Below are 142,194 nucleotides of genomic sequence, written 5' to 3' on the forward strand. Positions count from 1 at the left end.
CAGTTGGGTGGAGACAGTCAAGTAGACTTATGAGAGACGTCCAGAGTGGCAGAAAGCCTGAGAAAGGGGAGCAGCTGGGTGTACACGTTCTCTTGGTGTATATAAATACCTCAGGACAACGGCTGCCAGAGAAAGGGGGAAGTTGGGGACAAGGAGCAGGAGAATGTTGACCATGCAGCTGCATTCATGGAGTCCCTCCTGCTGGCTGTGACTGCTTGGAAAAGTAGCAAATATCCCATCCGCATCAGGCCACCAAGAAATGATGTGTTACTACTTAGGCTTTTGCAGAGTCTCACTAGAGACTTAAAGATTTTTGCTAAATAGCCTTTCATGGAGCCTGACTCACTCCTTGAAGCTTTCTCCACTTGAGCAAGCATTTCCTTTGGAAGTTCTTGGTGGTCTTCAAACTAGTCCTTCTTTTAAGATACCTGAGGATTCACTCTGTTTTCCCAACATGAGTGATTACAATTTACATCTGTAGCCCTAATAGGAAATGAACCAGAGCATAAACAGCTGCTGACCTCCTACATCGCAACCCCATCCTCTGCCTGTACCCACTGGTGTCACCCAGGCTGGGTACATGGAAGCCAGCTCCTCGGTTACCTCAATCTCACCCTCACACTCTGCCCTGCCTACATCTAGTCTTCCACCAACCCCCTAAGATCTGACCAATTATTTCTGACTGTGTGCTGTCTATGAAATATATATTCCCATTTTTGGTGGCTCTGCCATCTTTAAAGACTTGAATAGAGCATGTATTCTGATGTCTCTTGATCATGCTCTTGCAATTCTCCCTCCCTGGAGGGGTCTATCGAGTCAACTCTGAGTGATACTTCCCTTCCCTTCCCTTTCTTTTCCTTTCCTTTCCTTTTCTTCTTTTAGAGAAAATGGATGTTTCACAGGCTACTAGCCACCTCTACCACACATCTATCTAGATTCAAAAATGAAATCCAGACACATGTATATAATTTCTGTGTCACTTGGTTCCTTTCCATCAATTGCCAGTTTAAAATAAACTTCAATCATCTTTTCTTACTCAAAAGGCTAACACAGCTTTTGAGGTCTTTTTACGTTTTCCATGAAATAGAGAATATAGGAAAAGTCTATTCCATCCCAATGAGTGGTGATCTTTAGCTACAGCTTCACAAATGAGGTCTGTAAAGCTATGGAAGCCTGGATCTGATACGACATGTTCTAACCCACCTCACTTGTACCTGAGACTGGCAGGTGAGTCTGCCAACAGAGTACACACAGCACAGGAAATGGTCGGCTCTGGAAATCATCTTTTTGACATTCTTGCAATTTTAGGTATGGTACTCTGATCTCTCCCTTCCAAAGAAAGTGTCACCATGTGAAACCTGGAGCTTTTGCCCACAAATGAACTCCCCAACTGCCAAGGACAGTGCCTGTTTACATTTGTGTCCTCAGTACCACATCCAGGCCTACCCAGCACTCAAAAAATCAACTGTGGAATGGATGGGCTTGCAGAGCGCTTAGCACTCTTTAAGTCCACTGGAGATTCTCCCAGTGTTCCTCAGACAGATCCACAGAGCCACCACCATTCACGCCATGCAAGTTGAAATGTCTATTTAGGCAGTCTTTGGTGATCCCTCTAACCCAATCTGACCATGTTACTCTCCTAGCCCTCGCCTATGGCAGCTGTTTCTATCCATTCACAGCTCTCCCTCCGGCAGATCAGATGTCTTGGAAAACTCAGGCACAAGGCTCTTACCTCTCCATTCCTATTCCAGCAGCAGCAATGCAATCCCTTTTCCTCCCACTGGCCCAGCATCTCCTGTAATGGGCCAATATGTCCCAAAACTCCATCTGAGAATTTCTGTCCATGGCAAGAGTTCAAGCTCCTTAAGATCAACAGGCCCTTTTTGGTTGAGTCTGGGAATCTCTTCAGCTTGACTTTTGCCACTGATTTTATTATTTATGTAATTTCACTCTTCCTTTCCTTTGCACAGATTCCCACTTCCTGGACTGTCTTTCTCTGCATTGAATAGTCAGTCTTATCTTGCCCACAAATTCACAGGCATCCCTTAAAACTGCCAGCACCACTTTTAATCACTCTCATAGTTGTGTGCCATTTTCTCTGTCTTGTATGTTTCTATCATTGCTTGGAACATGGGCATTGTAATGATATGCTTTTATCCTCCCTACTGAAGGCACTGAACTTTAACCCAGCCCTCTGCTTTAGCAGCCATGACAGGCTACAGAAAAGACCCAGCAAAACAGAGGTCCCTGACTCAGCAACATGTGCTTGCCTAACCTTGCCCAGCAAGGAACCAATCAGAAGTTAGCTGGCAGGCTCCAGATGTGTAACAGTGGCATACAGAGCATAGCAACCACTCTGGGAGGGCCTATAGGCCATAGCCACCAGTTGACTAATCAACACAGGCAAGGTGACCCAAACCTGGAAGTGCACCAGCCCTGAGACTGTTGCAGACCCCTAGACCCTCCCCTTGCTCTACCAGAATAAATTTCCTGCCCCAAAGTCCCTCTGGGTCCTTCTCATTCCACCCACTGTGTTGGATGGATGGAGGAACCAAGTTAATACAGTTAAATCATTAATAAAAGGCTCTTCACTTTTGCATCAGATCCAGTCTCTTGGTGATTTGGGGAGTTCTGAATTTGGGCACAACACCTACCACCTAAGTTTCTAAGATTTCTGGGAACAAAAACCCTGTTTCACCCAGCAGAGTGTCCCCAGTGCTTGATTTACCCTTTGAATCATGCTGAATGTACAGGAAATTTTAATTTTGCAGTCTTGAATCAAGACACCAAATTCCAAACAAGGAACATACTGGAATTTGATAAATAATAGCATAACCTAGGGGCTGGGAACATACTTCAGTGAATAAAGGGCTCGCTACACAGACATGAACAGTTTGGATCTCCAGTACTCCCATAAAAGTCGACCGCAGCAGTGTATGGCCATAATCTCAGCACTGGGGAGACAGAGACTAACAGATCCTTGGAGTTCATTAGCTGGTCAGCCTGGCCAAAGCAAGAGCTTCAGTTTCTGTAAAAGAGCCTGTCTCAAAAAGTAGAGAATGATTAATCAAAGAAGATATCAATGTCAAACTCTGCCCTCCACACACAGCACACACCAAACCACCACACAACAGTGTAACAGAGTCTAAAACATTTAAGCTAAACTGCAAGAATATGTGTTGTCCTTGAAAGGGTGGTGTCATAACCATTGTCCCCAGAGGTCAGCTCTTTTTATGCAGACAGTAAACCATTCCTTCATAAGCCCCCAATCTAGTGGGAGTTCACTGACTCCGGACTGACCTCTGGGGAACTGACTTAGAACCAAACTAGGCCCCTGAATGCAGATGACAGTGGTGGCTTGGGCAGTCTGTGGGGCCACTGGCAGTGGGACCAGGATCTATCCCTAGAGCATGAACTGACATTTTGGATCCCATTTCCTATGCAGAGATACCTTGCTCAGCCTAAACACAGGAGGGAGGTCCTTGGTCCTGCCTCAACATGGTGATGGGACAGACTTCCTGACTCCAAACAGGAGGCCTTACCCTCTCTGATGAAGATGGCGAGTGGGCTAAGGGAAAGGTGGGGGGAGTGGGAAGAGGGGAGAGAGAGGGAACTAGGATTAGTATTTTTTTAAAAAGGTAAATAAATAAATAAACCACCCAACCCCCATTATTCTAAATCTACAAGCACCAGGGTACTTTTGGTGATGAATTTAGGTGTCTTGATAACAGGATGGGGTGGCTCGGGCAGTTCAATCAATGAAAACATAGGTTACTTCCCAAGCTAAAGTGTGTGTGCTCAGTGACGCACCATCCTTTGTGTGTTCAGTTCACACAAATCAGTCACCAGGAGGAGGTTCAACTTTGTGCACCCTGGTACAAAGGATCCCCCCGCTCTACAGTGCCCCCTAGGCCCTGAGCACCTTCTCTTCACTGTCATTCCCTTTTGCAGACTGCATGTCTGGTTCTTAAGAATCCCTGTTGGTGCATGTGTCCATGCATATGCGTGTGCGCGTATGTATAGAGGCCAGAGGTCAGCACTTGTCTTCTTGGGTCATGCTCCACCTTATGTTTGAACACAGTCTCTCTGAAACTGGAGTTCACCTGCTTGGCAAGCTGGCTGGCCAGTAAGTCCCAGAGATCCTACTGTCTACACACACACACACACACACACACACACACACACACACACACAGTGCTGGTGTTTCTGGGACATGTTGCTGCACCTGGTTTTTATGTGGGTGCTGGAGACCCAGACTCATGTCTTCCTGTTTGTGCAGTGAGCCTTTTACTTAACAACCCAGTGCCCCTGCCTCCCAGCTCCCTCACTCCCCCTTAATAGCATGTATTTCTAAGTAACAGACACAATTACAGCCGAGCCTTGGTGGTGCATGCCTTTTGTCCAGCAGGGACAAAAGAGGCAGGGATGGGTGGATCTCTGTGAGTTCAAGTTCAGCCTGGTCTACAGAGCTAGTTCCAGGACAGCTAGGACTACACAGAGAAACTCTGTCTCAAAAAACAAACAAACGAGGAAAAAAGTCACAATTACATGTTTTTCTCTCTTGGTGTCTAGAGCAAATACTCTCTTGTCCATTTTACCTAAGAGATTCAGGGTAACTGAAGAAGCTCATTCAAGGGTCTACACATCGTGGAGTAAGCTCTGCCCTTCAGAGTGAGTGGACACAGGTCCTCATTCAAAGCTCCTCATCCTTCCATTGCTTCATAACACTTTTCAAACCCTCACATCAGTCCAGGCAGCAAGATGTCTGGTGAAGATATTTCTTCCAGCTGAACGCAGAGCTGCAGTGACCTCAAAAGTGGTGGCATGGAAATTTCCACAAGGGAATGCCAAGCCATGTCAAGTGGTGAGCAGTCAGAACTTCATAGAGAGAAACACTGCATGCCAGGGTTGTTAGTCTGTAGCATTTATTAAGGAGAATTGTGTAAAGAGATGGTACAGATGACAGCAAGATGAAAGCTGTCCCTCTCCAATAAATCAGCCAGGAGTGGATCAATCTAGCCAGTTTTGTGTGACAGCTTAAGGAATTTGTTTCAGGGCAGGGGCCAGTTGCTACGTGTTTAGCAAAAGGATTAACTTCTCAGTGTTTTAAAGCACCAACCTAAACAGGTTCACCAGTGCAGAGAAACAGCTGAGGTTCAAGCCTGCAGGGAAAGCAAGCTGCTGCCTGGTGGCTGGGTCACAGAGCAGTCAACGCACCCTGTGTCCCATAGTCAGAATACAGAGAAACCTGGAAGAATTGATCCTACAGAAGAGATGACTACATAGGAATGGGAGAACATCCCCTCCCCACGCTATTTACATAGTACCCTTGCCCTTCTGAACCTTCCTTATTCCTTAGCCCTGGCTGAGCCTGGAGAGAGGAACACACTCTCTAAGCTAAGAAATTAACTGACTTTTTCATGATTTTGGAACTATCAGGAAGGTGGGAGTTTGTTGACTCTTTTAAATAAGCATTTACCGAACTATCTAGGGTTCAACAAGCAACATTAGCAATGGCTAGCTCATCACCATCATCATCATCATCATAGCGGCTCGCAAAGACTGGAGTGACAATCAGGGAGCATGTGTGGGTCTGACCTAGGCCCTCTGCATACATGTTATGATTGTATATCTTGGTATTCTTGTGGAATTCCTAACAGTGGGAGTGAGGGAGGCTGTCTCTGATTCTTTTGCCTGCTTTTGAGACCCTACTGCGTTGTCTCATCCATCCTTGATATGAGGGTGTGCCTAACTGTACTGTAACTTGTTATACCATATTTTGTTGATATACCTGGAAAGCCTACTCTTTTATGAAGGGAGGAGTGGATCTGGGGGAGAGGGGAAAGAGACAGATTGGGAGGAGAGGAAAAGGAGGAAGGGATGTAACTTATGAGAGAAGAATAACTTAATATGTAAATTTTAAAAAATAAAGTGTGAGGAAGGTATTCACTGTGGCTAGGCTATAGTCTGTTTACCTTATTCAGTACTCACAAAGATTCCCATGAGGAAGATGTAATTTTATATCCCTAATGCATAGCTACCTCAACTAAGATCTGTAACTTGTGTGTTTTCACCTAACTAGTAAGATGCTGAGTACAGATACCTGTGCTCTACTCACCCTGTCGTGCCCTCCCTACTTCACAGGTTTGATCTGTGTGACTAGAATGTCTCTTCTTAGATTGGGCAAAGCTCTGGCTTGTGGTCTACAAGAGCCTGAAAGAGGGAATGCTGCTTATCTGACTCCCATCACCCCTCTGGGTTCCTGACACCCCTCCTCAGGCCACAGTTTGAATGTTTTGGCTGCTGTAGCTGGCTGTTTCACATGACTATCCTAACTTCTCAATGCTGGTCCCCTTCCCCCATTTGCTCCTTCTCTCATGGATAGAGCCCTCAATATACCCACCGACTAGGATAGAGCATAAGCCCTGGGGTCTCCCCTCATTAAAGCAGCCTGATCTGCCTCCCTTCCCATATCCCAATTGCTGCACAAGCCATTTGGTCATACAGTCTTTCCATCGCACAAAATATTAATGCACCCTCTCCACCCCATCGTAAACAAAGAGACAGAAATGGATTGAGAATTTCAAATGCAGTTTATTGCAGCAAAACGAAGAAATGGGAGAGTTTCAGAGAGCTCCATAAAAGACAAACGACTCGCAAACACCATATGTACAAAACCAAAGCAGCAGAGCATGCTGCAGGGTATAGGATGCTAAGGGGCGGTCCAGAGCATTGAGTGTTTTGGGCACAGCAAAGAAGCCCTGGATCTGACGTCCTCTTTGAAATGTCGTGTAAATGGTGGCAGTTCTGAGCTTTTACTCGAGCAAAACATAAAGTGGGGTCGTTACCAGGGGACTCAGATTGGTACTAATCTGAAAACTTCTTTGGAGGCAGAGCAGGGGAGGGGGGAGCGCAAGGAAATAGGCTGAATAGGTGCGATTAACCATAGCTCTTCTCTCCGATCTTGGTCTTGCCAGCCATATTTGGTCGTGATGGAAAGGGAGAGCTAATGGGGTGGTGAGCACCTCTTTATCTGGTTCCTCGGGAGTAGCTAGTGGAAATAAACTTCACGCTAGAACTGCCCCCAGAGGACTTAACTCCCCCGGAGCTGGATCCTCCACGGCCTCCTCCAGAGGAACCGTAGCTGCCTCCGGAGCTGCCACCGCCCCCTCTGTGGCCCCCACTGCTGCCGCCAGAGCCACCATAGCTGCCGCCGCCGCCGCTTCCGGAGCCGCCGCCGTAGCTGCCACCACCGGAGCCGCCGCCGTAGCTACCGCCGCCGCCACCTCCAGAGCCGTAACTGCCACCTCCGGAGCCGTATCCTCCGCCTCCTCGGCTACTGCTTCCGCTCATGCTGGTGTGGCTGGTGCTCACCGCTGCAGAGAGACTCGGTTACACCCCATCACACTCAACTAGTTTCCCACCCCGCAAAGTGCCCTTGTACTTACACATGCTCACACTGGGGGTGCACTCTCCAGACATCCTGCGGGAAAACAAATCAAAAACCCCTATCAATACACCGCACCCTCTCAGGCCCCCTTCCCGCGGGGCGCATCCTAGACGGCTCCCTAGCGCTCTCCATGAAAGCTGCTCCTTAGCCTGGTGTCTCCCAAGCCTGGATGCAAACTGGGAGACATCTCCCTAAATCAGACAAGGCTCTTAAAGCTAGCTGGTGGGGGCTCAGCTCTAAAGGCTGAGATCCAGCTCAGCCACAATAAATTGCTCCCTTTCAAATGTAAAAGAGGAATGGGGAGGCAGGCAGGAGACAAGTCAGAAAAATTAGAGTGGAGAAGGAAGAAAAGAAAAAATGAGGGCTTGTGAACACCAGTCCTTCCTTTACCCCACATAGTGATTTTCCCAAACCCAAGACAAATTGCAGTCAGAAAGGAATCCCCAAGAAGCAACTAAGCTGACAGGAACCTTCCTCACCTGATCTCCTCTCCTTCCAGGAGGGTCCTGTATGTGGCAATCTCCATGTCCAGGGCCAGTTTGGTGTTCATCAGATCCTGGTAGTCACGCAGCAGTCTGGCCAGTTCCTCCTTAGCTTGTGTCATGGCATCCTCTAGCTCATTCAGCTTGCTCTGGGCATCCTTGAGAGCGCTCTCACCACGCTGTTCAGCTTCACTGATGTTCTGTTGCAGATGTGCAATCTGAGGACAGAACAGAGCACATCACCCGGGGAACACTCCCTGATGTCACCTGATCTTCCCATCATGTCAGCCTCCCCACCTCAGTGGGCCAACACACCAAGGCACACAGGACCATGGGTCCTCAGGTCACTATAGCCACCTTCCTTAAAATGGTGATACACCTGCTTCTCTTTGGCCTGACCTAAGACTCTGAAGTTTTACCACATGCCAGCTTTGAACCTTCTGACTACCTCTCCTCACTCCTCAGCTCCTAAGTCTTCTCTGGTCATGGGCATCATTGTGACCATCATCTTTTCTCTACTAGGTCATTTTCACAAACTTCCCTTAATAGTATCCCACATGAAAGTTGAATTCTGGAAGATGGCATAGTTCACCCCAAAGGGCATGGAGAAGGTGGTGTAGCATTGGTAAGACTCAACGTCACCCGTTTTGTGTAACTGAGGGTACCTGCTTCTTGACACTATCAATTTCAGATCGAAGTCTCTGGATGACTCGGTTCAGCTCAGAAATCTCCATCTTGGAAGTTTTCACACTGTCACCATGTTTGCCAGCAGTGATCTGCAGCTCTTCGTACTAAAGATGACAGGTTGGTTCAGTTAGATGTGGGTAGAAACCAGTGTGTCTGGCCACACAAACATGCCAGCAGGTGCAGGACACCACACCAGACCTTCCAGAGAACCCACTAAGCTTGCCCATGTTTACCTTGCTCTGATAGAATGTCTCAGCTTCTGCCTTGCTCCTCTGGCAAATGTCATCATACTGGGCCTTGACTTCAGAGATGATGCTATCCAAGTCCAAAGTACGGTTGTTGTCCATGGACAGGATGACATTCGTTTCACTGATATGAGTCTGCATCTGAGACAGTTCCTGAAGGACATGACAGTTAGTGAGTCTTACAGAATAAACAATAAACAACTTAGAGGAGAGGCTCAGGTTAGAAGACTCTCTGAAGAGCAGTGGGGTCAGGACTCAAGGATCTCCATCTAGGTGTTTGAAATTCAAGAGTTTACCTCACGGTAGAGTGCTGTGAGGAATTCAATCTCTTGCTGAAGGTTGTCCACCTTGGCCTGAAGGTCTACTTTGTTCATATAAGCTGAATCCACATCCTAGAGGAACAAAGGTACCATAAATCCATGTTCTTTCCAGGATGGGGCTCCTCTCTATAGCCATAAAGGAGTTTTCCAAGTAGAAATGGAGTTTGGGCTCTACTCCTCTTTTCCCCAGTTACATTGCAGTTCTAGATTGTTTCATTTCTTCATACCATAGAGAGCCTGCCTGGATGAAAACTTGCCTCTCCACTTACTATAGGTGCTGAAAACCAAAGAGCAGCTGAGGCCTGGACTAGCATAGGTCCATAGAAAGGAGAGAAAATATTCCCACCCCCAGATGTTCAGCAGGCTGCTACCTGGTTCTCCACAACAGCTTCCTTCAGCCGTACCCTCTATCTAGTTTCACAGATGAGTTCCACACCACAGAATTTGTTTACCTTCTTGATGGTCACAAATTCATTCTCTGCATTTGTCCTCTTGTTAATCTCATCCTCATACCTGCAGGAAAACATAGTGGATTGGGCAATTAAAGGAGGTCAAGGCCTGAAGCTCAGTGGTTAACTGCTTATGACTGCCTCCCTTCACAAGCGATGCCATCATGCTACCCCTTTCTTCTGAATATTAAATCATTAAACTATCCATCTTCTGAGAAGATTAAGAGGTTTTTTTTAATTCCCAATTGCTTTGCCCCAAATAAGGGAAAGCCACTGTTACATATTCTTAGCATGTATGGAAATCTTTAGGTTCAATAATCAACGTATACCCGACTAGTCTCCCTTACTTGTTCCTGTAGTCTTCCACCATGTCCTGCATGTTCTTCAGTTCCGAATCCATCCGTGATTGATCACTCTTCAGTTGGTCCACTTGCCTTCTGAGGTTGGCAATGTATGACTCAAAGAAGGGATCCAAATTGTGGGTCCTGGTTGTTGTGTCGACCTGCTGCAGCAGCTCCCATTTGGTTTGTAGCACCTGGTTCTGCTGCTCCAGGAAGCGCACCTAGGAACAGAAGACCCATTACCCCAAGAGCAGGAATGGGGTCTGACGGCCACTGAGCAAGACCAATGCCTCACTGAAAAAAGAACTTCAATTCCCATTTGACAGCAAGAGACTTAGTGGGACACTGATTGAGGTGGCATTGACCTCAGAGCAAAACCCAATCCACGAGTTGATCCAGAGAAGCCCTGGGAGAAAGTAATTGTATGACACCAGCAGTACAGCACACATAAAATTACTGGAATGATGCTTTGAAATGGATATGTGATTTTTAAGAAGTTTGCCTTCCAACTGTTTTTAAGCAGACATAAACTTACGTTGCTGGGTTACATACACAGGTATGTTAAGAAAACACCAAATTGGATTTGAAATTTATTGTGTCTAAATTTATATTGACATTATTACTAAATCAGCAGAAAAGTCAAAATTGGCTCATGTTTTCTAGACCTGAACTTTGGGATACGTGTATTTTTAAAATCCCCTTCCCAATCCAATACTCATGGGAAATTTCCAGGGGATAGAGATCCTCTGACAACACAAGATATTTGGTACTAACCTACTCCTTCCTTTCTATACTTCACAAGGCACCTTTTTTTTGGCTAGGAAGACCCTTTAGAAAAATCCATTAGTCATTTTCTATATTATCTCCAGTCAACAGATGTGAGTCTAAGCTTAATTCAAGAGCTCAATAAAAATGCAACAGAATTTCAGACAGGCTCATCTCCGTAGTTCCTTTGTTCAATAAAGAACTTACTTACTAGCATCACTCCTGACCATAATTCCGTTCCACATGGCCTTTTAGTCATCAGACACATAAGGCTAAGCCTATCCCACAGCCTAGGAGCAGCTAGCTCTCCCTGAACCCCAAGCAGGTGAACTCACCTTGTCGATGAAGGAGGCGAATTTGTTATTGAGTGTCTTGATCTGCTCTCTCTCCTGAGACTTCACCTTTTGAATCTCAGGGTCAACCTCCACATTGAGGGGCTGCAGGAGACTCTGGTTGACAGTGACTTCCTGGATGCCACCCGGGGGGCAGACAGGCCCGAAACCACCCCCAAATCTACCACCTCCATATCCTCCACCGCCAAAACCTCCTCCACTGCCAAAACCACCACCCCCAAAACCACCACCACCGCTACCAAAACCACCCCCAAAACCACCACCCCCAAAACCGCCACCCCCAAAGCCACCACCACCAAAGCTGCCACCACCCATGCCACCACAGTGTCCACCTCCAGCCACACTCATGGAGATGCTCCTGCCACCTCCAAGGTTAATAAGACTTTTACTTCCAAAGCCACTACCAGAACCCCCACTACTCCCGCAGAAGCCTCCTGAAAATCTCCCACCACCGCCTCCTCCACTACGGCGCACAGAGCTGCTGGTGGATTTGCGGTGGAAGCTAATAAGGCCTGCGGAGCCGGAGCTGAAGCCCCTGCCGCCCCCGATCCGGCATGAAGACCTAGAACTACACTGTCGACTCATACTGGCTTAGAGAGAAGAGTAAAGACCAGAGAAGGAAGGAGCTGAGAACTCCTCTGCCTTGAGCCCAGCACCATGCCCTTATATACTGGGAGGAAATTGGGCTTGGTCCTCAGACTCAGCGGAGATGCAGAGCCTGCAAAGGGTTTGGCTTGCCTGCAGCCATACAAGATTTCTACGAGCCTCAACAATACGATAAACACTACACACCTAACTCCCAGGATGGGCTCTCAAAATTGCTGTGCAGACAAGATTGACTCGTGTGGTAATCATTTTATCTGACAGGATCTTTCCTCAAATGTTCGTGGCTTTGAGAAACTAGGACCCCACATTGACTCCTTGGTGTGTCTTGATAAGATTTTGTAATCCCTGCACTCAAGTATGCATGCATGTACTCTCACCCTGCCACTGTATGCTGCTTGAGTAGCAGGTGCAATTCCTCAAGCTTAGATGTCTAAGGGAGCTCTTATTTACTCTGAGATAGTTCGTTCAAACCCCAGCACTTATCAAATTACATCTCCTGGAACAGAGATGTTTTCTGAAGTAGGCTTTTATAAATGCACTGCACTGGTTGACTAAAAGAAGGGCAGCTGTCACCCAGCAGCAATGGGTAGATGGCCGGGAAGCACTTGAGGGGTACACTGTGTTCGTTCCTAAGTTTCCAAGTGTTCCTTTTCAAAGATAAACCAGGACAACAAATGGGTATAAGAGGCTAGCAACTGAAAATAGGTGGTCTGCAAATGCCAGTATAGAATGTTCGTGGAGTGATGAGATGGGTAGACACCTAGCACATGTGGTAAAGCCAAGTGGAGAAGTTGAGGCATGGCAGCAGGTTAGGAAGGGAAGGCAGTCGTGGAAACCTAGAAAACGTGACCTGAGATGTTCACAGTGTTTCTAGAATCCATGACAACAACTATTAAGGGGATGGGAGGAAGCAAGTCAGAAACTGATCATGTGCCAGGAAGTATTTTATGATTTACATGCAGTAAATTAATGTTCGTTTGAGAAAGATATTAATCTACCCATTTTTAAATGAGAAAACTGAGGCATGAGGGTTGAGAAGCTTCCCCGCATCTCCATAGGTAGTAAGTGGCTATTTCGAATGTGAACTAAGGGTACCTAGCTAAATCCAGTGCATAAGATCCTAATCCATATTTTGTGTGTCAGCTTGCAACTAAGTTCCTAGTCCCCTGTGTGCTGAGGGAAAACTGGACAGCATGAGACACTGTGCTGCCATGGAGGGCTCTGAAAGAGGGGGCGGATTTTATTCTTTGAGTCCTTGGCTCCTGGATCATGGGAAATATTTCTTGAAAGTCACTTTGAGAAAAGGAACTTGAAGATGAGAGCGATTCTGCTCCGTCCAAATGTCAGTGTACGCAGCATGCATCGTACCAGGCCAGGGGCCTTCCTGAAGAGCCTTAGTTGATCAACATTTATAGAAGGTAGCGACATGGAGATCTGGAAAGACTTAAACCTACACGGATGATCATTTAGAGACTTCTTAGAAGCCTGGCATGTTCCCCACATTCGATGCAAATGGAAGGGAAGGCACCTTCTAGAGGAGCCTGCTGCTCTGGCTTCTGCCTCCAAACTGCCTCGTGAACACATGGGAATTCCCCTCTGGACAGACTAGCTCTGAAAGAGGGGAGCATCTGTAAAGACCCCAGGAATTGTGCCAACCCTCTGCACCCCACCATCAAGCTTTCTCTTGTGTCATGTTTGCCCACCCTCCTTGGAGAAGTGCCCAGCCTGTCCTCTAGCCCCCACCCCTCCTATTCCCACAGCACTGCCTTCTGGAACTCTGTCCTAGTGCTGACATCCTTAGGCTGTTAAACTAACCATCTCTTTAGGGAATGAGTAATCCAGGACTTGGGAACAATGAGGACTGGAATGGCCTTGGTGTGCTAATGACTGTTGCCTAATCATCTTCTGACAGGCAATCAAAATTCTTTTAGTTCAGCATACACCCTTATGAGACATATCATTCAGCACAATCGATTCCTTCTAGCATTTTGGAGGGGTGTGCATATGTGTCTGCATGCATGTGTGTGTGCATGTGTGTGCCAGTCCATGACAGATCTTTCCAATGAGCCCTGCTTCCCTAGGCAACCAAAAGAGAGAAAACCAGGCAATGGTAACAGTTTACAGCTCTGCAAACACACTCTAGCAAGTACCCTGAGAAGAGGAAAGGCAGGAACTAGAAGGATCAAGAAGACACAAAATCAACTTAAGTTCACATGGCTCCTATAGGACACATACAAAGCTTGTTTCCCACCGGAACCCAGAGAACTATGCCATTGAATTCACTATATGGAGCTGAAAGCTAAGGCCTGGAGAGGCGTAACACACTCCAACTAGGACAAGACATGTAGGACCAGATCCTGGGCTTTCTGCTGACCTTCCTCCTAACCTGGAGAAGAAGTACGGAGAAAGCAAGTGGACCTGGGAACAATTTCCATCTTCTGATGCTCCGGAGTAAGAGCATGGTTCCAAAGGAGTATAATGGCATCTGCCCAGGTCATAGAGTCAATTCCTAGGAATGCTCCTATTTCTGAAAAAATAAATAAATAAAAATAAAATAAATAAAAAAAAACTCCTATTCTCTCTCCACAGCTCATTTTTAACCCCAAAGCATAAGAACTTTAGCACTACTAGTGAGGCACGGTTACTTCCTAGGATGTCCTGGGATGCCGGATACTTTAAAAAAGCACCTATGAAACAAAGGCATAGAAAACACAGACTTGAATGAAGAGAAGAGGTGCCAAGCACCGCTATGTGCCATGTCTCATGTGGATGTTGCTGAGAGCTACTCCCCCCTGCTTTAAGGAAAAGATAACTTGGGTTCACAGAGGTTGAAATGGTAACTGACAAGCTAGGCTCGTCCAACTCCAGAGCACATGCCTCTTGACCTTGGCCAGCCTGTAACCTACATCACATGTACTGTCTTTGCTCAGCCTCAAGCTGGTGTCCCTTCTTCTCTGTGCTTTGTCCAAACTGACAAGCCCTCTTCTTCCCCTTTTTCTGTCTCTTCTCAATTTCCACGTTCACTTCTTCTCTTTCTGGTTAAGCCTTCCAGTGTTCTGGCAACTTGTTCCAAAGCCCATCCCACAGACAGACACTGGGACCACACACACACACACACACACACACACACACACACACACACACACACAAATCTCGCATCCTGATTAGCCCTAGATTCTTGCTTCAATCTACCATGCCACTGTAATAGCCAACTACTCAGCTTGTCAGTGGTCAGCCCAGACCTCACCCCCTCCAGTGAGGTTTCCTTGATTAACAAAATGCTGCTCTTTGATTGGGTTCTTTCCCCTAAACTAGGTTATTGCCTTAGTGGAGCATATGCTGATATATTGGTTCTTTTGCAGATATGTGTCCATGTACTTGTTCACCAATACAAATCCTCCATGTCTTAGGGGCTTCTCAGCTTCCTATATGGACCCCAGCTATGGAGAAATAATCCCAACATTCCAGAATATCTGCACAGGCCCTCCTCCACCCCACCCCCACACTGCTGCCAAGAGACACGCTTTGGGGCACAACAGGGGCAGGTGTGGTGAGAGCTTTTTGAGGGATGGGACCAAGAAAAGAATTAAAAGGAACATGCAATGACAAGCCACCCAGGCCTGAGGGACTCTGCCAGGGCTGTGGGAGAAGGAAATTTCAGGGGAGTGGGGAATGCTGAAGCCTGGGAGGAGTGCAGGGGAGTCACAGACAATGGGGAGGTGGGGCAAGATGTTGAAAGCTGACAAATGGCTGAGGAGGGGCCAAGGCTTTTTAATGCAAGCCAGAAAGGTGCAGAGCAACTGGCAGATTCATTGAAGGCAAAGAGGACAGCCCCCAAGAGTCACTGCTGGGCAGTGGGGGGGGGGGGCAGCAGAAGCCAGAGAAGGGGAACCAAAGAGGCGTGAGAGAGAGAAACAGTGAATGCTGTATCAATCTGTACTGGGGCAGGAGTGGGGATGGGAGACTGTCACACTCCTAGTTACACATTTCTAGCTGTATGGCCCTAGGTAAGTTACCAATCCTCTCTGAGACTAAGTTTCCTCATTTGTAAAATAGAGGCTAAATCTACCTTCCAAGGAAACTGCAGGGTGTAGATTGTAGATAAAGGGATACTATCGCTGTGAACATTTTGGCACAAGCCCCTTGCTGAAAATTGTGGAGGACTTGTGCAGGATTTGTGAAGACCATGAGTTTGCCATGGGGAAGGTAGTGTTGCACCCCAAAGAAATGATGCTAGCAGCCAGTGCCTGTAGCAGAAGGGAGTCAGGGTTAAATGCAAGGAACCCTGGCTGAAACCATGGAAAGTCTGCCTGTTCTATGGAGTGGAGCAAAGCCCCATGGGGGCAGCAGGCTGGAAGACAGGCTGCAACTTGGAGCCCCCAAAAGGCTTTCCAGCTTAGCATTAGGACGTTTGGAAATGATTGTTCATTCTGGAGAACCTCCCAGAAGCCCAAGTTCCCAGCCCAACCCAGCAACAGAGCACTGATCAACTTGAAGACATCCAGTTTCTTGGACTGATCGGAAAGCTGATAAAAGCAGGGCAGCAAGTCCAGCAAAGCAATGGGAGCAACAGAAAGCTTGACGCAGGACTGCTGGAGCACCTGGCTCTTTAATTTGGAGATACCTCGTGGGCCAAAGGGCTAGGCAATTGGGTGGCATTCTCAAGGCTCCTCCTCAGACCAAGAACTTTCCCAGCCTAGACACACACGTCTCATCCAAGGTCAGATGGAGTTAGAATGGTGGTGAGCCAATGGCTGTTCTTCCTGCTCACCATGTCCTAGATAAAAATCTCTGCAGCTGAGAAGCTGGTGGAATTAAATTTAGAATTCTATTGTGACCCGCCCTGCTGGCAAAGCTCCCCTGGGATCCACAGGTATTCCTGCCAGTTAGTATCTGAGGGAGGATGGGGGATGGACCAGCTTCGCTCTCCTACCTTATGGGAAAGTAGGATCTCAGCATTATGGGATACCCCCACCAAGCCCCTACTGGGGCCTCCTAGGTCCTGTCACAGTAACGATGGAAACCACATGAGATAACACAATCAAAGCATTCTGTACAGTTTATAGAATTGCTTGTTATTCTCATCAGGATGATCTGGGTGTGATGGTGAGACTGCTCATTGACCACACCAGAGAACCTTTCTAGAGTCTTCTGATGCCTCCCAGGGCCCTAGTTCAAGCCCTAAAGGACACCCTAATGCCCGAAACATAAGCATATAGATTCTAGGTTCTAGAATCCTTGCTTGTCTTCTCTACCCCTCCCCATATTTCTTATGCCCCTGTCCTGGAGCATCTCCCTGCCCACAATCCTAGAACTTGGGCATTTATTTCCCTCCAGGTCCACAGTTTCCATTCCAATCAAGTCTTTGGAAATTAGAAGGTAAGGCTGTGTTTTCTGGGACAATACCAACTTCAGTACAGAAGGATGGGGAAAGATGGCCTATGGCTAGCCCTGTCCTGATGCTTTTTCCCAGAGTCTCCCTGGATTCCCTTCGAGCATCATACACATATGAGTGATCTCAGCCCACACCCCCAACTGAGTCTAGTGCTGCCGGAAAGCTCCAGTTTGTTTTACGCTCCTGGCTCTGTGCTTGGCCTTCCCTGGTGTCTGACCTTATTCTTCCTGTTAAGCATACAAAGTAGGATCCCTTGTTTTCCTCTGGCTCTCCCACAGCAGAAATGTGAAGTGCCTCCATGCACATGTCTCCATCATCCTTTGTGACTACCCTCAACCTGATAACTCCCCAGGGGGCCTCTCACAAACAGCTGGTGTCTCTCACAAAGAATCAAATCTACTGTAGTTCTCACCTGTCCAAGTGGGTCATCACCTAGACAAACCTCCTTGTCTAGACAAGCTCTTCAAATCTCTGCAGCTAATAAATTTATCTCCCTCTGCCCTTGGCTTCTCTCCAGACCCTCCAGCCATTCTCAATGGCCAGGCTTATGTCCACCACTACTGCCCTGGTCACTGTTCTCTCAACAGGCTCCTGTCTGTTACCAGTCTTGGCATTCAGAGCCCCCAGAGTGGTCTCACAACAGAAGAGCCTGAACAGGGCTCTTCCTGAGTCTCCTTTTCCTGGTTCCCATAGCTGTCTTCAGTCACCGCCACACCCTGTTGACTAATGTGTTCCCACTGACAGGTAAACACTGTCAGTCATTTCTCTGCTGTCTATCCACCTCTCCTTGGCTACTGCCCAGTCTCCAGGCTCTTGGCTTTTTACATTAAATACAGAACTTTGCTTTCATATCCTCTTTCTCTTCTTCTGTTGGGACAATCCCTCTGCTCATCTCTCCCCTCCCTAGCCTGCTTCCAACATACCTGCTACCAAGACATGTCAGGTGTGCCTGGGAACACATCTCACCAATATAGGCTGTGGTCAAAACTGAATGCATCTCATATCTAAATTCTACCCATATTCCTTCATTGAATGAGAAGCCAGGTCACAAATCTTACAAGACACCCTCACACAGACTCTGAAAGTCCATATAGGAGGTAGTCATGGAGTGGTTGTCTCCATTTTTTAAAATTTCTGCATCTTGCTTCACTTAAAGAATCTATTAAAGCTGCCCTGGACCTTCTCCCCAATCAGTGAATGGGCCTCCACTCAGCAAATGCCCCCAAAACCTGCTTCCTCAATGCCTAGTTTAATCTAGTTCCCTCTCACACATTCTCGACCTTTATCTTTTCATCTCCTACCCAGAGGACCTTCCCTGGCTCCCTGCCCACATCTGCCCCTGCTTTAACCCCAAGCCCCACACCACTTTCCAGTCTCCAGAAGCTAGCTCTGCCCTCCAATGACCCCTGCTGCAGCCCCACATCCCAGCTCTGAGCCTGTTTGGGTCCTGGGGGTGAGTCGTGTTCCCACCATCAAGCTGGGGAGCCCACAACACGATCTGCTTTCTCTTCCCTCTGAACTTCTTTTCCCCTCTCCTGTCCTTGTGTTTCAACACCTCAAGATTCAGGAGCCATTCTCCGTGCCTATCCCACAATAATTCACTCTAGTATGATTGCAACCCATAATAAGCTATCACAGGAGCTACACAGCTGTGCAGCTGACTTTTGAATGATTAGCAAGGGTGAAAGCTTGGGAGGATGAAGACAATAGTCCTTGGGGACCCATGATAGCACCACAGGAACGTGCTTGGCTTACAAGCATAAGGACCCACACTGTTCTCCCAAAACCCACAATTTAAAAGCCTGGCATATGACACACACTTGCAATTTTAGCAACAGATTAGGCAGAGATCAGTGAGTGCATGTAGCTCACTGGACAGTTCACCAGATTAGCCTAGTTAGCTTGGCAGATCACAAGCCAATAATAAGAGAACCACCACCCCACCACCACCCCTAACCCCCCCTGCCACTGCCATCCAAAAAGAAGATAGACAATACCCAAAGACAAACAGCTGAAGTCCTCTGGCTCCATGGGCACATACCTACACACATACACATACACACACAAACACACATACACACATGTGTCTGTAAACATATATACCTATACTCACACAAGAAAAATAATAATAGTAATAATAGTAGTAAAACTTGACTTCCCAAATTTGAATTAATTTCAAAGAACAGAAGAAATAATAACTCATTTCCTGACCACACAATGTACTGAGATCACAGAAAAATTTATTGTAGAAAAAAACAGAACTGCCAAACCCTTCAAAGTACAACTTCCAACCAGGCAATGAAGTCACAAGCATTTCCCAGGGGACCCTTGCAGAGAAGCCCTTCCAGACAGAATTACAGACTCAGCAAGCCAGTGAAGGTCTCCCCAGAACTTGGAAGCAAGGCCACATTCCCTCTCTAATGGCTGTTAATTGGGTGGTACTTTCCTCTTCCTGCCCATCAGCACAATTCAAGGATTTTTCATAGAACCATAAATTAAATTTTAAATTAGGAGACAAAGTCTAACAACATGTTCAGAATTAGAGATCAGAAGGGACTTAGGAGGTCTGAGAGAGAACATAGAGTTGCCTGAAGCGCCACCACCCCCCCTCCGGGTCCTTTCCAGACTGGTACAAGTCTGGATCTCTCCACAACCTAAGTCAACACCTCTCATTCCTCAGGCCCAGACACCTCTACGGAGCAGTGCTGCCCTACAGGTGTGCGGTGTTTGGGTGATTCTCAGAACTTGCTTTGGGAGCAGAGTTCTGGAAGGGACTGGCTCGAGGTACAGGAGGTTGCTGGAAGGGGGAGAAACAGAAACAAAACTTGCTTGTCTCCCACCCCATCCCACCCTGCCCACTGCTGGGAACAGCCATTCCCTGGACAAGGGCTTTAGTTCTTGTGCCTACTGAAATATCCCTACCTGGGACTGTTAACCCAGGAGATAACATAGGCTAGCACAGGTATGACCTACAGGTACTGAATCAGAATGACAAACCTACCCTTGCTGTCATGGTGAAGAAGCATGAGGCTACCCAGCAAGGGGCCCCTATGGCCCTTGGCTCAAGCGAGCCCCTCACTAAACAAGCTGGCCTTGCAGTAGGCTTCTGTGAGTGAAGATTTCAGAAGGGGCGCGGGGGGGGGGTGTTAATATTTACTGAGCTACCCAGTTTTGACATCCTAGTGAAATTGTTTTCCAAGTTCTTTTTTTTCCGATGCTGGACAAGGCCGCTGGGGATTAGGACCCAGCAAGAGCATGTGTCTTTGACGAACTAAAGAGGTTGTGAATCTGACCTGCTTCCCCATCTAGAATCTGGAAGTGACCTGGAAGCTTGCTGAGACCCGTTGTGAAAAGGTAGCTGAGAGAGCCCGGGAGGGCTTGGAGAGGAGAAGGCGGCAGGAGAGGTCCTGCAGCCTGGTGGCCGCTACTCCACCACGCGCCTGCGCGAGCTGTGGGTGGAGGTTTGCACTATCTGAGTGCGGGAGGAGCCGCCGCTCCGGCCGCCGCCGCTGCCGTATTTGCTGCTGCTTTTGCTGCTCGAGCCATAGCTGCTGCCGCCGCCTCCACCGCCGCTCCCGCGGGAGCCTGCTCCTCCTCCTCCGTAACTGCCGCCGCCGCCGCTGCGGGAGCTGCTGCCGTATCCTCCACCGTAACTGCTGTATCCACCACCTGAGCCCCCGCCGCTGCCGCCTCCGTAGCTGCCACTACCTACGGTCACCTGACTGCTCTGTACAGCTGTACCAAGGAAGAACAGACACACAAGAATCAGAAGGACCCAGCAGAGGGGACCAAGCTGCACCTGCCATGAGCGCCTGCAGCCCCTGATCCACTTTGCGAACAGAGGCATTGGAAGTCAACTGAGCACTTCAAAAGAATGCAGGCATTCATGTAAGTGTGCTACCCCTGTTTAGGGACAGGTCCTCAGTGCTCAGCTCTTTTGGAAGACATCTCCTAATGATCTCCAGCCAGTGTCGTCAAGTATCACAAGCAAGAAAAGCAGGCCTTTTGTATGAGAGTAGAAAACAAAGGCCACCCCAACCAGCCCATCCAACCTCCATCCCTGGATGATGCTACTTACAGATGCTCACTTGACTCTGCAGCTCCCCTGACATCCTGTGAAATAAAAGCAAGGCCATCAGCTGTAGGAGCAGAAACGCTAGTATAGGAGTAGAGTAGGGCTGTCCCGGAGGACTTTCATGAAGCCGTGTAGCATTTACGGGTCATACCTGGCTGCACCTAGCTTAGGCTGGTGTTCAGGAGCATGGTGCTTGGGAGAAGTGGGGCGATAGCAATGGCTTCTCCCCTACCCTTCTAACCTATACATCCCAACTTGAATGTTTCTGCTCATCCTGAACCACCAATATTTCTAGGGATGCCTGGAAATGCCTTTCTTCATTCTCATGGGACCCACCTGCTCTCCTCGCCCTCCAGTAGCTTGCGGTAGGTGGCAATCTCCACATCCAAGGATAGCTTGGCCCCCAGCATTGCCTGGTAGTCTCTCAGCAGCCTGGCCAGCTCCTCCTTAGACTGCTGCAGGGCCTCATCCATATCTTGCAGCTTCTGCTTTGCATCCTGGAGAGCTCTTTCTCCTCTCTCCTCTGCATCAGAAATGGACCCATGCATCTGTTCAATCTAGACCAGAGACAAATGAAGGAACACAGAGGTATTGAGCGCCTGGAATCTGACCTGGGCCTTAGAGGAGGTAGCATGTCTGGTGAACCCACCATGAGCACCCGTCCACCCCACCTGCTTCTTGACACTGGCAATCTCTGCCTGCAGCCTCTGGATATTGCGGTTGAGCTCTGCGATCTCCATCTTGCTATTCTTCAGGTCATCTCCATGTTTCCCTGCTGTGATCTGCAGCTCCTGGTACTATGGGTCAGAGGCAGCACCATGGTCAGCATCAGTGGTTCATTGGAGTCTCCCAGAGAAAGCTCTAGACTACTCTTTCTTGGAGTAAGGTAACCTAGAGTTGTGATCCTACCCACCCCAAATGTCCCTCAGCCTTGGAGCAAAAAGACATGTGCAGACACACATTCACAACACACACGCGCGCACACACACCTATAACAAGTCTCCTTCCTCCCTCAATTCCACCAGTCTCTGGGCAGGCTCATATTCCACCCAGACAAACCTGTTTCTTAATGCCCTTTACCACATTTCTTACACCTAAGCCTTCACACCATCCTTACCCACACTGGGACCTCCATCCCACCCTCCCATCCACCATACTCCTTGTCCCTTTTCCAGAGTGATTCTCCTAGCAGGCAGGAGCTCCCGGCCTCAGAAGCCCTCAGAGCACCCATGTTCATTGTTTTCTCTCTCCTGTGCCACATTGCTTCAGCAACCAGACTACACACTGGGCACCCTCAGGAAGTGCTGACAAAGAAGTGTGCATTCTGAAAAAACTCCCCATCCCCAGTCCCATGACAAAATCCACTGACTGCATCCCAGAACATCCACTTTCAGATTGTGGAATAGACCCTAGAGTCAGTGACCCTAGAGTTGGCTCCAAAATCCATAAAGTAGATCACCACATCCTGCCTACTTAGAATTCAGTGACTGGGCTGCCAGCCTTTGTCCCTTCAACTAGTCTTAACCATTCAGAAACATGAATTCATACCTAAGAGGTTAATAGAAAGATGCGCCCAATGGCAAAGTGACAAGTGATCACATAATAAATTCCCATACTGCTAAGAAAGTTGTAGAATATTTAGAGTCACAGAAAGTCATTCCTAAGTGATATATGAAAGAGAAAAATAGAAAATAAAGATAGTATTATGAAAAATAAAAACAACAGACATTGTGGTGGTTAAAGGACATGCTTGTAATTTGCACTTCTGAGTTTAGTTAAGGTTTAATGGCAGTTGCTTGTTAAGAGTCTTAGGAAAATTAGGCAGTCTGGCACCTATGAGTATTAACTAATAATAAATAACTAAAACAACCAAGTCTTCTGAAGTCTTTATCATTGACATGTTACACTTTAAAGTCAGGAGGCAATATCAGTTTGGGAAGTGTCTGTCTACTTGGGGGTGCAAACTCAGAGCCCGAGCTCACCTTAGTCTGGTACAGAGCCTCGGCCTCGTCCTTGCTCTTCTGTGCAATCAGTTCGTATTGCACGCGCACTGCATCAATGATGCTGTCCAAGTCCAGGGAGCGGTTATTGTCCATCGACAAGATGACATTGGTGTCACTGATATGGGTCTGCATCTGGGACAGCTCCTGTGAGACATGGAGCCTAGTTCACTCCTTCCACTCATTCATCTCTCTGCTTCTCCCTTGAAGCTGACTGGGGAAGCCAGAAACTGAGCTAGAAGGCCTCTTGGGGAAGAACTCTCTACATTGTTATATGCTGTGGAACATACATGGAGTGTCTTAAGTATTTCCACTAAAGGTGATGGGGCCCAGGTGTCTTGGCAGGAGGAAGAAGCCCCATTATCCCCCTCTCCATCATGGCTCTTTTGATCTCGTTGTCCCAGCCTAGCTCTGGCTTCACCACCTTTTTGGTACAGCTCTTCGAAAATCACAGTTGCTCCTTGTAGCCATAAGAGCTCTCAGCAACCACAGAAAGGACTCCAGTTTGGAGTCACATGACTGGCAACTTGACCAAGCAAATAACTGAATCTCTCAGTTCATGCATTCTTCTACTGAATTGACATTTCTGTAAGGTACGAAGAGCTTCTAATACAGCATTCAGTTTGGAACATGAACTCCCGAGTTGGACACAGGTGACAGGTGGACTTAAGAAGCAAACTATCCTGATCACCTTCAGTTTGTCTTTTCCACAAAATCCCTTCTATCATTTTCTACAGGGTTTTCCCAGAGCCTGATGGATTTCCCACAGAGCACAAAGATCTGGTTGTTACCTTCTCATCCCGGGTGGCCTGAGAACATGAAGCAGGAAACTGCTTTTCCCTCACCTACTCGAGATTCTCACGGCCCCACCTACTCGAGATTCTCACGGCCCCACCCACATTTCCACTGCCCCCACAAGAACCCTTGCAGTTGAGGGAATGGCTGCCCCAATGTGAAGAGCTGAGGTCCTGGTGAAATGAGCCTTCTCCAGCTCATGCTCTTATGGGAAGCGGAGAAAGGGACTTCCCAGGACTGAACTCACCGTGTCAAATAGATATTTCAGGAAGTTGACCTCCCCGTACAGGGTGTCCACTTTGGACTGTAGATCTGATTTGCCCATGAAAGCAGCATCCACATCCTGAAAGACAAAAACGTTTGACTTCATAACCCAGGCATCTCCTGCCACCAGCTTCATGGCTGGCACGGGGCCAGTGGTAAATGCTCTCTGGGTTTAGTTCTTGGCTCAAATCAGGGACCTTGAAACTGACTTTCCTAGCTAGAAAGGTACACATGGGTCAACTACATCTGCTCTCCAGATCCCAAGACAGTGTCTGTCTGACTTCCTTTCTGTGTAGGTGCCCTGCATTTGGGCAGAGCACATGCCATGCTAGTACAAGTGTTCATTCACCCTGTCCACAACACAGAGAATCCTCCTGGGTTCTGTCCTACCCAATCCTCAGATCCACGAGGAAGCCCCTTTCCCTTACCTTCTTCATAACAACAAAGTCATTCTCAGCATTTGTCCGCTTGTTGATTTCATCCTCATACCTGTGATGGAAGCAAGAAGCAGGCTGCAAGGGCTAACCTTGACACTCTGAGGCTCCACCTCCCAGCAGAAGGCCCACACTTCCCCAAGCCTCCACTGTCCTGAACTCAGACAGCCCTGCTCCCAGCACTGCTGGCCCCTGCCAGGGCCTGGTGTTCTGGCCTCACTGATGAATGGCTGGGGGTGGCTCCCAATCCTACTGACCAATAGTGAAGACAAGGACCAGACATGAGACACATAGAATGTCCCCAAATGTCCATATTTGTTCTGATACAACTTTACAAATGTTTACTTCAAGCTTTTCCATTAAGATCATAAAGTAACAACCACTTTAAATATTTCAAGAGAAAAATATTTCACCTATAGTTCTGGCCCCATATGTGACCTACAAGTGTGAGTTTTATTTTTCCCTGTAGACTCACACACACACACACACACACACACACACACACACACACACACACACGTGACCCTCCAGTGACCCAACACAGTAAGCATGCCAATGTAATGCTAAGAGAAGCACCTGTACCCCTTGAGGTGGGAGACTGTAGAAGAGGTCCCCACAGTTTCTCATGAACAGCTGGTCTGAAAGTCAGCTCCTGTCATCCCTACCATTATTGCCAGTAATTGCTGATGCTTAGTAATTGCCAACACCAAGAACTATTAAATATCGTTTCATTTCAATCAGTGTTACTCTGTGGGGTCCCCAATCTGCTAACATTAGCATCACTTGGAAATATGTTCAAGATATATCTGTTCTGGCTGTATCCCAGACTCACTAGATCAGAATCACTGGGGTAGGGTGCAGAGTCTGATGCAACGTGATACATGCTAAAGTTTGAGAACCACAGATCAATTCCTCACAGTACTTAGCAAGGAGGTCACACTCCAGACAGAGAGATGAATTTGTGGCAGGGCTCACTCATTTCCTCATCCTTTGCTCTTCCCTGCTCAATATAATTGACAGCTGGCTGTCATTGCTATCCCACCAGAACTGTCCTATGTAAAATGTCATCCCCTGCAGTTATACACCGAAGAGCCCACATGACTGCCCCTGGCCCACTGCAGTAGCAGGAGCCTGAATGCTCTCCTTGGCCCCTCCCCCACCTGGGTCCTTACTTGTTCTTATAGTCCTCCACGACATCTTGCATGCTCCTGATTTCCAAGTTTTGGCGCGACCGCTCAGAGTTCAGAAAATCCACCTGCCTCTGCAGCTGACTGATGTAACTCTCAAAGACAGGCTCCAGGCTGCTGGTTCGAGTTGAGGTGTTCACCTGCTGCAGCAGCTCCCATTTTGTCTGTAGCACCTGGTTCTGCTGCTCCAGGAAGCGCACCTAAACAGCAAGGTTGCCAGGGTACCCAAGGTCATGAGTCAGAACAGCTTTCTCCGTGGGAAGAGCAGTCAGTGGCCTTGCAGCACACTCAAACATCAGAAGTTCCAGGTGGGCCTTTAGGGCATTGGGGGAGATAATGTGGTTTCTCATGTCACCTCCAGCCCATTTCATCCAGCTACACCCCCTGACATAACAGAGCTGTCACTCCACACTCAGTTTATCCATGCCAAAATGAGCAAGTGCCATTTCCTTTGTCTTTATGACTGGAGTGTGGCGCATAACTGAGGACGAAAGGCAGACGTAACAGCAGGTCTCGCAATGCCCTGGACAAGCTTCAGTGGGCGTCCCCTGCACCCACTACCATGTTTGCTGCCTGCAACTGTAGTTTTCAAGACAGAAGCCTCATTTAAATGCTGTTATAACTCAGTCAGAATTTTTAAATAAAGTGCTTTCACTTTTTAAAATCCTGAAATGTATTTAAATGCCCCAAGTAAGAACTTTGGGCTGACAGATATTTGGGAAAATGCCTAGATTACCATTTCCAGGAAATAGAGCATGGACATGGCCCTGGGGTTTTGTTTTGGTTTGGTTTTTCATCACTTTTTCCCCTCAAACTGCGGGAACAAAGATTGAATAGATCAAGTACATGGATTGTCCTTCATATCACAAAAATCCAGCTTTCACTGTTCCCCTGCTGGTGGCCCACGGTGGAACTTCCTCTCCCATGCAATGATAGAGATGGCTGTGCCAACTATGTGCTTCCCTCAGGGACTATGCGCATGTATGCACACACATACACATTCCCACACATTCATATGCACATATAAATATGTGCATCATATACCCACACAAATACTCACACTCTCATGCACAGGCAAACTCACATATACTCACATTCACATGCACACATTCACACACACATTCCTATAGAAATATGTTTAGAAACACCTCCATTCATATACATACATATGTATATGCACATTAAGAGAGAGGGAACGAGATCTCCAAGCCCAGCTCCCTCCTCCAGGAGCTGGGAAAGGGTGTGGGGAAACCACTGCTTTGTGGGCTCAGAAGAGCACTTTGCAGACACTATGCTGTGATGAAGTACTATAAGCCACCAGAATCCTCGGGTCCCTGAGACTCCACATGTCTAAGGGTCCAGACCTTGCCAAGCCCCTGTGGATTCTGACTCTAATCAGAAGGATGTGTGCAGAGAGGGCTGTCTCTCAGGCTTACCTTGGCTGGCTGTATCACAGCAAGGGATTGGGCAACCAGCTCCCAGAGCAGACATGTCGGCACAGCTTGTAACACCCCCATGAGGAATTCTTGCTGCTATCTATTTTTATTCTGTGGTGGCACTCCCAGGGAGTGGGGGAAACATCAGTTCTACACACCATTGCAGCTGTATGTTCGCTGACAGTGGCTTAGTGGGGATGGACCTTCTCAGATGGTGGCTTTCATTCCAAATAAGACAAGGTGTCAGTGGCGGAAGTTATGAAGGAGAGAGCGCTGTCCTTTCAAGGAATGGCTCTGCTGTGCTATTGAAAATAGGTCAGGCTGCACTAACAGGAAATCAGAAACCAGGCTGAGAAATTACAGTAACAAATTCTTGCTTTCTTCCTGACTGGAGGCCCTGAGGCTGATAACCATCATAGCCCACTCCAAAGGGAGGGCAGGAAGCCACTATCTCCTGTCCCTTGGTACCCTGCTTTAAAATGAAATGGGCCTCTGCTGATGGCAGAAGCCTTGATCCAGTGAGAATCCCAGATTAATTTCCAGAAGTCTGTGGTACTTTGTTGTTGTCAGTTTTCCCTGCTCCACCCTTAGCCAACCTTGGCCTCCTGGTAGCATCTCTTTCACCATGAAATCCTTGCTCCAGGAAAACCTTCCCATCTCTGCCTGTTCTCCAGCACATTGATGTCCAAAAGTGTTCCTCACCCAGAGTGATCAGAAGTAGCCACAAGCACATGGTTCTGTTGAACTCCCTGGGGCTGCCATGACCTTCCCTCCATGCCCTTCTCCTGCTCACACACTGCTCCATCTCCAACACTTGCCCTGATAGTACACAGTGACCATTGTGCCTCTCTCAGCAAGTGCCAAAAGGAAGACTCTTACTGTCTGCCAACCTCTCCTATGAGAGCTGAACATGAGGCATGAATTGGGTTAAAGGGTGTCACGGTGGCCCTGTTAGCCCCAGACAACATAAGAACAACTCAGAATGTTTCGTTATGCGTTACTGACCTTAGTTTCTGGGAGACCTGCCACAAGGACATTCACTTGAAGCCCACAACAGTTTCCCAGCTGCGGTTGCTGCCTGCCCCACTATTATATCACCACCACCCTCCCTTCTGTCACTTTCCCAAAGACGTTGACATTTGACAGTCCCTAAAGGGCTCACGCTTTTCATGCCTCCTTGCTGCATGGGCATTCTGATCTCTGTCTGAGAGCTGTTTGGCTCTTCTTCAAGACCCAGATAAGATCTGAGGTCTCTTAGTGAAACACTCTCAGTACCCAGCAGGCATAGCTCATGGCTCCTTCAGGCTACCATGACCCAAAGAGTACCACGCACACTAACACGTCTCCTATAAACTGTCACAATTCTCTGCCATTCAATTTTGGGGCTCCCTATAGCTTCTGGGTATGGTGGCATACACTAAACCTAATGAAATAGTTGTGAATTGAATAATTGAATGGGAGTAGTACAAATGGGTAGGTAGACTGATAGGTAGGTGAATGGGTGGACTGATAAACATTTGAGTGTGTAGCAGGGAATGTGTGCAGATGTAAATTGGTTATGCAAATGACTGTGTGTAGAACTATGTGTAGATGATACTTATTGTGGATAATAAATGGGTGGGTGGATAGATATATAGATGGATGAATATGTATGGATGGATGGAAGGATGGATGGATGAGGGTGGGTGGATGGGTAAATATATTGGATTGATGCATAGATACATGGCTGTAGGTAAGTAGATAGATATAGCTAGATGAGTGAATGGATGGATAGATGGATGTATGGAGGTGGATAGATGTGAATAGATGTATGGGTAATGGATGGATGTGTGTGCCTGAGTGGATAAGTGGATGGATAGATGTGTATGGATGAGTAGATAAATGGATGGTATATGTGGGTAAGTTGAAGGATGAATGGATGTGTGTGGATAGGTGGATAAGTGGATGGATGGATGGATGTTGTTGAGTTGGTAGGTGGATGGATGGATAGACACGTGTGTACAGATGGTGGGTAGAAGAATGGATGTTGGGGACGGGTGATTAAATGAGTAAATGGGTGACTAAGTACGATAAATGGAATGTGGGTAATGATGACTGAGAGTGAGATTATTATCATGTGTATCTGTTGTGTTTGTCACACCCCCTTATCTGCTTTCCTACTAAAAGGGAAAGATAAAAACAACACATCCCTGAGAAGCCTACATTAAATGCTATCTCTGTGAAAACTTCGGTCACAGTTTTCACACTTGTTGGAGTCCCAGAACACACTTAAGAGGAAGTGACTGTCATCATCAAACTGAAACAGCACAGTAGTAGCAGTACTATGACAGAGTGTGACAGCCTCTTGGCCATTTGGATGATGATCAAGGACTCTATCTGGCCCTGAGATACTCACCTTGTCGATGAAGGATGCAAACTTGTTGTTGAGGGTCTTGATCTGCTCACGCTCCTGGGTCTTCACCCTCTGAATTTCAGGGTCCACCTCCAAGTGTAGGGGCTCCAGGAGGCTCTGGTTAATAGTCACTTCATGGATACCCCCAGAAGGATAAGAAGGACCAAAGCCCCCAAACCCAAAATTGCTAGCACCAAATCCAGCACCCCCAAAGCCACCTCCAAACCTGCCACCACCATAGCCACCACCTCCGAAGGCACCACCTCCAAAGCCACCACCTCCAAAGCTTCTTCCTCCTCCAAATCCTCCTGCTCCTCCACCTGGGCAGAAACCACTGGCACTTCTCCCCACTAGGCTCCCAAAAATGCTTTTACTACCACCCAGACTATAGAGACTCCTGGAGCTAAACCCCCCTCCATAACCACCTCCACCACAATGCCCCCGTGACACAGACCCCACAGCCTGTCTCCCACCGCCAAAGCCTGAAGAGGACCTGCTGCTATAGGCCCTCCTGCTCCTTGAGCTAAATGCAGACTGAGAACTAAACCTGTGGCTCATGGTTGCTAGAGCAACCAGAGGTGGGAAGCAAGGGCCCAGCTGGAAGGAAGCAGAGAGCAGGGAGGGAAGGAGTTGTGACTCCCTTGGAAAAGATCTGGCTTGGTCCCTATATATACACACACACCTGCTGGGCTGGGTGCCTGGGAGGGGAATATTTGCTAGTAACATCTGCTTAAAAACCTCACACCTATGTGTTGCTGAAATTACACTGCGGACAAACTCCCCCAACTTGATCATTTATCATTCATCTCTTACTACGGAGGGAGAGCGAAGGGTAGCAATCTCTCTGGATCTCCGTGTTGGAAACTCCTGTAGAGTTTCTCCTCAAATCTCAAATTGATCTTTTTCCTAAGAAGCACCATTGAGTTGTTTGTTTGGGGGTGTGCCTGGGAGATGTGCAATAAAACTGTGGAGTGTCTGATGACCTTGGGACCACAGCTGGGATGAGAGTGGAGACACTCCCTATGACAGGGCTGTCCCTGTGCTAAAAAGTGGTTTTTGTTTTGTGTGTGTGTGTGTGTGTGTGTGTGTGTGTGAACAAAATATTTTGTGAGCATCTCCCAAACTATCCTCTTCTAATAATCCTAAACTGACACTTAAAATATTTTTGCAAAAAAAAAAAAAAAAACAAAAAAACAAAAAGTAGTTATCCTTTAAGGGACATGTAAAGACCACAGAGGTTTTTTTAAGCCTTAATTTGGATTTTATTATTATTATTATTATTAATTTATTTGACCAGCATGAAATTGCCCTCCTAGTAAAAAAAATAGCAATAATAACAGTAAGTTCCTAAAGGGTTACTTTCAAATTCTATACTTATAAGGGAATAGCAGTGAAAGAACCATGAGCATTCTCTGAGAAAGACTGTCCCCAATAGGGGGCCTACTGTGAAGTTCATGGAGTATATTTGTATCATCTAATAGAGTATGTTTTTGTTTCTGGATACAAATAGTTGGGGGATTGCATCCAAAATGTACTAATCAATGTTTTAAACATGAAGAGAAATAATAAATGTCCAGTTTCAGAAGAAAAAAAGATTGGGTAATGATTTCTCCACATGAAGACAATTATTTGAAATCTGAAGAAAGTATAATAGGACCGGGAAAGTCATAGTATAATAAATGTTACAGAGGGCCTGGATGCTCAAAAGTCACAAGGAACATGAATCACTCTCTTGCAAGTTGTTGAACACCTTTTCCTAAGGTTTTAAATGCCCTTATTCTATCTGTTCATGCAATAAATAAAAGAAAAAAAGCAATAGTTGGGGGCTAACTCCCAAGTACCCCAAATTTGGGGCAAAAATCCTAATCAAGGTAGGAGAGATAAGGTGGCTTGAAAAAGAAAAGAGATGTGGCTGGGAGCAGCTTTGGAGAGAGACATCCTGCGGCTGGCCAGAGTCCATGCCTTATCACTCTCCACAGTGCTCTGAGTGTGGGTACCATTTAGTGGGTCATCTCCAGGCATCACTGTGGAGAGAAAAGAGAGTGAGCATGAGACATGGCCAAAAGCTCAAATCTCAGCTGCAGGTCCTGCTTCCACCTGGCTGCTGTCATCTCAGAAAAGCCACTTGCTCCAGAGCCTTGGATGCTACTTTCTTTCCAGACTCCATGAAATGAAGCACAGCAAAACCCTCCAAGTGTGTGTGGTAGCTGTTCTCTCCCTCCCATGGCTCCATCCCAATGAGCAACAAACATCCCACATCGTCTGTGATTTCCAACTTAAGCTGGGGCAGTGCTTTACAAGTCAAACCACATGGCCATCCTGGTCCTTTTTATCTGCACACAGCCCTTATTCCCAACCCTAGCCTCTAGGAACTTTAGCTAGGACAATGAAGCCAGGACCCCTTGCTCAAAGATAAAGAAAAGGCAATAAAGCCAGAGAAGGAGTTGAAAGTGAAATGCTAGAGATTCATACACATGAGAAAGTCATACACATGAGAAAGTTAAGCAGAGGCAGAAGCAGAGGAAGAGGGAAGAAAGTGGAAGAGGTCAGTTAAGAAGATGGGAGTGATACAATGGGCATGGCAACAGTGATTGATGAAGGGACCCTGGAGATGAGCATCTTTAAACTTGTCTTTAAAGCATGACTTGGCCCCTTCCCAGCCCCTTGGTTTGGACACTTGCCTCGTCAAGTCTGGGTTTCAGACCTCTGAAACAGAGAGACAACATCAGCTGCATAGGTGACACTAACAAAAGAGCAGCTGTCACTTGGCCAGATGAGTGTGGCTCCTTCTCCTAACACCTTCAGGAAGCTTCCATTAAGACTAAAGACCGTGAGGGACCCTCTGGTCCTCCGCAGTGCTTGTCTGTGCTGCTTGCTTGTGTTTGTCTCTCATCACCTCCAACTTCACACCCAACTAAATAAATAGGAAGCTCCTTAATGTTAGGACCAAACATGGCCCAAGAGCCCTTCCCTAAAATGTGCCCATCATATTGCTCGCAAAGGCTAGTGACAGATTCCTGTCACTCTGAGTGAAAGCAAAAACTAACACATAGATATTTTGAAGAAGGAAGAGCTTGAGCCCCACATTAGGCCAGCCTTGCCATGTCCTGAGTCTGTGACTGTTCTATTTACTGATTACTGATTCCCCCTCCCATCACTCTCTGCCTTCCATTAGCAAGTGTTCTCCTTAAAAGGCAAGTGGGAAGTCAGCTTGTCCCCACCTGACTCCCAAATACTGAAACCCAAGGCTGCCAAGAGGGAGAGGCCCAAGCAGCTATCAGCCACCAGAATCACAGTCTCAGCAGCAACTGGGGGCAGGGTTCGAGAGGACCTGCTGGTGTAACTCGCAGAAGCATCACCACAGACACGCTCCCCATCTCATCCAGCATCTCCCAGGGGCTGGGGTAGATATAGCATGGGCGTGGCAGAGAAAGGCCTGAGGAAGAATCTTACTCACCAGCCCCCACCCAGAAGGCAAACACCAGACCTATGGTACAGGTACATATGGGGCTTGTGCTGGCCTTGCAATAGGAGCTTTGGGACCTGTAATCTGGGGTGGCATAGATGAGGAGAGAGAAGCTGCTGGACAGAGCAGAAGCTCCAGCCTTGGTTTGCACCCAGCAGAAGTTACTTCTCCCTGGTCAAGTATCAGAACTGGACTTGCAATAGAGGTCACCAGTTGGCTGGCATCATTTCACAGGAGGACGTGGGTACAGAGAGAGAGAGACATGGTTCAAGTTACAGAGAAGGTTGGTAGTGCAGTTGGCATTGCAGCGCCTTTCTCCCAACCCCAAAAGAAAAGAGAGGCCAACAAGGAAGTCCCAGGCATCCTCTGCTCCTGAAGCCTGGGAAACAGGCACACTGAGGGCTATCACCATCTAGCAGGTCCCGTGACCAGGAGACAGTTTGGTAGATCATGTGACCAGGAGGAAGGTGGTATCTAGCACACAGCACATTATTGGGAAATTCTGGCTTCTGGTTTAGGGTGGCTGTTGAGCCATTACCTAACTCCCCAAAGCATACAGCACCTCATCTTTGGAACCCTCTCTGACTAGAATCCCAGGACCAGCCTGGGATTGAAGGATCAAGCAGTGTCCTTCTACCTTGTCAAACCTATTAGATGCTCTTAGCCCTCGAAGCCCCCATGAGGCCTCAGCACATCTCTGCAGATTCCCATGAGAAAGGTCCAGAGACAATGTTTGTTCTAGATGTAGCAAGGCTCTTCCATCCAATGTACTGGAGGTCTGACTTTTTAAACACCCTTCACCAAAGATGGCACTGCTTCTTGTCCCTGAGGTACAGGGAGCAGCTGGACATGTGTGGCCCTAAAGAAAAATAATGTTGTAGGCTGGACCCAAACTGAATTCCAAGAAAACCAGTAAGGTCCTAGCCTTGAATTACAGATGTCTGGGCAGAGGACACTTCCATATGTTGGATCAAGAGGGAGTCAAGACACACTCAAGGATTAGGGATCATTGGTAATAGGGTGGGAACTGGATAGAAAATATTCAGTAAGTACCAGGCTTATATGTCCCTTTCCCAAAAAAAGAGCAATATGCAAACATAAGGAATTAGCTATTGTTCTTTCCTCCATTTAAAGAATAATCAGGTTCTTGGAGCAATGTCATAAATGATATGACCCTTTATTGGGCTCTTACAGGGTATTTGAGCTCCATAGCCACATCTTTGTGGCAAAAGGTGCACGCATGGGTAGAGGCCAGAGATTGGTTTCAGGTGTCCTCTTCTATCATGCTTCATCTTATATTTTGAGACAGAGTCTCTCACTGAGCCACTTCTGCTGGATTGTCTAACCAGGTTCTCCTTGGATCGGCCTGTCTCAGTACCTCAAGCACTGGAAGTTACCATCTCTACACATCCATCACCAGGATTACAGACTCACCTCACACTCTCTGATTTTTATGTGGGTGCTGGGGATCTGAACACAGTCCTCAAGCTCACATAAGCATTTTACCCACTGAGCCATCTCCCCAGCCCCCATTTTTTTCTGCAGTGGACAAAGTTTGCTGTAACACAGGCTGGCCTCAAAGTCTCTGTGTAACCACCTCCTGATAGCTGTCTCCACCTCCTGAGAGCTGTGATTACAGGCTTGCATCACCATGCCTGACATATGAAGTACTACAGATGAGACTAAGGGCTTCAGGGATGCTAAGAAAGTACTCTACCAACTGAGCCACATTCCAAGCCATGCAACCACATTTCACTAATGACCTTTAGGTGTGGACTGGGGGCAATCAAGCAGCCAGTTACAAAGTGTGTAGCTCTGACCCCAGATCTCACCCTGGCAGACTGGCTCTGAAGCCAGAGACCCTGCCATTGTTCCTTCTGCTTCATGGAGTTAGCTTTTAGAGCTCAGTTGCTGGAATCTAAGTCTTGACTGCACCTCATTTGACTCCCTCTACGCATTCACTGTCCACTAATCTCTCCATACTACCATTTCCACACTGCCTACCTCATGGGACTGGGCAAGTTGGAGCAGTTAATTCATGAGACACTCTTATCACATAGCAGGGCTAATAGCAAGATCGCCATTTTAACAGTTATTATTCAAAGCAACCCTCTGTCAACTACACTGGGTTTTCCACCCAACTTCTCACAACAAATTATAGCATCATTATTTCCAAAAAACTCTCTCCTTACATTAAAGACCGCAGCCTCAAGCTGCATTCACCACCTAAGATGGATGTGGCCAGGGTGGCCTTGCTTTCTCCTTCCTCTCCTTTAGAGTACTTGTTCCCTCCTTAAGGTAAAGGCTCTGCCGTTACACCACCATCTCCCTGTGTCTCCCACTCACAGCTGCCAGCAACCACCCTCTTGACATTTCTATGAATAAGATATTTCCATTTTTCACATACATGAGATCATGTAATATGTCTGTCACTTGTTGTTACAGAAGATGAGGGTTCTTTCTCCTGTGCACCTCATTAACATTCCATTGCATATTACATATGCCACATTTCCTGCTTTGTTTTTGTTTGGTGTTGCTGCTTCTTAGTTTTTTGAAACAAGATGTCATGTAGTCCAGATGGGCTTCAAAGCTTCTACATAGCTGAAGATGACCTTAGTCTTCTGATCCCACCTCCTTCATCTCCCAAGAGCTAGGATCATGAGTATGTCTCACCGTAGCTAGCTCAAATTTTCTTTAGACCCTGGAGTAGATTTACAGGTGGCCCCACATGGATGCTTGGAATAGAAGTTGAGGTCTCTGGAAGAAAACAAGAGCTCTTAACCACTAAGCCATCTCTCGGGCCCCAGTTTTTTCTTTATCTGTTCATTTGTCTATGGACATCTTCAAAATAAGCTCAAGATACTGAAACATCTCCTTTTTAAATATTCCCAGAAGTGAATTTCTGAGCTGTATGGTAGTTCTATTTTTAATATTTTTTTCTGAACCTCCATCCTGTTTTTCATAAGGCTAGGCTGGGCTACCTTATATTCCCACCACCAGTGGGCAAGGAGCCAATACCACCAATCATGAGAGAAATGTAAATGACAGGCACAGTGAGATAAGCCTCACCCCTGTTAGGATGGCAACCATCAAAAGATAAGATAACCAAGCTAGCAATCATTGGCAAGAGCATGGAGAAAAGGAACCCTTGTGCAGGTGGGGCCATAGTGCCTCTGAGTGCAAGCTGAAGTAGGTAGGACAGTCCCCACATTCCTCTCCCACTATAAGGGACTGTCCCAGGCAAGCTTTTCCCTCCAGACTTAGAATGCCCTCTGTTGGAGGCAGTTACTGTTGTAATTTAAAAAGAGGTACAAGAGAGAAAATTTCCATCAGATCTCACATGGAGGGGTTTTTATTAGGGGAAAAGAAATAGAAAAGTGGGGAGGGGAGAGGGAAGACTGGCCTCTGGGGACAGGAGCAGCAGAAGAGAAAAGGGGGAGGAATCAGAGAGACTGGAAGAGAAGAGAGAGAAAGAACAGAGAGAGAGATGGGAGGTAAGTGAGGCCATAGTGAATGTGCACAGGTGGTGCTCTTAGTGGCTGCAATTGAGGATGTATCCTGTCAAGGGCAGGCCAGTACAGATGCCTGAATGCTAGCAGTTACACGTGGTATTAGCCTGGTGAGGACTGGGCTACCTTGTAGTTGTATGTTTACTCAGTGGAGAGTTTCTGTGCTCTACCAAGGTGTGTCCTCTATTTCTGTTTATCTAACTTCCTTTGTCAGTCTTTATGCTGGTGAGACTGAGTCTTTACAAGGAAGGTACTCACACATCGGATCCTTGACATATGGCTCTTCTGTTGCCATACCTGTATGGCCCTCCTTTGCCATGGGGGCTAACCAGCCCTGCACTGAACCTGTGATCTGTCCAAAATCAGTCATGTGCCACATAACAATGTTTCAGACAATCATGGACCACAGAGTCAATAGTGGTCCCAGAGGATTACAATGGAGAAAAAAAAAAAAAAAAAAAAAAAAACCCTACCATCTAGAGATAGAACAGTCATGTCAGTGTTGAATCAATGCACAACTCCTGTGATGATGCTGTGTAAATGAAGCTGCTGCCCTGGCAGAGGCATGGAAAGAAATGGCATAGCACACATTATGTAGCATGTGCAGAGCTTGACTGAGAACAAAGAGCTGTGCTACTGGCCTACCATAATGTGTTTTTATCGAAAGTTTTGTGTGTGTTTATTTCTTTTGAAAAGAGTGCTTAGCCAAGTGTGGTAGCACACATCTATACTCTTAGCACTTGGGAGGCACAGGTATCAAGAGGTAAAGGTGGGTCATCATCAGCTACATAAGTTTGTCTCAAAATAAAAATTCTACTGTGTTCTGTATACTGTGACACAGGCAGAAATAGCATACAACTTGGGTTTACAGAGTCTCTACCTGCACCTCTCACTCTTGTGACTGATCAAATCCCCCACTGTTTTGCTCATGACAACCCTATGAGAAGTCTCTATGTGTAATGACTATGTCATGTGTGCTTACAAAGATTCTGTGATCATCACACAATGACAAACTGTTCAAGATTGCATTTCAGGAACGTGTCGTGATCACATGACCATGCTACAGGCTCTGCCTTGACTCTATGCTAACATCTAGGGTACAAGTGTGAGGCAGCTTGTCACCAATCCACTTAATGTTCTTAGATCTCACACTTCTGGGGGTCATGAGGCTCCTCCCACATCATATCACATATGTTCATATGACATTCCCAATAAGTTTTCCGTTACAAAAATAAATGTTTGAATTTGTGTTACTCTTTCGTAAATACTTAGCTACAATTCACTTGATTAAAGTTATCTGTGGTTTATAGATTGTGTAAAACATTATTTGGAATTACTTAAAAATCAAGGGCCACTAATCTGAACTTTTTCTCACATATAGTGAAAACTTCAGGAGTTAAAAATGTTATCATAGGCCAGGCATGGTGGCACACACCTTTAATCCCAGCACTCTGAAGGCAGAGTCAGGCAGATCTCTGTGAGTTCAAGGCCAGTATAAATTACATAGCAAGTTCCAGGCGAGAGAAGGATACATAGTCTCAAAAAAAAAAAAAAAAAAAAAAAAAAAAAAAGAAAAGAAAAAAAGAAAGAAAGGAAAAAGCACCAAAAAATGTATGATAAACTGATAAACATAACTGTGATCCCAGCACTCAGCAGGCAGAAGCAGGTAGGTCTCAATGCTTCAAGCCCAGCCTGATCTACATAACAAGTTCTAAGCCAGCCAAAGCTACACAGTGGGGAGAATTCAGGGCTGCCAGGATCTGCAGTCTCTCTCTCATTCAATTTACTGAAGCAAAAAACAAAGGAGGCAACAATTGTGAAAGAAGCCAAGTGGTGGTGGCACGGGCCTTTAACTCCAGCACTCAGGAGGCAGAGGAAGGTTGATCTCTGTGAGTTTCAGGCCAGCCTGGGATTCAGAGGGAGTTCCAGGACAGCCAAGGCTACACAGAGAAACCCTGTTTCACTATATGTATAGTGAAAAGAACAGGAAAGGAAAGGAAAGGAAAGGAAAGGAAAGGAAAGGAAAGGAAAGGAAAGGAAAGGAAAGGAAAGGAAAGGAAAGGAAAGGAAAGGAAAGGAAAGGAAAGGAAAGGAAAGGAAAGAATAGAAGAGAAAAGAAAAGAAAACATAGCCATTGCTAATTGGGCCAGAACTAGGAGAGAAAGCTTTTCAGCCTCTTTGTTGCTCTTATCTGTTACAATTTGTACTTCTCTGTTACAATTTATACTTCCTGTTACAATTTGTACTTATCTGTCCTCCTGATCAGAAAGATAGCCCAGGCTGTCCTGAAACAATTCCTGCCTCAGCCTCTCAAATACTGGGATTACAGGTGTGAGCCACCTTACCTTGTTCAAGATTTAAATTCTTAGTCCTTGCTACATTACTACACATTCCTCATCCCCTGTTACTGTGTCTGTCTGGTCCTGGGCACTAGAGGAAAGAGCAAGAAGGTGATACCCCAGGGCTACCGCAGGAGTTCCAAAGCAGGGGAATGAGACCACACACAGAGAGATTAAGCTGAAAGTTCTGCAGGCTAGGCTAGAGAACACATATTATGGAAGAACAAGGGGAACTGTGAAGATTACAGAAAGGTTGGCATCTGCCCCACCTGAGCCCTGAGGACTAGACAGTAAGCATGCCACTTCCCAATCCTCCACATCTTCTCAGCACCATCTCTCCTCACTGAGTATCCCATCCAGGAAGCCCTAGAAGGTGCTGATGCAACTCTCAAAAAAAAAAAAAAAAAAAAAAAAAAAAAAAGCTCATCATTGTGATTGGAGTTGCTTCTGGAATTCTGCTCCTGAAGAAGATGCTATCTGTCTATGGTACCAAATTCTGATGCTCCAGGAGGCATGCCCAAAGCCCAAGAAGAAGCAATCATCCAAATGCCACCTGGTACCATCTCTAGCCACCAGGAATCCTGACTTTCCCAGAGACATGGCAGAGGCCACTCTTTCTCACCCATAGGCCTGCATTTCCAATGCCTGGATGCTTACTGTTAACCCTACATGGATAGCAGGGTTGGTGCAATGTAGATGGATAGTTACAGAAAAGGTAACTGAAGCCTGCATTAGCCAAGGTCAACACAAGTTGGTAAGAATGCAGGGATTTCCTGATACTCTGCTTCTGGGATCCCTCTCTGCAGTTGCTAATTCACTAATCATCAGACAGCAGAATTTTCCAGTGTCCTATAGCAGATGTCAACTTCACTATGGTGTTCACAGTCCCCCACACATCTCACTAAAATAAAATGGATAAACAGAGTGTGAAGGTTTGAGTGGGAATGCCCCCATTGGCTCACAGATTTGAATGCTTGGTCGTTAGGGAGTGGCTCTATTTGAGCTGGATTTGGAAGTGTGACCTTGTTGAAGGAAGTATGTCACTGGAGATGGACTTTGAGGGTTCAAAAGCTCAAGCCAGGCCTAATCTCTCTCTCTCTCTCTCTCTCTCTCTCTCTCTCTCTCTCTCTCTCTCTCTCTCTCGCTCTCTCTCGCTCTCTCTCTCTTTCTGTTGCCTTCAGATCCAGATGTCAAACTCTTAGCTATCTCTTCAGGACAATGTCTTCCTGAGTGCTGCCATGCTTCCCATCATGCTAATAATGAACCAAATCACTGAATGTAAGCAAGCCAAAATAAATGTTTCCTTTATAAGAACTATCATGATTGTGGTGTCTCTTCACAGCAATAGAACATTGACTAAGACACACAGCAATGCCCTCTGGCTGACCTTTTCCCAAGAACAGGATCCTCCAAGAATATAGTACCTGCCCCTCTGCCAAATCTGCACCTGAGCATACTAGTTATATCACCACTGGTTATATGGATGCTTCCAACTTTCAAAAACTGTCTACTTCAAATTTAAAGCCAAGCACAGAAGTCAGTAGGGCACTTAAGAATTAGATGGGACTGGGTGGGACGGGCAGAGTTGGATTTGTGGTAGAGGGAGAGTTATGAGAAGAGGCCCTCTGGGGTAGGTGAGAATGAGCAACAGCTGAGGAGAAGTAAAAGTCACAGCTCAGCACTCTGCAGGGCTCATGCTCACGGGAAGAGAACATGTAAGGAGTATGGTTTTTCCTCCCACCACTGGTCTTGTCCTGCCACTGCGCCAACCCCAATTAATACACCGAGACTCTGTATTAGATATAATGCTGTTGGCCAGTTACTTGTTTCTTATCGGCTAGCTCTGTCTTAAGTATTAACCCATTTCTATTAATCTCCACGTGGTCTCCTCTTAACGGACAGCCAGCTGCCGTACTGCTTTCTCCAGACTCTCCATCTTGACTCCTCCTCACTACTTCCTCTTTCCTCCTTGTCGCCTAGTCCCGCCTATCTTGCTTTCCTATTGGCCAACAGTGCTTTATTCATTAACCAGTATGAGAAACATATATACAGAATGACATCTCCCAACAAGAACATGTGGGAGGGAATCAAGGAGGCAAATCCAGGCAGATAGACAGACTAATGGCCAGGCCACAGAAGCCAAGGCCCAATCCCAGCCTTCAGCTCATAGGAAATTCACTATTACCCAGGCTCCTCATCAATCAAATCTAATAATGATGACTCCCTCCTAGAGTCATCGATAAGATCGTATTTGAGAAAATTTGCTTTAAACTGTCATACAGTATGCCCATCAGTCACATCTCTAACATTTGACTTCATTCCCTTCAACAGAAAAGACTGACTTTGATGAATCTAGTCCCAAAGGCAAAGCCTAGTGTTCTCCAGAAAGAGCAGTCTCTCCTGGGCCACACACCTCAGTCAGTACCCCTTCCCTTTCTTCCTTCTGATAGAACTCTCAGTGACCCCCAGCCATGCTCCCAGCCATGTCCCACCCAGCTAAACCCCCAGCCATGCCCCCCATCCTCTTCCCTCTGCTTTATCCACCCCTCATTCCTGGATACTTGGCTCCTTTCCTTTCTCTACCTGGAGGGATGAGGGTCAGTCTCCTTCCCTAGAATCAACTCTGTGAAGAGAGGAGAGAGAACGCCCAAATTCTCACACTCCCCCATTGGTGTTCTTCCACGGGAAGCTCTTCCTCATTGGTCCCAATCTCTTTACCCACTTCAAAACCTCAGTGTCTTCCCCCATCCACCAGGGCTCTGAATCTTTCCGCACTCTTCCTCCTGATCTGAGAAAGGAGTCATGACAGCCAAGAGACACCACCAAAAATCCCACCAAAGCCAGCCATAAATTAGTTCTCAGCCTCCCAGGGCTTGAGCAAAGGGTTCACTTTAGACCTGCTAGACCTTAGATTTCAAATGAGATGGGAGGTAGGAAACTGGCATGCTATTGGAGCGCTAGTGCATGGTCCCTTTTGAGGCTACTGCCTCCCCACCCCAGTGAGCCCACCTCCTAATGAGAGGACTCTGCTGCTTACAAATAGTTTGGACTACAGCTTTGAAGAGACCTTGAGTCACTTCTAGCATAGCACCCCTGATGCAGAGGGTATGCAGGTCTGGGGAAGCAGAACGGAGGGTGGACCTGGGGTGGGGTGGGGTGGGGTTCGGGGCTACAGTGCAGCACAGAAAGATGTTTTCTGCACTTGAAAATCTAAACAGTACCCTGGGTTGCTTGTGTGCCTCATGCCTTCAAAAAGAGAACATGAAGGGTGGCCCTACACTGTCTGCCTGTCCCCAGAAAGAAGTGAAATAGAGGGCCCTGTGGGCAGTGGTAACTTCCAGACCAAGATCCGGGAAGCCAGAAGCAGTGTGTGGACAGCACTGGGCAGGACAGGCCAGATCCCCTTTGGTCCTGCTGTGAACACTTGAACTGGTAAACTTGTACTCTCTGAGGAGTACCTTGTTAACTAGAAAGCAGCAGCGCCATGTTAACGGGGGGGGGGGGGGGGGGTAGATTCAACAACAGCACCAAGTCCTAGAGTGTCACTCTGCAGTCAGCACCTTATGGTGATGACTGTTCTTTGTTGTCAACTTGATTACATCTGAAATTATCTGAAACCCAAGTAGCCAGGTACACCTGAAAGGGATTTTTTTTTTTTTTTTTTTTTTTTGTCTTAAATAAATCATGTGAAGTAGGAAAATCCACTTCTAATCGGATCTTTTAAGTAAGAAGATCCACCAGTTATCCAGGCCACACCTTCTGCTGGCAGCCTATGTAAAGGACATGGGAGAAAGAAGCTTGCTCTCCCTTTTGCTAGCAAGTATTCCTTCACTGACATTAAAGCCTACTTCTTAGGGATCCCTACATTTACTGAAAACCAATTAGCTGAGACATTCAACCTCATGAACTGAACAACTACTAGGTTCATGGACCTTCCATTCATAGGCTGTCATTGTTGTATTAGTTGGACCACAGCCTGAAAACCATCCTAATAAACCCCCTTCTATATATAGTCATTCTATAAGTTCTATTACTCTAGAGAACCCTGACTAATATAATACTGTAATACTTATAGCCCCCTTCTAATAAACCCTCAGAAGAGGAGAGGGCTTGTAGCTCCATTTTCAGAAGAGGAAAACTAAGCTCAGTGAGTAATTAAATTGTCTAAGTACCCACAGCCAATAAGCCAGCCTTCCAATTTAGATGTTTCCTCTGCTAGTGGACAAGCCACTCGGGACTCAGCCTATGGAGAAGGTCCTTGGGTGAACATCCATGGGATACTTCATGTCCTTGCCCAGAAGTCTGCCTACAGAATGAATCCTGACTTGGAACACTGGCTTGGACTGAGCAGACATGGCAACTGGACTACATACCCATCCTGCATAATCCTCAGGAGGGTACCTTAAACTATTTCATTCTCTGAGTGTTGGCTTGTGTGCATCGCCTGGCTCTTTCTGGCCACATTTGAGTGTCTACCATTACAGATTCTATGGAGGCACCACAGTCTGTGGGAACACCACACAATTCAGATCTTAGGATGACTGTAGCTCCCCTCCATCCACTCAATACTACCCATCCTGAGGTGAACACCCTGTCTATGTTGGGCACTGCCATGGCTTCCTCTGGTTATCCTTGCATCCTGTGAACCATGAAGGGAGTCTAACTTGAAATTATCCTTCTTTCCCCTTCCACCCCAAACCATTCCATCATCTAGGAACCAGAAAAGGGCCAGCTTCACCTGATGCCTTATATGACCATCCTGACCTTTGAACTGTCCTGTCCCAGCCTTGGAACACTGATTTCCTACTGTTCCCAGAAGACAAAGAAAACATCTCATAACCCCTCTGCCAGTGCAGTAGACCTTGGATGGCAGGCACCATTCTTGGCACAGAGACCCCACCCCCCAGAATCCAGCTAATCCTATGCAACTTGAGAACATTTTAGTTTCCAAAAACAGTTTATTGTCTTATCAGTTTTATGAGTTTATATGTCAGCACTTAGACCCTGACATTCTTGGAGCATCCAAGGCTTTTAAAGCCCTTCACTTATCTAATCTGACAAACATACGGACAACATGTCCAGACAAACAGCAGTGAAGGGTGAGGTCTGGGAAGCTATCCATCATGTCTGGATTCACACTCCCCACAGACCCTCCATACTTCACAGCTGTACATCTAAAGACAGCAGGGAGCCTAACATTGCTGCTGAGTCTAATGCCCTCACTGTTGATTATGAAAGGCAAAAGAGTAAACTTTAATGAGATTTAGGAAAGCATGATATGGAGGCTGATGAGACAAAGGTGGGTTTGGCAAGAAGAGGGACATACACTGACCAGACCCTAATACAGGTAACAAGTTAGATTATGGTTGGAGCAGAACACAAAAACATTTTGGTGTTCTGAAGCTTGATTTAGCACAAAGAAAGACTTAATGGAGATTAATTAAAAGCCCTCCACACGCATGCCAACAAAACATCTCTACAACTCAGCATGAGATGTATAGTACCGCAATGACATGAAAAGCGGTGCCAGCTCAGGGTGAGTCAGTACAGGGAGAGGTTGCCAAAGGCCCGGGGCAGACTGGGGGTGCTCAAAGAGAAGGCCTGTGCTCACCCCTTTCCTGGGCTAGCCAGACCTCACCTAGAGGGCTGGGCTTGGGCACCCAGAAGATTTTTGAGTGGGAACGCATTCAAGAGCTCAAAGGGCATCCTGAAGCAAAGGAAGTAGCAGTGACACCTTGGAAAATAAAATTTATGAAGAGAAAGCCAACCTTACATTTTCAGACTCATACACAAGGGGTTCAGGTTGTCCCTCCCAAAGACCTCTGAGGAAGAACTTAGATTCATGAATGGAACTTATGAGAACTGTGTGGAAATGAGGAAGCCCCACCACAGGAGAATGGCTGCCACTGTGGGAAGCATTTTAGAGGAAGCATAAGTGTCTAAAAGGAGCTTTCTCTTAATGGTTTCTGAAGTTGTTTCTAGCTAATTATTCAGAAACGAGTTAACAATAGTAACCCTGGAAATAATGGTGGTCAAATCTCACACTGCGTCCAAGAGCAAGACATACAAATATATTGGGAATTTAACAGTGTCTTGCTATGTAGCCCTTCTATCCTGGAACACACTACATAGACCAGGATAGACTCAAACTCACAAAGCTCTGCCTGTCTCTGACTCCTGAGTGCTGGGATTAAAGGGGTGTGTCACCATACCCGGGTCACCTCTCATTTTACAAGGTGTTTTATAAGGTGATTTTTTATATTTATTATTTAATTTATCCCTTGAAATGTCCCTGTATGAAAGACACTATTTCATTATCAGATTAATGAATAATATTGTTGACATTTTAAAATCACTTATTCAGGCCTGCAATATGGCTCAGAGGGTAAATGTGCTTGTCACAAAGCTAGATGACCTGGGTTCAATCCCCAGAACCCACACAGTAGAAGAAAAGAGCCTACTCCTGAAATTTGACCTCTGGTTTCCACTTGTACCCTGTGAACTCCCATGCACTCACATATGTAAATAAATAATTGTATTTTTTTAAGGTTTCAATTAACTGGTCTGCTGTCTCTGGGAGCTCACCATTTGGAATGTCACTCAACACTAATACATCCTTAAAGAGAAGATCAGTTTTTCAGGTTTTTCACATCTCTCATCCCTATAAAAAATAATCCATGTCAGAAGAGGAAGTACATGTTACAGACACTCTCCAGCAGCCAAGGCAGAGAAGAAAACACAAAGACATGCAAGCCTCATCCTTAATGACCTAATGACTTTGAGAGACACATGATTTGAGGTCTTGCCTTTGTAGAAAACACAAGTGAGATGAGTTCTCAGGCCTTTTTAAGAGTTGTGCTTTTAGTCAAATGTTTATTTGATTTTAGACAATAAATCTGCCAGACCAGACACAACAATGAAAGTAGCTAAAGCAAGGATTGGAGTTGAGTTAGAGGAAGCTCTGGGAGTATCAGACATAAGACTCCTGAAAGAGAACCAGGCGTTGGTGGCGCATGCATTTGATCCCAGCACTCAGGAAGCAGAGGCAGGTGGATCTCTGTGAGTTTGGGGCCAGCCTGGTCTATAGAGCTAGTTCCAGGACAGGCTCCAAAGCAATACAGAGAAACTCCATCTCTAAAAAACAAAAAAACACTTAAAAGCACTCCTGAGAGCTCTCTCTCACTCATTCACTCACATTCACACTCTCTCTCTCTCTCTCTCTCTCTCTCTCTCTCTCACACACACACACACACACACACACACACACACACGAAAAAGAAAGCACACGGGAGCTTGCACAGGACCCATTTCAGCACCATGGACAGAACAGGAGCACTTCCTCAAAGGGGCATCTGTCCAACCCCCACAGGCTGAAGGAAACCTATAGCTATAGAATTCTGTGGTACCCTGGGCCACTAAAGAGCAAACATAGAGAAGCTATGGCATCATTATTACCATTGTAGAAAAGCATACCCAACCCTGCCTTGAACAGTGGGGAGGCAGCCCAGCCTCAGAGACTAGGAAATCAATAGTGGATTGGAGGTAGCCTCCTTCCTCCCCAAATCTTAGTGTTCAGGACAGTGATGGTCTAACAAAACCACTGGGGCTACTATGTCAGCTATGAAGCTCGGATTGTGCATTGGGACTTCACTTTAAGAGCGAAATAAGAACATAAGGCAACCCATACACTCCACCACCAAGCTGAATGTTCCTCGTGAGCTGTGTCCCACACAAATTCCATTTACTTCACAAAAAAAGATTTACTATTGCCATGTGCCTGTAGAGTATGGCTACACTAATAGACACTTATCCAAAACATTGGAAGACTAGAGGAGAAAGCCAGAGAGATGGTCCCATAGTTAAAGGCACATGCAGCCCAGCATGACAACTAAGTTAGAACCCACATGGTAGGAGGTAACTGACTCTCACAAACTGTGATATTACTGTGACAAATGTGTATGTCCCTAAGTACATAAAAAGTGATTTCTTTTTAAAAATTTAAAGACTAGAAGAGTCAAGAAGATCTTAGCACACCCATTTGACATCATGAGTCACAATGTAAGAATCATGTACAAAACCTCTTATCTCCCATGCCTTTGTACTAAGTGAGACATTTCATAAAGAGATTGGCAGAATTAAGTTCTGGCTCTCCTCTTCATAATTACAACCTTGAAGAAGTAGTTTATGACATGTTCCTTTGTTTCTAGTGATAAGACCGAGATAAAAATAATAAGACATACAGAGTTGCTATTAGAACCCAGTTTTTTTTTTAACGAAGGTTTTTAACACACACCAAGTGCTCAGCATATATTAGAGCTTGTCTAACTGTGACATCCTTATGAACTACAACAGGAAAGTCATCTGAGGGCATCCATCAAATGACTTACCCTCTTGTTAACATTGTCCTTATTCTCCAATGTTTGCATGTGAAGATTCTTTAGGGTTTTGTAATTAAAAACATAAAAAGTAGGGCTGGAGAGATGGCTTAAAGGTTAAGAGAACTGACTGCTCTTCCAGAGGTCCTGAGTTCAATTCCCAGCAACCACACGGTGGCTCACAACCATCTGTAATGAGATCTGGTGCCCTCTTCTGGTGTGCAAGCATGCATGCTGGAGGAACACTATACACATAATTAATTAATTAATTACAAAACATAAAAAGCAGGAGTGTATATTTGTGTGCATGTGTACATAGATGAATAGGTAGGTAGGTAAGGAGAAGCAGAAATCCCAAAGCAGAAATCTGGGAGACTCAGACTTGTACAAAAAAACCATACCTAATTCTATGTGAGCATCAGTGACTATGAAAACCCAGTCAGAAAGCATGGTGGTGTGCAGGCAAACTTGGTGCTAGCTACGTCTTGACTAGAAGGCAGCAGGAAGTTGACTGACAGTCACACTGAGAGAAGCTTGAGCAAAAAGAAAAGACCTCAGTGCCCCCCCAGTGACATACTTCCTCCAGCAAAGCCACACCTCCTAATAGTGTTGCTTTCTCTGGGGCCACTTTCTTTCAAACCACCACATTGTAATAAGAATTACACTGTTGTATGTAGATGTTGTTTGGCAAATTTCTTCTAAGCTAAATAGTAAAGTCTAAAAAGACAGAAATTGCATTCTCTCCTTCCTCAGTCCTATCACGATGCTGAGGATGCCATAGGATTCACTCTAGTTGTTGACCCTCTCAATGGCACAATAGACTAGAAACAATCAGGTAGAAAACAGTGTACATTATAAACCTCTGCTCAGTGAAATGTATCGGTACGTGTGTGCATGTAGGTTATTCTGTGGGTTTTCCTGAAGACACATGAACAAGCATCTATTCACCTCAGATTGACAACAATGTAAAGAAATGGTGCTACTCAACTCCAGTTTGTAGAGTCGTCAAGGTTATTGGGTGACAACGTCTAAATCCATATCTCTAGAGTTCCTTGCACAACTTGCAGATGGCTCAAACTGGAAAAGGTTTCCACTCCTAGGACAGTTTCTTGATTTATTAACTTAGGGAGAAAGTTTTGAGTTATTAGCTTCCTTTGCCTAAGTCCATGAGCTGCTTGAATCCTATGAACCTGCAGGAGGGAATGTTTCGGTTCAGTGGATCTAGCCACACAGCACATGAGTATCAATGTAGGAGAATGCCACCATGGTAGAGTGGTAAGAAAAGGTGTTTGCTTTCTACTTGGTGATGTCTTAAGCATTTTGCAGTATGTGTTCTTTTCATAATGGAGAAAATTTGAAGGGAGTTGGAGAGGAAGAGTGGATGGAAAATAAAGAGGCAGTTTCCACTAAGGGTTGAAGATAACTAATAGGGTTTTCTGTGCCACTTCAGAAAAGCTCCTCTCTCCCTCTGACCATGCCACACAAGTACAGAAAGACCTCATGTACCTCCCTGCTGCCACAGATGAAAAGCTGCTGTCCTGTACCCTACCGAAAGTACACCTGAGAGATTCTACAAGGTCAAGAAAGCTCAGGGCGGATTGCCAGACTGCCCAGGCTTAGAAACCGCCCACTGGCCAGTTCTAGTCAGCCTTGGACACAAAGTCCTCACTCTGGAAGCCCCTGTGGTGCTGCTCCATGGGCATATAGTCAGCCTCAACTATGTCAAGTGCAGCATCCAGGTGGTCTCATGGGGTTTGGTCTGTCCCTTTGCCCCTCCCTGACAATGTTTTTCTATTCTGCTCTTTTCTAACATGCCTTCTCAGCCTCCCCACCTCTACCCCCAGTTTTCCGGCACCCTTTAACTTTCATCCTTCAACTATCTCTCTCCTCACAATAGTTCACTGGGGACTCAGCTTTCAGGTCTGTCCTACTGAGAGTCTAACCATACTCCATCTTCTTGTTCTATGAATTCATCTCCATGTATTTCTTTAATTGAACATCAGACCTTCCCTGGGTTCCCCAATCCCTGTGCAGGACCCTGGAGAGCACTCCAAAATAAGCACACTGCACAGGTGAGTAGAATGAAGTGTTAGACCACCTGACTACACTCCCAGCCCACCATAGGTTCATTCTCTTGTTTAATCTTGTATTGGATCAGAACCGGTTCAGGGTAAAAAGAGTGTTGTGTGTTGACTGTTTGAGGCCCAGGAGTTCTGTTCACAGAGAGTATTTACTGAGTCCACTGTGGCAGGGATGGAGCAAAAGAGCAGTCTGTCTTCTCTGTGTGCAAGCCAGGAGTATGGTGCCTGCTCAGAGGCTGGGGGATGGAGGAATGAGTTTCTTAAGGGTAGAGAGAGTCCTCACTTTAGTACAATGAGTGCTTCTGGCTATACCTGTCACAAGAACTCAAGTAGGTGAGTAAGGATGAAACCTTATCAACTCGACGTCCTTTATACCTACTACTAGTCTCCTAGAAGACCCAATTTTTGCTCTGCTCTTGGATCTGATCTGTTCCTTGAATAAAAGGCAAATGCCAGTTTCTGAAGCACCATGCAATTTATTGAGAAAGGGAAGTATAACATGTCTTCATCAAATGATCTGAAGCCCAGAAGATTAAGGTACAGATTTGCCAGGTATGAGGAGAGCTTCATAAAAACCATTTGGAAAGCTTGATCTGTGAGAAGTAGACAGCCATAATGGACTAGGCTAGACTAGAAGGCTCAAGAAATCGTAGGCGCAGGCATTGTTATCCAAATCTGGGGCCCATCACAGGGCCTTCTCCAGGAACACCATCATCCTAGACTTGTAGTAGCTGGGCCACCCGGGCCTAGGAGAAGACCCAAAGATGTAGGAGCCAGGAGTTGAGCCCCTTCTCCAAGGAACTTGAGTGAAAGCAGAGTTGCACTATGCACCTGTTGATGCCAAGCAGATGGAGGAGCGGCGCAGTTGCAGGCTGAGGCAGGGGACAGCAGGGGAGTGGGAATGCTTTACTCCTGAGCATCACTTGGAGCGTTGCTGGCTGGAACTGGTGGTCTGAGAGAAGTGGACACTGCTGCTTCCTCCTCTGCCAGACTTGTAGCTGCCGTCTATGGAGGCCTGGGTGCCCATTCCTCGCTGGCGTACAGAGACGCTGTCTTCCCTGCCAAGCCTGCTGCCAGTGCTATCCCTGCTTTGGCTGTTGCTGACACTGCTGTCCCCTCCATAGTTGCTGTTACCGGCCCCTCTGAAGCCTCCGATGCTGCTGCTGCTGCCAACTTTGGAGCCACTGCTGCTGCCACGGGTCCCTTTGAAGCCTCCAATGCTGTCGCCACGGGTCCCTCTGAAGCCTCCACTGCTGCTGCTTGTGCTGGTAACATTGCTAACCACCGCTATAGGGGGATAGACAGTTCAGGAGAAAGGCCTGGGGAGCTGGACACTGACTCTGTCTTAGACCTGCCCCGATCTGGAACTTAGAAAAGATGCTCACCACCTCTGAAGCCTTGGCTTTAGGATACTTGGTGAACGTGGCTCTCTAGTGCCTTAGCCAAGAACAAGATCCAGAGGTGTTCACAAAATTTCTGGTTCTCTAACTTAGGGCACAAGCAGAAGGGTGGAGAGCTGGGGCACAGCTTACATGAAGGGCACAGCACACAGCTGTAGCTGAGAGGTGGCTGCTGTCACAGGGATGCCTTGAGTGAATTGGGCCAAATGCCCATGGCCCATGCATACACACACGCAGAGACCAAAGAAAGATGTGCATGCCCAACTTATTCCCTTGAGATGGGATCTGAAGCTTATTAATTTAGCAAGCTGAACAGCCAATTCCCAGGATCTTATTCCTCAATCCCAGCACTAGGGCATTGCATGCACGGCCATGCCCAACGTTTAAGTGAGTAGTAGAGAATTCAAACTCAGGTCCTATACTTGTCTAGCAAAGGATTGCTGCCACTAAACCACCTCTGTTCCCCAGGGTAGACTCTTGAATGTGCTACTTACAAATGCTCACAGCATTCTGACATTCTCCAGACATCCTGAGAAGACAGAGGAGACACAGTCACTTCTTCAGAGAGTCAACAGTCAAATAACTGGGTTTATAACCTCCAATGCCACATCTTCCCATCTGCCCTCCCAGGGGTCAAGCCCTGGGACAGAAAAGGCAAGTCCTGGTTGTTTCCATCTCCGTCTCCCCCAGAGAAGGGGGCTGATTCCAGTTATAACTTGCAGCACCTCTGCCAACCACACTCCATCTCCTTCTCCTTCTCCCTGTCTTCCCACCCTAAAGATCTGTTCCAGGCAAACTGCCACCCTCTCTTGGTTGGCCACCCTCACCTCTCACCTCCTGCTAAGATGAACTTCTCTGTCTGTTCATGCCCTTCCCCTCTTTTCCATCCCTGCCTTTATTTACCCAAGTTTCCTCCTCCAGGAAACCTTTCCCAGTGAGGCTTGGGGTGGCATGGGGCTTGGGGCAGCAGCAGAGGTGGTGATGGCGGAGAAAGCTGAGATGCTGACCCTCAGTGTGTGCTGTAACATTTGAAAACTTCCCACTCACAATGCCCATCCCCTTGGGTCTGATGCTTGTCCACAGAGCATGTGCAGAAATGGAATGTTTGCATGCCCCCAGTCAGTCCCTACTGATGCCACCCCCTTCTCATCACATGGCTCTCAGTACACGTAACTCATCTTTGTTGTTTTCCACAGAGACTCATCAGAATTCCTTTTCTTCCCATGCCTGGGCTCTCCCTCCTCTGTCAGATTGGGGACTGACTGAGGGAAAAGGCTCTGAATGAAGGTGCATAGGACAGGGGTCAACAAAATGCCCCCTCAACTCTTGACACTGCCTTCACGTGTGGTACCCGTTCACTAAGCCTTCAACTGCCACTGTAAGCTGTAATATTTTTCAGGGATATGTGTATGGCAAACATTTCCCCATATGGACTCAGCTTCAGCAATGGGGATTTCAGGATTATTCACACTGAATTTCAAAAATAGAAGCCACTGACTGGCCACATGAAGCTATGTAAATTAATTTTAAATAAATATAAAACTCAAATCCTTGGTTACACTATACCCATTTCAGATGCCAGACTTTGAAGCATAACCTGCAATCCCAGCACTAAAGAGACTGGGGCATAAGAAGCAGAAGTTCAAGATCAGCGAGGACTACACAGTGAGACCCCATCTCAAAAGAAACAAAGCACAGTAGGGGGGTTGCGGAGAGAAAGAGAAGGAAGGAGGGTGAAAGGGAGGCTAATGGCCAGACTATTTTCATCTTGGAAATTTCCAGTGGACAGCCCTGGTCTATAACTTTTGTCACAACCTCAGTGCTTTTCCTACCACGTCGATGAGTAGAAGTATGTGATTCAATATTGTGCCATGATAAATTAGATAATTAAGTAATGGCGACTGGTGGAAAACAGTGAACTTCTTCTGCTGTTCTGGAGACTCCCTGACTTTTGTCTGACTCCCCCCCCCCCCACTTTTTTTTTTTTTTTTTTTTCCTTCTTCTTCTTTTCGAGACAGGGTTTCTCTGTGTAGGCTTTGTACCAGACTGGCCTCAAACTCACAGAGATTCGCCTGCCTCTGCTGAGACTAAAGGCATGTACCGCCACCACCTGGCTTTGCCCTCTCCTTTTACTATCATTTTTTTCCCTTCTCCATACCTTAGGTGGCTCTAAAACCACACTTGGAAAATGCTGACCCTATCACCCTCACCTGCACTCCTCGCCCTCCAGCAGCTTGCAGTAGGTGGCGATCTCCACATCCAGAGCCAGCTTGACATTCATCAGCTCCTGGTAGTCCCTCAGCAGCCGGGCCAGGTCATCCTTGGCCTTCTGCAGGGCAGTCTGCAAGTCTTGGAGTTTGGCATTAGCATCCTTGAGGGCAACCTCGCCTCGTTGTTCAGCTTCTGCAATGGATGTCTGCAGGTTGGCATTCTGGGGAAGAGAGAATAAAAGATGAAATCAGCATAAGACTAGGAAACAAATACCTGATTATCCTTAGGACAGGTTCTCTTCGCCCATTTATCACACCTCCTTCCCTTTCCCAGTGGCACGTGCTCACAAGTCAGGATGATGTTGCAATTTGGCTAATTCATCCTGGACCCATCGAAATCAACTCCTGACTCATGAAAAGAAACATATCTGCTTCCCTGAGCTGGTATAGGTTATCTAGTTAGCCTTTGATCTCTTTTTGCAAGACTGTTTTTTAAAAAATCCCTTCCCTGACCACTTCATTCCAGAGATACAAAGTAGCCATTTGGGGTTGTATAAAGTGTGATTTTTAAGAAACAACAAAAAGCTCCATTGTACAGTGCAGTTGACTGCTTAAAGCCAACACTGCAGTGGTCAGATTAGCTATGCAGGTCAGAATTGCAGCCCTCCCTCCTGCTGGGTCCTGAGGCATTCCAAAAAGCCCAGCCTCCATGAGAAACAGCTGGAGAGCAGAGGCTCCTGAGTCTGTGACTCCTAAAAACAGAGAAAACTGGGCAAAGGAGCTCCACTGCTGCCACACCTGCTTCTTGATGCTCTCAATCTCTGCTCGAAGTCTCTGGATCATCCTGTTGAGATCCATGATCTCGCTCTTGGTGCTCCTCAGGTCGTCCCCGTGCTTACCAGCTGTGTTCTGCAATTCCCCAAGCTGAGAGAGGAGATGGATCAGAAGGGCTTTGTAAAGTGTCGACAAAATTTTTATGAAGCTGATCAAAGTTTAATGGCCTTAGGGGTGAAGGGAAGTGTCCCACCTTGGTCTGGTAGAGAGCCTCAGCCTCAGCCTTACTCCTCTGGGCAATGTCCTCATACTGCGCCTTGACCTCAGCAATGATGCTGTCCAGGTCCAGGCAGCGGTTGTTGTCCATGGACAGGACCACAGATGTGTCACTGACGTGGCTCTGCATCTGGGACAGCTCCTATTGGGGAACATGGGTGGTCACAGATCCCAAATGATACTGGGACTTCTCTACTAGCAGAGATGTATAAGAATGCTAAAGAATGACTAAGAATTCTACTGCCTACAGAATGCCAGTAGCAAAGATAAAAGAAAAGGGCAAATTGCAAAGATTTGTCAGCCTGGAAACAGCCCGTGAACCCAAGCATGGCTTCTCCTAGGAGTGGAGGGTGGAGGGATGTTAATTTAGTAGCTGACTGTGATCCGGGACTGTAGAGTTCGGGGAAAAGAGTGGCCCTGACCCTGCAGGCAGGAAGAGCAACCTAGCCATTTCCTAGGTGGAACAGAGCTGAGTTGGAGGTCCTGTGGCTGGCTTTGAGGGTGTGCTACCACTTGACCTGCCCCCTAAAGTTGTGCTTATAAAGTTGCTGATGGCCAGTCCCTATGCAGCAAAGTGAAGAATCACCATGTCATAGAGAGTCCTCAGAAAGTTGATTTCATCTGTCAGACTGTCCACTTTAGCCTGCAGCTCCACCTTGTTCATGTAAGCAACATCCACATCCTGAAAGAGAGAGAAACCAGAAATGACCCCTGTGCCCTGCTACCCAAGCCTTCGTCTGAGCCCTCCTCTCTCTTGCTGGCCCTTCCCTAGCCCTTCTAGATGTAACATCTCACCTTGCCTTTGAAAGTACAGTACACATGTGGGCTAAATATAATCTTAATCAATGCTACACATGAGATGTCATTATTAGTTCACATTACTAATTACCTTTTAGATATAGTCAGTTTTAAAGATGAACAGCTCCCTTCAAAGATTTCCCAAGAATGTAAGGAAAGAAGGAAGCCCTGTCCACAGCAATACTCTGCTCCCTCTGTGGGACACAAAGGGATTCTGGGTCTACTCCACTACTCACTCACCTTCTTCACCCCCACAAACTCATTCTCTGCGGCCGTGCGTCTGTTGACTTCCTCTTCATACCTTGACAGAGAGAGCCACAAGTTGAGACAGTGACATTTCAGAATTGGGGAGATGACTCAGCTGTTAAACATACTGGCTGCTCTTCCTGAGATTCTGAGTTCAATTCCCAGCACCCTCATGGCAACTCAAAGTATCTATAACCTTACAGTTATCTGACACCCTTTCTGGAGTGCAGATGTCCGAAGTGGGAAAAATGAGGACCCCTGCACCACCTCAGCATTTCTTCACCCAGACAAAGGACACCTGCTTCATGGGCACATGACCTGTACAATCACACAGAGCCCACCGAGTCCTCACCCTGATATCACCATCATCTGGAGAGTCTTCAAAATTTTTTAACAAGGAGGCCATATAATAATTTTGCCAAGAACTTAAAATGACATACTACCTGGAAACTTCTCAGAGCTCAAGGTCTGCCTCTCCCTACTCCAACTCCAAGTTCAGCGCAAAGCTAAAGTGTGTATACTTGGGAGTGGATCAAGAGTCCAATTGCTTGTCTGAGCTCTTTGAACAACTTCAAAGAGTCAATGGTGGAAGAATGGGGCCTCCCAGGAGTAGTTATACCCTTCCACATAGGTCCTGACTCCTGGGGATGTCTGGAGCTCCCTCCCATCTCAGGAGGCCCTGTTCACTTCTCATGGATCTCAAGTGTGAGCTCAAATTTTGAACCTTAAGAAGGAGACAGAGCAAAGCCATAGAAGCAAAATACAAGACTCATGAATTTGCACAATACATCTCTGGACTAGGGGCCAGGAAGCACTCTGACCCAGCAGTGCCACACACCCACTGTCTCAGAATAGCAGCAACTGGAACACAGGGATATGCCTTTCTGATGACCTTCCTAAGTAATTCTGTTTGCAACCTCAAGGAAATCTTCTTGCTCATCTGGGCTGATGTAGGAGGGAAACTTTACACAGTTCCAGGAGACTGAAAATCTCATAAGGATCAGCCCACAAGCATGAGTTCCCTCTCCCCCAACTTCACTCAACAATCCAGAGGAGAGTGATGACTAAAGATGTGTTTGAAATCCCAAATGAGGCAGTTCCTCCACTGGGACCCTTACTTCTTTTTAAAGTCTTCCACCAGGTCTTGCATGTTCTTCAGCTCTCCCTCCAGGCTTCCCTTCTCCCCGAGAAGTGAATCTAACTGCTTGCGCAAGCAGCTGATGTAGGATTCAAAGAAAGGTTCCAGGCTCTGGGGGCCTGAGCCAGAGCCCGTGGCCTGCTGCTGCAGGAGGTTCCACTTGGTCTCCAGGACCTTGTTCTGCTGCTCCAAGAAGCGCACCTGCATCAAGAGAGAAAGGGAAATAGCCCTTCAGGTAGGACCTGGACTGCCCACTCCAAAGGGTAGGAAGATGTGGAACAGAGCCAGCTCCTCAATCCACAGTGACCTCAGTGTTTCAGAATTTGGAGAAGATGCAGATTAGAAAGGGGAGAGCTAGTGTGTATAGAGTACTTTGTAACCCTCCCATTTTCGTGTATCCCATGTCCCTTCATTCTTATAACCACCTGAACAGCATTAAATTATCAAAAACAAGATGCATACAGAATTGCAAAGTGAAGAGCCAAACCCAGGACTACTCTCGGTCTATTGGAACCCTTCAAAACATGGCTAACACAATTTTTAGCTGGGCCTTTAGACATAAGCTGCTTTCCCTTCCATTAAGGTAGTAAAATCAGCCAGTGTATCCAGAAATTCAGCTTGCAGCCCACCAAGGCTCACTCCAAATCCTGGGCTCTCTGTGCCTTGGACCCAGCAAGCCTTGCTCTACCTGATCATGGACAGTTCAGCTTACCATTGGCAGAGGCACACTATCACTGGGAAGGTACAGTGCCGCTAAGGATATGAGAAGCAGCCCCAAGATTTTGCAGAGTTAGTTAGCTGCTAAATAAAAGCAATTGCTTGTCAACGAGAAAGTAAGCTATTCTGGGGTTTGTGGCTGGATTTTTCAGAACTAAAAGCGCACTGGACCCCTCAACATGCTGGCCCTAGCCTCATCACTAGAAGGAAATTAAAACCGGAGATCCTTCCCTCCTTCCACAATTGGAATGCAAGGACACAAAGAACAAGAAAGGTGTGCTCACTGCCCTGAAGGTAGTAAGATAGAACAGGCCAAGTGCCAGAAATCCCACTAGCAACTTTGGGTACAATCTCCTCGAAGCCCAAATACCCCACAATGCCTCTGGGCTCTGGCCTTACCTTGTCGATGAAGGAGGCAAACTTGTTGTTGAGTGTCTTGATCTGTTCACGCTCCTGGGCCTTCACTTGACCAATCTGGGGGTCAATCTCCACATTGAGGGGCTGCAGGAGGCTCTGATTGATGGTCACTTCCTGGATTCCCCCAGGGCAGCTACCAGGGCCAAAGCCACCAGGCCTACCAAAGCCACTGGATCCTCCAAATCCAGAAGCTCCCCCAAAGCCACCTCCCATTCCTCTGCTACCACCAAAGCCACCTCCATAGCCACCTCCAAAGCCACTGCCACAACTGCCATAGCCTCCGCCGAAGCCACCAGTCTGGGAGCCTCCAGCTGCCACACTAATAGAGATACTCCTGCTGCCACCCAGGTTGTAGAGGCTCTGACTGCCAAAGCTACCAGCTCCACTCCGGAACCCACAAGCCCCTCCACCAGCTGCCCTAGTGCGGGCCACACAACTCCTCCTGCTGCTGCCAGATACCACAGCCGAGTGGCCGGAGAAGCCCTGGCTCCCGCAGCTGAAGGACTGCTTGCACGCTTGTCTGCTCATGATGAGGAGTGTGGCAGTGGACTGGCAATCACTTAGCAGAGCAAAGGGCTGCAGAGAGGATAGGGATGACAGAAGAAGCTGGCCTTTATACTCCAGGCTGCTTGACTTGGCAGAAGGAGAGGCAAGCAATTACCTGAGAGTCATCTCGGGTTTGGTTTGCCTTACAGGCAATAAGTTACTTCTTGGTTCCCAGCACACCTCAAAGATAATCCCCTGGGCCAAAATGCCTTTGCTTTCTTAGCTTAATCACCCAAACTTGCCTCAGTTGACAGAAGGCAGGCCCTCTCCTCCCTCCCAACATGTGATTTCCTCAAGAGTTTCAGAAAGTTAAGCAGAACCCATTATAGCAGGATAAACTGGCTCTAGACCCCAAGGGCTTAGGGGCTCTTGACCTCCGTGACCCCATCAGCCTCTCCCAGGAAACTGAGTTCCAGACCTAAATTCAATGGATGGCTGCTATGAGCCAGGTCCTGTGGCACTCCCTTAGTGCCCATGCTATTATTCTCATTAGTAGACATTGTCTTCTCACGGCATGTCACCTGTGCCCTATGTTTCAGGGAACACCTAGAGTGGTGGTAAGAACACAGGGTCCAGTCTGCTCCCTCTGTAATCAAAAGCTTCCGTCTCAGCAGACCCAGAGTTTGAGGAGAAACATGTTAGTTGTGAAAAAGGAATTAAAGTAGAGCCAAAGTGTCTAGTCTCTGGGGAATGGAAGTCCAAGGTTTGAAGCCAAGAAGTGTGAGGCTAGGGAGAGGAGAAGGACTCAGAGAAGGCCTGCCCCCACCATCCTAAGGTCTCAGGGTAGGCCCTACCCCCACCATCCTAGACCAGTAGCTGGTGGATACTGGATCCACAAGCAAGACAGAACAAAATACAGAGACTACTCAGCTAGATAGTAGAGTCTCTTCAAGGACCTCACTCATCCTGGAATAAGAATATGTGCACACCTTAGTAGCCACGAAGATATGAGCATTGGGACCTCCTTCCCCCTCTGCCATCTGGTCTGGTCGGTATCTCCAACTATTCATATGCCAGCACCCCTCTAGGCTCTGATTTCCCCTGTGGAAGAACTTGATTTCTACTACTCTGCCTATCCAGCCCCTAGGACACCACAAAGGATCAGCTGACTCAAGACTTGAGGTCCAAGATCACAAACACCTAGACCTATTCCCGTGCAGAGGAAGTTTGGGTATCTGTATAACAAGCATCCCTATAAAACCTTTGGATCCTGGCCACTTAGGAGGCCCTCATCTAGGCTGGAATGTCTTGCGCCTTTGCTACTTGCAGGCTGCTTTTTGCTGGAGACATTTTTACATGACTCAGGGTGTAAAGATAGATACAGTAGATACATATATCAAACTTTTAGTAATAAATCATAAAGAAATTTATTTTTTGTTTTTTATAATTTATTTAACTTTATTTTATGTGCATCAATTTGTGAGCTGCCATGTAGATGTTAGGAATTGAACCCAGTCTTCTGGGAGAAAGAATATCCAGTGCTCTTAACCGCTAAGCCATCTCTCCAGCCCCAAGAAATTTATTTTTAAGACAATTGCTTAGTAAACATATAATCTTACCATGTGTTAAAGGTTAAAGTAAATTTGCATGCTAATAAGATGAATAAGGCTATTTACATATGCAAGTGTGTATATGCATATTTATAAAGAGTTAAATCTCGGCTAAACATTTGATGCTGCAGGACACAGAGCATCTACAATGTTTTCCAGAGTTGACTGGTATTTTGGTTTTTTATAATCATCAATGCTGAGACCGCCACTTCACATAAACACACAGCACAAAACGAGAGGAGACTATGTGGAGCCATTTCAGAGATTTTGGCAATTCTGCCCTCATCATGACCCAAAAGTCAACGAATGGTGCTTTATGAAGCTCAAGTCAGCAATTCAAACATGAATTTTTAAATCAAACATTTTAACATAATACAACAAAGATAAACTCATTTCCTATGTGCATGCTGAGGAATGGTGGTGGGAAAATATTTAAAGTGGTTGTTTTCCATAATTCAACTGTGATGTTTCTACAAAAGCAGAAAGCTTTCTAAGTATTGTAAAAATACTGCAAACTGTGACGAGCAAGAGCCTCGAATCTGAATCTTAGTGCTTTGGGCTGCATCCTTTGGTGTTGTGTGATATGATGACATGCACAGTGCAACACGCTCAGGGTGTGTGTTGAGAGTTAGACTGTAGTGAGGTCCACAGTGCAGCACTGGGGAATGCTGCCAGAAACAGCTCAGACTCATTTAGTGTTCTGCTTTTAACAATTTTTTTAGTCATTGTGCTTTCAGAAACCCTTCATTGCCAAAATTTTCATGACCCCCATATTCAGTCACCGAACCCCATATCAGGTGGTAATCTTCACTTAAAAATAAAAGCTCAGATCAAGTTCTATCTGGGCCAGCAGTAGGGGATAAAGGACCCTTGATGACAAGACAGGTATACCCATGAAGGGCTATTCTAACTCCAAGTAACTCTGCTGTCACCCCACATCATACTACCCCACCTTCACACTCAGCCATCACACACGCAGTGCAGCCATGCTTTCCAGGTGGTACCCCCGTACCACACTTACGTGGCATGACAGCAGCAGGAGAGTGACGACTCTAGACTTGACTTCGCCACAAAGGAGCTGTGTGAATTATCTGCAGGATTCCAACCCAGCTGGTAGCAATGGGATGGTCTGAGAACAGGCAGAAGACTGGTCAGAAGGCAGAAAGACCGAAGTCAAGGGCCCTGCCAACATCCCTCACTCCTGTGCTCCCCAGTTCATATGAGCCATCTGCCTGGCTGGATCCCAGCTTCATCTCTTGCTGTCTCCTTGATCTAAGGAAATTTACCTTTGTGTGTTCAGTTCTGTCAACTGTAAAATGAGGCTAATAATGCCAACTACTTTATGGGGATTTTGTGAGCAGTAAACAAGTTACATATAAAGTGTTTGGTGTGGAGATCAGCAAGGTGTCTCAGCAGGCAAAGGTACTTTGCCAAGTTTGATGATCCGAGCTCAACCCCTGGGGAGAACCAGATTCCATGAGTGCTCCTCTGACACCCCTACATGTCTATGTGCACACAAACCCTAAATGAACAAATAAAACAATTTTTTTGTTTTGTGTAGAGCTGGACACATAAAAAATGCTATCGGATTAGCTACTGTTAGTATTCTCCAGGCTATGTTCTGCCTGGGTGATAAGATAACTTTGAGGTCCATCAAGAGGTGAGAATGGGAAAGAAAGTCAGTAATGAGCAGAAGAAAGCCCACTGGCATGGAGGAGACCTACACCAGAAGCTGTTGGTCTTGGGCCATGATTCAACACCATAAATCTGTCCTAATCTGTCAAACACTTGCCTGCCTCTCTGATTTGTGGTGAGTCCCATATCATGTAATGAAACTAAAAATACCTTGAAAAGGATAAAATGCCACCCAGTCTTCCGGAAAGCCTGTCAGAGCTGAATTCAAATCCTCTCACCCTGTAGTGACCTTGAACAAGGTACTTGGCATTTCTTTCCTTATTTATAAAAAGAAACATCTACCCCAATTGAGAAATGGTTTTGCAATTGATAATGCATAGTTTCCAGCAATAAATATTTGGATTTAAGGGTGGAGGCTGGGAACAGAACCTAGGGTGCTGCAGACATATGTTAGACAACTGAACTACTAAGAGATGGGTGAGAATTTTGAGAAAGTATCTCATCCGATTGCCCAGGTGACTTTGAATTTACTCTGTAACCCAGGCTGTCTTTGAGGTTACCATCCTCCTGCCTCAGCCTCCTGAGTAGATTTGACTTACAGGTCTGCACCTGTGACAGTCACCCGTGGAAACACAAGGGGGCTATGTAAGGCTCACAGCACCTACCCCCTGGATGCCAAGCCCTGCCCCTCCTGTGAGGTTTTTATTCACATTGAAAGTAGAAAAAGGACAGTTGAAGGACAAGTTACTGGGGGAAAGGATTTCTATTTTTGTTTCCACAGAAAATGAAAAGATGTGGATTCCTTCCAGACTAATGTGGTTTGATCAAGCCAGACTGCCTGAAACAGAGTACCAGGTGATCCTACATTCAAAACAGCTGGACCAAGCAGCCTTACAGACTACAACCAGGACTTCTGAATCTTCTTCGAATCCCCCATGACAGCGCCCCTTACCAGCAGGAAGTAGTTTGGAAAGAACAACGCCCAAATTCCCAAATATTGTCTATAAATGTTTGTTTTCATTTAAATGGATTTGGTTATATAAAATAAATTTAAAAAAAAAAAAGTAGAAGATCCCATGCCCTGCCTGGGATGAAAGCTGAGTCAGGCTTCCCTGAAGCCACAGGTGAGCATCTGAAAGAGCAAGGACAGCCCTCGGTGTCTCCTATGTCCTCCCCTCTCTGGACTCCAGCACCAAAGCAACAAGGGTGAGCCTCCTAAGTGTGGCCATTGCTGCCACCCTGGTGACAATGGGCAGATCACAAGGGCCTGTGTCTAGCTGGGATCTCCCAATCCGTGCTCCTTGAGCCTGCCAGTGCATTATCACCTTGCCTGGCAAGTTAGAATTGTTTTCCCAACAGCTCGATGAAGTTGCCAAGACTATCCAGAGTTGCCACGCTTGGCACTAGTTTCCTTATTTGCTGTAGGATCTGGTAGAGGAGTGTCTGAATGGCTTGACTACTGCCGGCAGCCTGAGTTCTAATCCCTCACATGCCAAGATCTTCTGTAAAAAGATTATCATGCAGCTGAGCACTCTGAACTCTTACTCCCCACCCATAAAACAGGAAGAATTTGTTCCCGGGTAGTTATTTAACCAAATTGTTCTCTGGTATTCCCCTGCAATGAAGAGGCTTAAGAGGTGTCACGATAATTGTGGGTGGGGGAATAATGTGAAAGACAGTAGTCATCACCTCTAAGGTCAAGGTGAGCAGGCAGCCCTCTCCACCTCAGGGCCTGCTGAAGGGGGGCGGGTTATCTTTTTAAATGTGTAGAACCATGGATCCATTTCAGAAGAGTCACTATTTTGTTCTAGAGGAGAAGAAGAAGGGTGGGGGGGGGGAGAAAGGAGGGAAGGCAGAAGGCAGGGAAAGATGAATGAAACTGTCATTCTGGGAATACCACAGCTGGATACAAATTAACATTTTTTTTCTATTCTTGATAGCATGTTGAAATACAAACTCATCACTTCTGAAACTGTTTGACCAGACTAGTAAAGATGTCTGCTAATGCAGAGTGAAGTCTGATGAAGAAGTACATGCCTAAGCACAACTAATCCCCTTATTACTAAGACTCAGCTTGTAGCACTCATAATTTATATTAATTATGGTCGCATACTCAAACTCACCCCAAACCTTTGTCTGATTCTTGGATCTCTCCCAGGGCTTATCTAGGACAGAAGTTGATTCCCTAAGATGGCCTTTGTTAAGAGGTCCTATGGTCAAACAAATGTGGGAAATGAAAATCCTATAGCTCCTTGGAACTGCAATAATTCTCATTAGCCCATTCACCTGTTACGGTCTCCCTAAAGGTCCATCAGGACATAATCCTTTGACCTTTATTTAATCAGAGCTTCTCAAATAAACTTAGTCATGAGTCCCATTAGTATTGGATGTACTTGAGGAAGCACTGGTCAACACCTATCCCAGATGAATAAGGCTGGCAGACCAACGCCTGTGTGGGATATGCAATCATACTGTGAACCCTGAGTTTGCATTTGTGTTCAATAAAATCAACCTTGGGTCAGGACTCAGAGATGGCAGCAAAGAGGGAAGGTCAGCGAGTTGCTCCTCAACTTCTCTGAGCTAGCATGTTTTCACCCCAACCTCTGACCCCTGAGTCTTATTGATAAATTGATTTAGTTAAAACTACATTTGGTGGCAGCGGCAGGAGGCAGATCCAGTGGGACTTCCTACTGCCTGAGAAGCTGGCCAGTAACTTTGGAACTACAATTGCTGGCTGAAACAACAGTAAATTCAGGCTCCCAATGTGGAGCACCACATACAATCAGACTTTTCTTGGACTGCCAGCTCCCAAATAAGACATGGGAGACTTCTTTTATTTTGTTAATTTATTTTTTACATTCCCATCCCAGTTCCCCCTCCCTCCTCTTCTCCCACTCCCCCCACTCTCCCCCTCTTTCCATATGTTCCTAAGGCCTCCCCTTGGAAGTCTACTAGTTGAGACAGAACCAAGGCACCTCATAGAGACTTCTTATTAAGTATGGAAGCTTGGCCATTCATACTAGTTGTTCTCAACTAGTTCTTAAAACTTAAATTAACCTGTTTACATTAATCTACATTCTGCATTACCTCTCCTCCATACTGTACACCCTGCTTCCTCCCAGTTTTTCTGGTGATTTCCACCTCTCTGATTCTTCTCTCAAGTTCCTCTCTCTCCCCAGAAGTCCTGCCTATCCTCTCCTACCTAGCTATTTAACATTCAACTCTTTGTTAAACCAATCAGAAGGTGCTTTAGGCAGGCAAGAAAGAACAGAGACACATCTTCACACAGTGTGATCAAATATCTCACAACAAATGCCAGGCAGGAGGATGAGGTCAACAACACTGATTGTGCCCCAGGAGAGAAAATTTTGCTTCAAGACAAGGCAAAAAGCTTATAGCCACCAAGGCCTGGACTTGAAGAAGCAGGCAGATGGAAACTGGGGCATGGAAATTGGATTCAATCTCTATGGACTAGCTGTTGTCCTTGTTGGTTTCTCCCCAGTGATACACCTTATTGCGTCTTTCCAAAAGTTATCATCATGGTGGGTTTTTTGGAATTCAACTGACTGCATCTCCTACTTCTCTTCCCTTGTACCTCAAAGGAATGGGGAACAAGAAAGTCTTATGAGTAAAGAGGTCTAGGTTCAAGCCCCAGCCTTGCCAGTGTCTGATTTTATGGCATATGGCAAGTTATTTTGCCCCCTGGATTTCAACTTTCCATTTATTGAATAGGAGTTGGCATGGCATCCTCATAACATTACAGTGAGACTGTTAAAAGCAATAAATAGCAGATGCTCAAAACATATGGCAGGCCTTATGGTCATAATCTCAGTAAAAATCCTTCCTAGAAACTGTGAGTTTTCAGGCCAGAGAGTAAAGAAGAGTTCTGAGAGTAGCTTGGGGTAAAAAATACACTGAAATACATGAGTTAGACATGGTGGGATGTGCCTATAATCCCAGCACTGGGAAGAGTCAGGGGTTCAAAGTCAGCCTAGGCTACAGAGTGTTCTTGGAAAGCCTGGGGCTGCACAGCGGTGCCTGGAGACCTAGATACCTATCTCAAGGACAGAGAGAAAGAGAGAGAGAGAGAGAGAGAGAGAGAGAGAGAGAATAAGAGAGAACAAGAAAGAAACACCTTCAACTCTATGATGATTTTTTTTTTTTTTTGCAATAAGTTGCAAGCAATCATAGTGTCTACAGTGGGAGAGGCATTCTTCCATGTCCAGCCAAGCCAGCTTCCCACCACAGGCAATCCATTGATTGATGAAGATTTATGGAGCACTGCACACTTCCCAGAGGTAAGAGGATAATGTTTTGGTAAAAACAATTTTTCTTTTCAACTCTTCACCCCTAGAGCTGGACCTGTAATTCATAGAATGCTTGCTTGAGTTGAATCCCATCACTGCCTAAAACCTTATGGTGCCACACACCTGTGACCTCTGAACCCAGCACTGGGGAGGTAGTGAGAGGGAAGATGCAGAGTTCTAGTTGTCCTTGGATACATGGTGATTTCAGAGCAATATAGACTACACAAACACTGTCACAAAAGGAAAGGAAAATCAAATCTTTATTTCTACCATGTATCTGCCGGGGAAGAATATAAAAAAATGGTGGCTGGAAAGATGGCTCTGCAATTAAGAGCACTTGTTGGTTTTGTAAAGACTCCAAGTTCAGTTTCCAACACGCACATGGTAGCTGACAGCTATCTGTGACTCAGTGTCAGGGGATTCAATGTCCTCATCTTGCCTCCAAGAGCTCTAGATATGCATGGTGCATTTACATATATGCAGGTAAAAAAACACTCATACACATAAAATAAAAATAGTTTTCTAAAGAATATATAAATAGCTAGCATGGATTGAGTGCTTGCTGTGTACAACTTTGTACACAACTTTGCCTTAGGTAATTTACATGATAATTTCTATTTATCATAAAACTCTGTAAGGTCAGAACTTTAATCTCATTTTACAGAAAAAGGTAGGAGGTTAATTAGTGTACTAACCCAAGAGTTTAGTCAAATTATCCAGTTCTGAGGCCAGATATAAATTCATGGAACCTTTTTAATGTCTATGTAGACTTCAGCAAGTCAAAATACATCATCTCTGGGTAAAAAGTTCACTTGAACATCTAAAGAATGCAGCCATAAAAGAACAACGCCCAAATTCCCAAATATTGTGTATAAATGTTTGTTTTCATTTAATTGGACTTTGTTATAGAAAATTAAAAAAAAAATGTGGTCACTACTGCCCAAAAAAGGTATTGAGAAAGAATTTTAGCCAAACATGTCAATAAATAAACAAACAAATAAATAATGGAAAGCTGTTAAAAAAAAAAAAAAAAAGAATGCAGCCCTAGAATTCAATAGCTAGATTTCTCTTGAAGTATCAACCTTGCTAATGAAAATGTTTTAAACTTCATGAATACTTCAGTGGTAACAAGCAAAATCATCTGTCATTATCAATATGTGCACACACACAGGAACGTGCCTACTACCCACTCGACCCCACCCACCCCTACTGCATTAATGTCCTGCTAGAGATCAGATCTCTTTGAAGTTGGAGGTGCCCATATCCCTATGGACAGATGAACCCCAGGTTTGATTTATGGTTCCTTAACATTCCAAAGATATGTTAGACCCACATTTCAGAATTACAGAACACACCAAATGACCCCAGAAAGATTCAGCCAGCCTGTTTAGCAACATAGCAGAGTGGTTACAAGTGTAGGATTTAAGGCCCAGCTCTGCCACTTCCCATCACTCATGTGGCTATCTCCCTAAGCCCTAGTGTCGAAAATGAAGGTAATAAGCACCTGCCTCCTGTAGCACCTGTAGAGATTACATGAGATGACAGGCAAAAAGGAATGTCCAGTGTGTTATTCACACCACCCACAAATGTCAATCGTTTCACATGCTATTTACATTAAATGTCAGGACAACAGGACAACTTGAAGAATGTACCTAGCCTTTCCAACATCTCACTGGCCTGATGAGTCCATAAAGCTTGTTAATCAAGCACTGTACTGGCCATTGATGAGTATCAGATGAGTCGGGTCCCTCCAAGCACCCTCCACTCTGGTGTGGAAAACAGACACGAGAAATAGTGTAGCACATCACAGAAGTGACTACAAGGTGCTGTGAGAGTGTAGACGGACAGACAGCACTCAGTGGAGGGACACTTTCAGGAGCCATGCTAGGAGCTCTCCAAAGATGAGGAAATGACTGAGCAAGTTCCTGGTAAAAGGCATGGTGGCATAAAATTGTGCTTTGTACCAGTACCTGGCCCTTCCAGCTCATTTGTATAAATGTCCCTTCATAAGGAGGCTAGAAAATTGGCTCAAGGACTGAGTGCAAGGTTTAGGTCCAGGACCCATATCAACCATCTATAATTTCAGTCCCAGGCAATCTAACTCTCTCCTCTGGCCTCCATGGGCACACACACATGAGGCTATATAGTTGTGTAGCTTATTTCATATGGTTTTGTCAAGAATTTTGAAAAGGCACTTCCAAGGCCTGGAGAAATAGCTCAGCAGTTACACCACTTGTTGCTCTTGCAGAGAACCCAGGTTCAGTTCCCAACACACAAGTCAAGTAGCTCACAACTACCTATAAATCCATTTCCAAAGGATTCAAAACCCTCTTCTGACCTGTACACCTGTGGTACACATAAAGTCATGTAGGTGCACACATATAGATGCTGATAAATAGATGATAGATAGATAGACAGACAGATGACAGATAATCTAAAACTAGTAAATAAGCAAAAATTTTAATAAGAATTTCCATTTTACAACAAAGTTCTCATGAACTGGATGTGATGGTTCATACCTGTAACCCCAGTGATCAGGAGTCAGAGGCAGGAAGGTTGCCTGCAAGTTTGGGGGTTCCTGGGCTCTGTAGTCATTTTGAGGTCAACCTGGGATACATAGTAAGTTTTAGGCCAGCAGAAGCCATACAAGCAAGATTCAGCCAAAATACTCTCAAGCCCGGAGCAGTCTCTACTCAGGGTCTCTGTTCAGCCTGGCTGCAGCATTGTCCTGCCAGCTGAACATCTTCACCTGGGTGGCCACTGAGGTGAGTTGCTGCCCCTGTGCAGGATCCCCTGCAGTGGAACTGTTGGCATCTCGTGGTATCTCTATAGGGGCAGACCTGTAAGTTGTGGGATGTTAAACAACATCTCAGCCTCTTAGGTATCATTTAGAACAGTCAAAACTGTCACTAGACCTTAGCCTTTGTGGGGGGGGGGATAGCACACCCTACAAACCACAGCTTTATTGGCTTGCAGAGCAGTGCCATCCTTTCCTGTCCCGTTGACAGAGCTGTAACCATTTGGCTGGGACATGCTCCCAAGTGTATTAAGTGTTCAATCATAGTTTCCTAGGAGAAGCAACTTCCCTCCAGCCTGCAGTCCAGGTGACTAGCTTGCCCTTAGCCACTGTGTATGTTGGAAAGGCCTGTAAGGGATATAGACAGAAAACATACAAAATACACAAAGAATGTGTTTTCAGAACTGAGTCTTCTCTGCCATCCCAATGTTACCACAAGGTGTCCCCATGTGTGGCCTTTGTCAACAGCGGGAGAATGTGCTTGGGCTGAAGTGCTCAGTGAGCAGAGAGAAGGAATGGCCTAAATGCCAACAGATGAGATTTCTGATGACTGGCTGGCAGAAATCCTACCTAACTTCAGCCAAACAGGGATGCAGAGATCTACTCCAAATTACCCGCAACTTGACATTCACGCCCTCAGGAGCAGCAGTAGGTTGAGATGGTGCACAGAGGGCACACACTGCTTCCAAATCCTTTTGGGAAACAGTCCCAGTTTCCATACCCATGTACCGATGCGTCGCCAGCACCGTTGATGTCTCCTCTGTCCTGAGGCCTACATTCGAGCAGGAGAAGGGGATAACCCAAAATCTACAAGCACCTCAGTGTGGATGGAGGAGTGAACCCATGACTCACCAGTTCCTAGAACAGAAAAGAGCTCTTCAGAACACCCTTACCCAATGTGAGGTGGGGGAGAGCTGGCAGATTGAGGGAGTCATGGACAGAAATCGGCACCTCTTGTCATTACAAGAGGATATACCACTTCACAGATAAGGAAGAGAGATAAGGAAGTTGAGAGCCAAAGAGATTTGTGACTCCAAGCCCCTGGTGAGAGTCCAGTCATCTAGTTATCCATATTTCCCAAACACTGTAGACTCCCCCAATTGCAAAAGCACGTCTTGGGACTACCCACATGAAGAGTGAATGTCTGGTCAAGCAAGAGAAAGCAAGATGAAGGCCAGAGCCTCAGAGCCTGTGGAAAGTCAGCATGGAATGGCAACTGTGTAAGTGTGGAAGCAAAGGGAAAGAAGGAATGCTGGAGGTCTCTGGGAGTGCCATCAACTGGATTAGAAATAGGCAGTATAGTGCAATCATAATTGTTCTTATCAATAAAATCCCAGAGTCAGATATCAAGGTAAATGATGAAAGATCAGAGAAGCAAAGGAGCAGCCAGTCTCTCCTTCCTCTCCAAATCCTCTGACTGAAAGATCCTGTCTATGCCCCACCTTGTCACTTCCTGTCTCTTCTCTGTAGAGACCTCCAGACCTCAATGGTTAACTAGTGGCCAGCTCCACCCTCTGATCTCCAAGCAAGCTTTATTTGTCAGAACACAAACAAAATACCATGTAGTGAGGTAGTCCTTCTGTAGCACTGACCACGCCCATTGGGGGGTGGAGCGATGGGCGGAGGTGACCTGAGGAAGGAGGTCGGAGGGGGCCAGGAAGGCGCTCTCTTGCTGGCGTGACTCGGACAGGAGAGGATCGGGTTGAATTTCCTGGTGTTCATCTGTCTAGGTTGTAAGTTATTTCTCCCTGAATAAACATCTATTCGGCCTATTTGTTTATCCTGATCCTTATTTACCGCAATAATACCACAACAAGGCAGGGTTAGGCTGAGACACACAGCCAGTCATGGTGTTTACTCCCTTGGTCTTGGGTCACCTACCATGGCTGTTCCCCTGGGACAATGACTCCTCTGAGAAATAACCCTATCTGCCGTGCACTCCTCCTGAGCTTCCTATATCACCCCTAGAGGGCTACCTAGAAAGTGGGGCTTCCTGTATAGACCCCCAACATGAGCAAAGGCGGGTCTTGGGCTAGAGTTCAGGGAGAAGCAACAATGGACAGTGGCTACTCTCTCAGTATGAGACCATAGTCCCAAGATAGGCCTGCTCTGAGCTTTTCTTGGAGCCACTTTAGAAACCCCTTAAAGTCTCATGTAGAGTATTCTAGAAGACCTGAACCACTCTGTGATGGAAGATGTCATTCTGTAAATATGTTTCTCTTATTGGTTAATGAATAAAGCCCTGTTGGCCAGTAGGAAAGTGAGATAGGTAGGACTAGGAGACAAGGAGGATTCTGGGAGATGTAGTGGAGAGTCAAGATGTAGGGAATTGAGAGGAAGAGGTCCGGACCCTCTCTCTGGTAAGATAAGACCACGTGGAAACACTTAGATTGACAGAAATGGGTTAATACTTAAGACAAAGCTAGCCAATAAGAAATACTAGTAACAGGCCAACAGCTTTATATCTAATACAGCATCTCTGTGTGTTATTTGAGGCTGATGTGGCTCTGGGACCAGGATGGCAGGAAAACTGCTCATAATAACCCTGTAACTTGGTTGACTGTCCTCCTCGCCCTGACTCTAAATATCAGGCTTTGTCTGTCTCCCCTGAGCACCCCTTTTCTTTCTTCTGGGTGTACCACCAGTCCCTGTGGCTTTCAAATCTATGCTTGTCATACAAATGTCAATGATACTCAAATGAGCCTGACCAGTCTGGTGGGCCTCCCTCAGAACACACATCTCCAACTACCATCTGGACACCGTGTCTAGCTGTCTCATGAACAGCTCCAGCCTGTCTGTCCAGGAGCTCTCTCCCCTACTCACGCTACCCACCCACCCTTGTCTGGCAAAATAGCATCACCTTACAGCTCACTGTTCTCTGACCTATTCAATACATCATCATTCCTGTCATTTCTTCAGCCAGGCCCCTAGATCCTTTTCTCCACATACTAATTACAACCTAAAATGATCTCACTATTGAATGGCTACCTGACCAAAATTAGAGAGGGCTATGTCTCACTATTGCTTACCAACTCATTCCTAGAATTTCTCCACATATCTGACATAATAAACACTTCATGAGTATCATCTCATGAGGAAGCAAGGGATTTACTGATAATGACCTCCTCCGGGATGAAGCAGCCATCATAAGTCTGGCATGTTTCCCACAGTGACATCCCTCTGTACTAGATCAGACACTGGGATGTCTCACCTGTCTGCTTACCTTTCCACAGAGGGACACCAGCCAGAAAAGTAACATTCCTGACTCAAAATGAGGTATGAGCCACAAAGGCCCACCTTTCTAGAAGATGGCTAGAGCTGAAATCTGGTTCTCTCCGGCCCTTGCTTACAGGTTTTCTCTGTTTAACAGCCGCTTCTCATCCCTGAGACACTCTGTACTTCAGCCTAAGGAGGAAATATCAGTTCCCTGGCCTGGGTTTCTGTCTGTAGTCCGTGTATGCTCCAAGTGCCCAGGCAGCAGGGCATGGCCAGAGGGAGTCAGTGCGATCTCACTCAGAGACAGTGTGGGGGCGCGAGAGTCAGGATTCAGGTTACCTAAGTGAGTTGTCCCACCCCACCCCCCATTTAAAGAAAAGGAGTAAAGACTTTGGAATCCTAGCTCCCAAGTCCCTTCCAATATGCACACGGGAAGAGGACTGTGGGACATTTGGGCTGAAAAGTGCTAGCGGGTTTTCTTCACCACAGGGCTTCTCTGTACCTCCAGCATTTTCTCCTAAGAGAGAAGCTTACCCCCTCAAGGAACTCTTTATCATAATGTCAATGCACTGCGCTCATGGTGGAGCTTTTAGATACAGGAATCTGCATCTCTGGGGTTCTAGCAGTTTACTGTCCATCTCTGCGTACCTTTACAGGGGAAAAACTTTCAGGATGTCAGACGCAATGAGAACTAGGACCCTGTGAAGAAACACTGTTTCCAAGACCTTCCTAGTTCTCATACATGAAAGCAGAAGAAAGTGGATGTCTGTGTGTCCCAGCCTTCCTCCAAGAAGGAAGTGAGTTCACTCAAGCCCTCCCCACAGGTCTCCAAGGATAAATTAGCCAGCGCCTGCCCATTTGGTTACACACAGTGGATGTTGAGTCAATGACTTGGTTCAGAGCTGGAGTTCTGTAGTTGCTCCAGAGCCCAAAGGGAGAGATGATAGCAGAGAGCCCAGAGAGGGGACCAGATGAGTCCCTGGAGAAAAGGGTGCAGAGAATGCTCGAAGAGCTAGTATAAGACACAATGCTGTTTATTAGCAACAGAACAGATGGGCCGGGAACTGCGTACACATCCTTCACTTCCACCAAGGGAGGAGCTACTATAGGGGAAACAGAAGAGGTCACACCAGAACAACTACAGGCACAGACTGGCACCAGGAAAAGGACACTTGGAATCTTCGTATGGAGCTCCACCAGGAATCTGATGGAACAGCCAGGACTTCCAGCCCCAAGAAACTGTCCTCTTGGGAAAAGAGTAGACCGCTGGGTGGGACCCTGATTTGTAGGGGAGCAGATGAAGAAGAGAGGTGCTCTGATGAAAAGAGGTGCTCTGGGGTGGCCAGGGTGCTGGCCAGCTCTTTATTTGGAGGAGTCTCTGGGAGACTGCGACAGACTGACACTACCACCTCCATTGTTGCTTGAGATGACGCCTCCACCACGGACTCCACGACTACACCCGGAACCACGACCAAAGATGTTTCCACCACTAAAACCACTGCCACCAAATCTGCTGCCATTGCTGCTTGCCAGGCAAATGTCACTTCCTGTGCCATGTCCAACACCAAAACCACTTCGGTAGCCACTTGACAAGGCCAAGGCATTACTGCTGCTGCTGCTGTTAATGACTGCTGTAGAGAAAACAGAAGAGCAGTTGTCACCCTGGCGTCCGCTCCACTGAATTATATATAGTGAGCCAGCAGACCCAGGGAGGTCAGCAGTGATCAGGGTAGCTGTACACTTGACATTAACTAGGAGACATTCTAGTGGCATCAGGTATTAATTTCACACAGCAAACCAATTCAAATAACAAAGTGGTCCCTTCTATATGCCATCAACACTACTATTTGTTTTTGAGACAGGGTCTCACTGTGTAGGTCTCGCTGAGCTTGAACTCAGAAAGGTTCACCTGTTTCTGCCTCCCAGGCAGGCTTGAAGGTCTGCATTGCCACACCCTGCCATCAACTCTATTCTTCCTTTGTGCTGCTCGGGATCAAACCCAGGACCTCTCCCATGCTGGATAAGAATTTTACCACTGAGCCACAACTGCAGCCCAATATAGTCAGTCTGTGATGACACCCTGTGAAGGTTACCCAGTGTCTGAAATTTTCCCCACTGGTCATTTGAAAGTGGCCTGAGGGCTATAAAATGGTTCAGGAAGAAAAAGGATAAATTAGCCAGCGCCTCCTGAACAACAATCCCATTCACTGACCCTTAGCTCAGGATATGCATGTGGCCCAGCCTGCCCCAGACATTCAGAGAGCCCCCTGTCTACAGCCCCCTCTGCTGCTTCACCCACCCTCCTGCATTCTCACCTCACCTGGGCTATGATGTGGCAGTGCAAGCCAAATAAACACTTCCCTCCTCAACTCAACTGTGTTTCATCACAGCAATAGTAACCCTAACAAATACATGTAACTTTTCTAAATTAGTTGCTACTTGGTGTATTAGCACCGATATTTGAGAACCAGCCTTCTTTGTGATGACTTGGGCTACTTACAGATACTGACAGCACTCTGGTACCCTCCAGACATCCTGTTTGAGAAAGAAAAAAAAAAGAGATGTCTCCATTACAAAGTAGTCTGCAATAGGGCCATGGGTCAAGGTGATAACTGTTGCTGTAACTGAACTCAATAGCCTTCATCCACATGGCTGTGTGCCATAGCAAAAAAGCTATACACACTGGCTGCATATCTAGTTCAGATACAATGAAGGTCGTAGACTGGTAAAGACATGAGCCTAGAGAAGAAGTCTTTGTGGCAGGCCTCTATTGTTACTCACTAGGTTACCTGTGTGGTCCTCAGACTATGACATAGGTCAGGAAGATGAGGCGAAGCGCACCTGTACTCAGCACCCTCCAGCAGCTGGCGGTAGCCAGCGATCTCCATATCCAAGGTCATCGTGATTTCCAACAGTTGCTGGTAGTCTCTCAGTAGACCATCCAGGTCATCTTTGCCCTTCTTCAGCACAGCCTGTGAGTCTTGAAGTTTGGTATTGGCATGCTTGATGGCTGTCTCCCCATGCTGCTCAGTTTCCATGATGGCCCTGTTGAGCTTTTCATTCTGGGTTTAATAGGGAGTGAGTGGAATTAGCCCAATAGGATTATCCTTTCTGCAACTTAGAATAGACTATCCCATCTTAAAGTTGAGGAAAGACACTCTTCCCCTAGTTATCTTTATATTCCCTATCCATGGAGACATTTTCTAACAGTTAGCCTGCCTTGTATTTGAGCTTCCCAGAGGGCCATCTGCCTTCAAAAGTCCCTTCTTTGTTATGAGTTCTGGGTGCCCCACTCCCAGAAACAGTGAGCCCAGGCAATAACATCTAAGTCATTCCACCTGCTTCTTGGCGTTCTCCACCTCTGCCTGCAACCTCTGGATACTCCTGTTGAACTCTGTCATCTGGCCTTTGATGTTCCTCAGGTTATCTCCATGCCTGCCAGCTGTGGTCTGGAGCTCCCCTAACTAAACAGCCAAAGAGAAAATGGAATGCTAAATACAACTATGACTAATCAGTTTCTATACCCATGCCACCCACAAAACTTTGAGATTCCAGTAAGCATTTATTCAATATTAATATTCAATATCATTTTAATGACCCAAGCAGAGTCATCTCCAAGGCAGCAAGGAAGAAGATCTCTGAGCTATTGAACTAGAAAATTCTTCCACCTTGTAGTCCCTGAGCAAGCTAGAAGTAGTCCCATAGAGCCTTGGAGGAGATAGTATAAAACTTCATACAACAAATGACCATCAGTTGAATGACTCCAGAAAAATAGACAAATCCAGGGTCATCCAGGGACCCCTCCATAGCTGTCTCACAAGCCATAGCTTCCTTGACTCCTAGTGAAGCCCAGAGGAGGTACCTGATACCCACCTTGGTCTGGTAAAGCAACTCAGCCTCCACCTTGTTTCTCTGGACAATCTCTTCAAACTGGGTACGGGTCCCAGAAATGATGCTATGTAAGTCCAGACTCCGGTTGTTGCCCATGGAGAGGGCCACAGATGTGTCATTGGCATGGTCCTGCAACTGGGACATTTCCTGCCAACACAGAAAGGGGTCACTCACTTTTAGGAGTGTGTGTATTGGAACAATCGCCTCCTGAACAACAATCCCATTCACTGACCCTTAGCTCAGGATATGCATGTGGCCCAGCCTGCCCCAGACATTCAGAGAGCCCCCTGTCTACAGCCCCCTCTTCTGCTTCACCCACCCTCCTGCATTCTCACCTCAGAGAGGTCCCTCAGGAAGTTGATTTCTTTTATCAGAGTATCCACATTGGCCTGAAGCTTCATCTTGGCCAGTTGGGCAGAGTCCACATTCTGAGAAACAGGAACACAAAGGCCTTATTACCCCCAAGGAGAAAAAAAGCAAACTGCAATTGCAACAATTGGGCTTGGAACCATTGCAGATGGTTCTCATTCAAATGTGAACTCCAAATATCTCACTGGATGGGACAATTGCAGTCCTCAAAAGCTCAAGACCAATGTACTGGCTCCTAAAAATCTTCAAAAGAAGCTCCTGGCTGCTTCTGTCTACCCCAATGGCTTGAGCCTGACAGAAAGGCAAGCAGATCCTGCCTTCCGGCTGGGACCTTGCATGACATGCCCCAGGAAGTTCTCAGGGTCCCTACCTTCTTCAGCATCACAGAGTCATTCTCGGCAGCTCTTCGTTGGTTGATTTCATCTTCGTATCTGTGAACATAAAAATGAACTTGCTAGATTTTTTTTTGTTTGTATGGTTTTGCTTTGTTGTGGGGGTGGGGGTGCTGTGTGGGAAAGCACCAGTACGCCACAGCACACATGTAGAGGTCAGAGGTCAACCTTGACCCATCTTTGCTTTATACCATGTATGACACGGGGTCTCTCTTTGTTTGCAGCTGTGTATACCAGATAAGCTGACCCATGAGTTTCCAAGAATTCACCTGTCTCCACCTGCTGTGTCACCATAAGATCATTGGTGTTATAGACACGTGTCACTGGCTTTTATGTGGCTTCTAGGGAATCTAAGCTCAAGTCCTCATGTTTGCATGGCAAGTAATTTGCTGGCTGAGCCATCAGTCCCTGGGCTTAACTTTGAAATTGTTACAAATCCACTGCTCTCTGTCCCAGCCCAGCCTGACCTTTCAGGTGAGGCCTCTACTTTACTGCTTCTGTGTTAGTGAGGGGACCCAGCCACACCCGTCTGCCCAGAAAAACTGTCCTGGTTTTTAGCACTGAGAGTTCTGCATTCCAGAAAACCCCCCAGTCCAGAGCAAACCTCCAGATCTACAAGTTGCCACCCCACAAGCTACCTCAGAATCTTTCACATTCTAGAACCACAATCTTCCTCACCCTGGTTCATAAGGAAGTGCTTCATCTCTAACAAGCCCATCTTTCTTGCAATGAATTCTATGTCTAGACTATATCTATGCTTGGAGAAGGAAGTGGGCAGGGTACCTAATGAACCCTACTGTCCCCACAAAAGTAAGAGAAGGGAAACAGGCTAGGTAACACCATTACACAGTAGTCAGAAAGAACTCAGGAAGTACCAAGACTCTGGGAGGGGTGGCCTATGACATCTGTCTCCCACTCATCACTCACTTCTTTGTGTAGTCTGCCACTGTGCCCTGCACATTCCTCAGCTCTGAATCCAGGCGGCCTCTCTCCAAAGTGATGTTATCCAACTCAACTTGCAGAGAGCTGATGAAGCTCTCAAAACGAGAGTCAAGGCTGTTGGTGCTGGTGATAGGACTGGGGCCCTGCTGCTGGAGCAGCCCCCATACGGTCTCCAGGGTCTTATTCTGTTGTTCTACAAAACATGCCTACAGAACAATGGGGCAGTAATGTTAGGCAGCATTGCAGAACCATGGAGGGCCTTCATTAGTTAGTGGAGGTAGGTCCTGGCATCTAGCTCGTGGTCCACCTGCTTAAAGGCAGATGTAAAGTTGGCCTCTTCCTGTAGCTACATAAACTGTGGTAAGGTAGTTCATTAACCAGGGCACTGAAGGTAAAGCACAGTTTGAAAAATCACAGAGGAAGCATCCCTACACACAAGCTCTAAACCTATAAAGGGAACTTCTTGATGTTCTGGGGACTTTAATGTGACCCTGACTCCCCAAAACACAGAGCACTCTGTAAAATTCCTCTGCAGCAGTGTTTTTATCACAGAATCCATGGTCACTGCAGCTCCCCATTGAGAACTACCCCTAGATGACATGTCCATCAGTACAATGTCACTTCTTTTTCAGCTTAGAGAAAAAATAGGCCCAAGTACACTGTCCCAGGCTAGAATGAGCCACAAAGTGGGACACAACCTTCTAGATGAGGTTGAGTAGAGGTGCAAAAGGCAACAACTTCCCACAACTCCCTGAGTCTAGGGGTCAACTTAGAACTCTCTAAATCCCAGTTTGCAGTACAGAGGGAAAGGGCATCATGAAAAGCCCCAAAGGGTGGCTTACATCCCCACTGCTTTGGTTCTAGGTCAGACCGTTCTTGACCTGTGATGCCTCAGACTCCAGCTCTGCAGGCCCAGACATACATAAAGCTCCAGGTAGGAGACTTGAGCAGAGGTTCAGACAAGTAGCACAGGGTGGTGTTTGTGTCTTTCCACACATGTGCACATCCTACCTGACTAAAGCAGCAAAAGCATCAGTCCTGAATGTCTTCCCAACCCCTACAGCTCTGCCCAGGCACTTACCTTCTAGCCTGGCCCATGCAGACACATTTACACAGCATCTAAATGTCAAAGTCAAAGTCCCTTGTATAGGAATTGGAGTCAGAAATTCATTACCTTGTCAAGGAAGGAGGCGAGCTTATCGTTGAGGGTCTTGATGGGTTCATACCCTTTGACCTTCATTTCCACAGTCTGGGGGTCAATCTCCACATTGAGGGGCTGCAGGATGCTCTTGTCAATGCTCACTTCCTGTATTTCCCCAGAGCCAAAGAGTATAGACCTATTGAAGACACCAGACAATCCAAAGCTACCAGTCCTCCCAATGCCACCTCCTGTTGTTCCTCTACCAACACCAAAGCCATTCCCAGAGCCAGTGCTGTAGCTTCCCAGAAGTCCACCAAGTCTACCAATCTTGGAGCCACCAGCTGCCACACTGACAGAGATGGGCCTACTGCTACCCAGGCTGTAGAAGATTCTACTGTCAAAGACAGGTGGTCCACTCCGGATCCCATAAGCCCTTACACTGGCTGCCCCAGAGCAAGCTGTATAGTTCTTTATGGTGCTGCCAAATTCCACAGCTGACCAGCTAGAGAAGCCCTGGCTCCCACCACCAGGTGTCTTACAGACTTGTCTGCTCATGGTGAGCAAAGCAAGCAGGGACACTAAAGAGTCGGCAGAAGAATGCAGAGGAATAAAGTCCTGGAGAAGATGACTCTCTTTATATGCATTCGACCAGCTGTGGGGCTCAAGGGAAGGACAGACAATTAATCCCAAAAGCTCATGAGCTGGGCTTTACCAAAATGCAGTAAATTTGTTCCGAGCCACAAGCACACCTTGAAGATAAGCTGGGTGTTCAAGTGGCAGGCTTGCCTGGCAGTGCTCCATCCCCATGCACAGTATTCTCAGTTTCATGAGCTAAGAGGCACTTGACCTGTAACCAGGGAATCAGCTTTAGTCTGCCCACCCACCAGAGTCAAACTCAGATCTGGAAAAGTGAAGTGGAAGAGTAGTAAATGCTCTGGCTTCTTGGTGAGAGGGAGATGGCAGAGCCCACTCACACCCCTGGAGGATGGTATCCACAAGCAGTGACACAGTTTACTCCAGTCAGAACATGATTGTTATGTATCCACAAAGTGCCTGGCTTTGTAATGAACTTGGAGGCAAAATACTGGCCTTACTGTGGCTTCCCTTTCCTAAAGTCAAAGCCAGGAACCAGCATCATCTGCTCCCTGGGCTCTCCTTCCCTCCCAGCCTCAGTGCAGGAGGAGTAGCTATCTAGCTTGTGACCATCTTATAAGGAAAAAAATTCAAAGTTGACAGGTCTCTGCATTGATCAGACCTTGGCAAAGCCCAACACTCCAAATATTCGTTTGTTTTACATGTCTTAAAGAAACCATGTGTACTGACATATAGCATCTCAGGGTTTCTCTAATGCTTCCTATCTTATTCCCTGTGTTGTGTCATTATCCCAGTGTAAACCCAAGTCCCAGAAACAGGAAACATCAATTCAACAACAGCAAAAAATAATAATGCAGGACCAAAACATAGGAAAACCCTGCTTGTGTAAGTTTATGCACTAGTAGGGAACAGACGGTAGGCAAATACATGTGATGCGTCCACCAGAGAGCAGAGATGGTATGGAAGAGCAAGGCATGGAAGCACCCTTGAGAGGCTGAAACAGGAGGGTCATGAGTTCTAGGTCAGGATGGGCTATGTAGCTCAACCTTGTCTAAAAAGGAAGATGGAAGAGGAAGACTAGGATGCAGAAGGCAAGGAGAAGGAAGATCAGTGAAAGGGAGAGGAGGAAGAAGGAAGGAAAGGAAAGAGGAGGAGGAAGAAGCTATGGAAGAGGTGTGGCAATAAGAGGTTGGGATGGAGAAATGGCTCCATGATAAACAGCACCCGTGTCCTTATAGGGACCCGGGTTCAGTTCCCAGCACCACATGGTGGCTCACAGCCATCCATAACACCATTCAAAGGTTCAAAGAATCTTTCCCCCATCATCTGATCTACATGGGCACCAGGCATGTACATAGTACCCACACAAACATGTATGCACAATACTCATACACATAAATAAATCTACAAATAAAAAAAGGTGAAGTATAGTAAGGGGACTGTTTCACAGAGTAGTAGGCTTGTGTCCAGTAAATGCAGACCTGCCCAGTAAATGCAATGAGGAGCAAGCATGCAGGCATCTGGAAGAGAGGGGCCCCAAAACAGAAATCCATGAGTGCCCTGAAGTGGGACTGTGAAGAGAGCCTGAAGGGCCAATGGCTGAAACAAGGAGAGTGGGTTCGGAAATGAGGTCTGAGGAGCTGGGAGGCAGGTCACACAGGGCCACATGGCTTTTTCACTGACAGGGGAGCCACTGAGGTTAAACCAAAGGGACATGAGTCAGACCTGCGCTGGCACTGAAAGATGCACTCTGGCTGCTCTGTAGGAGACAGGGGGCAGGGATCAAGGGGGAACAGGTGAGAGGCACTCCACCCTTCTTCCTTTTATCTTATCTTTGCAAAACTGGCTTCCACCACCTCCTGCAGGGATGAGCTGAGCGAGCTGCACAGAAAGCCTTAGAAGTTTCCCTGTGTTCATGCAGGGAGCTGGAGATTGCCTTGGTGAGATTTCTGCGATTAAACAAGTGCTGTGTCTGGTATCCCACCAGACCTTGCCCCTGAAGAGTTCCTCAACAACAGTTGCCCTCTCAGGAAGTTCTGGAAAGACCTCAGGAACTTACTAGCTACATGGTTGAAACAAAAGAGGAAGGAGGAGGTAGAAAAATCTTGATGCAATCATTTAACCTGGAGAAGAGAGAGTTAAAAAAAAAATCTACAATTATTTTTCCATGAGTTATTTGTAAGGATCTCTCTCTACTAAAGAACTGGGTGGAAGGTCTCAATTGGACCTAATATGGAGGGTATGAGTGTGGTAGGAAGGACTCAGGTGGCCGTGATCACTGGAAGTAGTCTAAAGAGATTAGAAACAGCCACCCAAGGCCCCTAGCATATAGATGGTATTGAGAATGTTAAAGAAATATTGTGAAGAACAAGGAACATTTCTGTCAGGAGACAAGGGGGTGACCAGGAACCTCTTAATCCAAAGAGTGAACAAGAGTGGAAAAGTCGCCAAGCAGCCACTAGGCTGCAGAGAAGGGGAGAGGGTACTCATGCCCAAAGCAGGACCTGGACCTCCAGGCCAGCCCTTGGAGGACCTCCTCCTCTCTTCCTGGGCCTGCCTATCCAGACACCTTGTTTGGGCTTACTTTTAGTCTCAGGACACAAGCCCAAGCTCCAAACATGTTGGCCCATTAGCCAAATTAGAGTCCTCCACAGCCCTGCTTCTACTCTTTGTCCATCTCCAGGCTGGTTTGGGCTTAGTCATACTCTGCCCTGAGCCACATCTGGAAGATTTCACTCTGGTGTTCTTGCTGCTGAGAAGCCCCTCACCCTTGGGCCCTTCCACAGCTCCAGGTCCACACCCCTTTCATTTGGCAGCTTCCTTGGCTCATATTTCTAGACAAGAGTCACTTCCTCCAGGAGTCTTCCTTGAATCTCTTCTCCATGGTGCTTTCAGATGTCTATCATGGCTCTCAACACCCTCTTAAAGTCTGAAATGCCCTGGGTAATACATCTGTCCCCAGGACTCCCCAAGTTATACTCCTTACTCAGGCTACACCCTCCTCTGCATCAGCCTCATCTGTCTTGAGCTGTCTGTGCCTGTGGCCTCCCACAAACCAACACAGAAAGGGTATCCACAGGCTGCATTGCCAAGGGAAGCCCTGTTCCCTTGAGCCCATAGGTGCTCAAGAGAACACCAGGAGATGGGAGAGACACTGTCACCTATCAGAGTACAGCTTGGAGAAAGGGTGTACTCAAAATCTACCCAAAGAGACCTAAGGAAGACCCAGCATTGAGGTTCAGCACAGTGCAGCCCATTCACAGACTTTCTGAAGAACAGGCTTCCCTGGGAGTTCTAAGGGTCCTGCTGGGAGAGCACTTATTGTTAGTATTCAGGAATCTGTGCTGGTCTGCCCTTGGGATCCTGACAGCGGAATATGTCCTCAGCTGAAACCACTAAGAGCACTGCCTGTACATATTTACCATGTTCCCTTTTTAAAGTGCCCTGCCCATATATCTTTCTCTCTCTTTCCCTCTCCCTCCTTTTCTGCTTCTCTGCCTCCCTGTCCCCAGAGGCCAGTCTTCCCCCTCCCCTCTCTCCTTTTCTCATTCCCTTTCCCCTAATTAAAAAAACAATCCTCCATGTGAGCTCTACAGCACAGTACCTTTCTTTCTCATGATGCTTTTTAAATTACAATACTTAACCCTCTCTGGCACTCTGGCCCTTAAATATCATCGCCTGTGTGACACTTTCTGGTGTTTCCAAGCTCTCTCCCAAGACTGGAAATCATCTCACTTCCCCTGGACAGCCATTACTCTGGTTTGTAGCTCCCAATGGCACTCATCTGTCTATTTGGCCACTAAGTCATTGAGATACAGACATAACCATCTACACCAAAATCTCCCCAAAGACTCGTCTAATTCCTTTTGTATCAGGGTCCCCATTGTCTAGCACAGACTGGGCAATCAGACAACAGCAATTTGTTGGTTCATCCCATCACCCTTTACTCAACAACCACTAAAAGGCAAACATACAGAAATGATATCATGATGAATCCAGCCAGGGCTTCTGGGCTATTTGTTGAAATGATGAACAGATGGGGGTGTGGATGGGTGGATAGAGGAGTGGTTGGCAGGTAACAGTCAAAAACATTTCTCAGAAGCCCAGTGTGGTGGTGCATGCCTTTAATCCCAGTACTCAGCAGGCAGAGGCAGGCAGATCTCTAAGTTTGAGGCCAGCCTGGGTTACATGGGTTACAGAGTGAGTTCCAGTATAGCCAGGGCTCCTGCCTTTATTTATCTGGCGTCTTTGAATCATCAAGTGTCAAATCCAAGACTCTGGAAGCAATGATGGGAGGTCAAGTGAGCCTGGGCCCTGGGCATCCTAGCCACACTCCTGTCCTCAGATGCTTCTCGTCATGCATAGGGTTCACTCCCAACCTTAACATGCCAAAGCTCTTAATAGATGCCCATGGTTCTTCTTCCCCTTGACCTCGCCTTTCCCTGGCTAAACTACTGACTACTCAGAACAGACCACGTTAACATTTTCTCTCCTTCCAACCTTCCTTCCTTCCTTCCTTTTTTCTTTCTCTGGTTTTGTTGTTGTTACTTGTTTGCTGTGTGCTGGGTTTATTGATTGATTGGTTTTTGAAACCAATCTTTCCATGTAGCCCTGATGGGCCTGGAACCTTCAGCACTGCTCTGTCTCAGCTTCCTCATCATAGAGATTACAGTATATACCACCACTCCACCTTGTTTTTCCTCTTTTATGAAAGACAGGAGTCTTCTATCAACAAAATACAAAGACTCTGGCAGCCAGGCCTCTTCACACAGCCACATTGGCTCTAAGACACACTTTCATGCATCTCATCTGTAGCAGCCTCAGTGGACTAGATCATTAACGGCCCTTGCAGAGGCCAGGCAGACCTAGAGCCCCATGGGCTGGCCAATGCCACACTCCTCCTAAGCAGAAGCATGAGAAGGGCAGCCTGCGGTCTTCCGGTAGCAGAGTCAAGAGCTTTGCCCTCACTCTCAACCCTTAACTCCTCTACCCCACCCTAGAAACTCAAAATAGAGCTGAGTGGGCATTTTCCCAGGGGTAGGGTACAATGGGGGAAGAAATGGAAGCCACTTAACAGGCTCAAAGTCTACAAATGCTTCCTGCTCTGACCCAACACACATGACACATAGGGCAGCAAGCCCAGGACAGACAATGGAGAGATCAGGGCTGGGCTCCAAAAAGATCTCTCTTAGCCAGGAACCTCTCCCAAGAACACAACTCCAGATTAATGCTCTCTGATCTATCCCAGGGGGAGAGAAACCCCATATGGCCTCAGGGTTTGCTTGAGGGCCCCACAGGTAAATCCAGACATAGGCAAAAACCTTTCTACATCCACACACACACACACACACACACACACACACACACACACACACACACACACTGCACCATCAGGCCAGAGTTCAAGGAAACAGATGACACTTACCATGGGAAGGATTGGTTCAGGCTGCAAACAGAAGCTGTGTAGTCTGTCTGTTTTTAGGAAGTGGGTGGTAAAAAGTGTTCCAGGCCCCAAACTGAAACATGTTGTTATCAAAGGCCAAATCAAGCCCTCTCCCCCTACAGCACTGCACCAAACAGACTCTCCAGGGACACCCTAATCAAGAAGTGATCCCCCTCCTTGCTCCAGAAGGTCTGCCTGTCTCTACCATCTCCGCCCCCCCTTCTCAGGGACAGCAGCCCAGACTGAAGTCTAGTTAGCCCAAGGAGGTTGAGAAGTCAGCAAAGCCTTCCAACTCTGAAAGTGCCTGCTCCCCTCTATCCAACATTCATGAACTTGTTGGTTCTCAGAACAATTTCCTGAAAGCCTCTCGGGTCCATTGACATCCCAAGCATAGAACTACATAGCACAGGAAGGCCTCTGCTGGGGCTGTAGCTCAGAGACCACACAAGGCATTTGCAGGGCCTTGGGTTGGATCCCAGACACCAGCAAATAAGAACTAAAGAGTTCTTGCTAGACAATGAATCCATGGTATGCCCTAAGTTTCATGTTCTGTATACAGTAAAGGTACTAGACTATCGGATCCCCTGTATACCTCCAGACTCAGACTGTTCCTCCAGGCTTATCCCAGGTTCCACACTGAGATATCCTATCCCAGGTCATCCTAAAACAAGCATCTTTCATAAAATTAGGGGTTTTGTGAACATGTTCTCCTGCCCTCTAAGCAGCCTTTGAGTCAGTATCCTGCATCTCTGCCAGCAGTATTTTCCATGCCTTGTAAATGAGAACCTGAGAAAGAAACCTCGATCTATACAGACAGATCCTTGGACCTTTACCTAAATTATTTAAGGCTTCTAGAGCCTTCTCCATAGGACACAACACCAAATACTCGGAATGAATGACAAAAGCATTTTATTGGGGATGAAACAGAGATGAGCAGGGTTGAAGGGGACACCAAGCAGTCTTTGTTTGAACCTTGCAGAGCCCATTGCTGCCAGGTGGTAGAGAATGAGCATAATTGTAGCAGATGGATGTCCAGGATCTGGTAGAAGGTGGTGTGACTGAAGGGCCGCATGTGACCTGATAGTTTTGAAGAAGGAGCTCCTGATGATCTTCATCCCCTCTGTCCATTGGGGTGAAATCAGACACCCCTCCCATTGCAGGGGGTCACAAGGCCCAAATTGAAAAGAAGCTACCCAGCTTCAAAAGAGCAGAAGCCACGCCACAGCCAAGAAGATCATCCTGTAACTGAGAGACCGGGGCAGAGGGGAGGAGACTCTGACACGATGGACGCCGGGAAGGAGAGTGGAGATGAAGGAAGCACAGAGACACCAACAATGGCTGACCCTGCCGGACTCAGGGCCATCAGGACCCCATCTCTTCTATCGCTGGGACCTCTTGGTCACGGTGGTGGTACCAGTGATCTTGGTACCAGAACTGCCATAGACACCACCACCAAACCCAAAGCCACTTCCAGAACCGGAACCAGAACCAAAACCACTACCCAGGCCAAGGCCGATGCCAGCACTCCCGCCAATGCTGGCACTGCCACCAACGACCGCTGGAAGAAGAAACAAAGTTCACAGTTATTCTCAGTTCCAGCACTCCCTGACTCAGACCCAGAGGAATAGATGGCATGGTGGGAAAAGTACTTACAGATGCTCACAGCACTCTGGCATTCTCCAGACATCCTGTTAGGGAGAGAGAACCATGAGCCAGGCAGAATAGAACCCCACCTCCTTCAGCATGAAGATACCATATGCTTATCTCAGCCTTGAGCAGCCACACAGTAACAGCAGAATGTCAACCTATGCTCTGATGGTCCTGGTCAGAAAGTACCAGAACAGCACCGAGTCAAGAAGTCCTGAGTCCCAAACCCAAGCCTCCCTTACCTGCACTCCTCGCCCTCCAGCAGCTTGCGGTAAGTGGCAATCTCTATATCCAGGGCCAGCTTGACATTCATGAGAGCCTGGTAGTCACGCAGCAGCCGGGCCAGGTCCTCCTTGGCCTTCTGCAGGGCGCCCTCCAGCTCTGTACGTTTGCTGTGGGCATCTTGGAGAGCCGTCTCTCCACGCTGCTCTGCATCAGCCACGGATGTCTGCAGAGTCTGGCACTGTGGGCAGGGACATTGATGAGCAACATCAGTTCCCTACTTTTAAAAACTTCATACCTATTTCTCCTCCTGAGCCAGCCTCCCTTGGTTAAGATGTTAGAATTTTGGTCATTCTTCTCCCCACATTTCCAGACTCAAGAGTCCCATTCCTAACTGCCTTTAATCCCAGCACTCAGGAGGCAGAGGCAGGTGGATCTCTGAGTTAGAGGCTATCCTGGTCTACAGAGCAAGTCCCAGGGCAGGCAGGGTTACATAGAGAAACCCTGTCTCAGGAAAAAAAAAAAAAAAGAATCCCATTCCTTCCAGACAGAATACATCCATGTAGGTATATAGCAAGACCACTGAGTTCACCTGTAACCTCACCAGACCAACAAGGTAAAGATATACAAAAGCCAGGGAAGACTAGCCAGGAGCCCTGTGTTTGGGATATCAATCAAACTAAACAAGACATGTTGAGGAGATATGTGTGGTTGGTATCATAAGGGATAAAGGCCTTATAGACAAGCATAGCATCTCATAGCCTAGTGCTTTATCTGTTTGTTCCCCCATAAAGGCACCCACACCCACCTGCTTCTTGATGTTCTCAATCTCTGCCCGCAGCCTCTGGATCATCCTGTTGAGTTCTGAGATCTCATTCTTGGTGCTCTTCAGGTTATCTCCATGTTGGTCAGCTGAGATCTGGAGCTGCTGGACCTGATACCCAAGGGAACAGGGCCTTAAGATTGCATAGCAGACCCAGTGAGGGAAACCACAGATGGAAAGGTAATACCAAATACATGAGATCCCAGGTCAAATAAGGATCAATGGTACCTAGAGGATCCACTCATCTCATACACCTACCTTCGTCTGGTACCAGGACTCGACCTCAGCCTTACTCCTCTGGGCAATCTCCTCATATTGGGCTCGGACCTCTGCGATGATGCCGTCCAGGTCCAGATTCCGGTTGTTATCCATGGACAGCACCACAGATGTGTCTGAGACATGTGTCTGCATCTGGGACAGCTCCTACAAGATCCATGTCTCACATCAGACCCCAGTAGAGCTAGCCTTCCCTGACCTCTGACACCATCCTCCCATTTCCATGGAAATGACTGTGAAATGGGTTTAAAGGAAGAAGAGTTAATAGTCCCCATGTGTAGGGAGAAGGAAGAGAGAGAAATTAACAGTTGGTGTCATCTCTGAACAGAAAAACAATGGTTCTAGTCCCTATTGATCCCTAAAACATGAATGTTCTATGTATAATGAGGCAGAGGTTCTATATGTTGGGTGGAAGGCAATCTAATGGAAACATGATGGGTAGCAGTGACTTCTCCCCCATGCAACCTCCAGCTATAAATCCTCTTCTAGGACATCTGGTCCTGAGAAACTCTCCACTGATTCTCTAGATTCACTCTAGTCTTTTCTCTCTATGACCTTGCCAAGAACCCACTGCCTTGATATAAATTGTTGGAATTTATTAAGAACCATGACTTCTAACCCACAGCCTTATAGATAGGGGTTTCCCTCCTCTAAACGGAGGATGGAGACCTCACCGCTTCATAGAGGACCCTCAAGAAGTTGATCTCGTCCTTAAGGCTGTCCACCTTGGCCTCTAAATCCACCTTGATCATGTAGGCAGCATCCACATCCTATGGAGGTAGAAGAGGAGAAAAAGGAGGAGGATGAAGAGGGGGAAAGAGGTAAGGGCCACTAAAGTCATCAGAATACACAAAGTTCACTGTCTAGATAGATTTTCTTCACACACTTACTTCCTTTTAAATCTCACCCCATTACCCACTCTCTTTGATACCACAATCCCAGACAGAGCCAAGAAAGATAAGGATAGGCAGAGATGGGCTAAACACATGACTTAATCCAAGGGCCACTTCCAACAAGGGGGAATGCTACAAGCTCTTCCTGCATCCTTCCCGGCTTACTTTCTTGAGGACCACAAAGTCATTCTCTGCAGCTGTGCGCTTGTTGATCTCGTCTTCATACCTGGGGGTAGGGACAGGAAGACAGAGGGCCACCATGAGCAATTTTTCCAAGGTACACTGCTTGTTCCCAAACATCTAAGAGTTTGGAAACGTCCAGATCACGAGCAGCACTCAAGTGTACTACCCATGAGGCTAACGCCTTGGCCCTGTTTATTCAGGGACATAAAAACAAGCATGGAAAGAGTATTGGGGGACAAGATGTGAGGGAAACTTCAGCTCAGTGGTCAGATTAGATCATTGGAAAGATTATCCTGATGCTAAATTCTAGGCAAACACTCCAGTTCTCTTTTCTCCATGTGCTCGTTTCTTCAGCCCCATCTTACAGAGAGCAAAAGTAAAGCTACTGTGTATTGCTTGTCCACTATGTGTTCTACTTGCTCTGTTCCCACTCCCTATTCCATTCAATTCTCACAAGCCATAAGGTAAGAATACTACCCTATTAAAGACTAAAAAAGCAAAAGCCCAGAGATTTTAAGAAACTCACCTAAGGTCACATACAAACACACACACACACACACACACACACACACACACACACACACAAATCAGTATTGAGTTGACTCCATCTCTTTCCAATCTATATACTAATCTGTGTTCCAATCTATGACCAGGCTTATACTGCTATTGATCCATTTTATTTCTGAACTTCTTTGTGCCCAGAAAACCCAGGGACCTAAATTGATCACTGATTAAGTCAACTGGTGGTTACTTGGCCTCTGCCTGTGAAAATGTCACCATTTGGATATAAAAGTTGGCTTAGAGGAACTTTCAACCAGCTTTGAATTCCCCGAGCCTGAAGTCCCAGACCACTGAAGAGGAGCCTAGATGTGGGCCAGCCCTCCATCTCTCCACGTACTTGGTCTTGAAGTCCTCCACACTGTCCTGCATGAGCTTCAGCTCTGACTGTAGGCGCCCTTTGTCATTGGTCAAAGAGTCCAGATGCTTCCTCAGGGCATTGATATAAGTCTCAAAGAAAGGATCCAGGCTTCTGGGGGATGTGGTGGTTGTCTGCTGCTGGAGCAGGTTCCATTTGGTCTCTAGAACCTTGTTCTGTTGCTCTAAAAATCGCACCTGTGTGAAAAAAGACACAAGCCACTAGTAAAGGCCAGAAGCTTCAGCGGAAGGGTATCTAAGGCCAGCACCAGCCTAGGTAGTCCAGGCAGCCAAACCACCTAAGAGTCACCTAAGTTGGGCCACCACATTGCAAGCCCAGGACACCATCATGACAAGCATGCTACTGGTCCCATCATTGCCTGAGGAACACACAGCTTGGAGAACACAGTGTAGGGCTGATGGCGTGGCAGGTACAGCTTTCTAGCCACAGCAGACCAAGGTCCAGGTTGCTGGGCTACAGAACAGAAATGTCTGATTTGAAACAATTAAATCAAGTAAGACCAAGAGGTACAAGCAAGGTGGCAGTTGCTGACATTCAAGGGACCCTGACCCACAGTGAAGAACAGACACATTTACTGAAGACTTTGAAAATAAGCTAAGTGTTGTGGTGTGCCTGTGTGAGCCAGCACTCAGGAGGCTACGGCAGGAGGACAATGAGTTTGAAGCCAACATGATCTACACGGGAAACCCTCGTCTTCTCAGTCTGTACCAACTAAGTCCTCACATGTTCTGAGATTCAGGTAGAATCCACCCTGGCAAGGATGCCCTAGGGCCTTCCCCTCTCTAGAGCACCTAGCCAGGCCAACCAGAGGAGTGGCCTAGCAGAGCTGCTCCATGTTACACACAATTAATGAGAGTCCCCGCTTCTAAACCCAAAGGGTGAGATGAAAAGAAGATGGAGGCAAGAAAGCACCAAGAGCTCTCCATCTGTCGCTTGAGTCTGTATTCCTGGGGTGACAGTAAAACCTCTACCAGCTACTGTAGGCTTATTCAAGCCAGTGGGAAGAGCAAGTTTACCCCACATTTTCTTCAAGGTGGTTCACACTTGCCTCAAGCACCTAAAGGAACCAACACCTTGATGCACAGCCACCTAGAACAGCATGGGCAGGAACACCACACTGGTCCCTAGCTGTAGATCTTTGAGTAACTAGACTCCATGATGCAGGGCCACAATTGAACCTACACAACAGGATCTCCAGATCTTTCATGAAACCAGAAGCTGGGCTAGAAAAAGCAAAGAGCATCCCCTCAGTGCTTCAAGAAGTTTCAGAAATGAGAAGTTTTACCCGGAGACAGAAGTGGGTATGAGATGACCTCCTGGCTAAGCCTCAGGGCCCAGGCCTCACTCCCACCACCCTCTGCACATGTCAGGCTCACTCGCCTTGTCAATGAAGGAAGCAAATTTGTTGTTGAGGGTCTTGATCTGCTCACGCTCTTCTGTGCGAACTCTCTGTATCTCTGGGTCAATCTCCACCTGAAGAGGTGTCAGCAGGCTCTGGTTGATGGTAACTTCCTGAATACCTCCAGCAGGACAGACAGGGAAGCCAGGTCCACCTCGACCATTGAAGGAGCCTCCGAAGCCGCCGCCAAAGCCACCAGCACCAAACCCGGCACCGAAGCCTCCGGCACCAAAGCCTCCCACACCGAAGCCTCCGGCTCCACCATAGCCACCGCCTTGGCAGGACCCAGCCACGCTCATGGAGATACTCTTGTGACCCCCGAGATTGTAGAGACTCCTGCTGCCGAAGCCTCCAGAGGAGCATCGGCCTGCACCCCCAGACATGGAGGCCGAGCTGAAGGCCACCCGCTTGACACCACTGGCAATGGCTGAACCACTGCTAAAGCCCCGGGAGGCTCCGCGGACACTTTGCTGTCTGGCAATCATGGCTGAGAGAGAAGGCAGCTGTGATGAGCGTAGAAGAGAAGGGCCAGGTGGTGAATGCCAGAGCCCTTGGCCCTTGTAGCTTATATGGGCTGGAGCAGCAGGGCTTGGTTTCAGGGGCATAAAGGGAAAAATCCGAAACATCCCTGGGCTGGGCCTTTGGCACAGGCCCATCTTTCTTGCACCTGCTGAGCATGTCACTAAACACACCTACAGAAGTCACTGGGAGGGCACGGCTTACGGTCTCATCCCCTCCCTGAGCCAGTGCCCTAGGGCCTGCTGCATCATGGCCCACCCGGCTCAGCCTTGCAGAGTCCCACTGCCCTCCCACCTTCCTGGCCAGCCTCATGGGGCTCCTGCTCCAGACACATAGCCCTGTCACCCCTAGTTTTATGCCACAGACTCTGGAACCTAAGAAAACTGGGTTCCAGGGCACAGCCTGCCACTGACAGGCTACACGCCCTGACCCGAGCAAGCAGCTCTTTGAGCCCAGCCTCAGTACTCATAAGAAAGAAAGAATACAAATATTTACCTTTCCTCTGAAGACAAGTGAGATCGTGATCATGGATGCGTACCCTATGAACTGTCACAGCGGCTCTCAGACTTTATATCTGTCATTCTTATCCTCCGTGTGTTCTTGGCCCTGTGTTCACTTAGGAATCAAGGCTCTTCTCTTACAATTCCAACCTTTCCAAGAAAGACCCAAAGGAGCTTTTCTCTGGGATTTCACCATGAGGCCTGCAGACACCATTGGGCTCACTGAGCTTCCCCAGAACATAGCACATTTGGTTTTTCCAATGTGATCCAGAATTCTGGAAAGACGGTCCTTACATTCTCCATGCTGGGAACTGCTTTGACTGAATGGTGATAATTCAGTGCCCCTCCTCCCAAACATGTATAAGATGCAAAATCCTAGTTTTACTCCTAGAACTTAGGTTCCTCCTAACTGACCTATATCAGACTCTACCCAATTCTCAGTAAGTAGCTGTGCAGCCCTAGGGTGGTCACCTGACCCTCTGAACCCAGATAACTCATTTGTAAAACAAGACATGTGTCTGTGCATAGTTGATAAGACAAGGTGCCCAGTAAGTAGGAGGCCAAGAGGCCTCATCCTGCCCAGGCACTCAGAAATCCAATGCATCTGTGTCCTCTCCTCCATCCATCACTGAGGAAATGACCTAGATATAAGAAGGAGCCACCAGCAACCTAGATAACCCTCCAGGCTTAAACCACCATATGTCAAAGAAACATGTTCCCCAAAAGCTTCCCTGATACACAAAGAACCCAGGGTAGCCGCTGGGGCAGAGGGTGAGCATGGTTCAGGCCTTAGGGATGGAGCTACAGAGAAGACCAGGCTGGCCAGCAGTCCTCCCGGCTCTCCTCTCTCCTCTGCCCTGCCACTGGCTAGCTTGTCACAGTAAACATACTCTGAGGTTAGGAGGGCTGGAGTCAGACAGGGAGGGCTGGAGCCCAGATGTGTACAGAAAGCTGGAGCCAGTGAGCATGGCAGAGCAGACAGGTGCTTCCTTTCCCTTTGCCCCCAGTGTTTGCTGGAAACCAGTTTTGAGCCAGGCTCCGTGATAAAGTGACTATGGGACACTGACATCCAGACCCTTGTATGTCCACCCTAGTCTGGGAGTAAGTGTGGCTTGGCAGGAAGGTGACAACTCCAGATCTCAAGGGCCACCTGAGAACCACCTTCTTTCCACACTTCTCTCCACACACATCCCCACATCTCACCTCTATCCTCTAAAAGCGCTAAGCCATTGATGGGGATTTGCCAGATAAAAACCCTAGGGGACTCATGACATGCCCCTAGGTCTTGTGTGTGGGACTATAATACTCCAAACTTGGGAGAAAATGACACAAGTCAAGTACTGAACAAAAAGAAGCCAGAGCCTGGCAGTGGTGGCACACGCCTTTAATCCCAACACCCAGGAAGCAGAGGCAAGCGAATCTCTCTAAATTCAAGGGCAGCCTGGTCTACAGAGAGAGTTCCAGGACATCCAAGGTTGACAGAGAAACCCTGTCTCAAAAAGAAAAGAAAAAAAGCCAAGACTAGATGGGATTTTCAGAGAAATGACACCTAATACACAAACATCCTCATTTTGTGCCTGGGGTCATCCAAACCATGAAGCCATGACTGAAGATTTCCCTGATGGTTCCTTGAACCATATGGCCATCCCTTCAGTCAAAGAGCAGAAGAGGGAAACCCAGTGCATTCTGCGAAGAAGCAACTAATTCTCTTAGAATGTCTGTAGTATGCTGAACTCCAGGAGCTTTTCTTCTTGGGACTGTTTCATTCTTCCAAGCCATTTTAGCAAAGAGATGTTGAAGGCTCAGAAAGGTTTCTCTCCTGAGATCCAGCAACTCAAAAACAATGGGCATAAGAAGCCAGAGCTATAGGCTTGACCTCAAAGCTCATGACCTTTCTGCACACTGTTTTATATGGGTGTCTCAGCCACCCACAGTTGATGGCCCACCAGAACAGCAGCAGGGACTTGGGAAAATGCTGCTTGCTCCAGCTCAGCTCCTTTCTTTCCCTACTCTGTATGATTGGTGGCTTGGTTTGTGTGGCCCTATCCCAACAGTCATGATATGGACCTCAAAGGCCAATCTTGTACCTTCTAATTAACTAACTCCAAATTAATGTAATTGTAACTCCTGTGGTAAACTCAGACCAAACAAGAAGAATGTTTTGATCTCAACATATAGCCTGTGAGTTTGTTAAATTAGAATTGCCAAGACGTCCCAGAATCCTCAACCCATAGATAAGAAACTGCAGGTAGACACAAGCAAGAATGTCCCAAGTGAGATTGTTTAGTCCTGGTGGTAAAAGAGTCAAAGAGAAGTTATTTCCCTCTTACACCGGGCACTGGCAAAGACAAGCACCCACCAGGAGGTGACAACTAAACCAGTCCCACACTCCCACTACAGCCCTGTGCACACACAGCATTTGCTTTGGCTACTGTCCTTGGTGACCCTGCTTCCTTTGGCCACCTGCCCAAGCCTGGCTGTGAGCAGTAAGCCAGGTGCTGTCAGGCATGGAACAGGAGTGGGAGGGCGTGTTCCTTCCCAGCTTTCTGAGTGCAGGAGGCGAAGCCTTCCCATTCAACCTGGGATTACAGATCCTGAGGCCTCTGTCACTGTCAGCCCCAACCTGGGGAGCAGTGTGGGAAAGTATCTTGTCTTCCCTGGTCAGGTGGGTGCCCTGACCCCACTGGGTCACTTAATCTCAATTGCCCCATGGCCTGAGTCACTCTGAGGGATCAGAGGCCAGTGTTTCAGGAGGCCCCAGGGAGCTGGGAGGAAGGTAGGGCTCTTCCAGCCAGGGCCAGAAAGGGTTATGGATCAGCTCTCTCAGTCTCCTGCCCCTGGCAGGTGCCAGCAGGGGCTCCCAACCCTTCCCACAGCCAAACACTCTTGCTGAAACGTTCAGACAACAGGGACAGAAGCCGGGCTATGGCACACCAGCCCTGCCCTTGCAGCTAGCTGGCCTTCTCTCCCCACCTGCTGAAGCCCCCCGCTAGGAGTGCCTCATGGGAAGGATCCTGGTGTAAAAAGCCACCTCTGAGCTTGATGACAAACTGGGTAAAACTATATTGTTCAGCTTCTGGGCCCAAAATGCACCTTTAATGGAGCTGCTTTTGACTCTGCCAATAACTTATTTTGGCTTTCAGGTGTGGGTGTTCCCTCCAGACTCTCACCAACAGCAGCAGCAGCAGACTTTCTCTCCTATGAAATAACAGTTTGGACTGACTGCCTATCAATTTCTTCTTCTCTGTGGGTGGCATAATGAGGGGCTTGGGCTTCGGGGCAATGTTCTTTTGGGTTCTACATCCAGCACTGTGGCCCTAAAAAGTTACTTAACCACTCTGCCTTATTTTCCTCATCTGGAAGTGGGGCTGTCAGAGAGGTTAGCCTCTCAGAGACTCCAAGCACCTAGTCTCTCCTTAAAAGTCTAGAAGCAGCTGAGGAGCCCCCAGAGGAAGAGCTCAGTGGTGTCAGGCTGTGGGGGTGTTGATTGCCAAGTCCAGGTGCTGCGTCCCTGGCTGGTTCAGAATCTCTGCTTGTATCCCCCGACCTGGCACCAATCTTCCTAAGTCCTCTGGGGAGCACAGCTAAGAGCATAGGCTCCTGCCCAGAGCACCCAGCTGCATTCAGGCAGGAGGGGAGGGCTCTGACTGAGCACAGGCTGTGGGGCAAGATGGAACCAAGAAGAAATAGCTGGACCTCCACCCGTCACATGTCAGTGGGGTTCTCGCTGGGGTGGGGAGGTGCAGGGAGCTGAGGAGGAAATGAGGTGACCTAGGAAATAGGAAGTAGGGAGGGTGGAAGAAACTTCAGTAGGAAAGGAACAAGGCTTGGAAAGCCCTAGCCACCACTCGCCTGTCCTTACAGGGGACATGAGAGCTAACTCCTAGGAGATTCCATTGGCCTGAGTTAGAAAATGGAGAGCCCTGTGTTCCTGTTGACTCCTGAAGCAAATTAATATATCTATAAAGCACATAATCCAATTAAATGTGTGTTTGTACTGGTGGCTAGATGAGGGGAGCTAGGGAAGAAATCACTGGAGGTGTGTGTAGAGAATTCAGAGGTCTGGGGAGGGGAAGTGAAGGGACCTGGAAGGGGGGAGGGGGCTCCCTAAGTCACGTTGTCCCCTCACAGCAGAACTTTCTACAAAGAAACTAGGCTCAGAGATCAGAATTCTGTCCAAGTTCCCAAAGCTAATAGTGGCAAAAGGAGAGAGCTAACCAAAGCCTGCCTGGTTCTGAAGGCAGGGATGTAGGAGTCTGCCCATGGTACTAGGCTAGCACCTGGGACATCCCAGCTCCCCAGGGAGAAAACTGGAGTCACAGGCAGCTTGCTGTAGTTGCTGTTTATTGAGACACGTCACAGGCACAGAGAGGGGCTAGGACCTTGTGAGGTGACCAAGGGGCTCTGGTAAGAAACTGAGGTTAGAGGTCTCTAGGAACCACCACTGCCTCCTCTCTCCTCCTCCAGCTTGCCATGAACTCAGAGCAGATCTGCTATGGTGAAATGGACATCCTACCTCCTCTAACTGGTCAGGTCACCCCCAAGTCACCCAACTGGTAACCCTAACCTCCCTCCCATCCCACTGTATCACCAAGGAGAGAAATCTGAGTAAATTTGAGCCCTTTCCCAAATGCAAATCATATGTAAATTGTGCACCACTAATGCTCGCCTCCGCGTCCTGAGAAGGCGTGGCCAGCGCTAGGACCATGGCCCAGCCCCTCCCTCAAAGCCTTGCTGCTAGTATCTCCGGCTAGAGGTCTTGACTGTGGTGGTCTTCCTCAGGATGGAGGTTCCCCCAGAGACCTGCCCACCCTTGGCAGTGCCGTAGCTCACACTGGCACTGAAGCCGCCCTTGTTGGCCCCGCCAGCCCCGCCCAGAGATAGGCCGCTCCCGAAGCCAGCCGCGCCGCCTGCACACACCGAGGTAGAGTTGCCGGTCACAGCTGCAAAGCAAAGGTTCTGGCTTAGTAGAGCTATCGAACCAGGAAAGGGCAGGGGGAACCCAGAAACCCCCAAAGGAAGGGGGCAGGGTAATGCGGCAAAACCACTGAAGGCTCATGCTGCCAGACCCTTTAACCCTGACTCTCTCGAAGAAGGGCCCCTAAGGGGGTCTGGACCTGAGGCAAGGGCGGGGAGAGGCAGGGAGGAATGAGGAGGATGGCCGATACTTACAGATACTAACAGCACTGGGACACTCTCCGGACATCCTAGGGGAGACAAAAGCCCAGAGTGGTCAGCGGTGTGGAAACCCATGTTTAAACCTCCCCTTGCCTCTATGTGCATCAGTTGGTACCAGGGACTGAGGACAAGTAGTAAGGATATACTACAATCCAAGACTCAAGGCCTCCCAGAAGAGCCTAAAGGCTGTTCTGCAGGAGAGTTTGAAGCCGCCCTCACTCCCACTTCCTGTAGGGACAGACAGCACCCCACATCCCTAAGGACAGGGCCTCCTGTCTTTCCCAATGAAAGGAGTTGAGCCTGAACTGACCAAGCAAACCTTGCTGCTGAGCCGGGACACCTCAAAGGATATGGATGGGCAATCCATCCAGGAAGAGAACAACAGAAACGGGGAGCTTGGAGCTGGAGGAGACACCCTAGGGCACCACCACCACCCTCTGCCCCACCCACAGACTCCAGGTCTCCCCAGGGTGTGCAGAGGAGCAGAGGGACAGCCACCTGCTCTCCTCGCTCTCCAGCAGCTTGCGGTAGGTGGCTATCTCCACATCCAGGGCCAGCTTGACATTCATGAGAGACTGGTAGTCACGAAGCAGCCGGGCCAGGTCCTCCTTGGCCTGGTGCAGGGCTGTGTCTAGATCTCCAAGCTTCTTCTTAGCGTCCTTGAGTGCCATTTCCCCACGCTGCTCTGCTTCTGCGATGGCAGTCTGCAGCTGCTGGCACTGCCCACAGGAAAATAGTATTAGGAATACCTTCCAGGGTCAAGCCATTCATCCCTTTGCTCTCAGACCAGGAACCCCACACCCTACCCAACCAATTTGGAAAAAGCAGAAAACTGAAAGGGAATTAATAGAAGAAACCTGGAAGTTTAGTTACTTCATATCCCCACATCCTCCCCCAGGGCTTTGGAAGTGGTGAAAATGAATAATAAAATCTTACTGCCGGGCAAGTGCCGTGTTCTGTCTATAGAAGAAGTCACACTGTTTGCCCATACCTATATAGAGCCTGCATCATAGAACCCTGTGCCCTGCCCCCTGACATTCTGGAGATGGGATAGACTTACTGCTTTGAAGGTCATCCCATGTGTTCTAGCCCTTATATACTCTGACCTTTAGCAAGTCCCTTTCCCTCTCTGAACCCCGGCCACTTGTCCTGGGAGCCCCTTTCCCAAAGGATCAGGTTGATCTTGCTGGGTCAGACTTTGAGTTTTCCATGCGGACCCAGTGGCCTACCTGCTTCTTGGTTGCATCCACTTCGCCTTGCAGTCTCTGGATGGTGCGAGTGAGTTCTGCAATCTCGTTTTTGGTGTCTCGAAGGCTGTCCCCGTGCTTCCCAGCTGTCACCTGCAGCTCTTCATACTGGAGGCCAAAAAAGTGTCTGTGACTAGCAAAAGCCCTGAAGGTAACTGTCGGCCTCAGAGCCCACCCTCTGCTGGAAGTCCCGTAAGAGCTGAGCATACCAGGTCTCAGAGCTCCAGGCCACTTTAGAAGGGGAGGTCCAACCACCACCTGCATACCCAAGCTAGTCCTCTGCTCACCTTGGACTGGTACCATGACTCAGCCTCAGCCCGGCTCTTCTGGGCAATCAGTTCATACTGGGCTTTGACCTCAGCGATGATGCTGTCCAAGTCCAGGCTGCGGTTATTGTCCATGGACAGGACCACATTGGTGTCAGACACATGGGTCTGCACTTGGCTCAGCTCCTGAAGAAACAGGAGAAGCTGCCACCAGAGTCCTGCTCCAAGCCTTGGACAGAAGCCAAGGATGGAGAACAGGATCCTTGCATGGTCTCAGAGGGACATCCTAGGCTTCCTCTGGATCCACCCTAAAAAGAATCTACCCCAGAAAAAAGAATTTCCATCTCTTGGATACCATTGGCATTCATCCTCACTATCAATCCATAGGCCTCTTGATGAGAGATCTGGGGGACAAGGGGAGTGTCCCTCCCAGCCCTGGCTCTGTGCTAGCATATTCACTGGTTTCTGTGATCTTCCCAGAAACCTCCCAGCTGGCCTGAAAGCTACTTCTGTGCTCCCAGGGCAGGAAGCATGCTGAGAGCCACCTGTTCCACCACCCTTAGTTACCCTGATGATAAGGGAGGAGAAAGGCTTGGAAATGAAGAAACTCATACCAGAGTACCAGATACAGGGGGTAAGGGGGTGATGCTGGATACGGACAGTGACAAAGCCCAGATGGCTTTGGACAATCACTGCACTAGACTGTGATATTCTCAAGATGTCCTTGCATTTCTAGGGTCATCACCTTTTTTAAAATATTCCTTAGTGCCCAGGAAGGTGATGTGAAGATAACAGAAGTTGAGAGTCTGTGATCTATTCACTGGGTCATGACTTCATTGGCTCCCAGAGAGCTGTGTCTGCTGCCCCTGATCTGCTACCAGACTGCCCTCAACTGCAGCTACAAAGCTGCTTGCACTTTCAGTCCTCCTCATAGAGTCCTTGATGAGCAGGGCGTCTTCCCTCCAAAAGACAACACCCGCTGGGCATGGTGGCTCTCCCAGCACTCAGGAGTCCACGGCAAAGGAGTGCTGTGATTTGAAACCAGCCTGGGCTACAGTATGAGTCTATGTCTTGAAGAAAAAAAAAAAAAAAGAAAGAAAGAAAATGCCTTCCATATTCTCACTGAGTCTCTAGCATCCCTCACACACAGCCCAGGGAACCATGGCAGAGAGAGAGAGAGAGAGAGAGAGAGAGAGAGAGAGAGAGAGAGAGAGAGAGAGAGAGAGAGAGAGAGAGAGAGAGAGACTCTTCCTGCTTGGCCACGCAGTAAGTAGGATGAGTTAGAATTCAGAATACTTCTTTTTCTAGTTCCACAGAGAGATGAAGTCACTTGCCCCAAATCAAAATTCAGTAAAGAAAGTCCTTTTTAACCCCTGAGCAGCCTGACCTGAGACCTGAGATGACTCAGACCAAACACAGAGCTAAGGGAGAGGGAGAGCTGGAGATGGGAGCCAGAACCATATCTAACAGACAGCTGGGGATGTTGGCTGTGCTCTAAGAACAAGGGTGGAGAGAAACGAGTCACTGGGACTGTGGAGAGAAGAAGTGGCATGGGACAAGCTACTCTTGGCCTGCTGTGTACCAGCTGAGTAATCAAAGAACCTGATGTTCTCTGTGTGTCGTTATGGCATATAGTGGCTGTGAGTCCAGATCAGACTTGGCCAAAGTGGGTGTTCAGGAAATGCACTCATCTGCTCAGATTCCTCTGAAGGTTAGGAAGCCCCAAAGACTCCTTGTCCCAGGTGACTCCTCACAGCCCCTCATGCCTGTTGTCCTGTGGGACACAGGGCCAGCATCATCTCTCAGCTCCAGCACCCCAAACCCCACCCTCAGGCCACAACAGAACAGCACGTGACTGAGTAGAATCAACCTGGAATTAGTAAAGCAACAGGACAGAAACTCCCCACCCGATAGCAACCTCAGTGGTCTGCTAGCATTGTGCCATGACATGGAGGGAAAAGTCCAGGTATTCAGTGAAGCAGAACTCGTGAAAACAAACAGGAAGAACCCAAGGCAAGCAGAGCGTGTGTCTCTTCAGACATCAGAAACTAAGGTGGAGGACAGTGGAGGTGTCCAGGCAAAGGAGCCAGAGAGGCATGGGGTCACTAGGGAAAGCTGAGTCCTTAGATGTCCCCCAAGCTGGAAGGACACTCAAAGGCCAGTGAGACATTCAGTGAGAACCAGCTCCCCCTCCAGGGTTCCTTTAGATTCGTCATGGCCAAAACCAGAGCATGGGATTGAATCCTGAATGCCAGGCGACCACCATAACTGGCAAAAGCACCATTGGGCTGGCTCTCCTCTTGTTGTGAAAGGAAGCCCTGATGGATGAAGAAGCCCTTTGATAGGAAGTGATCCCCCAGCACCGTTCATAGCTATCTTCCCTTTCTGCATCCTCGTCTAATTCTCCCACCTACTCAATGCCTGGCTGGCCCAGTTCCTGCCACTCCAGACACTATGCCCTTTGATGCCAAGGCCCCGCTCAGCTGAACCCTTCCTGTGTTCTTCCTTAAGATCCATTGCAGCTGTTGTCTCCTTAGAGGGCACCAGAAGAGCTCCCACCACAGCCTCCCTGTGTTCTTTGGAATCTTGAGCCTGTCCCAATAGGGCTGTCCTCACGTAAGAACCTGGCCCCAAGGGCAGGAACTTTGTCTTACTTGTTTTGTGGGAGGAACCCCATAAATGTTTGTCAAGAGAGCAAGGCAAAAAGAAAGAGATGCTGGGTGAGCCAGCCCTGTGCTTTGGATAGAGCAAATCCAACCTGAAACTCTGAGAACACACAATTGGGCCTAAGGATAGATAGGGAAGCCCTAACTCCCAAGAGACCACCAGTGAATCCCAGCAAAGAGACATGGGAAACTCCCAAACTGCTTTACGGCAAGCTTCACCTGGCTAACAGATGGAAGAGCGCAGAGGAGCCCAGCAGAGCAGGGAATACAAGAAGAGGGAAGTGCCACTAGGCTAGCGCCTTCAGAAGACCCTGAACTAACTAAACTACTGTGTCATTGCCTCGGTTGCATCCAGTCTTCCTACTGGAAATAGAAACCCAAGACAGACTTGGAACATGTAAGAGAGGCCTTGGCCCAGAGTCTGTTCCCAAGGGGGCAGATCCTAGGTGGCCTCAGGGAAGGTCAAGGAGATGAACACTGAGCCATCCCGAAGAAACAAGGATGAAGAGTCCAGAGCCCAACAGCAAATGCCCTGCTTCTTATAGGGAAGGGATCGGGATGCAGATTAAGGAATTATAAAACATGGGAGGAGGCACCAAGAGTCACCTGAGGAGACACGAAACCAAGTAGGTTTCATTTTCACACATCAGTGTATTGCTGGATAGCAAAAAGCTTACCATGGACACTATCTGACCACACCTTCCCAGAAATCCCAAAAATAAGACAAGAGGGACTGGGGAGATTTTGCTATGCAAGCGTGAGTTAGGATCCAAGCAACTATGTAAAATGCTTGGCATTTTGGTGTGCCTTGTAACACCATTGGAGTGAAGGGAGATGGATGGATCCCCAAGTCTCGTTGTCCAACCAGTGAAGTACAGGCTCAGTGAAAGACCTTGTCCCAAAAAATATGGAGAGTGCTAGAGTAAGACGTTCAAAGTCAACTTCTGCCCCGCCCCCTCTCATTTGCATTACAAATAAATATGAATGTAATTTAATTTAAAAAAAAAAAAAAACAAGCCAGGGAATGGTGGTGTATGCCTTTAAACCCAGAACTTGGGAGGCAGAAGCAGGTGGATTTCTGTGAGTTAGAGGCCAGCCTGGTCTATGAAGTGAGCTTTAGGACAGCCAGGATTGTTATACAGAGAAACCCTGTCTTAGGGGGAGAAAACGAGGGAGGAAAGGAAGGAAGCTTCACTCCAATGGTGTTACAAGGCACACCAAGATGCCAAGCTTTTACATAGTTGCTTGGATCCTAACTCACCCTTGCATAACAAAACTGAGGAAGGAGGGAGGAAGGGAGGGAAAGAGAGAGGGAGGGAGGTAGGAAGGGGGGGAGGAAGGAAGAAAGAAAGGAAAAAAGGAAAAGAAAAATAAGACAGAGTAATGCGCTCCAGAAAATAGTATATTAAATAGACTGGGAGACCAGGGGACAGGCCTCCATTATGTATATAATCCAAGCTGGCCTTGAACTCGGGGTCCTCTTGCCTCAGCTTCCCAAGTGTTGAGATTACAGGCATAAAACACCACACCACTTTGGTTAAGTGAATGTTAAAGTAGCTAAGGCACTTTAACAACACAGTCTTCATTAACAAAATGATAGCATTTTGGAAAGTTGCCAGTGGAAACCCTGAGTGCTCTATTCTTGACCTTGATTGCCTTTTTGCCTCCATTAATGACTTATGTAGGACTGTTATCAAAGACCTAAATAGGAGGGTCCGGGCACGTAACTTAGATCATGGAGTGTTTATCTAGCATGCACAAAGCCCTGGGTTCAAACCAGGAGTGGTGATGCACACCTGAGATCTTAACACAGGAAGGCCAAGAGCTCAGTCAGCCTCAGCTACATAGCAAGTTTGAGACTAGCCTGGGCTAAAAAGCCCCTCAAAAAGGTAATAATCATGAAAATATTTTAATTTAAAAATATAAACAGAACATGTATCCAGTATGGGGGAAAAAAAAGAACAAGGCATCACTAACACATGGGCTAGGACAATCCCGATCCCAAGTGCCTACACGGCATTGCTTGATGGTATAAATCCCTGCAGCATTATAAGGAAGAAAGGAAGACATTAACTCTTGTATTTTGTATAAAGATTCAGCTAACGGCAGGTGTGGCGGACCATGCCTATAATTTCATTACTTAAGGGGTTCAGGAGGACTGCTTGAGTTTCAGACCAGGATGGGTTATATAGCAAAGCCTTGTTTGAAAAACTAATAGCTGGAGATGGAGCTCAGTAGTGTATACAGCATTTGCCTAGTCCTAAGTTCCATTCCCAGTATCCTCTCTCTCTCTCTCTCTCTCTCTCTCTCTCTCTCTCTCTCTCTCTCACACACACACACACACACACACACACACACACACACACACACACACACACGTTACTCTTGAAAGCATCTGTGTGAAAATCTCCAGAAACTGTCAAAGCAGCCAGAATGATAAGGTGGTCCCTGAAACACAGTATACACAAACTGCAGAAATGTTAGGGTTCATGAACAGGTGTCTGCTTGCCTTCCCCACCCATCTGTTCTCTAAATACTAAGAGCCCCATTTCCTTACTTCTCACATTCCTCCGGTTTTTGTTTCTTCATCACCACAAGGATTCAAGTCACCTTTCTGGGGGTGGTTTGGTTTGGTTTGGTTTGGTTTGGTTTGGTTTGGTTTGATTTGGTTTGGTTTGGTTTGGTTTGGTTTGGTTTGGTTTGGTTTGATTTGGTTTGGTTTGGTTTGGTTTGGTTTGGTTTGGTTTTGGTTTCTTGAGACACGGTTTCTCTGTGTGTAGCCCTGGCTATCCTGGAACTCACTTTGTAGACTATGCTGGCCTTGAACTAAGAGATCCACATATCTCTGCCTTCTGAGTGCTGGAATTAAAGGCACAGGCCACCACCACCCCTCCTGAGTCACCTTTTAACAGAGCCTTCACTGGGGCAACACCTTACCTCACAGGCAGTGAGCACCTCACAGGTAGAGGCTGCCTGACCCCCTGTCTGGATGGCACAGAAGGGGGTTTTACCTGGGATAGTAGGATAACTGTGAGGTCCCTGCTGATGCTAGGAACATCTGTTTCTCTAATGACTTCCCACTAAGCTCAACCCTCTGGACCCAGTCTCTAAGGCTCCCTGTCTCCTGGGATTGGTTCTGGATTCACTGAACTACCCACTACCCTACCTCACCAACCTGGAGCACAATCCCTGTTTGCCCATCCCTGCTGCTCCAACCACTGCCCCCATTAAACACTGATCGGGCAAAGGGCACTGTCTCTAACTAGTTCTGTGACCAAAGACAAATTACACTGTACCACATTGCTCCCAAGGGCGCACAAAGATAGCACCTACATTGTGGAGATGTTGAGAGGATTATGCAAGAAGTTGGCCCAGGGCCTGGCCCTGTTGAGAGCATGAGAGGTAATACTCATTAAAGGGATGGGTTCCCAACTCTTTTTTTTTTCTTCTTCTTCTTTTTCTTTTTTGAGACAGTGTCTCTCTATGTCACCCTGGCTGTCCTACAACATCTGCATGGACTAAGCTGGTCTCAAATTCATACCACCTGCCTCTGCCTCTGCCTCCAAATGCTAGGATTAAAGGTTTGTGCCACCAAGCCTTGCCCTATCCTGTAAACTCCAAACTTTTACCAATTTCACACCTCCATGGAAGACTCTCCAGCGATACATAAATGTATGCAAATTATGTCTGTCCATTCATCTCCTCACCATCTCAAAGAGATGTTGCAGGAAGTCAATCTCCTGGGTCAAAGTGTCCACTTTGCCATGCAGATCCATTCTGCCCATGTATGCAGCATCTACATCCTGAGGAGAGGAAGAGAGCAAGCAGAATGCTCAAACTGGAGTCCAATTCTCTGGAGATCTACCAAGACCACTTCCCCCAGCCTAGTCACCCCACACACCTTCTTGAGCAACACAAATTCATTCTCCAAGGCAGTTCGCTTGTTGATTTCATCTTCGTACCTGTAATAAAGACAAGGCTCAGGCCAGCTCAGCCAGTTCTGTCTTTCAGGCAGTGGGCTCACCTGACTCTTTCTCCCACCACCCAGAAATAACTGTGGGGAACAGTTCTTTAACGCAATCAACCAACAAAGATACTGGGATGGTGTCTTTATTTAAACACTTCCTTCCCCTTTTTGAAGAAAGGGGCACCGAACTTGTACAACATTATGGCGCCGTGGGACTGCCATCCCTTTGGATCTGAGCCCTTAGAGCCTCTACCAGACAGAAAAACTGTGCCAACAGTGGTTAACCTCTGTCTCCACTTTCAACAACTCGCTGTCATTTGAAACAACAATTCCTGCCCAACCGCCTCTGCTGAGACTAAGGTTTAGAAATTGCCAGTGTAAAGTTATGGGAAAAGATTTGTTGTTCTTGTTTTGTTTGTTTGTTGTTTTTGAGACAGGGTTTCTCTGTGTGGCCCTGGCTGTCCTGGAACACCCTGTAGACCAGGCTGATCTCAAATTCAGAGATCTGCCTGCCTCTGCCTAGGAAAAGTTATTTCAAAATTACACCTTAATGTTATAAATATATGTATTGCCAACCATGTTGTAGGACTGTCATTTGGATCTCAATTCAAACACTCAATTTTCTAAATTTATATTTATGGGTCAGTTGAAAATTCCAAACTAGGTATTCCATGAGGCTGAGGAATTGGTACTCTGGACATTTTAGATATGGTTGTGGCTTTGTGTTTAAGTTTTGTTAGGTCAACTATGAACTATAGAAACATACCTGTTGTGATTTGATTTAAGATTATGTGAGGATATAAGGAATTTGTGACACAGGCATAGGACATCAATGTTGATATTTCTCAAGAAGGGAATTTGGAATGCCACCAAATATGAGAAAGAGCACAGGAGTGCAGGTGGCTTCCCTCAGTTTCTAGAGAATAATTAGGGTACAGGTTGTTCCTGTGCCCCAGATGTTTTTCTGAAGAAAATTAGCACTGTTGTGCTTTGTGTAACCTTGAGCATGCTAGGCTGGGTAACAGCCTCTTCTGCTGGGATGATATATATATATATATATAATTGTTATAACTGCAGGAATAACAACAAGGCTTGCGCTTGGCTGCCCCAGGCCCCTGGTTTCCTGTGTCAGTTCTAGCTCTAATCTGGAAAGGTGATTTGGCCAACCTCTCACATTTCCCTAGTCAATATGTTTATGAATAAAGTTATGAGATGACTAGACTTGCTTCAAGACAAGAAGGAAGGAGGTAGGAAAAGAGAGATTGGTGGAGCTTAGTTGGGTGGCTTTTTAAAATTACAAAACTGAGTGAGGTGGCACACATGTAATCTCTGAGACTGAAGCAGAAGAGTCTCCAAGAGTTCAAAGCCAGCCTGGGCTAAGAATGAGACCCTTTCTCAAGAAGACAATAGTAGTAGTAGTAGTAGTAGTAGTAGTAGTAACAACAACAAAATAAATGAAAAGCATCACAAACAAATACGCCGATGCCCTAGGCCCTCAGCAGAGGTAGCTCTCCCTGGATATGGGGGTGTGATCCTTTCCACAGTGTTATATATGTCCCACAGGGCAGCATGTATGTTCTCACTTGTTCTTGAAGTCCTCCAGATTGTCTTGCACGCTCCTCAGCTCCATATCCAGCCTCCCATTCTCACTCTGCTTGGCATCCAGCTGCCTCCTCAGGTTGCTCAGGTAAGTCTCAAAGAGAGGCTCCAGGTTCCTGGTGACCCCTGTATTCTGGCTCTGCTCCTGCAGCAGCGCCCACTTGGTCTCCAACACCTTGTTCTGCTGCTCCAGGAAACGCACCTGACCATGGAAGAAAGGACGGGTGGACATCATTTGGGGAGCAGTGTCCAGCACACCAGGGGCCAGCATCGCCTACATCTCACTGGGAGGAAACAATCCTGCTCCAATGACACTCCAAACAGATGGAAAGGACTCTAAAGAGACAGCAAACACAGGGCCCCTGTGCTCACATTATGTGTGCTGGTCACCTGAGCCTACACACTTGGTTCTCTGTCTCACTTTCCCTCTTGTCCACCTGTCCTGAGTAAAACTGGATGAGATCAGTGTTTAGGAGACCAATTCTGCATCAAAACCAACTGTTAAAAATGTCAGAGACAGCTGGGAAGTGGTGGCACACACCTTTAATCCCAGCACTTAAAAGGCAGAAGCAAGAAGATCTCTGAATTCAAGGCCAGCCTGGTCTACAGAGTGAGTTCCAGGACAGCCAAGATTGTTTCACAGAGAAACTGTATCTCAAAAAAAAAAAAATAGATATATAGATATATAGATACATAGATACATAGATATAGATAGATAGATAGATAGATAGATAGATAGATAGATAGATATAGATAGATATAGATAGTCAGAGAAGATCTCAAAAGCAGGCAACAGAATTTAAAAAAAAATATCAGAGAGATAGATGAGACTGGACTGGAGAGATGACTCAGCAGTTTAAGAACACTAGCTGATCTTCTGGAGGATCCAAATTTAACTTCTAGCACCCACACAGAGGCTCACAAAAGAACCAAGAGTCACCAGGTGAGAGGGTGAGAAGTGGGCCGCACCAGCCTTACCCTCTGTTATGCAGGTCCCACCTCCACAGCAACCCAGGCCCAGTCAAGTGACCATGAGTTCCATAGCAGGTGCCCTTTGCGCCCAAGACAGTAGGGCTCTGCAAACCACTTCATGCGTACATCCCTGTTCTCAAGCACCTGTGTGATCCTGGGCAAGTCACAGGACCACTACTCTAAGCCTCAGTTTTCATACCTTAGAAATGGGCAAAGCATCCCCTATCCTGACTCCTCACGGAACCCTGTGGGTGACACATGAGAAAGGGGAAGGGGCCCTTCTATGTTAAAAGTTCAAATCGTGGACCCTGAGCTATTCCTCAGACCTTCATCATGACCCCACTGCCTGGGCCCAGAGCCAAGACAAGGCAGCGCTGACAGAATGAGCACCAGAGTCCTCCCAGTCGCCCGATAGGTGAGACAAGGCTCCAGGACACTCCCAGAGTGTAATAGTCAAACTGGGCAGCGGCCACCCTCCTCACTCAAACAGAGATTCTTGACTGGGACCAGAAAAGGAGAAGCAGTGAGGGTTTCCTCTTGTCCCCCTTGTTGGAGAGAGCAGACAGGATCCCAAGGTTTCGACCTTGGATAATCTGTAGGATTCTTAAGCCATGCATGATCGCCCACAGCTATAAAATGACACAAGTCATTAAAAGCCACCTCCCTAACAGGAGCACTGACAACAACACGTTTTAATTATGAGGTAAGGCTGATGCTTAATGGTACCCAATGCTGTCAGGTAGGCTGGACCCCTCATAGCCTGAGGCACTCTCATAGGAGAAATCCAGCCAACATCAGGTTTCAATCCCAACCTGAGGTAGGCAGAAACAACAGTCACCCAATCCTGCCTGCCTAGTGCACATGTCTGAAACTCCATTTACCCAGACCACCCTCCTTTAGAGGTCCAGCTTCCAGCCCCCACCCCCAGTTTTGCCCCACCCACCTTGTCAATAAAGGAGGCAAACTTGTTGTTGAGGGTCTTGATCTGCTCGCGCTCCTGGGTGCGCACCCGCTGGATCTCGGGGTCTATCTCCACATTGAGAGGTGTCAGCAGACTCTGGTTAACAGTGACTTCCTGGATCCCCCCAGGAGGACAGACTGGCCCAAATGTCTGCCTGCCAGCCCCCAGGCCCATATAGGCCCCAGTGCCAAAGCCTCCTAGTGCCCGGCCAGAGGAGGCCCCACCAGCCACACTGACAGAGATGTTCTTGCCTCCCAAATTATAGAGGCTCCGGCTGCCAAAGCCACCGGAGCCGGGGCAAGAGCGGACCCCACCGCCACCGCCGCTGCTCCTGGACATGGTCACTGAGCTGTAGCTGGTTCGCATCCTACTTCCGCCTCCTCCACTGGCTGAGTTAGAGCTGAAGCCTCCTTTAGTGGAGAAAGTCTGTCGGGACACAGAGGACCGCATGACTGACAGAAAGTGCGAAAGCAGCTGGGAGCAGGAGGGACCAGAGGAGAGGAGCTCAGTGAGCTGCTGAGCCACCAAGGGCCTTTTTATCTTTTCCCAGCTGGGCTGGCCCTGGGTTCCACACACTACTGTGGTGATTACCACAGGTGAGAGGGAGGGGCCTTATGAGCCTGGGGGGAGCCCCTCTCCAGGAGGATATGGGAGGGCCTCGCCCAGCCATCATCCGGACTGAGAGCTGCACCTAAGCAGAGACTACTTGGGACAGGAAGCACACACACCCCCACCCCTAGCCCCTGCAGGCTCTCCTCTCTTGGAACAGGATGATAGGGCTCCCACGGCCACCCTCACCACCCAGTGGCTGACTTGGTCTCCTCCTACCCAGCCCTGGTGGCCTGCTGTCAATGGGGCTCTGTTTTGTGGGGTTTGTCCCAGGGCCCTGTGGTAAGCCAAGGCCCCGGGGCCCAGAGCTGTGCAGGTGGCGAGGGAAGGTGCATTGGGCAATGGGTTGTAGAGAGAGTGCCCAGGCCTGCTCCAGTCCCACCCTCCCAGCCCACGGCCTCCTGTCTCTTGGCAGGTCCAGTGTGGGGGGCACAGGTGACAGTGTAGGGTGGAGCAGCTGCTCTTCTGTCTATACTGGCAGGTGTCTGCTGGGTGGAAACCCTGTGTGGGGCCAAGAGGATCCAAGAGCGAAAGGAGGTCCCTGCCCAGCCATTGGTCTGTCTTGGGCACACAATGTGGGTTGAAAGGCTCTGGCTCAAATCAGGCATGGTGGTACACACCTATAATCCTAGCACTCCAGAGGTAAAGGTAGGAGGATCAGAAGCCCAAGGCCAGCCTGAGTTCCATTAGACCCTGACCCAAAACACAAAAGGAAAAAGAAAAAAAAGGCTTGGTCTCCTCAGGCAGGGTGTTAGGGTTTAGGACCTCGGCTGTCTTTTCTGAAACTGGAAGCAGGCAGGGAGCTCTGACCACCCCTAAGCTTTTCCTTGGTGGAACCTTCCAGCAGAGACCAGCCATTTGGGAATAGCTGAAGGTAAACACATCCAAGAAGCCCCAAATGGTTCACACTGTACCCCCATCATCCTCCTTCCGTATCCACCAGGAGTCAGCATGCTCAGTTCAGAAGGACAATGTCACTTTACATCATCTCCCACTCTTTCCAGTCAGGTTTCTAGAACCAAGCACAGCGTGAGAGAGCTAGAGAGGCTTCAGACACGGAATCCCAGACCATGGGAGAAGGTCTTGAAACCAGCCCTCCTCGCCTCTTCATCTGCCTCTTACTCTGACAGGCTAGCGCTGGAATGCTCAGCCAGCTTGAACCCTGACAGAGAAGCGCAGGACCTCTGTGAGGACATTAGCCTCTAGGCACCAAAGGAGGGTGCAGGATCTTTCATCTGGGCCACTAGGAAGTTCAAGCAGCTCTTCGTTTCCTTGAAGCTCCGAACACAGCTCCTACCAAGGGTGAAGAGCCACAAAACTAGCCCCTCAATGCCACCCAAAAAGCTGGCCTCCCTGATGACAGCAGGCATCTGGAAAAGCTTGGCTCTCAGCCTCTCTGGAAGCATAGCCCACCATAGAAGTCCTTTGGATAAACAAGAGCTTGGACAGAGCCATCATCTCCCACCAACACCCTTCGTCTGCTTTCACCATGCTGACAGCCCTTTCTCAGGCTCCCTTATCTCTGTCTGGCAGCGTGGGAGTGGAGATAGCTGTGAGTGGGACCTAGCCTCCAGGCTGCTGTTGTGGTCCCCGAGGCAGGAAGATGATGTCAGTCAGTGCTGTGAGTCACTGTGTGGCTGGAGTGGTGGGAGTGGGAGTGGGAGTGGGTCTTTAAACATGAAGGTACCCCACCCCGAAGAGGAGCATTCAGGCATGCAATTCATTTATGTATTTACCAAGCACACTCTCTGTGCCAGGCTTTGCACTGGGAGTTAATGAGCTGGTGGCAGATGCCTATGCAGCCCAGGCCCATTCTTGGGAGACAAAGTTGTTGCTCACAACCTCACCTTCCCAGACAGACAGATCACCACGGGCCCTGCAGGGTCATGTGAGGTTGCTTTGCCTCTTCAGCCCTTACTCCCAGCTCTGTAGCTCTGCTGCTGTTTTTAGACATCACACTGAAACCTTCTTTGGAAGTCTTTTGCAGAGAACACACACACACACACACCCTGATTTATGTAGCCCAAGCTATTCTCAAACTCTGTGTGTAGCCAAGAATGACCTTAAACTCCTAATCTTCCTTTTTCCTACCTCTTAAACAATAAAGTGAAAAGCATTTGCCACCACACCTGGATTTTTCAGTCTTTTAAGAGGAAATCCCAGCCTTTAATCCCAGCACTCGGGAAGCAGAGGCAGGCTGATCTCTGTGAGTTCAAGGCCACCCTGGTCTACAGAGTTCCAGAACAGCCAGAGCTGTTACACAGAGGAAACCCCATACATACCTTTAAAACTGGTAGGGCTTATATGACTAAATGTAAACCAAAGAGAAGAATAAAAAGATTCATGAACCAAGCACCCAGGATCACACAGCAGCACTGGGAAAGGCAATTTAATGGCTGTAGTGCATTAATTAACTGGCTGGTGAGCCTCCTACCAAGGTTCTATCCATTGGCAGAAAGTAACTGAACTTGATCCAAATTTGTGGCCTCCCACAAATATTATGGAGGAAGTCCAGGGAGGAGGGGTTTCCAAAGGAGGGGCGAGCTATAGCCTACAGCCGCTCTACTGCTAGCTCCTAAGGGCCTCCAACTCTGGAGACTCTCATCTGCCTGAGTCCTCACCAGCTAGCAGGAGACAAGAGCATGGGGGTTTGAATGCCACCAAAAGCATGGGTCAGAATAGCTGATAATGGCAAATGACATTCCTAATATAAAACAGCTTGGATGTGAACAACATGGAAGGCACACAGCAAGGCACCTCCCAAGAGAAGGAGGGCTTTCCAGTCTAGTAAGAATGAATATTATCATCAGCAGGTACTTAGTGTGACCCAGTGTGGCCTGAGAACCTTCCATGCAGTGATAGCAGCCCTTTACCCAACCCTGGCTATGCTCCCAGGTCTCTGTCCTACCTCAGGGCCACGCCCACCTTCTACACACCTGGACACTGCTCCCTTATTCCCTTCTTCCAACCAGGTTAACCTAAGAAGAGATCAAAATGGAGAGAAATGTGTATTCTTTCTAGCTCCCACCATATTGGGTCACACTTCTCCCAGGGATCCCTCCCCACTGTTCCAGAAACTACTCACTTGTGCTATGTCTCATGTCTCTTCATTTCTACACAGGGTAGTTGATGCCAGCTCTTCTTTGGCCTGTCATAGATTAACACTGAAAGTCACCTTGGTCCCAGGTAACCTGAAAAAGTTAGCTGGCTTACTGGAGGGGTGGTGGCTTCTTCCCTGCTCCTTGCTATTGTAGGTCCCTGGCCTGGGTTCTCTTTCCTCGGGAAGTAATCCTTCCTATAAGTCAGTTCGGCTCTCTCAGATCCTCACTTCCAGAGTGGCAAACGAATTACAGGAATCAGGGTTGTGAAAAGAGGTAACATCTGTGTACAATTCACTGCATGGACTGGACCTGTGCTCCAGGGACAAGGCCTTTAAGAAGTTCCTCATTTGGGATCAGGGTGATGGCTCAGTGGGCAAAAGCACTTTTGATTCCCATCCCCCACACCTGGGAAGGAGAAAATCAGCTCCCAAAAGATATCACCTGACCTAACACCTGCACACAATAAATAATGATAGTAATGTAGACTAAGGTTCCCTATTTGGTTGATGAGATAGTTCATATCTGTAAGCACAGTCGATACTGGAAGGCTAAGGCAAGGTGATCATGAGTTGGAGGACATCCTGGTTTACATAGTTACAGGCCATCCTGAAGAGTGAGCCCCTGTAAGCCCAAATTTAACTACTTAATTAAAGAAATAGAAGACGTCCCCCACCAGAAGCACAATGAAGACCCTGGCAGTCAAGGACATTCCCAAGCCAGCTTGTTTGGTTGGATTCTGTGGACTCAGTTGAATTGCCCTGTCTGGGGTTGTGGTGATGGTTGTCGTTGTTGTGTTTTATTTGTCCATCTGTTTGTGCTGAAGTGGGGTCTCACTCGTGTAACCTAGGCTGTCTGGAACTCATTCATGTAGCCTAAGCTGTCCTTGAACTCATGGCAATCCTCTTTCCTCAACCTCCTTAACACTGAGTCCTCTTATGAATGAGGACACTTAAACATGGAGAGAATACCCCCACTGAGTCAAAATCACATCACTAGGAACAGTAGAGCTTGGACCAAAGCACCCTCCATGCCTCCTGCACACAGGTTGGCACAGTGTCTTCCTAGATAAGTGATAAAGAACCCATTGCCACCCTTTCTCTGGCACAGCAGCAGAACTTCAAGACATCCCTCAGCCCAGGCCACAGAGCTGGCAGCATAGCCAGGCTGACTCTCTCTAGGCTCCAGGACAGAAAAGGGAGCAGGGAAGAAACATTAAAGAGACCCACACAGTACCAAGAGTCGGGGAGAAGTCAATCCTCCCGGAAACTCCTGACTCCCATGAGCCTGGCTTCCCTCAGAATGCCCTGGAAGAGAAGAAAAACATTTCTAGACTCAAGTTCAGACAGGTCCAGAGACCAGCTAGGGCTAGAGCCATTATTTCAAGTCCCCATGGGATCCCTTTCCTGAATTCAGGAGGAAGAAACAACCCAGAGGTCCAGGCTACTAGAGACACAGGTTCTCCCCTACCAGTACTAAACATATAGTCCGGGACAACAACCAAACAACCAGAATGTACAGGGCCCAGGAAGGGTCCAGAAGCTCAGGTGTGGGGCAATGCGAAAGGTTTCCAGGAGGAGAAAACTGATGCAGACTTAGGAAGAACCAGCAGAGGTCAGGACCAGAACAAGTCCAAGCAGACAGCCTTGATGGGGGAGTGTGGGAGATGAGCAGCATGTTTGATAGGCACATCAGGGGCACACCAGGGATGTAAAGTACTTTCTTGATTAGATGGCTGTGATATCCAGGGAGACGCCACAGGACACACGTGACACTAGAAAGTCATCAGATTTCTTCCCAAGGAGAGTGGGCTGAAGAAATGCACTGATTACATTTTGTTTTGTTTTTGATAAGGGGTGAGAGCTGGAGGCAGAGTTGAATTGCTGGTAAAGGAATGGCATAAAAGCTACCCTTGCCTCCACCCTTTAGCCTCTCCTGTAAATGCCCTTGAAACTCATTTCAAGGCTGTTGCTGAGCATCTAGGCTGAATTGTGTACCTGCTGCGATGCTCCTACTCAGGAGTGCCAAGGCCAAGTCAAGGCCCTGCCGTGGTGATGGGAGAGTACCAGAAACTGGTAACACTGGATAACACTGAGCTGCGGACTGGAAAGAGGGACAGGACAAAAAGCAGCTTTCCACAAACCCACATTCCCAACACAGGGGATCTGAACTAGTGGCAAGAGGCCAGACCTTGGCTTGGAAGGAAGCTCAAGCTCATAGGTGGGAGGGACTTGCTGGAGGAGGCAAAAGTGGACAGGACCTGGTGCGTGTCAGAAGAGCCTCAGTGCTAGCACACAGCACAAAGGTGGCTTGGCTCTGAACACAGATTGTGAGGAGGAGAAGATGATAAGGGAACTGGATGCTGTAGCACTGCACAGAACAGCTGGAGAAACAGATGCAGAAAGAGGTAGGGGAAGGAACCAAGTTGTACTCCCTGGTTCCAGACTCCAACTTCCAGTTAGTGACCTCTAGACATTCCCTCCCATTGAAGGATATTTGAACTAGAGATGGAATCTTGCCAAAGCCTAGCCAAAAGAACTTCCAGTTCAGCCTGAAGACCATGGAGAAGGGAGTGAAAACAGCTGCTGGCTGAAGGACAGAGCCTATGCACCATGTCACACACACACACACACACACACACACACAAATGAAATGCAAATGAGTATGCAGAGCAAGGCCTGCCAGCTGAGCACTTGGAACAGCAAGTAGACAGACTTTATTGACTTTCTCCAGTGCCCAATGGGATGCCTTGGGCTGTGGACATTGAACATGGGGGGTGGAGTGGGAGCAGGATTGCTGGATTTAGAATGGGTATGATTGCCTGGTCACTCAGTAAATGACAGAGGTCTTCCGACTTGCTTCCACTGTCTTCTTCAGGATGGTGCGACAGCAGGATCCAGAGCCAGAACTGAAGCCAGAGCCAGACACGGAGCAGGAACCCATGCTGGGACTGCATCCAGATTCCAGGGGAACATCAAAGCCACCAGTTACGATGCTAGAGCAGCCTCTAGATCCAAAGCTGCCTTTCCAGCCTCTGAGTCCACAAGTGCCCAATTGACCATCACCAACTCCTCCAGGCAAAAACATTTGACCTCTACAATCTCCTCCAGGTATGACCATTTGGCCTCCACAATCTCCTCCAGGCATAACCATTTGGCCTCTACAATCTCCTCCAGGCATGACCACTTGGCCTCTACAATCTCCTCCAGGCATGACCATTTGGTCTCCACAATCTCTTCCAGGCATGACCATTTGGCCTCCACAATCTCTTCCAGGCATGACCATTTGGCCTCCACAATCTCCTCCAGACATGACCATTTGGCCTCCACAATCTCCTCTAGGCATGATCATTTGGCCTCCACAATCTCTTCCAGGCATGACCATTTGGCCTCCACAATCTCCTCCAGACATGACCATTTGGCCTCCACAATCTCCTCTAGGCATGATCATTTGGCCTCCATCAACTCCTCCAGGCATGACCATTTGGCCTCTACAGTCCTCTCCAGGCATGATCACATGGCCTCCACCAGTTCCTCCAGGTATGACCTGTTGGCCTCCATCAACTCTTCCAGGTATAACCATTTGCCCTCTACAGTCTTCTCCAGGCATGACCACTTGGTCTTTATCAACTCTTCCAGGAATGATCACTTGCCCTCCATCAACTCTTCCAGGTATGACCTTGTGGCCTCTACAGTCTCCTTCAGGTTTGGCCATTTGGCCTCCATCAACTCTTCCAGGAATGACCATTTGACCTCCATCAACTCTTCCAGGTATGACCATCTGGCCTCTACAGTCTCCTTCAGGTTTGACCATTTGGCCTCCATCAACTCTTCCAGGAATGACCATTTGGCCTCCATCAACTCTTCCAGGAATGACCATTTGGCCTCCATCAACTCTTCCAGGAATGACCATTTGGCCTCCATCAACTCTTCCAGGAATGACCATCTGGCCTCCATCAACTCTTCCAGGTATGACCATCTGGCCTCTACAGTCTCCTTCAGGTTTGACCATTTGGCCTCCATCAACTCTTCCAGGAATGACCATTTGGCCTCCATCAACTCTTCCAGGAATGACCATTTGGCCTCCATCAACTCTTCCAGGAATGACCATTTGGCCTCCATCAACTCTTCCAGGAATGACCAGTTGGCCTCCATCAACTCTTCCAGGCACAATCATTTGGCCTCCATCAACTCTTCCAGGAATGACCATGTGACCTCCACAATCTCCTCTAGGAATGACAATTTGGCCTCTACAGTCTCCTCCAGGCTTAACCATTTGGCCTCCATCAATTCTTCCAGGTATGACCACTTGACCTCCATCAATTCTTCCAGGCACAATCATTTGGCCTCCTCCAATTCTTCCAGGTATGATCACTTGGCCTCTACAAACTCCTCCAGGGACAACAACACTGCCTTCTGCCGTGGCTGCCAAGAAAGCACTAGGGTCACAGCAAGGCCCTCAACACCACAAGGTAACCCTACTCTCAAAGACCCCTCATACTCACAGACAGTGACCTGGCTGATGTACTCCTTAGACATCCTGGGAGAGGAACGACAAGAGGGATAACACTAAGAAAGACTGTAAGGAATACAATCCCCAATTTAAAATCCTTCCCAGCAGGGTTGGTTGCCCTTAGTGACTTACAGGGCCAGAAAATCTCTCAGAATCCCTTCTAGCAAAGAAAGGCCTACACTGGCTTTCCATTCTCCCCCAACCCAGTGTCACTTCCCCAGGTCCCTCTGGATCCCCCACCTGCATTCCTCGCTCTCCAGCAGCCTTCGATACATGGCAATCTCCACATCCAGGGACAACTTCGTGCCCATTAGTTCCTGGTATTCGCGCAACATTTGGGCCATGTCTTGCTTGGCTGTTCTCAGAGCACCCTCCAGCTCATCCAACTTGGCCTGAGCATCCCTCACAGCCATCTCCCCGTGCTGCTCAGCATCGGCAATGGCAGACTGCAGAGTACCATTCTGGAGGGGAGTAGGAATGAGGTCGAAAGTAGCTGTAAGACTGACAAGGTCTCAAAACAACCACCATGGGTATAATTTGGAGACCTAGATAGACTCTAATCTCATGAGCTCAAAATTGTGCATGACCACACCATGACCAGCCCCTCTCATCCTAAGGGGAAATATTGCCTAACAGCTTCTTTGCCTGCGGCAGGGGGTTAACTAGAGCTCCTTCAACATCTTCATGTTTACCCAGAACCTCAGAACATGATCTTTTTGGAAGCAGGGTCTTGGCTGGCATACTCAGTTAAGTATCTCATGAGAGCATATGGTACTTAGTTTGAGTCCTAAATCCAGTCACTGGACACTGCCAAGCTTGGTGTGAGGAGAGAAGCAGAGGTGGGTGTGGGCAACTCAGCATCATGTCAGATACAGAAAGGAAAAAATCCTCCAGAGGCTATCACTACTCTGTACCCGCACAAATACCCCAGACCAGGAACAAGATCTCCTCTCCATGTCCCAGAAAGGTGATGGGTGCCTGAGCAGGGACCCAGCACTCTGAGTCAGCATGAAAAGACCAGCCTCTTGGCCCTGTGCAAAAAAAGTAACAGACAAAAAAATAAAAATAAAAATGAATAGGCTCTCCCAGGAAAAGTACATGCAGTGGGTAAGAGGCTATGGCTCCTCGGGGCTGGTCCTGGTTTGTTGATTTGAAATGCAGGTGTACAGATACACATGCAAGCAAAACACCAAATCGCATAAAATAAGAATAAATAGTTGAATAAAATAAGAAACAGGGAGTCAGGGAGTGAAGAGACAACTCAGTGGTTAAGATCTCTGACTGCTCTTCCAGAGGACCTGGGTTCAATTCCCAGCACCCACATGGTGGCTTACACTATCTGTAACTACGGGAGATTCGACACCCTCTCCTAGGCTCCATGGGTACCAGCACACACATGATACACAGACATTATTGCAGGCAAAATATGCATACAAGTAAAATTAACTTTAAATAAAAAGCAGATTTAGGAGGGGAGGCTGTAGAGATGAGTTAGGTTAGGAGCATTTGCTGTGCAATTGTGAGGATGGGAGTTCAGATAGCTCCACCCACAGAGCCAGCACATGCACCCACATATATACTCTCCTGATATATGTACTTTATGCTCATCACCTACTATGGGTCTCAAATCCAGTCTTCGGCTTTGAGAAACATGAGCACAAACTTGATAACTAGTAAGTCAGCACCCTTCCCATCTGGGACAACAGAGCACCTCAGACCTCCTTAACCTCATGTGAGATCTCCCTTTCGTGGGCTCTCCCCTCTCTCACATACTTTTCCCAAAGGAAAACCAGAAAAGTCAGTGTTTGACCTTAAGTTCCCTTTGCTTGTGGAGGAAAAGTCAAAAGAAGAGATTGGTGGTGCATGCCTTTAATCCCAGCACTCAGAAGGCAGACACAGGTGGATCTCTGTGAGTTCGAAGCCAGCCTGGACTACAGAGCTAGTTCCAGGACAGGCTCCAAAGCTACAGAGAAACCCTGTCTTGGGAGAAAGAGGAGAGAGAGAGAGAGAAGAGAGAGAGAGAGAGAGAGAGAGAGAGAGAGAGAGAGAGAGAGAGAGAGAGATGAACCAAGAGGTAAACTAACCCTCTCTCCAAGGAGGCAGAAATAAGACATCCACCTGAATGGAGACTGTAACAGTCTCTCTAGCACTGTACATTGCAAGTGTTCTGCCCTAGAAAAGCCAACACGAAGGCTGGAGTTCACAGGGAACCAGCCAAATCAATTCAGAGGTGACTTGAAGATCTGTCTCCAACCTCCCGGCCACAAAATAAATGACCCAGGTCCCAGACCATTATCCAGATCCCCCATTCATCCTCCTGTGATCCCATCTGGGAAGGAAGCGGTGCTGTGGAGGATGGAGGCGCCAAGAGCAGTGGGTGCAGCAGTGCACACAGCTACCTGCTTCATGAGGCTGGAAATCTGACTCTGCAACTTCTGTATGGCCTGCCGAAGCTGGGAAATCTGCATCCGGGTTTCCTTCATGTTGTCCCCTTGAAGCTGAGCTGATGCCTGAAGTTCCTGGTACTGAGGACACAAACGTAATACCACTGGTTGAGTCAGCAGCTATCTCTGAACCCGGAGTCAGGGATCTGCCATCTTCCCACTCTGGGAGATGCCTCCTAATGACTGCATTTTTCCCAGTGCAGGCCAAATGTACTGCAGAGCTCATGGTAGACATGCCTGCAGTGGTCCAAGCCTATCTCCTACTTCATTGCCATTGTCCCCCTCCTGATCTGTGGACCCAGCCCTATCCTCTGAGTCTTGAACCTCAAAGATGTCGTCAGAGCTACCCCAATAGGACCAAAGTTTGTGACCTCCATGGGGTGGGAATGTAACCACCCAGCCATCCTCAGCACCTTGGTCTGGAACACAGCCTCTGCCTCAGCTTTGCTAGTCCGTGTGATCTCCTCATAGCGGGATCGGACCTCAGCGATGATGTCACTGAAGTCCAAGCAACGGTTGTTATCCATGGACAGCACCACAGACATGTCATCTGCCTGGGTCTGCAGTTGTCCCAATTCCTATGGGAAATACCAACTCAGCATCTACCACCCTGGCTCCCTGTCCCCTGTCCCCACAATGAAAGAAGGATGTCTGAATGTCCATCCACTTGCCCATCACCCAGTGATGGTCCAGATTTGCAGAGTAAGGACTACTGAGGTGGTCTCCAGTAATGGTTGCAGTGTGGATAGTAAAGGAAAAAGACCCAGGAGACCCAAAATTACCTGTCCCTGTCAACCCTCTCACTCCTTATCACACCTTCCTCCACACAATCCTCCAGCCCAGCCACACTGCTCCCCTCACACTTTCTCTGGCTAAGGACACAACCTCTGCCCAGAGTCCCAGAAACAATCTGCCTGAAGAGCTTCTTCCCACCTTCACATTTTCCAGGCTGATTTTACCTTTTGCATCAGGCTTATTTGCAATTGCTACCTACTCACATTCCCAACCCGCTCCCCTGCTCTCTGTGGCACCTATCACTGTCTGACAGAGGATGGAATTTACAGTTACTAAGACTGGTACTCTGCCCGCCTCCTAGCAGAAGCAGCCGTGAGGGTTTTGCCTGGTTATTCATTAACAAATTCCCACACAAATGCTTAGTAGCTAGCTGATTGTCAAATGACAAATGACCACAAACCAAAGCCATCCTAATAGGCTTCCCCTCCTAGTGATGCTCCTCATGGCCACAGGGAGCCTGGCCATCCTGTCCCTTCTGTCATTTCTCCGTGCCCTTCATGAGTCCTTACTTCTTCATACAGACGTGTCAAGAAGCAGACATATTCCCTCAGAGACTCCAGCTTGCCTTCCAAATCCAACTTGCTCTGGAATACCGCATCTACATCCTGAGGACAGGGAAACAGAAACCATGCATCTCCCACTTCCTCTCATGAGCCCCAAGCCACTGTGTCTGGAGACCCCTTTCTCCTCCCCAACTCCACCCAGCTCTGCACTATCTGTGGAACACTGTTCCCGGTTAAGCCCACCCACTGTGCTGTCTGCACTTCCTCCCCTGCCTCCCAACCTCTTGTCACTGTGCAGCAAGCCCAGAGCCTGCCAAACAGCACCTCATTCAGATCTGTCTTTGGATGCCTACGCTAGGTAAATATTCCATTCTGGCAGGGAGTGAATGCATGTAGTGACAACATCTCCACACTATGACCTCCCAGCCTGGGACCAAATTTAGAGCATGGTGAGGTCTTTCTGAGTGGAGCATTTGAGCCCCTCCCACCTTCTTAAGGACCACAAAGTCATTCTGCACCAAGGCATGCTTGTGAGCTTCCTGGTCAAACCTGCAAGTAGAAAATGACAGTCAAGCACCAGGTTAGAGCGACAGCCCACCCCTGCACTCTGCACACCCATGCCCTCCCTGCCTACAGCCCACCCTGCACTCTGCACACCCATGCCCTCCCTGCCTACAGCCCACCCTGCACTCTGCACACCCATGCCCTCCCTGCCTACAGCCCACCCTGCACTCTGCACACCCATGCCCTCCCTGCCTACAGCCCACCCTGCACTCTGCACACCCATGCCCTCCCTGAGTGCCTTTGTCTCTCCAGAGGCCCCAAGTCAGAAGCCACCATTGGCCCTTTTCCCATTCCCTTTCAGGGCTTTCGTCATACTCTTCTATACCCCTGAAGCGGCCTATATCCCACACAACAGTAGGCTGAATGTCTTGATGGTTTTCCAAGCACTCAGATGCCTCGGATCAATCAACATGTGTTTCATGGGAGGGAACAGGACTCTATACAACAGACCTGAAACCTTGGGTACCTCTCTCCCTACCCCATCTGCCCTGTTCCTTTCCCAGTGGCCCTGGAGACCACAAACAGAAATGACCTTTTCCAACACTATAACAGTAGAAACCAAGACTGGGGGAAGTAGGGGGCTTACCCTCACTCTCCAGCCCTCATCACCCCTCAGCCCAGGGCTGTTTGCACCACCACGCTGCCTACATAGAGAGCTGAGAACCACAGGCCAGCTGTGAATTACAACATGGGCCTGAGGACGGGTGCACTACTGACAGCCCTCCACCCAAGACTAGAGGACATCTGAGTCACGTTAGCCCCATAGCCTGCTAAACAGGAATTTCTCGAGAAAGCTGTCAAGGTGTTGTTTAAATCAGCCCTTCCCAGTCCTGACCATTCACATGGACCCTTGAAGCTAGGCCTCAGCCCTCTAGAAAGAGACCTCCACATTTCTCCCAGGTATCTCCAAGCCTGGGTAGGGCTGGAGGGTCTCCTCTATATATTACAGCTGACCCTTGTGAATGAGGGAAGGGGAAGCCAAGGGGCAGGATGGAGGCCAGGGATGCAGCCAGGGTGCTGGGCATGGAGGAGCCCCTCAGGTGGGCAGAGCACTATACTCTACCCACTACACACCGCACAGAAGCTTGTGTTCCCTACTTAGACTTGTACTCATCCTCCTGGTCCTGGTAGGTCTTCAGCTCAGAATCCAGAGCCCCTCGCTCTCTCTGAAGCTCCTCCAGCTGTTGCCTGAGCCGAGCCAGGCAGGCTTCAAAGATGGGCTCCAGGCCCTGAGGGCTGTGGTTCCCCTGCAGCTGCTGCAGCAGCTCCCACTTGGTCTCCAGCACCTTGTTCTGCTGCTCCAGGAAGCGCACCTATAAGCAGACACAGGGTCCTGAGACTCCTGGAACTTTCCTGACACAGCCTCTGGAGAGGGAGGCCTCAAAGACCCTTTTGTGGGCCCCTTACTCTTGCCTTCCATCCCTGCCCGTGCAGAGGAACCTCAAGTCCTCCCATAAGAACCTGTTGGTTGGGACAATAGAGATGAGACTTCTCATCGCTGTCCAGCTGTTCTCGGTCCCTGAGCCCCAGCCATGGAATAGCGAGGTATCAGCAAACCAGAAAGCCGCTAGTTAGACTCTAGGAGGATTTTCTTGCCACTAAAGTGATGCGGGAAGTGGCAGAAAGAGGTCAGTTCTCCTCATACTAGCTCATCTTGTCTAGAGCAGTTGTCTGTGAGAGGACCAGAAGCAGGGACTGCGTTCACCCTCACCTTGTCAATGAAGGAGGCAAACTGGTTGTTGAGGGTTCTGATCTCTTGAGTCTCCTGTGTCTTCACCACCTGGAACTGGGGGTCAACCTCAATCTTCAGTGGGGTCAGCAGACTCTGGTTGACGGTCACCGCTTGGATGCCCCCTGGAGGGCACTGGGAAAGACCAGGCCCTCCACTCCCCTGCCCAAACCGTGCCCCTTGCCTGGCCTCTGCCCCCCAGGCCCTCCCACAAGAGCTTGCTCTGCATCTTCTAGAGGAGCTAACGCTCCTGCTGCCAAAGCCAGCCCTGCCTCGAGCCCCTGAAAAAGCAGAACATGCTGAGCGAGCACTGAAGCCCCTCTGGGCCCGGCAAGGGGAGAGAGACATGGCAGAGACAAACAGGCCCGCAGCTTCAGACAGACTGGAGATGGTCACAGTGTGTGTGCTTCTGCCCTGGGGCCCTGGCACGAGACTTTTATCCACTCCCGTCCCTGGGCTGGGCCTTGGAGAGCAAGATGTTCTCAGTCTGACTGTGTCTGCCACTTGCTGCGGCTGATCTGCTCTGACACACCTGGGGGATAGGTGCATGGCACGTGCAGAGCCTAAGGCAGGAGACCAGGCCCTGCCCTAAAAGCCAAAGACAAGGAAGCATCTAGAGACATGAGCCATGGTTCAGGGCAACGGCTGACATCACTGGGGGTATTCAAGGAAGGGTTTCTGGAGGAGAGAAAAGAGAGCACATGTGCAGGGAGTCATGGAGCTACCACACGCCATGGAGGTGCAGGCCACGGGAGAATGCAGCTCCCAAAGACGGTATAACCTCACAAAGGCAGCACAGGCCCTGGGCAACCCAGAGGCTCGCAGAGGTGGTGCAGCAGAGACACGCCACGATGTAGAAATGGCACAGAAAAGCAGGGCACCCAGTCCCTCCTTTAGCCCAACCCAGCAATCATCCATGACATGTGAGACAGAACCTGCCCCACACCGAGCAGGCATCTTTAACTAGAATCTGTGGAACAGCAGCCAGTCCTGTGGCCCGACTCCTCCCAACATGCTACCCCAGGCCCCTCCAGCTGGGGCAAGCCCTTCCAGTAGACAAATGAGAGGCACCCACTACAAAATGAAGTGACCATCTAGAAAACCACAGCTGGGAGACTGGGAAAAGAAACAGGAGCCTGGGATTCTCCAAGGATGGATTCCATCCCTGCTCCAGTGAGTAGAGGAGCACCTAATCTTTGCCTAATATTGTGGTCCAAGCTCCACCTGGGGTCCCCAGGAGGAAAGCACCCTGTAGATGGTCAGCTGCCCCCTGGGAACTGCCAAGCCTCTCATTTGAATTCCTAGGGTTTTGTTTAGTGGAACAACAGTGGTCCTGTTCACTTCCTCTCCTAGCACCTGGTAAATTCTGAGGGTGGGATATTTGGGGTCTTTGAGGATGCAACTCCAAACAAGAACAAACAGAAATTCAACCCACCAAATACTGGAGAGATGCTATGAGGAAGTCATTCTTGACTATTAATACAACCCCACAGGACTCCACCCTAGCCAGACAACTGTGTACAAGCATGCTTCTGCTCCCTCCAAGAGGTTATAAGCCCCTTCCTCCTTCTCCGAGCCATTTGCAGCACCTCAAGGGACATGAAGAAGTCTTGCAGGAGGCAGGAGACAGGGGTAGTAAAAAAAAAAAAAAAAAAAAAAAAAAAAAGTTCAAGGCATGAGGAGCCAGGGAAGCCAGGGAAGAGCAGAACAAAGACCCCAGAGAAAACTGCTTGTACCCTGGGGGGGGGGGCACATGGAGCTGCCTGGAGTCTGGAATAGTTGGAATCTACTTGGCTGCCACTGAGAACTCAGATCCAAAATATTCCCACCACTGTCAGAGACACTATGAAAGAAAGCTTTGCCCATGTGTAGAAGAGTGAAGTAAGACCTGCATCTATCACCCTCCTTAAAAATCAATTCCAAGTAGACCAAAGACCTCATCCATTCAGGAATTAAGGCCAACATTGACAAATTTGAACTCATAAAATGGAAAAGCTTCTGGGCAGTAAAGGAAAGACTCAACTGAGCAAAGAGAATATCCACAGAGAGGAGACAGCTTTGCTAGCCGTGCATCAAATCAAGGATTGATTCCCAGCGTATATAAAATAAAGAACTAAAATACAGAACTAAGAAAACAAAATGGGCTATGGTTCTGAACAGAGGGTTCTCAAAAGAAGAGATAAAGCAGTTAATAAATATCTCAAAGTGCTCAACACACTCAGCAATTAGGGAAATGCAAAATAAAACTACTTTGAGAGGCTGATTAGATAGCTCAGCTGACAGAGGTGTTTGCCACCAAGCCTATGGCCTGAATTCAACTAGTGGGACCCATATGACAGCAAGGAAGTATCAGTTCTCACAAGTTGTCCTCTGACTACCCATATGCATGCTGTGCTCGTGCTTACGCTCGCGCACGCGCACGCACGTGCACACACACACACACACACACACACACACACAGACACACACACACACATAAATTAATAAGATGTGAAAAATACATGAAATCTCAAAGACCAAGAGAACAAATGCTGAGAGGGTTGACACATGTGCACACCAGAATATTCCTCAGCTGTAAAGAAAACTGAAATCACGAACTTTCCAAGTAAACAGATGGAGCTAGGATATTTTCTACTAAATGAGGTAACCCAGACCCAGTAAAACAAACACCACATTTTCTCTCTTATTTGTGGATCCTAGCTCTGAATGTTAGATGTGTGTAACTGCAGAAGCCATATGTAAAGAATTTAAATGAAGTTGTGGCACTTCCCAAGAGCCATAGCCTACCTAGGAGAAAACAGTGCCAGGCACAGGGACATCCCTTTGGGTTTTTGGTCAGGAGTGATCTAAGAGACTTTCAAAAAAAATGTTGCATTGCCCTTTGTTGCCGCAAAGAAGGTAATAAATAAGGTAAGACCTTATTGATGAAGATACCACACACTTAGGACACAGAGCTTGGAGGAATCAACCTGGAACTTCCTGGAATCCTCCTCCCTGAGGACTGGCTCTCCTAGTGACAGAAGATGCTAAGCATGCTACCAAAGGAGAAGAACAATTAACAGCCCTACCCACTGTAAAGCCTCTGGACCATGCAAAGGATTCCCACAATTGTGCAATAGTGACATTTTTATCTTAGAGGTGACCAACAGCTGTCTAGTTGGAATAAGGTCCACTCAACAGGAGGAAATGTGTTCCTGGTACTGTAAACCTAACCAGAGGAGAACATACTACTACCAGTTCCTAAACCAATGTAATTGCTAACTTATCCTTATACCCATCCTTCATCAAAGTAGCTTCTTCACAGGGGTACACATGTAGTCAAAATGCAGAGAATAAGTGACTGTAACCAACTCCAACAGATACATCTGCAACATAACCCCTAAGACTCAAAGAAAGTCATGAAAGAGGGGACAGAAACATTGTAACAGCCAGGGAACCAGGACATGTGTTGTGACATACTATCATCAATATATGTTAGGGAAGCTACAACTCTGAGCTCTCAACAATACAGTTGCCTGAACAAGACCAGCATAATGACATTATCAGTCCACCTGCCAGCATGAACAGGAAAAACTTCTACATGGTCCCACCTCAAGATGAAGAGCTCCAGGTTGTCAATATCTGCTAAGAAGGGGAGACTCATTCTCCACCAAGAATGAGCTCCCATATAGTTTATCTAATCCCAAGTGGATTAGATATGTACATATGAGCAGAGCTAAATGGACTCAGTAACAATAGTAATTAAAGGGGCCAGGCATGGTGGTGCCTACCTTTAATCCCAGCACTCAGGAGGCAGAGACAGGCAGATCTCTGTGAGTTAGAGGCCAGCCTGGTCTACAGAGTGAGTTCCAGAACAGTCAGGGCTATGTAGTGAGACCCTATGTCTATTATTTTTACTATTATTATTATTATTATACTATTACTTTAAAAAGAGATCATAAATTTGGAGGGTGACATGGGAGGAGTTGGTGAGGGGTGGGAGGAGCAGATGTGATACATTTGCAGAACTTTTAGATGGTTTTAAAAGAATTATTAATTTTTTTAAAGGGGGAGGGAGGCTTGATGCGTTCCTACCTGCCACCTCAGTGGGTCTTGCTTAAATACATCCTTGGGGTTCCTCGGGCACTGAGATCCACCACCCCTTTCTCCCTTTGTGTTGAAGAAGGACAAAGGTCATATCGAGCCTGGCATCAAATCCTCTTCCATGGAGCTTCCCCATACTTGTAATGTCATTGAACATGAGATGCACAGGAAGCTTCAAGGTCACAGGACCCAATGCCTTTATTTTGCACTTGAGCTCTCTCAGGCTCCTGAGGGTGTGGGGCAGTCACAGACCGTGCTTCCTTAGGTGACTAGAGACTACACCAGCTGAGCTCAGTCTCCTCTGGGGCTCACTCTGGCATCTGAGGGACTTGACCAACAATGCCACTCACACAGAGGACAATAATGAAGCCAGCACCCTAACTCACTTCCCTCTAGGATCCCTCCAAACTACCCAAATGAGCCTCCTCCTGAAAATTAATCCTTCAGAGACCCTATCACTCCACAGTGTTTTCCAGCCTTCCAGCCAGCCAGCTCATGGTATAACATTCACTAGGCATCTAGCAGCATTAGACTGAAGAGATGAATTGTGTGTGCGTGACACTGAGGATACATAACTTTGTGAACACTTGGCAAGCGTTCTGCCACTGAGTTACAGCCTGCCTGATTCCTCTTTTCTCTTTATTTTGAGACAGAGTCTCCTTCAGTTGCCTAAACTGAGCTTGAACTGCAGCCCAGGCAGGCTTTAAACTTGGCAAGCATTCTGCCTCAGTATCTGGAGTAGCTTGGATTATGGGTCTACACCACCAGGCCTGGCAAATAGTGATCCTTGGCAATCACATGAGGGAACTCCTAGAATCCCCCAATGGCAAATGTGAGGTCATTTAAAAGACCTCAGCAGGTAGAGTCTTGTGGAAAAACAGATATGAAATAGGTAACAAGTCTTTAAGTATAGGATTGCCCCCAAGTCCAACAATTTAAGTTCAGTTCTCAAAACTCACATGGGTAGGAGAGAACCAACTCCCACAAATTGTCCTCCCATCTCCACAAGTGTACTGTGGCAATTGCAAGGGCACACATACACACAGTCACACTTACGCACATACACATAAACACACATTCACATATATACACATTCACACATACACATAAACACACATTCACACATACACATAAACACACATACACACATTCACACATACACACATTCACACATACACACATTTACACATACACACAATCACACATACACACAATCACACATACACATATTCGTGCACACACACTCACATACATACATTCACACATAAACACATACACACATTCACACACATACACACACTCTCACACATATTCACACATACATACACATACTCACACATGAATACACACTCACAGTCACACATACACATGAAGACACACGAACACTCACACACTCACACATACAGTATAATTAACTTTTGTTTAAAGACCAGGTACTGTCCAAGGCACATGGTGATAGGATAAGTTGGAATGGTAGAAACCTCACCTCTCCTGAAAAGACATGAAAGTAGGAAAGAGACAGTTGAAAAGAGGAAAGATCTGGAAGTGAGAGAAGAGAGCAAGAGAGAGTAATGAGGGTGAAATGTTCAAAATCTACTATACACATGTATGAAAGGAAAGAGAGAGAGCAAAGAAGGCCCACACAAATTTGGAGGCAGAGGGATGAGCAGAGACCCTAGATCACCAACAGCCAAATGAAAAGTGACTAGAATCATCAAACTGGGCCTTGGCTCTCAATGTGACCCAGCAGTGCAGAGGCACACAGGCAGTGTAACTTCTTCTGCCTCCCTTGATCCCGACCAATCGTGAGGGATGGGGTTGGTTTGTTGTTTCATTTTTTTCCCAGGTGTCCTGGATTCATTCAGCAAACATAGCTGGGCACCTACTGTTTACCAAGCCCTGTGCTGAGAAGAATTTAGCTAAGACCAAAGCTCAGGCCCAATACCAGGAAACTTAAGAGTCTGGTGGAACCAGGCGGTGGTGGCACAAGCCTTTGATCCCAGCACTCGGGAGTCAGAGTCAGGCAGATCTCTGTGAGTTTGAGGCCAGCCCGGTCTACAGAGTGAGTTCCAGGACAGGTTCCAAAGCCACAGAGAAACTTAGAGAAGAGAGAGAGAGAGAGAGAGAGAGAGAGAGAGAGAGAGAGAGAGAGAGAGAGAGTCTGGTGAGAAACAGACATGAAATGGGTAAATTAAACAAATCTTTAAGTACAATTATAATATGAAGGGGAAAGAATGGAACATGAAAAAGGCCAGGTCATCCTTAGCTTTTTCTCGACTATGCCAGGAACACTGCACCTCATAGCCTTTTGCACTTTCTCTTCCCTCTCCTGGATGGTACCTCCCAGGATGCCACACAGGTCTGTGTCCAAGGACCATCTTCCTTGGCTGCGCGGCATTGTGCCCAGCTATCCTCTGCTGTTCCCTGTGTCCTCCCTGCTCCCTTCCGTGTCCTGTGTCAAACCGACTCATTCTGTTTGGCAGCCTCCCTGCATGAGGCCCTAAGCTCCACAGAGACAGGTTCACCTGTGGCTCCCTTCTGTCCTCTGCACCTAGAACAGAGCTGAAGTCTGGCAAGGGCCCAGTAAACAGTTAATGACTGAAAAAATCCCAGCCCAGGCTCATTTTGTGGCTTCCTGACATTGACATCTGTCAGCTCTGTCCACCCTGTAGGGTCCCAACACTCTTCTCTGAGACTCTAGCTCTCTTCCCAGGCCCCAAGAGTCCTGCTGCTGAGCGTTCCAGACTTGAGAATGTGATCCTGTGTGGGGGATGAGAGGGGAAGGGGGTCTCACACATGCGCATATACAGAGCATTGACTGTTAGTACTCAGGCATCTGTACTGGCTGCCCTTAGATTCCGACGACGTCCTCAGCTGCAGCCACTAAGAGCACCACCTGTGCACATTCACAATGTTCTTTTAAAAGGGCCCTGCCCACCTCCGATTTCTCTCTCTCTGCTTTTCTGTCTCTCTCTCTCTCTCTCTCTCTCTCTCTCTCTCTCTCTCTCTCTCTCTCTCTCTGCTTCTCTCTTCTCTTCTGCTGCTCCTGTCCCCAGAGGCTGGTCTCCCCTCCCCCACTTTTCCCATTCACTTTCCTCCAATAAAAAACCCCTCCACCCAAGCTCTGTCTCATGGCATCTTTATCTCCAATGCACCAATTTTTTTAGGTTACAGCATTGACTACTGAATTAAGTAATCCAGGAGATGTGAGGTGGATAAGGTCTCCTTCCACCCAGAAAAGAATATATAATCCCATAGCAGACTCACTCATGAACACAAAACTCAAGAGTAGAAAGGACATGGGAGGAACTGCCTTGGTTGTAAGGGGCTAATGGTGGTGGGAGTCTTCTCCTCACCTTGATTCAATAGCACAGTCTTGAAGGAAAGTGACAGCAGAGGCCCTATGGCACATGGCTAGACACCCTCTCTCTGGGAGTCACCCAGCTTGGGCTCCTATTCAGCCTCATTGCCCAGACGGACATCAAACATCATGTCACTGTCTTTCCGAATTCCAGGAACCTTTGTCTGAGCAACAATAACTGTCAACATACTGTCACTCTGTTGTCTGACTCTGGACCCAAAGTAACTGCTACCTCACACCCTTGCCTCCACACCTTCCTCACCATCCTGGACTGTATCCCCTGCACTAAGTGAACAGGAGTTCACTATATAAAAACAAATGAGTCTTTAATGTGCTAAGTAGAAGGCAGTCAGTCTTGTAGACAGAGAAAGCTAACAAACACAAAAGGATTATCCTCCTACCTCCTGCTCCCACACGTTGGAATTACAAGTGTGCGCATAAAATATGTTGTATAAGGGCATTAAAATAGAAGAATTAAAGGCATAAAGAATTAAATGCTTCCCTATGCCGCTTGCAGCCCTTCTGTTTGCCTGGCTTTTCAAGCCCTAGTGGAGGAGCATCCTTGCTGCCTTTCCACTATGTGTAGCTTCACTGAGAAGATAGCACTTGCAGTACAGGAGCTCAACCATGCTAGCAACCCGGTCTCAGACTTCCTGCCCCCAAAACTGTGGGAAGGAAGCTTCCATTGTGACTACTGTGCAGAAAAAAAGAAGATTATCATAAATGAGGCCTACAAAGCACTTTACATACATCAAGTATTCATGTGTAGACCTACACAACTTTGTACATACCAACCATTTAGTCCTTGCACCTTAGGAAGCAGCTGCTCTTCCTAGTGCCATTTTACAGAAGGGAAACCTATAGAGAGAACAATTTGCAAAAGACCACACAGCTTCTAAGTAGCAGAGCCAGAAATTTGTTCCTGAGTATCAGGGTTCCCAAGTTTTTGCTCCCACCGCCAAACAGTGCTGGTCTGGGAGACCCAGGAATGTCATTGTTGAAGGAGGATACTTTAGCCAACAGAAGACCAGACAGGTAGGACAACCTAACCTAAGACCACACAGTAGCTTCCAAAACTAAAATTCCATCTCAACACATACTCATTCTTTTATGAAGCACATAGGATGTCTGAGACACTATGCTAGACCAGGTCAAGAGAAGATTAGTGAAGGTCTCTGCCTTACAGGCCTTTGCAATTTGATGAAGGTAAAAGCGTGGGTGGGGACCCTACATAGAACTAGCACATGCAGTTAGTACAGGATTGCCACTGAAGCAAGTGTGGGCCAGAGGACAGGGGCCTGGAGTCTTCCTGAAGCAGCAGTATCAGATGGTCCTGCTCCTGACCCAGCCCAGGAAACCCAGGTGCTCGCCAAGGGCGCAGAGGCTCAGAGTAAGTAAGAAGAGGAATAGAGATGGAACTGGCCCTGGGTTGAAAGCTGAACCACACTCACTCAGGTTCCCTGTCCCTGCATGGCTGGCTATTGCTTGAAGGGACCCAACACGAAAGTCTCCCCATCCTGCCAGCCCTTGGGCAGCTCCCTCTACCCATCCTGGACAGTATACTGACTTCCCCTGACTTGGTCACCATGGAACCTTCCTCCAGGCTTTGACTTTTGCAGCTGAGAGATGAACCACATTCTAACCTTGGATACCCTGATTCTTCCAAGCAACCATCCTTTGTGTCCCCGCAGTAGCATCACACCCCTGCTTCACTCAGTCACTGAGGACTTTCCAGGAGTCCTTCCATGTACTTGTTGTTGTTGTTGTTGTTGTTGTTGTTGTTGTTGTTGTTGTTGTTTTGAGGTAGGGTATCCTTTGTAGCCCAGCCTTGAACTCAAGATGCCCCTTCTTCTGTCTCCCACATACTGGGATGACTGCCCTACACTACCTCACTAGGTCCTTGAATGGAACTCAAGCCAGTTTACTTTTCCTCTATCCAGACTATAAACAATTACATCCCACAAACCGCACTCCGAGGAGTTCATTCTAGTTTCTTAATTAATATGCAGGCAGCATAATTATTAATATGTCACAGATCTGTCTGTGGCCATCTTGACTTCCTTCAGTAAACACACATTTCTGTTGTTGCTATGGCTATATGGGCACCAGATGGCTCCAAGACTCCCCAAGGTGAAGTCCAGGTCAGATGTGGTAACTTATAACTAGCCTGTGTAGCCAGATGTTTCTCTCCCACCCACCACTTCCCAAATTACTACACAGAGACTTATATTAATTGCAAAATGCTTGGCCAATAGCTCAGGCTTTTTATTAACTGGTTCTAATTTTTTAAATGAACCCATTTTTATTCATTTATTTATTGCCACATGGCTCATGGCTTTATCTGTCCTCTAGCATCTTGCTTCCCCAGCTGCTTGTTAGTGTCTCTCTCAACTTAGCCCTTTTTTTTTCATCTCAGACCTCAGTTTGATTGTCCCACCTAGCTTTATCCTGCCTTGCTATAGGTCAAACAGCTTTTTTATTAACCAATGAGAGTAATAAATATTCATAGCATACAGAAGGATTATTCCACAGCAGGATTGCCTGGCAGGAAGGAAAATACTCTAAAGAGACACTGTGTCCCTCACTTTGACTATCAGACTATCGAATTCCAAGAAATTAGAATTCACAGAGAAATGAAAAGGGTTAAAGCCTGGGCCAGCCACATGAGGTGAATTTGTTTCCTTTTACAGCTTGGCCAGACTGGAGGCAAGACCCCGATGGCTCAGGGGTGGGTGGGACCACACCCTGGTTAGGACTGCCTTGCTATACACAGCTCTGGTGCTCTGCTTAAAATATAAACCTATTCCAGGACCCAAAGATGGAGTCAGTGTGAAGGGAGGGGTCATGGGATCTTTGTCCCTCTTCCCAGTGTGGCCACTGTCAACAAGCCTTCTGCTTGTAATATTACTGGCTTGTTTAAGGGACCTAGGACAGGTGACTAACCCTGGCTTACTGGGGACATCACCCCTGGCTCTGACCCGTAACCGTGCTTCCCCGTTTCTGGCAGTCCTGGTGATGACGTCCTCTTGGTGTCATTACAGACGGTAGCCCACGCTTCCTCTGCCCTAGGATGAACAGCACAGCTTGCACTGTCTGCCCCGGCTCCTCTCCTGTAGGACTGGGCACAGGGAGCCATGCTCTTCTCACTGAGCCACCACAGGAGAATGGTGGCACTCCCTAGGGAATGGGCTTATTGCAACCAGGAATGTGTATGCCACAAGGAGCCACTCTGATGTCTATTCTGTCCCTCCCAGGCCAGAGAAAACCAAATTGGGGAGCATTCCCAAGAAGCTTCCAGAAGAGGTTTACAAAACCATACCTGGAAGTAAACCAAAGTCTTGGGTTTTAAGTAACAGTAGGAGTGAGAGCTGATGCCCAAGTTTGGAGTGACAACTACACATTTACAAGCGTGTCATGGGCCATCTCTGGCACCATCACTGTGCAGAACCCTCCTCCACATCTTCATCCCCTGTTCCAGAGGAAGCAGGGTTATCCACTCAACAGATACAGAAAATAAGAAAAATTGCCCAAGATCCCCAAGAAATCCAAGGTAAGAGTCTTCCAAACTCAGTCCAGGAAGGCTTTCCAGACATCTCCTGTGACACAGTGTGGCTGTGTGTGTATCCTGGGTAAGGAAAGGTAATCAAGATGTGGGGAAGAAGGCCCCGGGGAGAAGATGCTGCTCTCATGCTCACCCACAAGAGGCCCAGCAGCACAGCAGAAGAATGCTCTAGTCGAAGGGCTCTCCTTACTCTCCATCCGGGAGGGGACACACAGCTGCTTCCCAGCTGCTTCTCCTTTTGGTTTTTTGCTTTTTTATTATTGACGTCTGGGGAGCCAAGCTAGAAGCCCTCAGGCGCTGTGCAAGCCCTGTGCTGCCAATGTACCCTCAGCCCTCTTTTTTCTTTTTATTTGGAGTCAAGGTCTACCTAAATTACCCAGACTTGCCTTTGCGCTCACTCAGAAGCCCAGGCATCAAACTCTCAGTCCTCCTGCCTCTGTTTCCCATATAGCTGGGACCACAGGTATGGTTGCCATTTGCCATGTGAGTGTGCCCACTGTGGCTGACTGCAGACTATTACGGTGATCACTGAAGGCAGATGTGGTAAAGGAGGCCACGGTTTGTGCTCCTGTTTGTTCTAGCACACTAGACACACACACACACACACACACACACACACACACACACACACACACACGGGGGGGGGAGGGCTATGACTGCCCCCCAACTGGGAGGCAGAGAAATCACATGTTCCTAGACAGAACCTGGATGCCCCTGAGAAGTGAAGAGGGAAGTGTGCTCAGACCACAAGGTGAGCTGAGAGCCCAGACTTGCCCGTGTGGGCTCAGCTCCCAGCGCTGCCCTGGTGACCCAGTCAGGTTCTGCCGGTTGGATGTCCTGATGCTAGCAACAACTCTGGCCTGGTAAATATTATGAGGCATGTCACCAAGCACAGCCTCCAAGGCAGCCTGGGTGCTTCTGGGGAAAACGTCTCACTTTTCTTGTACTGGAAATGTTCAGGATGGTCAGGAGAGAGCCAGGGCTCCGTGGACGAGATCCCAGCCTCCACCTGTTCACCAGCCTGCCCCATGAGCCATGCAGAGGGCCGTATCTTGCACAGAGTTGGAGCAATATTCCAACCTGTCCCCAAGGAACAGTCTGAGAGAGGGAGAATTTTAAACTACAGAAGACAATCCACAACCCACCAATGGACACCTGTTGAATATCTCCATGAGCTGTGAGGAATGAGGGACAGCTCAGTCAGTGGGGGCAACGTCACACTATAGCACACTGAGGCACACCTGGATAACTGAACCTACAACTGTGATGCACATGAATTTATTACTAGGATCACTGCCCCAGAAAAGTTTAGGAGACTTTCTGATGGAAGCAAAGGTCCATACCCTTGACACACACAAACCCTAGAAAATAAGAGCTGAACCATGTATGCTGGCACACACCTGTGATCCCAACGCTTAAGAAACCAACTGAGACAAACCATGAGCCCAAAGTCAGCTTGAGTTACATAAATGCAGTGTTTGGTGTCAAGCCTGGGGTAAAAGGTCTAGAGGTTAACTCCATTGATATGGTGTTTGTCTAACAAGCACAAGGTCTTTGGTTCAATCCCTCACACCACACATGGTACCACACACCTGGTACCCACAGCTGGGGTTGGAGGCAGAAAGATTAGGTGGTCAAGGTCACCCTCAGCCTCATAGTTTGAGGGCAGCCTGGGCTTCAAGAGCCTGTCTCAAAAAAACTAAAAAGTTTAAAAACAGGTTTCATAGAAAGAATAAGGCCTGGTGTGGTAGCACATGCCTTTGGTCCTGACACTTAGGAGACATGAAGCAAGCAGATCTCTGTGAGTTCAAGAGCAACCTGGTCTACATAGTGAGTTCCAGGTCAGTTAGGACTGCAAATTGAGACTCGGTCTCAGAAAGAAAGAGAGAGAGAGAGAGAGAGAGTAAAAGGAAGACAAGGCAAGAGAGAGAGGCAGGTTTGAAGGGGATAGGACACTGAGGCATTTCTCTGAAAGTGCCATGAAGTTAGGAAATCACTCTAAATTCTTAACTAACCCCTAACCCATTCACTCCCCCAAAGGACAAACATGAGCTCTTCCTCCAGTCACCCTGAGCTGAGTTACATCTGTAATGAGATCAGGGTACAACCGGCATGTGCAGGGGAAGACCTCTGGGCTAGGGCAGCAGACAGCAGCAACCTGGACCTAGGGTCTACCATGGCCACCCAGAATCTGGGCAGCCACCATGCCTGATATTGGGGAATATGGACCAACATACAGCTAGAGAAGACCTGGCAGGAAACCTGTTCCCAAGAGCACATGTGCCAGAGATCAAATGACAGAGAGACCCATCAGATAACCCTTGTTTCGTTGCAGAACAAAATGAAGCCAGAGAGGGAATAATCTAGCTGCTGAGGTCACATAGCAAGATTCAAACAAGCACGTGATAGGCCAGGGCTCCTTCAAGCTGCACTTCAGAGCCTGAGATGGGGTAGGGATACACAGAATGGAACCTCAGCACCGCTATTTCAGACAAATTCATCACACTGTCACCCACCATCTCAAAGCTAAGCAGGATGATTTAGGCACAGTGACCAATCTTCCCAGGGAAGAATGGATCTGCCACCTTCAGCAGTGAGGACAGCTCTATGACCTCCAACCACCTCCTGACTAACCTTAATCCTTACTCCTCTCAGTCCTAGAGGCAACTGCTTGCTTGCTTGCTTGCTTGCTTGCTTGCTTGCTTGCTTGCTTGCTTGCTTGCTTGCTTGCTTGCTTGCTTGCTTGCCCACCTAGCCTATACTGCCCAGGCCCTCTCCCAACTCCAGGCCCATTGTTGCATGACCTTGCCTGCTAGGATACCATGAAAGTTCCAGGGGCTGAACCAGTTTAGGCTTGTGGGCAGGAGGGGGAGGAAACACTGAAGAATGAAGTTGGTAGAGGTGCTGAAGGGACAAGAAAATCCCACCCAATTCCTGACTTTAAATCTAGACATGTCAGTTTAAATGAGGATGGTAGGGCCTAAGTCTGTGGTATTGCCTACCCTATATGCAAATAATACAAGGCCATTGTTGACATTTTAAAACAACAGACAATAAAATAACACTTGAGAAGAAAATTCAGGAAAGGAGAGATGAGTCAGTGGGTAAAGAAGCTTGTTGCTACAGGACCTACATGATATAAGGTGAGACTTGACTTCCTAATTGTCTTCTGACCTCCAAATGTGGATGCCCATACACATACATAAAATACATGCAAATAAATAAATGCAATGAACTTTTTAATAGCATTAGAAAAGTTAAAACAAAACTCTTTCAAAAAATTTGATCGCCTAGAAGCAGCCACTAGAACATTAGGGCACAGCCTTCCAGGCACTCGCAAATCAAAACTGTTGACATCCTTCATCCCATGTTTACTTCATACTTACTGCCAGATATTGTTTGAGCATGGAGAGTATAACAGTAAGCAACTGGGAATCCAGGCTTGGGCTGAGGCCACAGCTCAGCAGTCCAGTGCTTACTCAGCATGTATCAGACCTTGGCTATAAATAAGAAAAAGAGAAAAGAAATGAAAAAATAGCCAGCATGGGTCTTACACGTTACAATCATGCCTATGACCTGTGCTTAAGTGTGTGCATATATGTATACTCATATGTCTAGAGTGGCACCACATCCAATGCAGAAGAAGCATCATTTATAAATATCTGTACATATTTCTATAGTGAGGCCACACAACACACGAAGATTTCTGCAGGCTTCCCTATCTGTGTCATATAAATCATCGTGCATGACTGAGTGTTCTTACACAGCTTCTCACACACACATACACACATAGGGGAGGCTGTGGATGGAGCACTGTAGAGGACTCCAGTCCTGATCCTCCACACCCTCCAGGTTTTTCCAGGACTGATTCATTCCCAGTAATTTTTCCAGGAGGAGCAGGGTTCTCCCACACTTGACTCCCCCTGCAGGTGACCCAGGTTCCTGCAGCCTGAACCATTCCAGGAGCCTAAAGGAATGTTACCAGCAACAAGGCTTCCCAGAAACCCCTTCTCCCTGCCACCTGATGCCTGATACCGGAGTAAATCACCCAGTGCAAAGGAACCTCAAAGCCTTTTCCAGGACTTAAATGTCACAGCTGGTCCCGGACAAAGTCTTGGGAAGCTAAAGCCTGGGATCCTAGTAGTGTTTCAAGCAAAGAGCTAAGTGAGGCTGAGAGTCAGGAATAGTGGGTTCCCGTGGTCTGAGGATGAGGGTCAGGTGCCTATGTCCATAGAGGAGTGACTGTGGGGCCTCAAACAAAAGACTTAGCCCTCCCACCAAGCTCCTCAGTCTATGACCAGGGAATAATAATTCCTATTTCTCACAGGAACACTGTGTGTGAAAACAAGATGATGTCTGCAGAGCCCTCAAAACAAAAGGCACATACCAGCTGTTAGCTTTTGTCATGATTAACTTCAAACCCCTGGCCCTCGATCACTTGCCAGGCCTGCCCCATTAGATACTGGCCTTCCTAAGACTCCTCCTGATCTGAGGGAGCTTATGAGTTAGCAGCAGGACATGAGTGTGAGTGTGCAAAGAGATTACATGTGAGCATGTAGAACTAACTCTGTGTGTGTGTGTGCGTGCGCGCGCGCTCGCACACGTGCGCACTCACAGAAGCCTAAGTAAAAGGGTAGTCAAACATGGTGATACATGCCTGAAATCCCAATACTCAGAAAGCTAAAACAAGAGGACAAACCTGAGCAAACATAGAGGAAAAAATAATATTTAAAGGCATATCTTGCATGTGTGTAACGTAGTGTGTTGAAGAGTAGGGGGAAAGTAGAGCCTTTGTGGATGAGTGCCATGGGTGTGCATGTGTGCTTGTGTGTAAGGAGTGTGAGAGGGGTGTGCAGGATGCAGAGTGTGTCAGGGCCAGGGCTTATGAATGTGTAAGAGCTGGTATCTGAGGCTACATGCGGAGGTCCATGCTCCCTACACACATCCCAGACATACAGCCCTTGGTATGGGGGCTTCGTGGCTGAAGCACAGTCCCAAGCTGTAGGACAGATGGTCTGTGACTTGACTTTTTTCTCTTCCTAAGCTTTGGGGTTTTCTAAAGAAAAGCCAACTCCACCCCGCCCAGCCTCACACCACCCTCTGATCGAAACTGGAAGGAGACCAAAGCCAGACTGCATGGGATGCTCCCTTTGGGTAAGACCGTAGGCTGGAGTCCTTTCTCCACCCCTGCTCCTCTGAAAGACTGACTGCGAGCTTCAGCCTCCTCCAGACTGGAAAAGCATCGCAGACACCTACTCAGGCAGGCCCACTCGCTGCCACTGGCAACCAGCAGGGATCTTCAGAACCCACGACCATCCCCTTTCAGGGCAGAGCTCCACTCCACCCACATCCCTCCAGAAGCAAAGTCAGGAAAGGGCTAAGGGAGGGGCCCTCATGGAGGAAAGGGCACTCAGAGGGTAGGGGCCTGGGGGTGGCTTCCTTCATGGCCTTTCTTCCAGGAAGTCACTTCTTGTGGTTAAAGATCACCATTTTATGTGCAACTAGTTTCTGCCAGGTGCTTCACATACAAACCACTGGCTGGCCTCGTTTTATGGCTGAGAAAACTCAGCCAACCTAAAGGACTTGTCCTAGATCACACAGCCAAAGGTGGCAGTGCTGTCTGCAGCTGTCGATAATGCCGCTTTCAAATCATGTGTGTCTGCTCTCTGCCTGTCCTTGACACCCTCGCTCCTCTCCCCTCTCTGGGGACACCTGGGGGAGTAAGTACTAGGTGACACAGTTGGCAAAGGGATGCATATGACCTCAGAAAGAAAGGGAGATGCATGAATGAAGGAACGAGATGAGGAAGCCTCAATGGACGTTCACCTCTATGAGAAGGGCGGCCATGGAAGCTTATGAACCATTGTGTAAAGAGGATGGAAGTGCAGGTCATTGCCTAAACTCCCCCAGTTCAAGTCAGGCTGCAATGTCTCTGCCCCCTAGGCCTGAGCCCTTCTCCACACAGCTACTCCTAGTCAGGAGTCTAGGACCCTAACCACTGGGTAACAACCCAGAATGTACCAGGTTTTGTTCCTCAGCCTCCTTGTCCCCAGAAACAGAGAAGCCTGTTGAAAGAGAGGGGGACCCCAGGGCCATTCAGTGACTAAAGGAATGGCTTAGGCAGAGAAAAGGTGGCCTGGGCAGATATGACAGGAAGAAATAGCAGGACCCAGTAAATGGAGAACACTGGGATGGGGTTAAGAGCTGGAAACGGGGTCCTTACTGATGCCAAGCAAGAGCAGAATAACTAAAGTAGGGACAATGTAAACTTCACCTGATATTCCCCACCCAGCTGAGTGTGCGGGGAAAGGCAATGTCAAAATCTGCCATGCCTTTTTTCCTCCATGGAGAGAGAGGAGAGAGATCATTTTGAATGTCCCCTGCACCCCCCAGGCTTCTTGAAGGCAAGTCAGTGATGAATTAAATTAATTCCCATCAACATACCCCTCCCAGTTTCTCCCTCACCACAAACACAAGGGATAGAAGTTGAACAAAGTTGAACAAAGTCAGCAAGCAATCGGACTGGGCCCAGGGGACCCAAATAGATAGAAATAGGCTATCCCTTACAGACTAAGAACCAGTCACTGCTCTCCCTTCTTGGGGTGTTTTGGAGGATCTCTGAGTATTTTTTCACCAGAGCCCAGAGCTTCATTCTTAGTCTCTCAGGGTGGCCCCACTGTAAGAGAAGGGTCACTGGCTATATTAGTCCCAAACTACTTGCCTCTGATCTATAGAGAAAGAGGAGTCAGATATATAATCAAGACCCTGCCTGAGTTATGGTGGCAAGTAAGGGGAGTATTGAAGCATTTCGCCTGCACTGTAAGGGAAGAGTCAGGTATCTCTTTCCACACCCAAGGCTAGGAAGAGGGTGCGTGCCTGGGCCCAAACTGGCAGATGCTAGCCAGGGCGATCCAGCCATGCTGGTTTGCATGTCATTTGCATGTGCTCTTCTAGCCACCAACATTTGTCACTCCTGTCGCTACAGAGCCTCTGGGTCACAAATTCTCTGCCTCTGCCCTTATGCCGTTTCCTAGACTCCTGATAGCTAGAGGACCCCGGAAGAAGGAAAGAATTCAAATTGGGGAAACAAAGGGTCGGAAATACGACCCAGTCTGAAGGAGCTACGGGCTTCCGCCGTCTGTGGAAACCTAGCTTAGGCCGCCCCCTACAGGACAATTTCAGAATGCAGGGAGATCGTGAAAAAGCGAGCCTGGCTCCTCCCCTCTCCCCACTCCTAGGCAGCTGGCAGTGGCCTCCCTGTTGTGTTGGCCTTCCAGAAGCTCTTAGGCTGCCTAGCACCCAGGATCCGCCAGATCTGAGTCAGCACAGAAATTTATGTTTCGCCCCTCCACCAAGTAACCAAGACCAAGTGAGTCAGCATGGTCTTCCCAAAAAGCAACGCAAGAGTATTAGGGAGCGTTGGGCTATGAGCACCATCATTAACTATCCAACTTGGGTGCCAGAGCCCACCTTAGGCTCACGTTGCCACCCAGCAGTCCAGAGTGGAAGGAACTGTGGCTCCACTTTGGAAAGAGTTTAGGGAACAGAGAGGATAAGAAAGTAATGGGGAGAGATCCTCACACAGCTGTACACAGTGACCAAGTTCTCTCCAGTGAGGCCCGTACCCCACAGCAGATGAAGCCAAACAGGTAGGGCTGAAGCGCTCCCCCACCACCACCACCACCACCACCCCCCGCAAGGGAAGAATTCCTCACAGCAACAGATCTATGGGGCGAGGGGGTGAGGGACCCGTGTGACCCGGGAGGATACCATCCTCCTTCCCACCCAGAGTCAGTTTCTACCTGTCCCGGTCAGATGGGAGGGAAACGCCAAGGGAAATGCAGGCACAGCAACATTGGACTAGGAGGAGGGGAAATGCCAAAGATGCTCTGAGCCTGCACTTGGCTTGTTGACATACACAGAAGATCTTGCCTTTGCCGTGGGCTTCTCCACCTGCACCCTTGCCTGAGCCCCGGCGTGTGAATGGGGGCACTGGAGAGGGCAGGGCAGAAGGGTGTGTGTGTGAACAAGTGAAGTCATTCTCTCTGGGTGGTTCCTTTTAATTAGTACCCTGAAAAACTCCCAGCCAGCAAAATTGAGACTTGCCAACTGGGAGCCCCACCCTTCTGGCTCATCCAAGCCCTGGGGGCAAAGAGGGGGACAGAAAATCTGAAAGCAAAAGAGAAAGGGAACTGCTGAGGGCCCAAATAGTGAAAGAAGCCTTCTTAGCCCTCCAAAGACTCTTTGATATGGTGGGACAGGATGCTGAGGCTGGGAGAGCTTGTCTGCAAAGTTTGAGAGCTGCAGAGTGGGATGACCTCCATGTCCCAGACCTCCAGGAGTCCAGGCCTTGAAAATGACCAGTGTCCAGCCCTGGAGGTTATCCTGCAGACATGACATCAGGGACTAGGCATGAGAAAGGCCTCTGGGCACT

General features: G+C 47.8%; 5 protein-coding genes across 7 annotated transcripts; all 5 read right to left on the bottom strand.

Annotated features, from left to right (window-relative positions):
• Positions 1-6,574: 6,574 nt before the first annotated feature.
• Krt1 (keratin 1) lies at positions 6,575-11,737 on the bottom strand. The gene is made up of 9 exons (XM_051189975.1): positions 11,075-11,737; positions 9,981-10,195; positions 9,637-9,697; positions 9,161-9,256; positions 8,853-9,017; positions 8,598-8,723; positions 7,930-8,150; positions 7,449-7,483; positions 6,575-7,376 (listed from the first exon to the last, which is right to left on the bottom strand). The coding sequence occupies exons 1-9, from the start codon at positions 11,675-11,677 to the stop codon at positions 7,030-7,032; spliced, it is 1,869 nt and encodes a 622-aa protein (XP_051045932.1). The 5' UTR covers positions 11,678-11,737; the 3' UTR covers positions 6,575-7,029.
• Positions 11,738-20,483: 8,746 nt separating this feature from the next.
• On the bottom strand, positions 20,484-109,021 carry Krt79 (keratin 79). 3 transcript variants are annotated; one of them, XM_051189952.1, is made up of 9 exons: positions 108,483-109,021; positions 25,834-26,048; positions 24,656-24,716; positions 24,211-24,306; positions 23,151-23,315; positions 21,840-21,965; positions 21,505-21,725; positions 21,172-21,206; positions 20,484-20,828 (listed from the first exon to the last, which is right to left on the bottom strand). In XM_051189952.1, the coding sequence occupies exons 1-9, from the start codon at positions 108,948-108,950 to the stop codon at positions 20,518-20,520; spliced, it is 1,698 nt and encodes a 565-aa protein (XP_051045909.1). In that variant the 5' UTR covers positions 108,951-109,021; the 3' UTR covers positions 20,484-20,517. The 3 variants fall into 3 exon arrangements, with proteins under 3 accessions (XP_051045909.1, XP_051045908.1, XP_051045910.1); XM_051189951.1 differs by lacking the exon at positions 108,483-109,021 and adding an exon at positions 29,680-30,329; XM_051189953.1 differs by lacking the exons at positions 20,484-20,828; positions 21,172-21,206; positions 21,505-21,725; ... (3 more) ...; positions 24,656-24,716; positions 25,834-26,048 and adding exons at positions 96,150-96,587; positions 96,817-96,851; positions 97,321-97,541; ... (3 more) ...; positions 104,903-104,963; positions 106,552-106,769 and having other exon boundaries at positions 108,483-109,020.
• On the bottom strand, positions 50,348-57,950 carry LOC127226108 (keratin, type II cytoskeletal 2 oral). The gene is made up of 9 exons (XM_051189955.1): positions 57,405-57,950; positions 56,269-56,489; positions 55,145-55,205; positions 54,693-54,788; positions 54,084-54,248; positions 53,855-53,980; positions 53,057-53,277; positions 51,341-51,375; positions 50,348-50,733 (listed from the first exon to the last, which is right to left on the bottom strand). Exons 1-9 carry the CDS (start codon positions 57,948-57,950, stop codon positions 50,366-50,368), a joined length of 1,839 nt encoding a protein of 612 aa, XP_051045912.1. The 3' UTR covers positions 50,348-50,365.
• Positions 85,138-91,168, bottom strand: LOC127226119 (keratin, type II cytoskeletal 4). The gene is made up of 9 exons (XM_051189978.1): positions 90,607-91,168; positions 89,188-89,402; positions 88,272-88,332; positions 87,888-87,983; positions 87,196-87,360; positions 86,923-87,048; positions 86,135-86,355; positions 85,899-85,933; positions 85,138-85,803 (listed from the first exon to the last, which is right to left on the bottom strand). The coding sequence occupies exons 1-9, from the start codon at positions 91,108-91,110 to the stop codon at positions 85,625-85,627; spliced, it is 1,602 nt and encodes a 533-aa protein (XP_051045935.1). The 5' UTR covers positions 91,111-91,168; the 3' UTR covers positions 85,138-85,624.
• A 5,849-nt stretch (positions 109,022-114,870) lies between the features above and the next one.
• On the bottom strand, positions 114,871-123,415 carry LOC127226114 (keratin, type II cytoskeletal 78). Its single transcript, XM_051189972.1, has 9 exons — positions 122,737-123,415; positions 122,124-122,338; positions 120,950-121,010; positions 120,468-120,563; positions 119,577-119,741; positions 119,119-119,244; positions 116,960-117,180; positions 116,712-116,746; positions 114,871-116,631 (listed from the first exon to the last, which is right to left on the bottom strand). The coding sequence occupies exons 1-9, from the start codon at positions 123,301-123,303 to the stop codon at positions 115,037-115,039; spliced, it is 3,081 nt and encodes a 1,026-aa protein (XP_051045929.1). The 5' UTR covers positions 123,304-123,415; the 3' UTR covers positions 114,871-115,036.
• Between the last annotated feature and the right edge of the window lie 18,779 nt (positions 123,416-142,194).

This window comes from Phodopus roborovskii, unplaced genomic scaffold (genome assembly GCF_943737965.1).
Source record: "Phodopus roborovskii unplaced genomic scaffold, PHOROB, whole genome shotgun sequence".
In the NCBI taxonomy this organism is placed as follows: Eukaryota; Metazoa; Chordata; class Mammalia; order Rodentia; family Cricetidae; genus Phodopus; species Phodopus roborovskii.

Bases quoted from the DNA above. Each gene is read 5' to 3' on its own strand.
- LOC127226119 (XM_051189978.1), bottom strand. From the start codon at position 91,110: ATGATTGCCAGACAGCAAAGTGTCCGCGGAGCCTCCCGGGGCTTTAGC. The intron at 89,403-90,606 runs GCGAGTGAGCCT...TTTTTCACACAG, and splicing joins TTGCTTCCTTCATTGACAAG to GTGCGATTTTTAGAGCAACA. The intron at 88,333-89,187 runs GTACGTGGAGAG...CCCTACCCCCAG, and splicing joins GTGGAGGACTTCAAGACCAA to GTATGAAGACGAGATCAACA.
- Krt1 (XM_051189975.1), bottom strand. From the start codon at position 11,677: ATGAGTCGACAGTGTAGTTCTAGGTCTTCATGCCGGATCGGGGGCGGC. The intron at 9,257-9,636 runs GTAAACAAATTC...TTGTTCCTCTAG, and splicing joins AATTTGTGACCATCAAGAAG to GATGTGGATTCAGCTTATAT. The intron at 8,724-8,852 runs GTAAACATGGGC...TGTCATCTTTAG, and splicing joins AGACATTCTATCAGAGCAAG to TACGAAGAGCTGCAGATCAC.
- Krt79 (XM_051189951.1), bottom strand. From the start codon at position 30,234: ATGAGCCACAGGTTTAGTTCTCAGTCTGCATTTAGCTCAAGGAGCAGG. The intron at 26,049-29,679 runs GTGAGTATCTCA...CTTGCTGTTTAG, and splicing joins TTGCATCCTTCATCGACAAG to GTGCGCTTCCTGGAGCAGCA. The intron at 21,966-23,150 runs GTGAGCTCGGGC...TCTGACCCATAG, and splicing joins AGGCTCTGTACCAGACTAAG to TACCAGGAGCTGCAGATCAC.
- LOC127226114 (XM_051189972.1), bottom strand. From the start codon at position 123,303: ATGCACCTATCCCCCAGGTGTGTCAGAGCAGATCAGCCGCAGCAAGTG. The intron at 119,245-119,576 runs GTGCTGAGGATG...TTGTGTCCTCAG, and splicing joins AGGCTGTGTTCCAGACCAAG to TACCAGGAACTTCAGGCATC. The intron at 116,747-116,959 runs GTGGGGGATCCA...TTCCTCTCCCAG, and splicing joins CTGGAGAGCGAGGAATGCAG to GATGTCTAAGGAGTACATCA.
- LOC127226108 (XM_051189955.1), bottom strand. From the start codon at position 57,950: ATGAGCAGACAAGCGTGCAAGCAGTCCTTCAGCTGCGGGAGCCAGGGC. The intron at 55,206-56,268 runs GTAAGGGTCCCA...CTCTCTGTCAAG, and splicing joins GTGGAAGACTTTAAAAAGAA to GTATGAAGAGGAAGTCAACA. The intron at 53,278-53,854 runs GTGTGGCAGCAG...TCTCTTCCCCAG, and splicing joins TTGAGAGCATCAAGAAGCAG to AATGCCAACCTGCAGACATC.